Source organism: Hipposideros armiger, unplaced genomic scaffold (genome assembly GCF_001890085.2).
Source record: "Hipposideros armiger isolate ML-2016 unplaced genomic scaffold, ASM189008v1 scaffold_277, whole genome shotgun sequence".
NCBI lineage: Eukaryota > Metazoa > Chordata > Mammalia > Chiroptera > Hipposideridae > Hipposideros > Hipposideros armiger.
In genome coordinates this window covers 1,712,531-1,843,141 of record NW_017731627.1, presented here as the reverse complement: position 1 = coordinate 1,843,141, position 130,611 = coordinate 1,712,531, and the positions used below count along the sequence as shown (strand labels likewise).

The following is a 130,611-nucleotide window of genomic DNA, read 5'->3' as shown; positions in this document are numbered from 1 at the left end:
GCAGCCCAGCTCCAGGTTGAGCTGTTGTTCAGCATCTTAGCTGTGGAGGGCAGTGTCACTGGCCCTCATATGTGGGATCCGAACCGGGGCTCTCTGGCGTCCCAAGCCAGTTCTTAACCATCGCGCCACTTGGCCGGCCCAAACCTGTTTTTTGATCTACAGATTTGAGCTACTAATACTAATTTGTGATAATTAAATGAGTTAATATATGCATAGTGCCATATATACAATGCATACATAGTACCTGACACACAATAATAGCTTCATAAAAAGCAGCTGCTCTAAGAACTAAAGGTAATTATCAGTGGTAATTATATTTATCCTCTTGGCCTTGGCAGTTCCTCTGTGATGAGGGTGCTAGTATTTCTGGGGACTACATTGATCGTGTGGATGAGCCTTTGTCCTGCTCCTATGTGCTGACCATTCGGACTCCTCGGCTCTGCCCCCACCCTCTCCTCCGGCCCCCACCCAGTGCTGCTCCGCAGGCCATTCTCTGTCACCCTGCCCTGCAGCCCGAGGAGTACATGGCCTACATTCAGAGGCAAACTGGTGAGTAATTAAAAGAGCAAGGAGAGGAAGGAGACACATGGGGAGGGACAAGCAGAAGATAAAGTCTGAAGAGCCCAGAGGAATGTGTTCTCGTCCTACATGCTGCTTTTCAGTAGACTCAAAGCAGTATGGAGATCAAGTCATGGAGGAGCTGCAAGACCTGAACCCTCAAATGTGGAGTGAGACCAAGCCTGAGGTCGTGCCCACCAAGAAAGCAGGTAGGACCTTGCTTCACCTGTTCCATGAAACTTGCCTCCATTTCTTCCCTTCCCGAGTTGTACTGTCCTGTACTGACTGTTGGGATGTGGTGAAACAGTACTCTGGGCCCTGCCCCCTTAGTAACAGAGGAGGGGAATGTCCCCATTCTATTTGTTCCCTTCCATGTCTCCCCTCCTTTCAGATTCATCCCTGTTCTCTGTATCCCAGGTGCAGGCCCAACCAAGGATGACAATAAGGAATCAGATTTCTGGAAGATGGTTCATGAACCAGAAGGCCAGGCCCAAGGTGGAGAGGAGGCACAGGCTGAGGTGAGAGCTAGCTTCCTAGCCACCTCTCTGATGAGATTGAACCTGGCTTTGGGATGGAGGGCCATTTGAACTGAGGTCATTATGAGATGATGTACATTTATCTAGGGGTGCAAGAATATACCCAGAACCATCGCCATAAGAGTATGATAGGTGTAAACAAGCTTGCGTACTTGACTCTGCCCTCTCCTCTTCATCAGGAGCAGGAACCAAACCTTGAGCCAGCAGATGCAGCTCCAGGCACTCCCCATGGTGAGTGAACCCTCCAGGTCTCTTTTACTTCTTGAGTGTATTTTTCGGTTGGCAGGGGTGGGATTAGAGCTAAACACTGGGAGGGAGGTTGGGCAGCGAGGCCAGTAGCAAATTCATTTTTACAGGAGTTCGTACCCTTTGTAGACAACGGTTCTCTTCTGGGGAGGTAGCAGACACAGCTGTTCCACCTCTTGCTGACTTTGTAATCTTGGATGATTTCACGTACCCTCAGTTTTCTCGCCCATAGCACATGGGTAATCACCCCTACCTTAGAGCGTTGTGAGAGTAGATGAGAATGAATCTGGTACTGAGTAATAAATGTTTATATTTGTGGAATGAGAAGAACAGGATCCAGGGGAGAGGAGCCCTGGGCCCTAGAATCTCTTCTGGAGTCCTAAAAATGGTTGATTGCCAGAAGGGCCTCAGCAGTGCATGAAAGAACAGGGGCCTTAGCAGCTTGTTAGCATCCTTCTCTCTCCCAGCTGAGTCCACCCTAGGCCAGTGCTCTCTGGAGAGGTATGTTGGCCCCTATCTCTCAGGTAGCTCCTAGTGGTAAGGACCGTGTCCTTCCTTGGTCTACTCAACTCTTCTCCTTAGGAAGTCAAAATAGAAGTTAGGACAAAATGGGTCCACTCCTATTCTTTCATCCCAGATTTTCAGAACAACGTGCAGGTCAAAGTCATTCGGAGTCCTGCAGACTTGATTCGATTGATTGAGGAGCTGAAAGGTGGAACAAAAAAGGTACAGGCCTTGCTCAAGGGAGGGGTGGAATCTGCCTTCTTGCTGGGAGCATTTGGAGAACCACCCCTGACCTGAGCTGGGCCCTGTAGAGATGACGCCCTGCCTTTACTCCTTTTCAGTCACCTGCTACCACACCCCAGCCCCTGTGTGTCTGCCCCCCTCCATGTGTCTCTCCTGAAACCATAACCATCTACCTGTTTCTCCTGATCCCCGTCCACGCAGGGAAAGCCAAATGCAGGCCAAGAGCAGCCTGCAGACGACGCTGCAGAAGTCCCTCAAAGGGAACCAGAGGTGAAGGGGAAGGGTGACACAGAACATCAGAATGATGTGGAAGAAGAGGAGGAGGAGGAGGATGAAGATGAAGATGAGGACGAACGGCAGTTACTGGGAGAATTTGAGAAGGAACTGGAGGGAATACTGCTCCCGTCAGACCGAGAGCGTCTCCGTTCAGAAGTGAAGGCCGGCATGGAGCAGGAACTGGAGAACATCATCCAGGAGGTGAGCACAGCTGTTCCTTCCATGGCTGTCTGTTCTCATGGGCAGGGCAGGCCAAGGGGCTAAAAGAGATCAAAAGGCAACACCTAGCCTAGCATGGAGCCTGGGACCGGGCCCTTTGAAATTTAAAAGGTGGGGGACGGTGGGGAAGGGGTATCAGAGAGAGGAATGAGACTGAGCTCTGACTCTCCTGTAGAGCTTGGACCACTGGCCTTCACTGCCCAGACCCTTAACTCTCCACTTCCTTTGAGCATTCCAGACAGAGAAGGAGCTGGACCCAGATGGGCTGAAGAAGGAGTCGGAGCGCGATCGGGCTCTGCTGGCCCTGACATCCACTCTCAACAAACTCATCAAAAGGCTGGAGGAAAAGCAGAGTCCAGAGCTGGTGAAGAAGCACAGAAGGAGGAGGGTTGTCCCCAAAAAGCCCCCGCTCTCTCCCCGACCAGCAGGTGAGAGCTATCAGCCTCGAAGCCAAGCCCCTTGTCTTTAGCCATCAGCTGGTGTGTGCCAGAGGGCGTCATGGCCTTTCCCTCGTGACAGTAGAGTTCTCACTCCCTTCCCTCTTTTCGGAACACTGCTCTCACTCTTGCCTTCTTCCCACCACCTCCATCCCTTTGCCTGGATACCTCCTATTCATCCCTTAGGGAAGCAGCTTCTAGAGCATGTCTGTTTTGTTTTCTGAGTGGCTCCCATACCCCCAGTGCTTAGCACTTTGCCCGGCACATAGTGGGTAATAAGTAGATATTGGGTCATTGGAAAAGTCATGATGCATTTTTGCATAGAAAACATAGAAAAAATGTGTCATGACTTTTCCAACGACCCAATAGTAACTGAGTGACTGTGAATCTGTGTGCTGAAGACCACACATCTGTGCAGGATGCAACCTTTCAACAGTTAGGACTTTGTACTGGGAGAGGCCCCAGCTGGAAGGCTGTGAATAGGCAGCCAGCTGCTCATAAGCCAATCGCCTGGACAGACTTGAAGTTATCCCTTCTTGCACCCCTGTGTCCATTCCATGGGGTCCTATGGGTATGGAGATCAGACATTCCAGATGGAATGTTCGAGTTTCAAGCCTTCCATCTTACTTTCTGTGTAAACATTGAAGTGTCTTTTGGGAGCCAACATGGGGAGTGCCAAACCACAGTTTTCCAAACTGCTTCTTAAAACAAAACTCCTTTGTAGGCCCAGGTGGCCTGATGTTTGCTTCAGAAAACAGTTGTTTTCCTATAGGTGATGGGCAGAATTATTGGGTCCAGAGGGAAGAAGGGAGGCTGCAGTTGGTGGAGGGAGTGTTATAGGCTGGAATGGGGTGGGGGTGGGGCTGATTTATTTTGAGCCCTGGCACATACACATGTTTGAGGTGGAATAACTGCCAAAACCAATTGATGGTTTAAGGAGAGGTGACCACCCCAGCCCCTAACCCTGGAGTCACGGCTCTGCTTTGTGTCTCCCTGTGTGTCTCCCCCTCTAAGAGGAGGATCCTGAGCACAGAGTCCGGGTCCGGGTCACCAAGCTCCGTCACGGAGGTCCCAATCAGGATCTGACAGTCCTCGAGATGAAACGGGAAAACCCTCAGCTGAAACAAATCGAGGGGCTGGTGAAAGAGCTGCTGGAGAGGGAGGGACTCACGGCCGAAGGTGGGCCCTGGAGGGCGGGGCTGGCTTAAGAGCTGTTGGAAGGGCTTGCTGCCTAAAGCCGAGGGCTGGGTCAAGGTGGACTGGAAACCTCTGCTGGGGACCTGGGGGCAGAGGACCTGTACTGAAGCTCCCCTCTTCCCTCCCCCCGCCCTTCTCACTGCCCATCCTGCTTCTTTCCAGGGAAAATTGAGATCAAAATTGTCCGACCAGGGGCTGAAGGGACTGAGGAGGATACACATTGGCTGACTGATGAGGACACGAAAAACCTCAAGGAGATTTTCTTCAATATCTTGGTGAGAGGCGTCCTACCCCTAAGTCCCGAACCTCCAGCCTGCCCCCTCCGCTAGCACGCTGTGGTTTTGAGAGTGTGGTTTAGAGTCACACAGGCACATCCCAGTTTCCTCACCTGTGAGAGAGGCTGGTAGTGCTGGCAGCTGGGCGTTCAGGCCCTCAGCAAGAGCCCTGTAAGAAGCGTGTGCCCCATCCCTGCCTTCCCCATGCTGCCAGTGCCTGGATCCTCCAGTGCCCAGTGCTTCCCTGGGCTCACCAGCAGCACTCCAGCTCACCCCATGCTCCCCCACCCTCACCCCACCAGATTCAGGGAGCTGAAGAGGCGCAGAAGGAGCGGCAGCGGCAGAAAGATCTGGAGAGCAATTACCGCCGGGTGTGGGGCTCTCAAGGCGAGGAGGGCACAGGGGACCTGGATGAGTTTGACTTCTGAGACCGCCACTACCGTCAGTTCGCCAAGGAGTCCAGAGTCTTCCTGCCTATCTCCCACCCCCTGGCATCCTGAAGGAAAAACAGCAGAGTGGAGCTGAGCTGTGGATTTGTGGGGCCCCAGCCAGGGGTGTGGAGGGGCCATGGGGTAAATTGCTGCTGTTGCTGCTGCTGAGAGCTGCCCTGAAGACCACCCCAGGCCTGTGAGTTTTGCTCTCCCAGGCTTCTGCCCACATCCCTTTCCTTGCCTCCCCGGCTTCCCCTGTGATGTCCCCTAACTTGTTGGTTCCTTTCTCCTCCCTACCTAAAGAGTCAGCGAGGTCTTTTGCATGGCGTAGAGCAGGGGGAGCAAGAAGCATGGGCCGTGCAGCAGGCCCTAAGAGGCGGGCCCCTGCCCTGCCCCCTTCCCTTGCACTGGCTTGGGATTTCCTGCTCCTTGCCCTTTCCACACTGTTCCCTAGAATCTGTGCTTCTGAGGTGAGGTGCCTTCCTCTGTTGCTGAGGAAATGGGAGAAAGTTGCCCACCGCCTCTGACACAATCCAGTGAAAAGGGTGGGGTACAGACCCACCCACTATGTTCTTGAACAATCAGGTTTCTAAATAAAGAACTGGACCATCTATCAATTGTTTTTTTCTTTTGCGGGAGGTGGAGGGTGGGTATGTGGGGTGGGTGCTCAAGTCAGGAAGAAGCTTGGTGCTCTTCAGGGTGGAGCACACACTCTCATCTTGTTCTGCACTCTACTCATCCCAGGTGGTGTGTGTGGGGTGGGGGGACTGGGGTTCCAGGAAGAGACCAGGACAGATAAGGAAGCCCACTGGCCTGGCAAGGATGGAAACACCTGCAGTCCTGTCGTCCCTCATCATCTGTCCATTTCGGTTTCTTCTCTTCTCCCCCTCTTATAACACCACGGAGTTAGCCCACCATGGAGTTCCTTCTGCTGAGTTCTCCCTGCAGGTCCCATTTGCCACCATACCCCATGCCCACCTAGCCACACCACTCCACATTTCCCAGAGAGGACCTCTACCTTTGGCCATACCCGGAGAGAGGCCTGCTGCCCACACAGGCCAGCTTCCTAGTGTGCCAAGGGTAAGCGGGCCTGGTGGTGGTGGTAGTGGTGGGGGGTGTCTCCATCTCTTTCTCATTGCCAAGTGTGGCTGTGGGTTCCCCCAGTCCCTCCTCTCTCCTTTTGTTCCTCATCTCTGAGGTGTACAGCCTTCCTGCTGAAGACCTTCCACTGAATCACAAGGTAAGAAAATGGCTAAAGGGTATGGAACTCCCAGGTCCCCAAAAATGGAAAGCGAGGGATTCGATTGTTGTTGGAGGTTGTACGAGACTTGACCCTCTCCTTACTAACTGCATGCTTATTGTGCATGTTGCATTAAATTTGTTTTGTTTAGAAATGTAATGGGTAGGGCCAGCCGAGTGGCTCAGTTGGTTAAGAGTTGGCTTAAGAGTGCGAGCTCTGAGCAACAGTGCTGCCGGTTCGATTCCCACATGGGCCAGTGATGCTGTGCCCTGAGCTGAGCTGTCACTGAGCTGCCAATAGGTGACAGGATGGCTCAACTTGTGTAACAACAAGATTGCCTGTTGGATGGTGGGCTATGCCCACCAGCAACTAAGACTGAACTCGGCACCTTGAGCTGAGCTGCCGCCCAGATGGCTCAGTGGATAGAGCGTGCACTCTTAACAAAGCTGCTGGTTCAACTCCCGCATGGGATGGTGGCTATGCCCACCCACAACTAAGATTGAACACAGCACCTTGAGCTTAGAAGCCATGAGCTGCCAACGGGAAGATGGCAACTGGCGCCCTCCACAACAAAAACTGAACAACAACTTGGCCGGTCCCCTTCCCCAATTCCCCAACACTGTTCTCCTCCCCCAATTCCCCAATAAAATTAAAAAAAAAAAAGAAATGTAATGGGTAGATCACCAAATCCATTTGTATATCTTGAGGAGAGGGATGCTTCACCTGGGCAAGATCCGACACATGGCCTCGAGGGCAGCTGTAGTCAGGATGCTGTGTTCAAATCCTCACCCCTCTATTTACAATTCAGTGGGGCCTTGAAATTGTATTTAATTTTCAAGTGCTGTTTTCTCGTGGGTAAATGCCTTGTAGGGTGGCTGTGAGGATTGAATGAGATACCGTGTATGTCATGGTCTTAGCCCGGTCCCTAGTCCACAGTAAGTGGAGGAGTTCTGAAGAGACTAGGTGGTATTTGGAGGCAAAAGCCTTAGAAGGAATCCCAAAAGCTGATCAGAAGTTACAGTAGAATGTTTTAGAATGGGGGTGGGGTGGGTGAGAAGAGGCTGGGGCAGGAGGGTTATCTTTGATTTGATGGGGATGGAGTCTTCATGTCATCAGAAAACAGAGTTCTGGAGTCCTCACTCAATTTAATCATTTTGTACTTTCAATAATAAATTCCTTTTTACTTTCCTTTGGCTTTTGGTGAAACTCCCATGGAGGAGGTTGGTCGGGTCCAGCTGTGGTAAGGCAAACAAAAGGAAGGGAGCAGGGTGTGTGGCAGATGGCAACCAGGAGGGGTGGGGAGGAGAGGGGGGATGGCAGCAGGAATCCAGGGTGAGGACACCCAACGCAAGCCAGGAAGGTGGCATGAGGAGCAGCTCTCCTTCAGCCCCTCAGGGAGTCCCCTTCTAGAGTCCTATCCTGCCACCACCTGGAGGGCTTGTTTTGTCACCCATCCACTACCACCCTTTACATCTCCCGAGGCCAACTATGTAGCCCATGACAAAAGAACCCTATGGATTACTCAGTGTTGGGATCTGCTGTGGGGGTTGCTGACACCCTGACTACCTTTCACTGGCTGGAAATGAAAGGAACTTCCCCTGGCCTGTGGTTCCCTGTGGTAACTCCGTTCTCTCCAGGGTCCCTGTCTCCTCCTCATACTCTCTTACCCTTGAGCTTCTGAGGAAAAGAGACGAAGTGGGGGAATCCAGGGTCTCTGAACTGCAAGGGGAAATGGCCAGTCTTCCAGTTGAGTCTTCTTTGCTACTTCTCCCTCTTCCTCTCGCTTTGCCTTCCCAGACCACATACCTTCACCTGCACCTGTCACTGTACCCGTACCCCTGAATCCACCATTTCCTGGATCAGGCTGCTGTGCTGGGTGGTCACTCTGCCTAGGATGCTGCAGAACCAGGGCCTCCATGTGAATGGGACCTGGGCCCGTTGCTGCAACCACACCTTATTAGCTTGTGGCATGACTGTAGCTGAACATCCATCGTGGGGCTGAGCAAGGCTGAGGGCCAGCACCAACTTTACTGGAAGACGCTAGGCCACTGGTTCACCAAGGTGGAGGACAACACGTGGGTGACTGTGCCCACCCTGTGCTGGCTGCTGGCCCAACACCGCCCCACCCAGCCCTCTCCAAGGGCAAACACTTTTGGCGATACATGAGGAACAAATGGCAAGACTGACTATGCGCTGAAGCAGGAGGTGCTGTCAGCTGTTGGCAGTGGCACTGGCTGGGGGCCTCTGTGGCCTCAGCGGCCCTGTGGATGACATGGAGGTGGGCAAATGTCTGCATGGGCTGGGCATGGAGTTTGTGGACCCAGGGACCTCTGCGCTAGGAGGTCTTTCACCTCTTCCCTCCTGGACCCCTACTGTAATACGCTCTCCTTCTAGTACCAGGAGCTCAAGGTGGGCAGGCTAGCCTGGGGCAGTCCTCCACAGGCCTGTGCAAGGGCCCTTACCAGGTGCCCCTCTGAACACATATTGTTCAGATGACAAACAGATACCAACCTGCCCAAGGCAACCTCGCCAAGTAGTGGAGGGCCCGGTTTCAAAATAAGATCTGATTCCAAAATTTCTGCTCTTAACCAAACTACCCCATCTCACCTTTCCAAGCAGCCCCTTCCCAGTCCTCTCCTCTAAGCTCCACACCCCAACTTCTTCCCAGACCTGGGGTCATCTTGGGAGTCAGTGACTTCTCTGCTCCCTAGATCCCCACTGTTATTGTGACCTGCCTGTCTCCTTCTATTACATGAACCCGGAACTGTTGTACATGAGGTATCTGACCTGTTACCTCAGTGCCCTCGGATACCACCGTGGCACACCAATTCCAACAGGAGGCATCCTCTGCGGGCCCTCTCCCACCTCCAGTTCCCCACCCTGACCAAGGCCATTCCCTGACCCTCCTCTTCAAGAACAGACCAGCAGCTCACCCCCTAGACAAAATCATTTCCTCTTTAATTGCTGTTGAAGAAGACTCACACCACCTGCCTCCGAGGAGATGGGGGCATTCCTCCCTGCCCCTGCCCCTCTCCCCTCCCCGATTACCTGGTCCTTTGCAAAATATTTTAGCCAGGAAAAAAAAAACCAAAAAAACAAAAAAATCAAAAACAGAAACCACTGACACAGATGGCCCAAGGCCTGGGTTGAGTGAGGGAGGCAGGGCTGGGCCAGGTAAGTCCACCCCACCACCCTCTTTCTGGGGATGGGACAGGGGTCCTGGAAACCCTCCCAGCCACCTCACATCTTCTTACCCTGGCTGGGAGGGATCATGGGGTTGGGGGATGGGTCTGGAGCTGCTCCAGTGGAAGGAAGGGGCTGGATAGGAAGAATAGTGGGGGAGGGGTCCCATTGTAGGGGTGCCCCCTACCCCAGATCACCACGGGTGCTGCACAGTCACAGGTACGCAGTCACGGTCACAGACACAACCCAAGAGCACCCCCACCCCACCCCACCCTTTTCCCACCCTTGGCTTCCCCTACCCTGAAACACCCTCCCCAAGCCCCAGCCCCCCCTGCCCCGTTGCCTTTGTTGGGGAACAAATCAATAAATTACAAGGCCCCTCCCCAGACGCCTTAGCCTGTTCTTATTTCATCCTTTTCCTCCCAAGATAGTAGTGAGGAGGGACCCAGGCTCTCGGCTCCCCCAGCCCTTTAGCTTCCATCCATGGGTGGGTGTGGGGGGGACATCCTTATTTCCACTCCTCATGGTCCCTTTCACGGAAAGGGTTTGGGACCCCCCTACCCCCATGGGCAGCAGGGGTCCTGCCCCTCGCTGCCCTTCCCCATTCACTGGGCAGTGAGATTAGCATGGAAGAGATGGGGTCCCAGCATTGGCCCCAAGTCCTGGGGCTAGCCATCCCACGTACTGACCCCTCCCTTTGGCGTGGCGTCCCCCAGGAGCCAGCCTGGGTATGTGCTCCCGCCGTGGGATTGTCGAGCACAGGCAGGACTGGGTCTTTCTCCCACCCTTAGGGGACGCGAGCAGGCATAGGCAAGCTCCCAAGAGCAGGTACCACGGCGCGGGCGCGGGCGTCCCCTTCCGCAAACACCGAGCGGGTAGACCCAGAGCAATCCCAGTGTGGAAACAGTGAAGAGGGTGCATGTTTAGCAGGGGTCTCCATGCCTCGTTGGGGAGAGGGAAGTGAGTTGGTGTCTTCTGGGAGGCGCGGGGGCTGTGCCCTCGTGGGGGGAAGTGCTCCCGTGCGGCGGGGTGCGGATTCGAGAGGTGAGTGGGTGCTTCTGTCCAGAGGTCCACCCATTGCGGACGTGCCCTGCCCGTGGGGGAGTGGGGGTGTCTCCCCCACTGGGCAACTATACCAGCGCGACGGGTGCGTCGGCGCGGCCCATGCTGGCGGCGCTGCTCCGGCGACGGGGGCTGGGCGTGGCGGTAATGCTGGGAGTGGTGGCCGCGCTGGGGGTGGTGGCTGTGCTGCCGCCCTCCCCGGGGCAGCCGTGCTGGAGAAGGATGTCAGCGCACAGCTGGCTCCCGGCCTGGCGGGCGTAGAACAGCGCGGTGCGGCCCTGCGCGTCGCGGGCAGCCACGTCGGCGCCGTACTGGAAGAAGGAAACAGCCGCGTTACCGCGCGGCCCGGGTGAGGCCACCCGCACGCCGTTCCCCAAGATTTCCAGGCCCGCTTCCTTTGGGGATACCAAGCTCCCCGCGCCTGGCTGTTTTCCAGGTGGAGACCTCAAAGACCCTTTACCCAACCCCCACTTACGTACCCACAGCAGCAGCTGCGTGATGACAACGTGGGCGAGCTCCGCCGCCAGGTGAAGTGGGGAGCGAAGCTGCGAGTCCTCTACGCTGGTTTCAAGCGGCCCGTGTCGTGCATGCGCCAGAAGCAGGAGAACGGCGGCCACGTCCTGGGCCTGCACCGCGGCCCACAGCTGGCGGCCCAGCGGCTCCTCGGGAGTGCCCAGAGGTGCCAGGAACAACAGCTGTTCGTACTTGGCTCGAATCCACGACTCACGCTCCTCCCTGCAAGACCAGGGATCAATGGGAAGGGCTCTCGGGATCCCCAGCCAGGACCTCTGCCCTCTACCCAGGAGATCCTCTCTGGACACACACACACACACACACACACACACACACACACACACATCAATCTGTTTCCTCACACGTACCGCGAGGAGTCCTGCGTGGGTTTGGCGCGGCTCCGCGTGTCGCTCTCCCACACGCGGTTAGCCATATCGTTACCAATAGCCGTCAGCACCAGGGTCAGCTCCCGCGGCCAGTCGTCCAAATCCAGCGAGCGAACACGGGACAGATGTGTGCCCAGGTTACGGTGAATGCCGGAACACTCGATGCAGATGAGTGCGCCCAGGTTCAAGCTGGCCCACGTGGGGTCTGGGGACGGAGCGCAGAGGTCGGCTCCCTGCCAATCAGCATGGGTACCCCGGCATCCGCCAATTCCAACGATTCACACTCCCTCCCAGGCCCCTCCACTGCCCCCTTGCGCTCACTGGGGGCCCCGCAGTCCACGCAGATAGAGTTCCCCTTGGCGTTCCGGATCGCCTGGATGGCCACGGCTTCGCTTTGGCTGTCTGTGCGCAGCTGCAGAAAGCGTTGGGGTTATTATTGACTGTCCCTCTGAGCCCATCTCCGACTCCTCAAACCCCTCTACCCCCATTACCTTGACCTTGCTGCTCGCACAGCATTGCAGACTGGCTAGGATCTGACTCTCGATTGCCTGGACCCAGGCATCCCGCTCCTCAAAACTGGCTGCCTCAAAGTGCCACGTCTGACCAGTGCTGGACACGATCAAGAACTCGAAGTTTTCCTCTGAGTGGGGGATGGAATGGGGTCATGAGGGACAGAGTTCAAATAGGGTCCACTTTCCCCAAACCCTTCCTCCCTGATGTCCATCCCAAGCCCCTGGGAGTGGGGCAAAGGGGCTGGGGAAGCAGAGGGTGGAGGAGAGCAGGAAGCCCGAGCACATGCAGGGGAAGGCAGGGGCACCCCCCACCCCTCTGCACCCCAGCTGAGCGCCCCTCCCAGCTCCCCGCTTGTTACCTGCTTTATAAATATTTCTTAAACTACCAAAGGATTTTAGTTTCCACATTTTGCGCTTGGCTGGTTTCCCGAAGCGAAGGAGATAGAGATAGAATAGAGAGCAGAACAGAGAAAGAGACCAAGAAAGGAGAAAAAGAGGCAGATGGAGAGATGGAGAGAGAGTGACAGACAGAGAGTACCAGAGACAAAGCAAGACAGACAGATGGGGAGAGAAAGCAGAACTAAAGTCAGTGGCCCCGGAGCAGAGTAGAGCAGAAGCCAAGAGCCATGAGAGTAGGCAGACCTGGAACCTGGGTCTGAGCACCCAGCAGAGAGCAGGGGCAGTGGGGACGGTTATCATGACCAATGAGGAGCTGGGTCTCTGGGAGGGGAAGGGATGGTCAGGATCTGAGTAAACACAGGGGAAGGGGACTGAAGGTGGGTCACAGCCCTGGGATGAGGGGGTCTAGGGCTCAGGTGGAGTCTTGAGGGTCTATGAGCTTAATTAGGTGCAGAGATGGGGATCACTGTAGTCAAGAACTGTAAAGGGAGTTACATGATTATGGGAAGTTACTGGGAATAGGGGCTGAGTGGTCACAGAGTCCAGGAGCTGAGGAGTCAATAGGGGACAATGAGGTCAGAGGCTGAGTCCCTGGATAATGGGGGTTCTGGGTGCAGGGGCTGGAGTGGTAAGTAAAGCAGGAACAGGAACTAGAGGGTCATTAGGAGAGGAAGCAGGAGCTATAGACTTATGGGGATCATTGAGCATGAAGGCTGGGGACTGCTGGGGTAAAAGGCATTGGCTGGGCAATAGGAGGAAGGACAAGGCTAAAGGGTGTCTATCCATTTTTTTTCCACTAAATTATATGCAAAGTGGTAATGATAGTCAAGCACTCAGCTCAGGCACTTTTCCTCCGGCAGGAACTAGGCCAGGGATCTGGAGTTGGGGGTGAGGATCAGGGTGGGAATGCAACTGCCCACCAGGGCCTCACCTTCAGCCTGCCCAGCCGAGCCTTCAGTCTTGGACGGCGTTGTCAATTTTTTCCTCCTCTGCTTCTTCACCATGGGAGAAGGAGGGGGTTCCCGACTCAGGGGGCTCAGGTCTCCAGATGGGGTACAGTCTTAGGGAGGGGGATACAGCTGCCTCAGTTGCCCCCTCCACAGATTTCCTGATTTCTCCATAGCCTGTCTCCTCCCCTGAACTAGCTTTGGCATTTTAGGGTCCCCCTCCTCAGCTGTCCCTTTCCAGGAGGTCCCTCTTGATCATTCCTGAGGATTGGGGCAGATGAGTGGTTTAGAGTCAGACCTGCACTCAGTTCCTGGCTCTGCCACTTACTGGCCTTGAGACCTTGAGCAAGTCACTTAATCTTCTGAGCCTCAGTTTCTTCATCCCTAAAATGGGGATAATAATCTTGACCTGACAAGGTTGTTGTGAGGATCACTTGTTGCAATGTTACTTGCTATTTTAAACAAACAGACAGACAAACATACACTTCCAAACATTCCAAATACCGATGGCTGACTATGTGCTGGACAATGTTCTCAGTTTGTTTAAGCCTCAGAGCAACACTCTGAGGTAGAAACTATTATCTCCATTTCATACATGAGGAAATTGAGGCATGGAGAGGTCAAGTAACTTGCCCAAGTGGCAAGCCAGGATTCAAGTTCAGGCAGTTTAGCCCTAGAACCCACTTGCCTTAATCATTATGATAAACATGGTATGACTGAACTTGGTGCCTGGCACCCAGTAGATGCTCAGTGTGTCCACTCATGCATTGATTCCAGCCTCCAAGCTTCCACCCAATTTCATTTCCCACCCACATCCCATTTGGGTCTGGAAGACAGTAAAGGGAGGTGAGTCCTCACTGACCAGTGCTGAGGGCTCGGGCCAAATTCCGGTCTGGTTTCAGCAGGTGCTTGGATGTCTGGTCTGGTGGTGGCTGCAGGGAACTGGGGCTGGGGTTCGGGCTTGGGGTGGGAGTAGTGGCTTCTGTTGGAAGGGGAAGAAGATAAAACCTCAGTGAGCCACTCTGTCTCTGGGCCCCATGCCTCATGTGGTCCCTCTTTATCACCCACCTTCCTGATTATCTAGTCCCAGCCCCTACTTCCTTACTGCCCCTCCTTTCCCCCTAACCCTGGCCACTCTCCTGCCTCTTTCTCATGAGCCCCACTACTCACCAGGGCCTTCACCCATCTGGACAGTGCTCATGTCCTTGACCAGCCCGTTGATGCTGGCTGAGGGGCCAAAAGCAGAGATGGCCCGTGGAGGCCGCTTGCCGGGGACTTTGACTGTTGTTCGTAGCAAGTCCATTTCCTTGCCATGGGTACTGTGGATGTAATCCTGGAGGGGCATGGAGGTTGAAAGTGTAGGGAAGGTTGAGGTCTTTGGTAGTGCTGGGAATAGTACGGGCTAGAGAGGGGCTGGAAAGGAGGCTCTGGGAGCTGACTGGGTTGGGTGAGCTTCTAGGGGATGAGCCAAACAGACTTGGCCCAGCATTGTCTCCTCCAGAAAGCATTCCCTGAATGGCCAGTCAGATGGAGGTCCTTTCTCCAGGCTCTCCCACTGGACTGCAAGTTCCTGGGGATATTTATTCACTTTTCCTTCCCCAGCATGGGCACATGGGAGGTGCCTAACTTTTAACATGCTTGCTAAACGTAAAAGAACAGGACTAGAGCTTCCCAGAAATAATGTTAGTGTTTGTCGAAGGCACAAACTCATAGAGCTGGAAGGGCATCTGAGTCCAGCCAGTCTCTGCCACTCACATTAATGCTGGGATGGTAAAGTAGGAAGCCGTTACTAGACAGGGTCACATATTTCTTCTTCCATTCTTTGTTCAAGGAGTTGCCGCTTCGCTTTAGTAGGAAGCTCTGTAGTATGGAAAGGGACATGTAGGAGAAAAGCCAATTAAGACCAGCTACCTGCAGCCTGCCCCCAGCCCTTGGATCACCCACCTGTTTGATGGGGATAGCTCGCCCACTCCCCGTTGTCTCTCCTCGACTGTCCAAGCTCCGCTTCTCTGAGTCACTGCCCCGACGATTCTGCAATGGTTAATGTCATCAGTTAGAGGATGGATGGAGGGATACACTGATGGAAGGGCAGAGAAGACAGATGAATAAGGGCCCAACAGAGGGGTCTAGAGACCAGAGAAAATGGGCAGGTATCAGGGGACAGGGGGATAGGGAGGTCAGCATATCCAATACCGCAAAAAGGCTGGTCCTGCGCTTGGCTGCCCGGTGCAGGGATCCTGGGGTGCTCAATCCAGCCACTGCAGCGGCCTCAGCTCGGAGCTCCCGGTGACCAACATTGGGTGAGGATGGGAGGGAAGAGGAGTAGTCGCTAGTGTGGCCCCCATTACTAGCCTGGAGGCAGATGGAAAAGTCAGAACAGCTGCGATGCTGCCACTTACCAAGCTACAGTTCCATCTAGAGATGAGGAATCTGAGAAATTCCTTGATCTCATCACCATTTATTTGTACTATCATTAATAATAAAACTCCTGACTAGGATTGTCACAGTGCTTTAGATTTTACAAAGGTTGACTTTACAAGTTGTATGCCATATAATTTTCCTGACAACCCAGGGAGGTTTAGGTGACTTGCTCAAGGACATTGCAAATGGTGTTTGAAACCTTGTTGCTTTCCAGTCCAAGGCACTTTCTACAGATGGTGTCACTACCATTTCTATCTGCCTCCCCCCACAACCTCCTTGGGTACTCTGTACCTGCCTGTCCGTGGATCACTAGCCACTCTTCTGATTCTTACAAGTCCCTCTGTGGACCTTGAAACCGCAACTCACCTGCCCAGCTACGGGAGTTGAAGCAGCTGAGTGGCTTGGGGAGCTAGGCAAGGACTTGCAGGCAGCCAGAAGCTGTTGCTGTTTGCGCAAAGTCACCACCTTCTGGGCCACTGAGGGGTGAGAGAGGGGAAGGAGGAATGAGGAGGCCAGATACCCAAGAACACCCTTCAAGACCCAGCTTTGAGAAATCCCCAGCATATAACATAGCTCCCACCTTCCTCATCACTGTGGTCTTCATGCCACCTATAGCCTCGCCACTCCTCCAGCCCAGAAAGACCTTGTAGCTATTAAGCAAAACTCCTCTGACCTCCCTGGTCCCTCCTTCGTCCCACACAGGCTAATGTCCTATCACTCACAGAGACAAGCCCGGATACAGAGACCCCCTAAGAATACCCTAGGCCTCTAGCTCCCTGCTTCTCACATATCCTGGGATCACCGCACTCACCCTCCTGGAAGACCCGGTCCACGTTGAGCCCATAGGTTGCACAAGTCTCATAGTAGCTGCAGCGTTTCATATCGGCGCACAGAGCTCGGGCCCGAGCATCACCCACAACCCGAGGGGACGAAGCACTGATCCTGTCTGAGGGGACAGGAAAGGAGCAGGATTGGGGCTCCTTCCCCACGTTCCTGTCTTCCTTCCCCTTGAGCTCCAGTGCCTGGGCCTACTAAGGACAGGGCCTGAGAGAATGTCTCTCCTGGACCTCGTGGAATGGAGAGTAGAAGCCTGTTTTGAGTGCTGGGCCCAGCTGTAGTGTGAATAGGTTGGCTGAGCTCTGTGTGTCTGTGTCTTTCAATAATACTTCAGAGTTGAGTGGAGCTTCCTGACAAAGTCTGAAATGGCTGAGACTCACGAGTGGCAATCACCCTGTCCTGCAAACCCAACAGACCCTGAACTGAGTGGGAGGACACCCGGCATGTTAACTAGGAAACGGTTGAATGCCATGGGTAACATGTGGACTGCTCACTCTGTAGCAGGGAAACCAGGAGGCAAGCGACAGGTAGAAATAAGCACTTGCTGGACAGGCATCCAGACAGAAAGTCCTGCCAGCTCGACACAGGTGGGAGGTGGAAAAAGCTTTTCCTGGCCAGGGTGGAGAGTCTGAACACCTCTGAATCACTTCTTTGAGAACTAAAAGGTTTTCTGCCCTCTGTGTTTTCTCTATCGTTTCATTTGTGTTTTCTCTTTGTTTTTAGATAAGTTCCTTTGAAAGGTGTCAGCCTGACCCAGCTGTAGCAAGGCAGAGATGGGAAAGGCTTTGTATCTGCACTAGGGCCTGAGATTTTGTATTTCCCAGGGTGGTGGCATTGGGAAATGGCAGTGTGAGAACACAAGGTAGGTGACCTCTCAGAGGAATGGAGACTGCTACTATAGCTGTCCCTTCCTCCCTGGAGAGTGCCCTTTACTCTGCTCAGGTCTTGGGACGTTTGTTTTGGTTTAATGACTCCCTTATCTGGAGACCAGGTTCCTTCCAGAAGGTAACTAGAATCCAACTGGCCATTTCCACACCTTTATCAAGTTCTTTCACACGTTGCGCAATACCCCCATGGCCATCAGCAGTGCCTTCCCAGCCCTTCCTTACCTTGTGTCCCCACCAGTGCCAGTGCCAGACCTCCTCGTCCCTCCCCCCGAAGGGAGCTCAGCTGCCCGTGGAGACGGCTCACGGCCTGGAAACTGTTCTCATCCTCCAGGCTGAAGACCAAAATCACAGCATCTGCCCAGCCTGAGAACTTGCGGGGGATGAGGGAGCAAATGGAGGGTCAAACAAGTCTACTTCTCTGGATGCTATTCCCAGGGAGACCTGGGAAACCAGAGCCCTCTCCTTTGGCCAGTGCTGACCCTAGCCAGCCTGCCTACCCTATTCCTCACCCCTCACCTTGGCATCGGGTGCCCCAGCTTCCTCTCGGATTAACACCAGATGAGTCTGTCCATCCACCAACATCTCTTTCTTGTGCTGCTCACCTGTCCAGAAGGGTTGGAAGTGGTAGTAGATCAGAGGTCACAGGTCACCAGACCACTCCAAGCTCCCTCTACTTTAGCTATCATGGCTTCATCCTTCCCTCTGGTCTCCATACCTGCCTCATCGTTGATCACGCTGCCTAGTCATTGATCCTGGATCCCTAACCCCAATCCCTAGTTTACTATGGTTCCTGAGAACTTACTCTCTGTCTTCTCCAGCACTTGGTATGAACCGGTCAGGAATCGATGGATGAGCGATGACTTCCCACTCCTGGTGTCACCCAGTACACCCTGAGGACAAGGTTGTGGAGCAGAGATTGTGGGAATTAAGAAGAGACAGGATGCTTGGGTCTGGACATTCCGGAGAACTTAAAGAGGCTGGCAATGTTAAATCATCTAAGGAAGATCCTACATGGCCTGGATGATAGTTGGTCAGGAAAGAACATTAGGGAGGATCAGGCCAGGAGTGTGGTAAGAAATGATCCCAAGCTCCAAGTGGACCACAAGCTGAAGAATCTCAGCGACTCAGTACCATTTGTGTGTGTGTGTGTGTGTGTGTGGTTTAGAATACATACTAGATGTGTGTATGGCAGGGGGAGGGGCATGTCACAATCCTAGGCACTGGTTGAAAAGTGTTACCCAATTGTAAGCAATAGAACAGTAAGGGCTAACAGAGAGACACCAGAAATGAAGAGCAGCCTGGAAGAGACCATGGACAAACAGGGAAAAGGAGACTAGAGAAGAAAAAGTTGTGAGATGTATCAAGCCCCAGGAAGGTGCAATGAAGGTAGAATCTCTGGATAACTGGAAAACTATTCCCCATTCTCACAGAGAGGAAAAGGAAAAGGTGAATGGGAGAGAAGAGAGTGCAGTGAACAGGAGATCAACCTTTGTACAGACAAGGGGACTGGGTTACCTACCAGACGTAGTTCAGGAATGGAGCGGCTCAAAGTCCATTCCTGGCTATTGACCACAGCCTCTGTAATGGGAAAGGAGCCATAAGATGGGATGCTCCAGGCCCAGGAGGACTCCCAATCCTCAGCCACCCCTCCTCCTTTTGCAGCTTTCCTTAACCCCCAGGACCCTGCCTGGGTTGGAGAGCTGTGTAGAAAGGCTAGGTTTGAGAGTGGTCCCCAGTCCTCCCATCCTAGCCAGCTCTCCCCACAGCTGTTGCTGCCGCTCAGTGGTTGCTTAGCAACGGAGCCAGCAAGACGAAAATACTTCAGTTGGCATCTCCCTTAAAACACATCCCCAAACGTAGGTCCCTGCTCCAGACCGGGGGACCAGGGATCCGACAGTGGTGGGTTCTTCCCTGTGGAAGGAGAATAGAAGAAGGTCTCCTCTGTTTGATTCCCAGGACATACCCTTGGGAGGAGGGGCTGAGACGTTTAAGGGAGTGGATCTTTCTCAATTTCCGTTTCACAGGAGACAAACTGAGGTGAGGGATATCCCTTCCCTTTTTCAAGGTCAATGTCGTGATGGCCCTGACCCCTCCCCACAGCCCAAGGAATGTTGCTCGGATTTTCCATGCCTCCCTCTCCCATAACCTTCCCCACAAGCACACTCCAAAAGAACTGTGGGGAAGGGCTCCGTTCTCTGGTGTTGAAAAGCCACAGGCCTGCCGGAGAGGGTGGGTGGATGGATGCTCCTTCCGCCCGCTGGGTCCAGCCCCCGCGCCTGACACTGGCCGGACGTTCCCGGGGCGCCACAGCTGTGGCGGGAACTCTGAGATCCGGAGCCATCTGCTCCCACCCGCTCCACAGCCAAACCCCGGGGCCGCCCCCGCTTCTCCCGGACCTGCCTCCTTTCCCGGAGTGTGAGCCGAACCATGAGTCCCTCGCCTTACTTCCAGAAAAAAAGATAAGAAATATAGACAACCCCCCGGAAAACCAAAACGAAAAAATTCACTACCTTCTCCGTACTACCCCCTCCCAAGTCTCCAGGGGGTAAGAATTGCCTTTGCAGCAGTTCCACCCCCTTGAGTCACTCCTGGTCAGCCCCCTGGGGGTTTCAGCACGGCTCTGGGGCCCAGAGCCCGGGTGGGTTGTGGGGGAAGTGAGGCTTCCTATCCGCCCCCTCTCACTTCACATTCAAGTATTCAGCACGATCCACCCCACAAACACTCGTACTGCACAATCCGCCTTTACTGCGTGGAAAGAAAGAGTCCCTCCCTGCTGCCTCACTAACCTGCTCTCAGCCCAGGGGAAGACCTGTCCCTGGCGAGGAGCTGCCTGCAAGGTCACTCTCATGCCACCTGCCCTAAACGCTCAGGACAAACTTAGGCTTCCTCATACCCCTCACTTCAGTGTTCCTCTGCACAAGGCAAAGCACTATTTCCACGCTCCCAGCGTCCAGCTGAGGCTGGAAGTGGGGCCTGGGGCTTCTCTGGGAGCAATTTCCTATAGTCACTCTGACCAAGGGCATTATTTTCCCAGAAAGCTTTGAGGTTTTCTGAGTCCTTCTGAAACCAAGTCATCTCTCATGTCGTCGCACAATGTAGCTACTCACCACCCTCCCTCAGGACCTCTTATTCTTTACCCCAGTCCTTAACAGAGAAGTGAGCCTGGTTAGTCTACCCACCCAAGAGAGAAGCATCCTTAGTTCAATTCTGCACATGGCTCCCCACCCACAGCTAAGCATTGCAGGTGCCCTCACCCTCCCTGTTCTCAGGCCCTGGTCCTACTCACTAGGGGAGGCGCGGAGCTCTGAGCCCAGCAGCTCTTTGGACCCGCTGCCAGAAGACAGGCCCGGGAGTCCAGGAGGATGCCCGGGGCCAGGAGGCCCCCCTGTGCTCTTGGTGAAGATGCCGCTGATAAACTTGAGCATCTTGCGATCTCGAGTGGATGCTCGGCCCCCCTCCCGGCCCCGTTTCAGCCCCGGAGCTGAAGGCTCCAGAGTGATTGGAGGTGCAGGCCCAGTCGGCTGCGCGGAGGTGGCGGTGACAGCAGCGGCTGGAGCCAGGGTTGCTGGGACAGTTAGCGGAGGAGCAGAGCCGGAAGGCGATCCCGGGTGCAAGTCACTGTTGTCCAAGGTCTTACTCTTGCCTTTCCGAGGGGACAGCTTCCCTCGTGCTCCGGGCCCAGCCACGACCCCACCAGAGGTCGTGGCTGCGGTTCCCCCTGCCCCGGCGGCAGCGGCGGCGGCAGCAGCAGCGGCAGAAGCTCCAGTCCCGGCGCTGCTCTTTGACCCCTTGACCCTGGGCTTGCCCTCGCTTTCGGGCCATGACAGGCGGCTACCCGCGCCTTTGCCCCCGCCGGCTTTGGCGCCACTCGTGGTCACTGTCTTGCAAGGCTTGGGAGCCGGTGGAGGAGGCGCCACCTTAAGCCTCCGGCTGCCGGTGCCGGGGTGCGGGGAGGACGAGCCGGGGACGCCGCCGCCCGCCCGGCCTTCGGGTTCCGGGCCCCCCCAGCTCGGGCTGCTGAGTAGGGGGCGCCGGGAAGAGGTGGGGGCGCCCCCGGGTTTGGGGTCGGGACTCAGCCCCCCGGAGAGCGGGGGCCCTGGAGGGGCGGCCCAGAGGGAGAGGCGGCGGCCCGGAGCGGGAGAGACGGGGCGGGCCGGACTGGCCGGAGCCGGGGACAGGGTGGGGGGCTCGGCGCCCCCGGCGCCTGTGCTGCTCGTGCTGATCCACAGCGCATCCTGCCGGTGGAAGAGACGCTCGTGCCGCTTCTTGCCCGGCTCCTCCGCGCCTCGGGGGCTGCCAGGATCCCCGGTCTCCGCACCTCTGGTCCCGGGGGCGCCTGCTGCGGCCGCAGACGGAGAAGGCGGCGGCGGAGGCACCGACTCGAGCTTGACCAGGGTCAGTGAGATGAGGTAGGTCGTTGTCCGGCGCTGAAGCGCGCCCGCGCCCCGGCTCATGGGGCCCCGAGACCCCAGAGCTGGGGAGGGGAGGGGACTCCCCCGGACTGCCTCAGGGGGGCCCGGCCATGGGGCCGCCCTGCTTGCTGCCCCCAGCCCCCGGACCCCGCTGAGCCCCTGGCCCGGCTCCTCTGTCGCCGCCGCCTCCGCCGCCTCCGCTTGCGTCCCCCTCCCATCACACGGGGCGCCCCCTCCCCATGCTCCCCGCCCTGCGCCCCCACCCCGTTGGAGCCCCGGGACCTTGGTGCTGCTCCAAGGAGGCGCGCCGGACCGTGCACCCCAGCCTGGGTGGGGGCGCTGAGATGGACGGGGGAGGGCGGGGAAGGCAGTCGTGGGGGGCAAATAGGGGAGAGGGAGGAAAAGGGGGCAGAAAAGGGGGACCCGAGGCTAGGGGGAAAGGGGAACGGGTGCAGGGAAGTCAGGGGCGGGGTACGGGGACTCCAGGGATGGGGGCTGCGGAGGGGGGTCGGAGAAGGTGTCTTTAGGAAGGTGGGAAGCTGACGGTGCGGGGGATTCGCAGGGGCGCGGGGAGGATGCTGGGGATGGAGAGCCAGGCGCCGGCGGGGGTGGAAGGAGGGAAGCTGGAGGGGTGGGAACCCACGGGTCCGGGGTCTCGGAGGGGAGGAGCGTGAGATCCGGGCGAAGGGTCCGGGGGGCTCGCCGGGGCTCGGCTCGGTCCGGATGCGCGCTGTGTCCGGGCGCTCCCCTCACATTGAGGAGGAGGAGGCGGCCCCCGCCCCCCCCACCCTATCTCCCCCCACCGTCTCTCCACCAGCAAGGCTGTATGCGAAGGCGGTACAAAATCCAGGACTGGATTTCCCTCCCAAACCCTGGGCTGGATTTCCTGGAGCTTGGACTCATCTACTCCAACTATCGAGCCCCCTCCCCTAGCACAACACAGGGAGCGCGACTGTTGGTTGTGGCATTTAGGGGCAAGGGTAAAAATCAGTCTATGGGTGGACGGTCCGCGGCGAAAACGGAGCAAATTCGGGGCCACTGCCAATTCTGGGGGAGCTGAAGTGGAAAAGTGGAGAACCCTGAAATCCCTTTCCCAGGACCCCTTGTCTCCCCTAGGTACTTACACACATTCCTTTCCCCCATGACCCATCCCCTTTGCCCACCTCTACCCCCTCCCCTATACTCAACACATCGATGAGGCCACAACTTGAACCCAACTGTCCCAAAGTGAACTTGGAGAGTGCTCCCAGGGGATGGGGACAAACATGGAACTTAGCAGGATAGGAAGGAGGGGTGGTGAGTCAGGCGGGGAGAGATCTGGGGGACTCGGAAGAGCCTAGACCAAAAAGTGAATCAAAGGCTCCAGCTCGAGGTTGAAGAAGAAGGAATATGTCTACAGATTGACACCCCCCCATGCCAAAATGCATCTGGTCTCCATAGCAACCGTAGCTCCAAGAGTGCCTCAGAAATAGCGGGGATAAGGACAGAGGAGGGATCAGGGTGTATAGTGGTGGTGGTGGGTCCACCATGGGATTTAGGGTTCATGGAGGTACCACCCTCACACCTGGTTGCCCACATGTGGAGGCATTTAGCCCCTGAGTATAAGGAGCCCCTCAGTTGAGGCCCCTGGAGCTGGCTTCTTTTTGGTTTCCATTCAGTCTCCTGAGGTTTTCGGAGTGGGGCTCTTTTAGAAGGTTAAAGAGGAGATAGAGCGAATGGAAAACGTCTGCTCTTAATCCCCCACCCCTCTAGGGACCCTGGAGTTCAAGGCTAACAGTCCTCCAGCCTGGGGAGAAGGATGAAGGAGTTAGGCCGATGGGGAAGAGAGGCTGAGGTGGGACGGGAGTCGGGGAAGGCCTCCCTGGGGCCTTGGAGACCCCTTCCCTGGATTCAGGGGGCCTCAGTGTTCCCCTAATTTGGCGTCCCATCCTCCTGACGCAGCCAGAGACTATAATAGTCTGTCGTGGGCGGCTCTTGGAGACAGGAGCCGGAGGCAGCGCTCAGCCTGGTAGGGGGTGAGAGTGGGAGACTGTACCAGGGTGCTGGGTGCCCTTTATTCTCTGCAAGACCTGTACCCAGTCCCTCAGCAAGCCTGTCCCGAGGTCAGCAGCCTCTCCGCCCTGCACCACCTTACCCCTCACCATCCCCAAGACAAGAGACCCTTCAATGTCTTTTTCTGAGAGAGTGGAGATTTGTTGATTGTGGCTTAATTTTCCTTCCTTCCATTGGTGGCCTCAGTTTTTCCTTTATATTCAATGGGAACAGACTCCTGACTCTCAGGGAAAGAGTGGAACAAATCACTTATGAGGAGTGGAGTCTTCTCAGAGACAGTCTCACTCCCTACTTTTCCAGAGCTAAGCAAAGTTCCTCTCTATCTAGACCTAAACATCTATCCTCCCTACACCTTTTTTTTTCTTCTACAGGGATGGGGCTTTGAGTTCCTCCCTAGGAGGCCCCATGGGACCACTCCCCCTAGGTCTGCCTTTCCAGCCACTAAAGCTGTGGGGAAGGTGTCAGCTGTAGTTCTTGGCAAAGGGTCCAGGACAGGATGTGAGAGGGGCACTAGTCTCAGAAGGGCAATGGAAGGGGATCAGACTGTTCCCTTAGGAGCCTGAACCAAACTGTTCTTTCCTCAAGTTACGCTCTGGTGGCCTTTACCATCATAGTGATCTGGCAGGAGGTATCCTTTATGGAAAAAATGGTTTCTTGACTGTCCCCACTCAACACCCCAGGTAGGCAGCTAAGAATGGAGAGGATGGAAGAGACCAGGATATGATGGAGGATGTGCTTCTCCCAGCCACCTTTCATGAGTAAAGGAGCCTGCTTTTGTTAGCTCTTTGCCACCTCAGTTGAGTGAGATGAGCGCAGGTCAGAGACCACCTCCAGCTTCCTCAATTCCTTAGTGGTGGGGTCTCGTAGATGGATGAGCTGTTCCTGCCAGGGCCCCACCACAGGATTGAGGGCTGGGGTGGGCCGGAGGATGTGGCGGATGGTGTTGCCATGGCAGCACTTCCTCCCTATGTTGTCATCACTTGCTCTAATGGCAGTAAGGAGGTAGAGCGGAAGGTGTGTGTGTGTGTGGGGGGGAGACAGGAACAGGAGCACGGGGAGGAGAGCAGACCTAGAAGAGTCCTGGGGACTTCTCTGCACTTTGGCTGTGCAGAGCATGCTGTGTGAGTGTTGGTGTGTGCCTGGAAGCGTGAGTGTCTCTGTGTGGTGTATTTCAATGTGCGCGTGTGTGTGCATATGTGTGTGTGTGTCTGTGTGTGTGTGCGCGCGCGCGCGTTTCTCTCTACAGCTGGAGAACAAGAGGTCACTGATCCTTCATGGGTCCTGGGAATGAACACATTATCCCGTCCCAGAACCTCCTGCCCCAGTCTGCTTCCTGCCCTGGACTCCCCAGGCAGGGTCCAAGTCTATCATGGGTCTGTCACAGCCCATGCTCACCCACTTCTCCATTGCCAAGAAGGTCAGCTCAGCAGTGACCTGTATTTTGACCCCCTGGGAGAAGGATCAGAGTTGGAGAAAGAGTCCATGACACCTCCCATGTCTTTTTCCATCCTTTCCAAATGTATTCTTCCCCCAAGTCCCAGCTCCATTTTGGGGAGGAGGAAGTGGCTGATTATGAAATAATACATGACCTCGCAAACCCTTCTATATCCCTGCTGGTCCCCGATACACCCAAGTTGAGAGTGAACCCTTCTCTTACCTTGTATGCTGTTCAGTGAGGCTTGGATGCTGCCCCGAAGTTCCGGGTCGCCCACCCTATCTGCCAGTTTCCTGAGGCGGCTTAGAGCCTGCTTGGCCACCACATGTCGTTTGACTTCTGCTCTCACTGCAGCAACAGCCAACTGCCTCTGGGCATGCATGTTGCCCAGACCTGTCTTGCCAGGCTAACAGCAACCTCTGGCCCCGAAGCCCATGGCCCCACAGCCCCCAAACTCCAGAAGGCCCCTTCTGCTGTGCCCCAGAACTCCCTGCCCCTGCCCGCCCTTCCGTCTGTCGGCCTCACTTCCTGACTGGTGAGTTTCAAACCCACAGCCTGGGACAGCACTACCTCCTGCACCTTCCACCCCCTCTAGTGTTGGCCCATCAGCTCTGCCAGCAATCCTCTGCTATGATTCCCCAGCCAGGTGGATGGAGAGACCTTAACAAGCATCCCAGAGCCTCCTGTGGGAGGTGGCTAATTAAATGGGTGTTGGTGCTGGGAGAATGTGGCAAGCCAGGTCCCAGGTGCAATCCTAAACTCTTGGTAACCTACAGATTTGTGTTCCATCTCAAACTCTCACAGGAATCCATACATACTTGGCCTATCACTCTTATAGCCCTGGATTCCAGTTTACAGTTGTACTTATCACCTACTCTACACATCCAAAGAGCTTGCATACTCATATCTTGTAATCCTTCCTCAGTCAGCTACCCTACTGTAACCGCCTCCTGGGGAGAACAGTAACCTATAACCAGAGATTACCACCATGTTCCATGTTCAATTATATTCATAAAAATTAAGTTGTCTGTAACACAATACTTTACAACACACCTTCATATATATCATCTTCATGACAGGCCTGAGAGGTAGGATTATTATCCTTTGTTTGCAACAAAAGAAACTAAAGCTCAGAGAGGCCAGTAAGAGGTGAAACAAAGATATGGATCTGGGTCTTCTGATTATAATTCTGATACCCTTTTCACTACACCACACAATCAAGATCATTGCCAACCAGTCCCCCTTATCCCTAATGCCATTGTCTTGCCCTTGATTTACGGCCTGAAAGAGAAGAGGGTGGGTGAGGAATTGAAGGACAGAATGAAGATGCAGGGCAGATGGGGAGGGATATGGTGGATAGTTTGATCTAATCACTTTGTTTCAGGTCTCAAACCTTTCTAGCCCTCCCAAATGTTTTTTCTCCTGCATATCTTCTTGATATTAATTTATGAAGGATAGGGTATTATAACTATATGAATATTTCTGTAGTTGCAGATAAGGGAATTGAGGTTGATATTACCCACTGAAACCTGTAAAATAGTCTGAACCATAATAGCTAACACTGAGAGGTTATTATGTGCCTGGTACTGTCCCAGGCATTCTACATATATTAACTCGCTCAATCCCCACAACCACCCAAAAGGTAGGTGCATTGTTATTTATCCCTATTTTACAGATGAGTAAAAAGTCACAGAAAGCTTAATTAACTGACCAAAGGTTACAGAACTAGTGAGTGGCAAAGATGGAACCCATGCATTCTGACTAGCAGGAAGACTATACTGCTTATGCAGTCATAGAATCCAAGCACACACAAACTTAAATCATTCTGTGGGGTTGAAGGGAGGTTTTTCATTTGTGTTCCTACTAAGGCTGCTTCTTTTTTCCCATTCCCATAAAAAGGGCAGTGTGCCAAAGCACTTACTCAATAATAAACATATGTTGATCAACCATGATGCCCACCCTCAGATTTATTCATATTCCAGACCCCTCCCTTTGTCATTTTTTTTGCAAGCCCTGAATCAAGCATGTGCACTGAAGACATCAGGGACACACACGTCTGTATCTGTGGCTTTGTCACACACAGGAATGTGCCGGCCCAGGCTGCTGTTTTTCACATTTAGTTTCTAGAATATACACATACATTAGGAGGGGATATGGAAGAGGATATGTGTACTAACAGACATGTTGCAAACGTGTGAGGATTCGCTTGGGGTTGCTGTACCCAACCCGGGGCCTCTGTGGCCGGGCTAAATAGCTCAATATTTTACTCCTCTGGGTGTTCTCGAGTGTGACGCAATAACAACAAACAATGGCATCATCATGAGGTCACTGCAGGACAAGGGAAAGGGGAGAGGAAAGGCGCTCCCTCGATGGGAGGAGCCCTTTGGCCTTGCCAGCAAAGCCGCACCTTCATTCACATCACCTGGAGTTTCTCCAGAACCTCCTTTCTCGGATTAGCCCTCTTCCAGCTGTGACCACGGAAAGCTCCGCTTTTAATCCGGGGTTTTGAAGTTTAGGTTCTGGTCCCTAGGAGAATCTCTGTTAAGCCCTGCCCCCAGTTTTAAGTTTCATCCTATAAAGAACCTAAAGGAGGGGCCGGGAGGCGGGTCACTGACGCAATGCAGATTGATTGGCACTCAGACCATCGACGTCCTGGATTAGCCCTGAGTTTCGCCAATCCAAGGGACAGGGGTGGAACCGTACAGGCGCAGAGGATTGGGTTTGGCTGGACTAGATTTAAAGAGACAGAAGCTGTTGGGGTCCTAGAAGACGATCCCCAAGACCCTCTCCCCAAGTCCTTGGGACCACTTAGGTCCCCAAAGCTGGGGAGATGGTTTGCGGTGGCTTTGCCTGCTCCAAGAATGCGCTGTGTGCCCTCAACGTGGTCTACATGGTGAGGTTTTGGGGGTGGGGGAAGCTTCAGGTCGGAAAGGCGAGTGGGGAGAATCTCTAGGGGACTTCCGGTGGGGAGAGGGGTGTACTGGGGGTTCCGGGAAGATTCCCAGGAACTTCCGGCGAAGAGGGAATTCCTGGGGCCTTCCGTGGGAAGAGGGGAGACTTCCGGTGATCAGAGGGTTGGTTTCGGGGTGGGGGGAATTGTGGGCACAAAGGCTTATCCCTTCTTCCTGTGAACTTCAGTTTCTGCCAAAACAGAGAAGTGATGGATGAAGCTAAAAGTTCGTTTTTTATATTAATAGATTACTATCCCTGCCACCCTCTCACCCCATCCCAGGCATTCTGACCTCCGATGGGAAGAGTGCCCAGGGATGGTCAAAACAAGTATTTGTTTTGTCCCCATAGCATCTCCTTTTCCTCATTCACACAACTCAGTCCTCCTTTTTGTCCTGGGTGCCCTGTATGGCTTTGGCTGTGCTGCATGCTAGAATTCTGAGATGTATCCTGCTTTCCATTTCCCCCGTAGCTGGTAGGCTTGTTGCTCATTGGAGTGGCTGCTTGGGGTAAGGGCCTGGGTGTGGTGTCCAGCATCCATATCATCGGAGGAGTCATTGCTGTGGGAGTCTTCCTTCTTCTCATCGCAGTGGCTGGCCTGGTGGGTGCTGTCAACCACCACCAAGTACTGCTATTCTTTGTATCCTGACCTGAAGTGGTGGGGGTACCAGGGCTCCTGGGAGGGCTGAGTGGGCTAGGAAGAAATTTAAAAAGTAGACCAGGGATCTTGGGGACATGTCTCTTTGCCCTGCTCTATGAAACATGAGCTGATGATTGTTTTTAACTGACATCGCTGTATAAGTTCTGTGACTAGATGAGATCAGATGGTTGTTATAGGTAGAACAGAAAGGAATCTAGGACTTTTTTTTCCTGTAACTCTTCCTCTCAGTACATGATCATCCTTGGTTTGGTCTTCATCTTCCAGTTTGGAATCTCTTGCTCATGTCTGGCTATTAACCGAAGCAAACAGGTAAGGGGATGCCCTTTCAGGTACTTGTTTTTCTGTCTTTAGCCTCTAACTGTCCTCTCAGTCTGGCCCTGGAGATCATTCTTAGGTCTACTTTGACTCTTGAGCCATTTGCTTCCTCTGGGATGTCTGGCTAATTTCCCATGAGAATGATCTAGAAGAACCTGACACGGATATATGTCGTGTGTGTATAATTGCGATATACCGTACTTTAAAAAAAAATTTTTTTTTTATAGATGTTGATTCCATTTTCTGGAATAGGCAAAATGAGGCACTTGAACTGAGACCAGGATGTAGGGGGATTCTTAAGATTAGCAGCATCAAATAATTTCCCTCTGCCTACATATCCTCTAGACAGATGTCATCAATGCTTCTTGGTGGGTCATGAGCAACAAGACCCGGGATGAACTGGAAAGAAGTTTTGATTGTTGTGGCTTATTCAACCTCACAACCCTATATCAACAAGATTATGCTTTCTGCACTGCAGTGAGTTGGCAGGGAAAGGGTGGGGGTAGGAAAACTGGGTAAGGACAGTGCCCAAACTGGCAGATTTGAGTTTGAACGTGATTGCCTCTCTCTAGCAGCTCTCTTGTATTGGAGCTATGTGCTGGTGGGAGGGGGGATGGATAGAGGCTAGAGAATTAATCAAGTGGGATTTCATAGGACACTAAGCACAAGAACTAATAATTTCTGGGGCCATTCACCATAGTTGTTGGGATAGGGCAGCTTAGCAACTCTGCGTCCTCCAAACATACACATACATGTTTTATCCTAGATCTGCAAGAGCCGGAGCCCCACGTGCCAGATGTGTGGAGAAAAGTTTCTTAAGCACTCAGATGAAGCTCTGAAAATCCTGGGAGGTGTTGGACTCTTTTTTAGCTTTACAGAGGTAACATTCTCCAATTCCCTCATATATTACTGTTTTTCTACATCAGTGTTAGCCCAGAGATTCAGAATTGGTGCTTATCTCTTTCCCTTTTCCTCTACAGATCCTTGGTGTCTGGCTCGCGATGAGATTTCGGAATCAGAAGGATCCTCGAGCCAACCCCAGTGCCTTTCTATGAGACTTTGGATCCCTCTGACTTCCCCCTTGCTCTCTCTAAGCCTTTTCTTTCCCCTTTAGGGAAAACCCAGGGTCTATAATCTTTTTTCTTTGAGAAAAGGGAAAGGCCCTTTGCCATCCCCTAAAGATGATTGACTAGCCAGGCTTTCCGCCTTGACATGTTTTAGTGGGAGCAAGATTATAAGGAATAACTTCCTCTCTCCCTGAGTGAATATGGGAAGCTCCTGGGAGTGCAAGAGATGAGATGGGGGCTGGAGTCATTCCTGCCTGTCTCTTCTCCCTTCCACATGCTAGACCACCTCAACACGTCCTGGCCTGGCTCCAAGAGTAAATCAGGAACAGAGCCAGGGAGAAAACCATCAGAAACTCTTTCTTGTAGTTAAGCAGGACCCAGTTTGGAAAAGTTATAAAATAAATGCCATTTAAACTCCATATTCAAAGAAGCAATTTAAATGCCTTGTCTTCTCTTGTCAGTTGAGGGGCTCCACTGATTATGTAGGCCCTGTGACCTAAGGAAAATCTTTTAAGATTCTGCAGGGAAGTCTATCTTCCAAATGGTTTTTCCAAATCCCCAAATGGCACAGCCAATCAGAGGAAGAAACATAAAAAAAGAAAAAGAAAAAATAAAAAAAAAGAAAGAAAAAGAAACAAATATTTCTTTGTTTTGTTTTTTCCTGTGTAAAAAAGAATCCCAACATCAAGGTAGGGAAGGGGAGAACAAAGGACATACTCCTTGGTGTAAAGAAGTAAGGGGGCAGGAGAAGGATAAGCCTCAAAAGGAGGGGAGGGAGGGGAATGTCATTAAGGCAGCAAGATATTCTCTGTAAAAAGGAGGCGTATCCACAGCCTCAGAGATAAAAAAGGCACAGAGTGCCTGCCTTCTCAGTGGGGGTCTCGCCAATCAAGTGCTGAAAAGGGAAATGGCAGTTTCTCTTCTCTTGGTTCTGTTGCAGCCACACCATTGCTCACTCTGGGTTACCTTCTGCCTTTTGTAGGTAAGAGTGTTGCAGGGCTCGGAAGGCAGAGATTCGCTTGTGTGGGTTAAAAGTCAGCATCTCCTGAGAGGGGAGGCAAAGGTCAGAAAACTGTGAAGAAAAAAAAAGGACTTTCGCTCACCCCCAACAATACCTACGATGGGCTATTTTCTACATCCCTCCGTATTTGGCCATTCACAGAAGCAGTAAAGACTAGCCTACCCACCAACCAAGTCTCAGGGACCATGATGGTTTGGGTCCCTTTTCTACTGCTCTGTTTTTCATGCCAATCTCATCCCGTGCCCATGCCCAAACCGAGTACCAGCAGCAGCTGTGCTCCAGACTCCTCCATCTCAGGCACCACTGACTGCACTGGGCGGGGCCCTCTCGGGGAGAAGGCTCCTCGGGGTAGAGACACATCTCGGGGCCAGTCATCCTCTGGGGGCAGCCCAATCAAGCTGTGGGGAACAGAAGAACTCTGGTCAGGGGGGTCCTTTTCCAGCCCCCATCTCCAGGGGCAGAGCCAGTTGCCATCCAGGACTCAGCAGAAAGAAAAACTAAGAACGGAAAAAATTTTCCCTCTTGCCAGTCACTTACTCAAAGATTTTGCCTAATTGATCAGCTTCAGAGTTTCCACAGAAGAGAGGCCTAAGGTGAGAAGGGACACAAGGTAGCAGTCATTTTAAAAGATATGGTAGGAGAATGATTATTGATTAGCGATTATTCCATACCCTCAAAACAGAGGGTACAGAAACTAAAGGGTAAGTTTCCAACTCCAGGACATTTCAGAGCTTCTGGTTATGGACAAGGGGGTCCGTAGTACTCAAGTGAAAAGAATGGGCAGGGTGTGGATGTGGTTTAGGAATAAGAGATTTGGGGAAATTCAAAATAGTTCAGGATACTTGGGTCCCATACTTTCGACGAAACATCTCTGCAAAGATACAGCCAACACTCCACAAGTCCACAGGTGTTGCATACGCAGACTGCAGAAGAACTTCTGGAGCACGGTACCAGAGTGTAACAACCTAACAGGAATCAGAGGGTGGATGAGAGCCCTACGGGTTACCATAAAGGGTAACTGCTTAACTGACATCACGAAGCACATGACTTCTCAACTGCTACGGGCAATCTCTCTCCTCCCCGCAACCAGAACCCATTTTGACTACCATCTTTCTACTGACCACAGGCGTAAGTGCCATTTGATAGCTGTAGATTCTGGCCAAGCCAAAGTCAGCCAGCTTGACTGTTCCACCACTTGTCACCAGAATGTTCTCTGGCTTCAGGTCTCGGTGAACAATGCAGTTGGCATGAAGGAAATCTAGGCCTCTTAGAAACTGGCGCATCAGATCCTGGTTTGGAAGGGAGAGGTACAGAGGAACTGGAAACTAGGCACCATACCTGAAATCACAACAGCTTCTACTACAAAGGTCCCAATGTACCTCTTAGTGTCTGCCCACCCTACTCACCTTGATGGTCTCCACTGGCAAGCCTGGTGGGGGTGCCTTGTCCAGATATGTCCTTAGGTCTTGGTCTACATGCTCAAACACCAGGGTCACTTTGGTCTCCCGATCAGTTTGGGCCGTGGCACAGACATCCATCAGCCTGGCCATAACAAACAGTTACTGACTGATCAATCATCCCCTTTGGCGCCAACATGGCCTTCCCTATTTCCTCAGGGTCCCCACTTCTCTCCTGACTGTCTTTTTCCCTTTACTACCCACTCCCAACCCTCTGCTTTCTCACCGGACAACATTGGGATGCTCAAAAGCCTCCAGCCGCCTCAGTAAGGCCACTTCACGAACTGTGCTGATGGGAAGGCCCCCTCCAGCACCTCCTCCATTGGGGACTCGCACACTCTTGAGAGCCACAAAGTGGCCACTGTGGGGATCACGGGCCTTGTACACCGTCCCATAGGCACCAACACCAATCTCAGCCACTGGCACATATCGAGGGGTAGCCATTCTCAGATCAGAGGAGACCCTACAATCACAAAGACTCCTACCACCGAAAAGTCCCTTTCAGAGTTCAGATGGTTGGTTATACGAGCCTGTAGCAACAAAGTAACTCCCACAAATGACATCACAAAGACAATACCACCAACATCCCCTCCCTTTCCCAGTTTTCCATGAGGCCCGTCCCTCAGGTAACACAATAACTCTAACCCCAGCCCCTTCAGCCACGTGAGGTCCTAGAATGAAAAATACCTTTTCCTTTGGGACCATCGCTTCCTGCATAGGGGAGATCCCACACGACACACCCCCTGCATCGAAAACCCTGCACCTTCCCAACCTATAAAATTACACCTCCCTACAACCACAAAGGACCAGATTACACCCGGCCCACTTCCCGCCCTCAAGCGACCCTTCCATAACTAGCTCGCGTATTAAACCATGGTGGACAAGAATGGTCTCCCTTCCTGGAAAGGGGCTGCACTTACTTCACCTCTTGCTGGCAGCTGCGGGGGCGGCCCGTTATGGGGGCCCCGGAGCGGGTTCCTGAGGCGCCATACACTGGAAGTCTGTCTGGGGCAGCTGGACTCTACGGCCAGACCATAGACACAGGCCGCAGGATAGAGCGGCCCCCTTACCCCCACCCTCACCATGTGACCAGCTGCCAAAGAGGCGCGCGGAAACCGAGGGGGCGGAGCGAACGCCGGACGTTCGGGGAATGTGACCAACCACTCATGCGCAGAAGGGTGGAGAGCGGCTTTGACCGGGAAGGGGGCGGCGAGGGGAAGGGGGTGGAGGGGCGATAGCCGCCACGTGATCTGTTGCTATCACACGTGACCGCTTGACATTGCTCTAAGGAGCAGAGGTGTGGCTACGCGGCAGAGCACGTGACTAGTTGCCATTACCCTCCCAGGGTTGGGGGAAGCTGGAGAAGACGAAAGAGGGTGGAGTCCGAGGCGGTGCCATGGCAACCTGGGCCACCCTGATCCCGGCTCCCGGCTGCTGGCGGAGCCTGAACGCATCTTGTCTCTCACTACAAGTCTCTCACTCTCTTTAGATGGAGGCGGGGGAGGGGGAAGCGGGGAGACGGGGACGGGGACGAGAGGTGGTACTGTCGCCTTTCTGCTCCACCGCCATGGGAGAACATATTCTCATTTGTCTTTGTTTCCATTCATTCATTCAACAAATTTTTTACTGAGTGCTTGCTTCCTGTATGTATGTGGGACTGTGGGGTTTTTTTGGTATTTCAGTCACTAACCTTTTGAAGTAGTGATAAGGCTATCAGTAAAGATGTAGCCAACAGTGTGGTCATATAAAATAGGGAATAGACAACGCCCATCTGAGGGCAAAACTAGGATTATGATGGAAGGCAGATTAATACAGTAATCATACAGAAAGAGTTGCAAGGTAATGCCCTCTTCCCAACTTCCACCCCACCCTGGGAGTGTTAAAGCAGGGATGACCCCAGATGCCTTCTGGCAGAGAAGTTTTCAGTGAGTGGGAGACAGGAATACTTGATTACTTTTAAGGTTCTTTTAAGCATTAAGATGTCATATGTGAGTGTATGTGTATGATAAATACATCATATATAGACAGATGGACATATATAGGAGGGAGCATATGCAAGGAAGTTACCACCACCACTATCCCAAGCCATCACATTGCATGAGAATGACTTGTGCCCTTCTGCAAACCTTGTGACTCATTACTTGGGGTCACTGTGTTTCTTTTCCCCCAGTGCAAGCTTTCTTAGCCTTCGCACACCTGCCCAGAACAGATCTTTCCAAAATGGCCTCTGCTCATAGACGCCTAGGTAGACAACAGGCAGGTTGCTCTGGCTTCCCTTGTCTTACTGCTTCCAACTTCTTTATTTATCTCCCAACCCTTTGGGGACATGGGAGTAAGGGAGGGAAGGGATCAGTTGCATTTGTGAGAACTTGTCTAAAATCTGAAACCATTTTATCACTCTCTTTGTCATTTCTTCCACCCTAACATCTATTCTCCTTAACCATCTGGCTGAGAATGTAAGAGTTCAGGCTTGAGATGAATATAAACCATACTCCAGGGCAGAACAGAAGACTTGTCAGTAGAGATTGCCCCTCTTTGCATTATGAGAGTTACAACTCTGGGCCCTTGCTGGTAAGGGCAGCTGGGGCTAGTAAGGAAAACCTCAAGGTCTGAACTGGCTAAGGGGCTTGTGAAGTGAATGTTTCATTAGCTCTCTTGCTAGGACTGATTGGTTTTTAAACCTTCTGGAAGGCTGAGTGTCTCCGAGTGTGTCAAACTTCCTTTCTACACCAGCAGAGTCCACCTCAGCCTCCCTTTCCACATAAGCCCCCCACAGCTCACTGTCTTTAGAAGTCATCCTCTGTGTCCTCTTGGGTTCCAGCCCCTTTTTCTGATTCATTCACTCATCCATCCAAAACATTTGAATGCTTCATAAGAACATTACTCTCCTTAATCACTTTCTACTTGAGGAGCCTTAGTTTGGCAGTTCTGTCCCTGTTCCATATCCTCTTTCTCCTGTTAATTACTCTTTTACTAATTAATTTTTTCCAGTGTGTTTGACCCAGTGGGCTCCACTGGAATTCCTTTTCCCTCAGCCTTGGACAAAGGAGGAAAGGGAGGCTGTAAGCTTAAGGGAGAAATAATATGATGGGGTAGAATTGGTCAAGGCCCCCATAAAAATAAAGAGCTGTGTGTGTGTGAGTGTGTGTGTGTGTTTCAGTGTAGTGATGGTGAGGGCAATAGAGTCCCAGGAAAGGCACTCAACCCTTTAGCAGCCCTTCTGTCTCCCATGCTCACTCACCTTCCTCACACATTACGGCCACACACTTCTTTTCTCATACAATCGGACTCCACCCCTTGCACATTCATCTCTTCCACAGCCCCATAACGTGCACACTTTTCAGTCCTTTGTGTACAGGTGTTTATTGCCTGAGTCCATCTCTTGCTCACTTACCTCCCTCACCTAGGATCTTTGCATAGCTCCTTCTTTGCTCACTCCCATTTTACACAAGCGTCTCCCTCCCTGGTGCACCTGCGCCTCTGACCACTCACCTTCCCTCCTCACCCGTTCACACACCTATTCTCCTACCCCTGAGCACACTCCCCTTTCTTGGCCACTCCCCTCCCTGCATTCTCCCTCAGGCTCGCACACTCGCCCCCGCCTCTGGGGACACCTGCTCGTGCGGGGCAGGGCGGGGATGCGCAGCCGCGGCCACTTCTCCTCCTCTCCCCCTCCCCGCCCCGCCCCTCCCTTCATCCCTCACCGGCTCCCCGGCTCCTCCGGGGGGGTCTCCGCCGCCGCCGCCGCCGCCGGAAGGAGCCGCCATTTGCCACCGCCGAGCGCACGGGCCGAGCCGAGCGGGAGCCGGAGTGGGACTGGGGCCAGGAAGACGGCGATGGGGGGCGGCCCCGCCGCAGGAGGATCCCGGCGCGTAACCCCGGGGGCCCGGCCCGCTCCGGACCCAGACCCGCGGGGCGCGGCACCCTGAGTCCCCCTCTCCGCCCACTGCCCTGGCCATGGCTCCCCGCCCCGCCGCCCCCGGGCCGCCAGCCCTCCCGGCCCCGCAAGCCCCGGAGCCCCGGCGGTGGCAGCAGTGAACCGCGCTCGCAGGCCCCGAAGACCCCGGCCGGGATCGGCTCTCCAGCGCGCGCCCCCCTCCCGGCCTTGTCCTCTCCCTTCCCCCAGCCGCCCGAGAGCCCCCTTGCACGCCGCCCTCCGCCCCCCGGCGCCCGGACGATGCTCAAGTCTCGGCTCCGCATGTTCCTGAACGAGCTGAAGCTGCTGGTGCTGACGGGCGGGGGGCGGCCCCGGGCCGAGCCGCAGCCCCGGGGGGGCGGGGGAGGCGGCTGCGGCTGGGCGCCCTTCGCTGGCTGCTCAACCCGGGACGGCGACGGCGACGAAGAGGAGTACTACGGATCGGAGCCGCGGGCCCGGGGCCTGGCCGGCGACAAGGAGCCGCGGGCCGGACCCCCGCCGCCGCCCGCGCCGCCGCCGCCACCGCCTCCGGGCGCGCTGGACGCCCTGTCGCTCAGCAGCAGCCTGGACAGCGGGCTCCGAACCCCCCAGTGCCGAATCTGCTTCCAGGGCCCGGAGCAGGTCAGGCCTAAGCCCCCCACGGGGCGAGGAGGGGTGGGGGCGCGCACCTGGGATGCCCCGGGAGACCGCGAACAGGGGGCGGGGCCTGAGGAGGCTGGGCGGGACCCAGGACCCGAGTGGGAATGGGGTGAGGTTGGGGGCCTGGCTGGAGACCTCCCGGACCGTATGTTTTGGGTGGAGGGGAGTCAGGTAGCCTCAGGAAGGGGTGAGGCTTTTTCCTGGGAAGGCTCAAAATCCCTCTCACCTATTAACGAGGACAGCTTCTCCCCCACTTCTCTCACTCCAGGGTCTCTGTAGGCTGAGGAGGTGGACAGAGAGGAGAGTCCTTCTGTTCCCACCGTGAAGGGCGGGGCCCAGCCGGCGCCCTTGCCTCACTCAATATTTCTCTCCTTGGGGCACTTTTCTTCACTTCCCATTCCGCAACTTTCCACCTCATTCCAAAGAGTACTCTTTGTTTAAAGGTTATGGACAAAGTTGTCCAGGAATAATGCCCTGGGTGTCTCTATATCGTGAGAGATTATTCCTTGATTAAAGGGGAACAACCTCTACTCCCACCCCCAGTATTTCTCTCCCCTTTTGAAATTAGGAAACTCAGGACGATAACCCATCCCAGTCTGCACCACATCTGTGAAATTCTTTATAGTTGTGGGGTGGGGAGGAAGGCGTGGCTCAGAAGCTCTGACCCTCCCGTCCCTCCAGATCCTAAGGGGTAAAGTTACCTTCCATTTGGGAAGCCTAATTCAAATTTTAGGAAAAGAAAAGACCCAGCTCCCACCCACCCCCAGCCATCCCAATCCCTCTTTGTCCCTCATCTGTTTGGTCAAGGAAGTTTACCTGGAACTGGAACTTTTGTCTTTTCTGCTGCAGCTTTAGCCTCTTGCCCTGTTTTGGGGGAAAGGCCTGAGCTTTTTTAAGGTGGGACAATGACTGACCTGGAGAGGCTTTCCTCTCCCGGAGCCGGGAGGAGAGGAGTCGGGGCGCTGATCGCTAACTGGGATCCTCGTCACTCTTCCTCCAGGGGGAGCTCCTGAGCCCCTGCCGCTGCGATGGGTCGGTGCGCTGCACTCACCAGCCCTGCCTCATCCGCTGGATCAGCGAGAGGGGCTCCTGGAGCTGTGAGCTCTGCTACTTCAAGTACCAGGTCCTGGCGATCAGCACCAAGAACCCACTGCAGGTGAGGTGCAAGGACAGAACGACTGTCAGATTGGGGCAAGGGCCTTTCAGCAATCAGAATCAGAGACCCTCCAAGGAGCCTATTTCATCCATTTACTTAGTCCTTCCCACCATTACCACAGCCTCCTGTCTGTAAATCCTCCCTTCCTTCATTCATCATTTACGAAGCTATTGTTGGGTGCCACCTGTATTGCAGGCACTGTTCTAGGCACTGGGACGACAAAAAAGACGATAATGTCAATGACGATGATAACAAACAAGTAGTGTTTTCTATGTGTCAAGCTCTTGGTGTGTATTAACTCTTTTAATCTCCATAGTAATCCTATTAGTTATATACCATTATTATCCCCATATTAAAGACTGATACACAAAGAGATTTAAAAACTTGCCCAGGGTTACTCAGCCAGGAAGTGACGGCGTTAGGATTTGGAATTCAAACCTAGATGGTCTGGCTTCAGAGCACCTGCCTGATCTCGTCTTTCTAAAATAAGACAGACAAACGGTCTCAAACAACATGAGAAGTGCCACATTCTAGGTGTGATCAGGGCACAGAGGAGACAGTTGTTAATCCCGCCTGAAGGATTTCAGGAAGGCTCCCAGCTGGAGCATCTTCCTCTTCAGAGCCTCCCACCACCTGGCCTTCCATTTCTTTCTGTGACTTTTTGGAGTCCTTTCTTTCTCACAGTGGCAGGCCATCTCCCTGACGGTCATTGAGAAGGTCCAGATTGCAGCCATAGTTCTGGGCTCTCTCTTCCTCGTTGCCAGCATCTCCTGGCTCATCTGGTCCTCACTCAGCCCTTCAGCCAAGTGGCAACGACAGGATCTGCTCTTTCAGATCTGCTACGGCATGTACGGCTTCATGGATGTCGTCTGCATAGGTGAGGGCACCTCTCTTCTCCTTACTTGATCAGCAGCTTCCTCCAACTCACATTCTTAAAATTAACTTTTCCTGCCCATTCCTTCAGCTTCATGGCCACGTTTTCTACCATTGAGAATATTTAGGGCTATCTTGGTACCCTTCCTTTCCAGGCCCTTTGCAACCCTATCTCCTCACTCTGGAGAAATGCTTGCTTAAGCACATCTGGCCTAGGTCTGGGCAGCAGTTGACCCTGGATTTCTTATCCCTCTCGCTCAGGCCTCATCGTCCATGAAGGCTCCTCTGTCTACCGCATCTTTAAACGCTGGCAGGCAGTGAACCAGCAGTGGAAGGTCCTGAATTATGACAAGACCAAGGACATAGGAGGAGATGTAGGGGGAGGGACGGCAGGGAAGCCGGGCCCCAGGACCTCACGGACGGGCCCCCCCTCTGGGGCCACCAGCCGCCCCCCGGCTGCCCAGCGCATGCGGACGCTCTTGCCTCAGCGCTGTGGCTACACAATCCTGCATCTCCTTGGACAGCTGCGGCCACCAGATGCGCGTTCCAGTTCCCATTCTGGCCGAGAGGTTGTCATGAGGGTTACCACAGTCTGAACTGGACTTCAGGAGCGGGGATCTTGAGTCACTACATCGGCCAGAGATGAGCTATCATGGCTGCTGGAGGTACCACCTGGACCAGATGTTCAGGGCACACTGCCCCCACCACTGAGGATCTCTGTGGGCAGCCTCAAGTTGGAGACATTGTCTGGCCTCTACTGCCCACTGGGTAGAGACATCTGGATGACATTCCAGCCCCCACTGACAGCTCCTCATGCTTATCCTGGGGCAGCCAGTGGGCAGGTGGGGAGAGCAGCTTTTCTCCCCTAGAGAACCATCTTTACCTCAGCTCCTAGGGCCTCCAGCCCCCTGCCCCCCAGCTCCACCATGGTGACTTGGTGAAGGGGGACCAATGCCAGAAGAAAGGGGCTGTAGACCCCCCCCCATTCCCCACCCCATGGCCACAGGGCAGCTGGCAATAAGACTAGTATACATTGACCTCCCGTTCCCTGCATGAGGGCGGGGGGACTTCCCCCTGCTCCACCCCCCATTGCATGGGGGGAGGGCATAAAGAATCATTTATATGCACGCGGAGACTCCTTTCTCATCTGGGGCTTTTCTGGAGGGTTGGGAGGTATGGGGAGGTTTCTCTGCAGAGGTTGCAAATCCCAAATGCAGTAGTGGGTTCTGAGTTGGAGGTGTAACTCCCACTTGCTGGTGAATAATTCACATTGCCTGCTAGATGGCAGTGCTCAGAGGTATCTAAAGGGTGGACCTGCTGCCTGCAAGTTGTGTGATTTAGGAAAAAAAATCTCTCCACTGTGGTTCTCCTGTCTACCTCATAGAGTTGGAATGAGGATAAACAAGGGACAGGTTGAATGCCATTGCAAAGAAGATCAGTGATGGCATAAAAAGATTTCTACATTAGACGATGGTCCATTTATTTCAAATAGTACCTGATTAACAAATTCCAAAATGTGTTTTTCATCTGGAGTTGCACAGAGCCTTGGAAATTTGTGTTGTCATAATAGATATGGATATATGAGGGGAAATAGACATTGTAAATGTGAAGGATGGTGGTTTTTTGCAAGAATGAGAGCTCCTCCAACCCCCTAAACACTAGGGGGTAGGGGAAGGCTGGAGCTCTCCGTCTTGCTCTGGGGATCGTGTGGGTTGTACTAGTCCTTCCCAGGTAATGTACTTGCCCAGAGAAGTGGTGTGAAGTGAATTTGGACTCATTTGGAGTGAGATGGACAGAATCCTTCCATGATATGAGTCTCCAACTCCAGTTTAAGCTCTTCCTATGACAATTCAGGGTCATAGGTCTGATCCTGGTGTGCCCCTGCTAGCGGTATTAACTGGAAGTTATTGTGTTTGGAGGCAGAAGCACAGAGGGAAGTTGTCTACAGAGAAAAGGTTTGGGAAGGACTGGTTAAAATGTGGGTCAGTCTGAAGCCTGGTCCCTTTCTTCTGAGGCCTTGGGGCTGTGTATTATATGAATGATGATGTCTTTTAAGTGAACTATTTATTAGCAATTAAATTAATTACTTTACACATTGCTAAAGTCAGATCCAGAGGCCTTTCCTATTATTGATCCTCCTCTTAGAGAAGGTTCTCCACCTCTTCCCTGGGGATGTTTTGTGGAAAATGCTTCCTACTAAAGGTCACATACCCTTGTCTGGGTAACGGTCATCCCCTACCCCTCTCCCAGAGGTCTTGGCTGCTGTCCGTGGTGCTAGAACACAGACTTACCTGGGAGTGTAGAAACCAAAGCTAGACTTGGATTTGAGTCACCTGGAAGTGTGGAAGTGTATCACTTCCAAGCTTGGACGGGATCAAAGTAAATAGGGAACTGAGGCTGAGCCCCCCATTTTTCCAGTGGGAAATTGTTTCCCGAGAGAGATCACCCTCCACATCCCCTAGCTGGGAAGGGCCAGACTTTACTGATGTGCTATTCATCGAATAGCTTGTGGGGATCAGAAGGGAGACAGCAAATCAGAGTGACTACTAGTACCTATCCTGACAGATAGGGTTTAAGTAGGTATGATACAGTTGGGGTTTCCTGTACCAAGCATGGGCTGTCCCCCAGGAACAGCCCCACATAGAAGCTTAGACAATCCCAAGAATATAGGCACACTCATATACAAACACACTGTTCCTGTTTCCACTCTGAGTCCTAAAACCAGGCCAAGCGAGACAGTACATCCTTTCAGCACCATTGGATGTCTTGGTATGGGGGTTGGGACCAGCAATCAGTATGGTTCCCTCTTCTTCCTTTTTCCAACTTAAAGAGATTTTTGTCCAGGAAAGGCGTCATAGAGCCTGTTGCCCTCAAGTTAACTTGAACTGTTGCTCAATGAGGAGTATGGGTGTGCAGAATCCTCCTCACTGAGTCCAGGGGAAAGGGCCTGAGAGGAAGGGGGTCTTGATTCTCTCTCAAAACTCAAATCTGCTAAAAATTAGGTCATTTAGATTTAAGTTGAACTTTGTGGTAGGAGAGTGGGGATGGAGACCGTACAGTAGAGAAGGAGTTGAGGGGCAGTAAAGAAAGGCACACAAACCCTGATCTCGGCATAGGGCCTTGGGAACACCCTGCCCCTCTGTAGATCTTACATAAATAGATACCCACCCCCCAGAAGCTTTGGTGGTTAATGGAGTTTCTGTGGTCAGGGAGCCATGTCTAGGGCAGGGGGCCAAGGTGGTGGGGAGGAGGAGGAAATGTAAAGTGAAATCTCCATCTCCATCCAGCTAATCGAAAAGGGGTGTGGGGAGAGCAGAAGGAAGGAGGGCAAGTCCTGACATGGGAGGGTAATCTGGGCTACAGAGGGAGATGCGGGGCGTGTGCTGAGAGATTTATTTGTAGGCAAGATGAGTTAATCTGTATACATCACAAGGAGAAGACTGTGCCCAGCTCTGGGGGAAGGCAGGGGGCAGAGAGTGCTGACTCAGGGAAGCAGAGGCTCTTGCCCAGCCCCTTTCTCCTGCCTTGGTGCCCCAGGGCTTCTGGCCACCCCCACATTCAAATTTCATCCTGTCTGTCTGACTTCACTTCTCTGCCTGTATCCCTGTCTTTCTCTAAAGGAAATCACCTTAGAGCAACTTTTCCAGAGAGGGCAGAGTGGCCATTCTAGGATGTCCTTTGGTCCTGGCAGTCCAGGTTCCAAAAGCACTCCTACCAGAGTCAGCATCCTCTGGCCATCTCTGCAAATCCCTACCTCCAGACCCTTTTTTACAGCCTAGCCCTTGCATTTACTTTTCACCACCACCCCCTTAATTTCTTACAGGGAGCCAGACTTGGCTGTTCCCACTCCAGACAGAAACGTGTCTGGATTTGTGATGCAAACCCCTCTCCCAGGTGTCTAGACCTCCCATGTGATAGGGTCACGCCAAGGACCTGAGAAACCAAGGTTGGAGATTTGGGTGAAAGTCTTGCCTCCAGGTCTTGTAGGCAGTGGGAGTGGGAGAGAAGTAAGTCAAAAGTCAAGAAGGGGACATTCAATTTTTTTAATTTCAAAACTATGAACGTTTACATTTTTCAATACATAAAAGGAAGGCATGTGCAGGGAAAGGTCCAGAGATGTCTCTGCCAGGGAACAAAGTGGTGGGGCAAGACAACCCAATAGTGACCAGAGGGGCAAGGAGAGTTTTAAAAAATTATAAACCAGGGAAGGGCAGACTCACCTTCCTAGGGGCGAGATGAGAAAGGTATAGTATAGACAAGAGCTTGGTAAGCTGCTTACCCCTTTTCTGCCACATGGTCCAGATCCAGTCTGAGAATCTGCATGGTGTCACCTAGTCAGGGATAGGCCCTGGCAGGAGATATAAAGACTAACGAAGGCCTCACCTTGCGTCTCATAGAGCTCACATGCAAGGAGAGACGACCAAGCAGGTGCAGACCAGATGCACAATTACTTAGCTCATGCCGTGCTAAGAGCTTAGCCAGCAGCATCAATGAACACCGGAAGCCCCAAAAGCGCAGTGGTGGAATTCTTCCTCAGGTCAGCCAGCATTATTAGTTAAAGTCTGAATTGGCCCTTGAAGGATGCATATGATATGACCAGGAGAAGGGCTGAGCAGGTAGAGGAACCATAGTTTTCTCTGGGACTTCTCGGTGAGGCCAAGTGCATACTTCATACCTTGGTCAGGGCTGCCTCAAGCACTTTGTTGTGGTCATTCTGACCAGTTTGGTCAGATAGAGAGGCCTCAGGGGAAATACAGGTCTCTTGGTTTTGTGCCTAATACACCCCTAAGATGAGAGAAAGGATGATGATGACCGCCTTCTTCCACAGGACTATCTGTCCACAAACTGTAGGTTGATGCTCCTCTCAGGTACCAGGACAGTCCGGGTCATGGGTCTGACTGGGGCAGCACCTGGCTCAGGCTGCACCTCAAAGTGGATCAAGATCTGTAAAGGCAGGAAGAAGGCTATCACTATGAGAGGGGATGACAGTGGTGGGTTTGATTAGTAATGGGCATTATTAGCGTTAGGATGGTCAAGGTTGGAATGGCATCTGTGGCTAGAGTGGACTTCTTGGTTAATCAGGATAAGGGATTATGGCTGGGAAAAAGATAGTACAAATACCTTTGCTAACTGTCCAGGCCTATAATGGGATTGACACATTTCAGATAGTTAGGTCTACCAAGTCTTAAATGTTTTACTGTGCTTCTCACTGAGCTCACAGCTTTAGAGGGTTAGGGTCTCTCTTGCCTGGGGAAGGTAGAAGGTCTAGATCACTCACCTGGGCCAAAGCCATTTGCAGTTCAAGCTCTGCCAGGCGTCTCCCCATGCAGCTGCGCTTGCCAAAGCCAAAGGGAAGAGATGCAAATGGGTGGGGGGCTGGACCCTCCCCCAGCCAGCGAGCTGGACGGAAAGCATTTGGCTCTGGGAACTGGACAGGGTCCCTTGAAGTAGCATAGTGACACAGAGTGACCAGCGTCTGGTGGGGGAGGAGCACAAACTTGTCAATTGGAACCCAGGAATACAGGGAGGGACACAGAGAAGAAGATATATGGACTGGGAAGAAAGCAGGTTCTGGTTGGTGATGGGGAAGTTTTCTGGTCTGCTTTTGGAATTATTTCTCCACTGCCCCATTATATGCCAGAGAGAAGCACTCAGGACAAGGGAAGGGTTTGAAGGGCCTAATTTGGGGGGGGGGGTGAGTACAAGACCAGGACTGAGATAGTGAGGGATGGCTTAGCAAAAAGGATCCATAGCCTCTACTCACATTTTTGGGGATAATATAGTCACCCACACGAATGTCTTTGTCTGGAACACGGGAATTTCCAGGTACCACAGGGTACAGTCTGGGTTGCAGAGCACAAAGGGAGACAGCAAGGTGAGGCTAGGGGCTGTAAGCTTCCCTCTCATGCCTGCAACTTCCAAACCCATTCCTGGTCAGGAGTCGAGTACCATCTTCCTAAGCTCGCATCTACTATCAGCTTCCCCAGATTTTCTCTAGCTCCCCCTCTCCTGCCCCCTCACCTTAGCACTTCCTTGAGGACTGCTTTCAGCAGAGGCAGCTGGGACAGAGCAGTGGCTGAGAAGTGGGCATTGGAGCCCTGGCCCAGGGCAGCTGTGATCTCAGAGTGGAGTGCGGTCTGGACTTCGGGGTGCCGAGAGAGTTCATATAAAGCCCAGGAGAGTGTGTTGGACACCTGAGGGGACAGGTAAGAGCACCAGAGGTGTTAAGAGTGGGGAACCAGTACAGGGGGCAGAATGTGAAGTAGTCTGTAGCCCAGGAGGTGCTAAGCCAAGCTGGTCTAGAGGGCCATAGTGGATCCTCTGCAACAGGGCTGAGACTGGGATTGCTAAGCTCTGGAAGTGGGGCTCGCAACATGGAGGGAGAACTTCACCGTGTCCACTCCGGCCAGTAGCAGCTCTGTTACATTCCCTAGGATGGACGAGGCAGGCAACTCTTCCCGGAACAGGAAGTAGGTCAGGTGCGCGCCAGATCCCATGTCCTCCTCAGGTTTTCCCTGGTTCCTTTTGGCTACCTCGGCCTCTCGCTGCTCCACGTGCTGCTGGGCTGCGTGGGGAGATGGTACAAGGATGCCTCACTAGCCCCGAACAGCTTTACATTCTCCTGTCTCCACTTCATTTCTGTGCCTTACCAAATGCAAACATCTGGTCCCAGTCTCGGCAGAGGCGGCCCCAGGGTCCGGGCACGAGTCGGTGCAGCCAGTTGGGCATCGCCATGGTCAACAGCGTAGACACAAACACGGATCCCACCGCGCGGATGAAGGTCTCTGTGTCTGGAGGCACTTTTGCCTCCAGGCAACCCAGGCGCGAACCGAGCAGCACCGCGGCTATGCCTGTCCGGGAGGGGGCGCTGTCAGGGCACTGGGAGACCCCAGTCCGTGTCTCTTAAACTTGCCCCGAACTGTCTTGGGACTCACCTTCTAGTCCAAACTTGTAAAATTCTCCGGCTACGTCCTGAACCAGGGAGGGTGGCCCAGCGCCGCGTCCCCGTTGGCGCCGCAGTCTCCGCACAAGGTCAAGGACCACGTCGTCCAGGGTCCTGGCATAGCGGGAGGCTGCTTGAGGCCTGAGGAGGAGCGGGGCCAGGAGGCTGCGGAGCCTCTGCCATTCTTCGCCTTCCCTGTGGGAGTGCGGAGAGGGGGCGCATCAGGGCAGATGGGGGTATGTGGAGGCTGCTCAACGAGGCTGGCAGCGGTGGAGAAGCGCGTTCGGCTCGGGTGGCTAGGTGAGGGATTGCGTCTGTTCCCTCCGGGTACAGAAACCTGCTCCTGCCGGCGCCCGCTGTTCATCCCCCTTTCTCGTTACTCATTTCCTGCCCCAGAGGGGCCTGGGTTCCTGGGTAACTTGAGTCACAGAATCTTACATTCCATCTGGATTCTGGTACCCTAGCCCTGTCTGCCGGTTCCCAGAATTCTGGCCTCGAAAGACAAGGACGCGGAGGGGCGGGGGACAAAGGCTGGGCTCTACCTGAGCTTGGGCGAAACATACAGGTGGGAACTCCTATTTTCCAGAGGTTGGGGGGAATCGGCCGACCTTCCTCCACACCCCCAGACTGTCTCCATACCGGCCACAGGACAGGGACACAGAGGGGCGTCTGGGTTTGGGGGCCAGAGAGGACTCACGCGGTGAGCAGTCCGCAAGCCCGCTGGCGGCGGCGACGGTGCTCAACCCATGGTGAGAAGCTGCAGCGCTCGGGCCGGGGTCCCTCCTGTCGCAGCAACTGCTCAACGAGGGTAGGGGCCGCCACGTACACTGTGCGCACCTTCCCGAAGCTGGCCAACCACACAGGTCCGAAGCGAGCGGCCCCCTGCACCTGGGAGAATGGGCGCAGCGGACACTGGAGACGCGGGCAGGGGACTCCCAGCTTGGTCCATGCCAACGCCAAGGGCGTTGGCTGAGCTTTGGGAGGGGGTGCCTCTGCTCCTTTGCGAGCTCCCAGCTAGTGTATGGCCCTGATGCTGCAAACCCCTCCTCCTCTTTGCCTCACTTCCCATCCCTAGAAAGTTTAGTGTGGTGAGCAAAACGGAGTAACTGAGTAAAGCAGACACAGGACCTCTTTGGACACCTGGGCTGAGCCGAGCCGAGCCGAGCCGAGCCGAGCCAAGCCTAGGCGAGGCGGAGAAATCCTTCAAGATTCCTCACGTGTACTACTCATCTAATGATGAGCCCCCGCAGAATGTATAGGAGCGCATGTAGCTTTAAGCACAATGTGCCGATTGCGCCAGGAAGGTACTGTGCCTTTCCGACTCCCGCGCGTTGGTCCTGGACCTACCCGGCTTCCAGACTTCTGCACTGCGAGAAGTTGCTCTCTGAGAGCACGCCTCTGCTCGGTGTCGGGATGGATTCCGCGCCACTCGAGCCACAGCCCCAAATCCCAACTTGTCTTTTCCTTAAGTCAAGGGCATCCGTTCTCACTGGCTCTCTTTTCTGCGTTCTCCACTAGTCTGTTTTCCCAGCCTTTCGTCCCAGGAACAGCATCCCCCTCTACCTGCAGCTCGTGTAGCCGTGACAGCCCCCGCTTGCAGAAAAGTTCCGCAAGGAAGCCCGGCGTTGAGGGGCCTGGGATGTCCGCCAAGCTCCGGGGTGCTGAGTTGTAACCTCGGGAGCCCAGTAAAGCGCCCAGGTCAGAAGCACAGAGGACGCGATGAAACACTCTGGAGGCGAGCTTACGGGTCTGGGTCATGGTCTGGTTCAGGGAAATACAGCACTTCAGAGCATCTTGCCTGCGCCCCTATTTAACCTTTGGGCGAGGCAGTGGCGACGCCCCTCTCCAAGCTACTCAGCCAATCCTCTGAGTGGTCCGTGCCGGGGATTAACACCCAGGAACAGTAGGCGGGGCTGGGGCTGCCTTCGCAGCTCCCTTGGGTCACATGTTGCAATGACCCTCTTGGGAGGGGAGGCCTGCCTCAGTTTCTCCTCCTGGTCTTGTGTCCTAGTCCAGCAGCCTAAAGATCTCTTCCTGGGGAAGGCTATCTAATGAGCTTAGGTGACCAAGATAGTCAGTCCCTGACATTCCCATCACTTTCCCAAAGAGCTAGTGGGCCCCTCAGACCCAGCAGGAATTCCCCATCTTCCAGCATCTCCGGGAAGCGTGGAAAGAGGCACAGCTGTAGCCATCCCCATATTCTTGGCTCATCAGGCTGCACTTTCTCTGCATTGAGGCAAAATTTCCTGCACTACTACATCTCCCCCTTCCCCTGTACCTGACTGACACTGGGCAGATGACAGGTGAGTTATGAGTGAAAATGTCTCCTGGAGCCTTCATCTTTGTTCCTTGGGTGGGTGGGAGGTAGGGTCTTTTAGGTCAACAAGTCCTGTCCTAGCCATGGGAATTTGGGGCTTGAGAAATGAAGGAATTTGCAAATTAGAAAAGTTCATAGATTTCTCTGGGCTGCTGGATAGAGCAAAGGCTAAGTGAGCACTCTGAATCTCCAGCAGACTCCATCCCCTTTGGGGGGCTTTCTAGTTAGCAGCCCCTTTCCACTTTTAGCCTTAGAATCCTCCACAGTTTCATTCTCTGCTCCTCACTCCCCTACCCCAGCCCCATCAGGTTGTGCCAGTCAGTCAGCTCTGAAGCTCTGGAATGAAGAGTCAACATGAAAAAAGGAGAGGGTCTCCACCCCCACCCCCTCCCTGGGACTCTCCAGAGACAGCAACAATAAAGGAGCACAAATTCCCCAGGTCAAGTCTTAGGCAGAGAGGATGGGAGGAAGCATGTAATACACATTCTAGCCTTCTTTGAGAAACAGCAGCACAGGTATGTGCACACATATACGTTCTCCCCAGGACTGCAAAGTACACACAAGTGGACAGGTGATTTGAACCTAGCAGGCAGTTTAGATGTCCAGTGGAGAACTGCATTCCCCACTCCAGTTGAGGAGACATCCCAGAGGGAGAAGAGAGTGCTAAGGGAGAGTAAGACCCCACACCCCTGGCAAATACCCCTTCTGGTCCAAGGTCTTCTGACCTTCCCAGTCAGTTCCTTCGGCTTTCTGCTGGCAGTGGCGGGGCGGGAAGGTGAGAGGAGGCAGGGATAGTTGTGAAAACCAGGATTCTGTCCCTGGGCAGTCCCCCAACTTCTTTGAGAGATTTATTGCCTCTCAGCCCCAGCAGTCTCAGCTGGGAAGTTCCAGGAAGCTTGATCTTCTTTCTAGTACTTGGAAGATGGAGTCCAGCTAAGGCAAGGTAAGCAGTCAGTGACCAGGAGTGGTGGGATTGGGGGACACCGCCTGGAGGGTGGGATCCTGTATTCTTCGGAAGATGGCTGGGAAATTCTTTCCTCCATTGCGAAGAACTTTCTTTCCCTCTTCAGTTGAGGTGCCCAGATGTCCCACAATGGGGTCTTCGCTCTGGGAGAAGGGTTTTGTAAGTCCTTGCCCACCCTCAGACTGCCCCTGGTCCCAAGACTCCCATCCCATCCTATTGGCACTGAGCTGGGTTCAAAGAATAAAGGATCACTCTGGAAAGGGCCTGCATCTTCACAATTTCCCTTATAAGCCCCCAACTTACCAGCTCCTCCAGAGGCACATGCTCAAATAGGGGGTGTCCTTTAAAATGGGTGCACATCCAGTCGTGTAGCTCTAGCACATCAGTTATGGTATATACCAGCCCCTGCACAGGCAAAATTACCCTAGATAGGGGACTGCTTGCAATTGAACAGTGAGATGATGGGATGCACCCCCACTGAATCCTTAGTAGAACGTCCCTGAATAGGCCACTCACCCCACCCTCCCTCCCACGCCCGACTTACTCCAACTCTCAGCACGTAGGCATATTCTGCCAGCAGTGTGGGACTGATGATTCGCCACTTGTGTTTCGTCCGCTTGAAATGTGGGTCAGGGAAGAGGAAGAACATCTTTGTCAGCTATGAGACAGACATGCATGGACCGAGTTGTAAGAGCCTGGCCTCCATGTCCTACCTGCCTACCGGCCTTGCCCACCAGGGCCTCTCCCTACCTGTCCCTTGCAGAAGAAGTTAGGAAGGTGTTTCATGGCATTGCTGCGGAGACAGGCGATATTCTGGAAGCCACCTCCAGGAGCTGCTCTTAAGGCCCGAATCCGGTCTTGGACATAGTCTGAGACCTTCACCCGAATCTCCAGACCCAGTATCAGTGTGTCTGGGAAGAGCGGTGATAGTTCCACTGGACACACAAATAGGAATGGAATTACCAACCTCATATTTGCAAGAAGTGCCAAGGTATCAACATAGGAAAGAAAGACTCAGTCTGCAACTACCAAAGTCAGGAATGGCAAATGTAGACAGAAAGATGCCTATATGGATAATTCTATGCTGGAGAACAGGGCTGGGGGGATCCGAAACTGTCACCAGGACTGGAACTGGGAGGGCCTGGGAATATTGTACATTTGCAAGTGCTTTAGTGTTTTTACACATCGTCTCATTTAATCCTCTTAACACTCTGTGGTAAATGTGAAGATGAGGAAACTGAGGGTCAGAAATGCCCAAGGTCATACAGCTAAGGAAGAGTTACAACTGGAACTTGAACCAAAGTTTTCTGCTACCAAGTACCATGCTCTTCCTTTCTGTCATGCTGTTATCTTTCTGGGAACATCTCAAAATAGAGAAGTGGCCTAGTAAGCATGACTGGGACAATATAGACAATATAAGAGAAAGGAGGGTGGAGCAGAAGGAATGAGGAACGGGGGAGGGAGAGAGGGAATGGTGGAATCCCTGAGACAGTTCAGGATCACTGGTCACAGTGGCTAATCTCTGACGCTTGTGCTGACCAGCTCACTGACCCGGCACCTGGCAGGTGAAATGGCTCACGTAATGACTGGGGCCAGGGGTAAGGCCAGACAGGACAACCCAAGTTCTGGGAGGCATTTGAGGCAGCCTCCTCCCTTCTCCAGGGCAAAGGCCACAGACCTAGAGAAGAGGGAAGGTGGAGGCTTTCCACACTGATGTCACAGCACCAGTGTCTGGTCCGAAGGGGAAAGGCCAACTATGGCCCCCACCAAACCTGCTGAGGTGGCAGAAACTAGATATTGCCTCTCCTTGCCCCAGAGAAAGGGCCAGAGTGTTACCTAACAAGCCACCATAGCCACAGCCTATGTCTGCAAACTCCACTTGGGCTTGAGCTCTCTTTTTTTTCTTATCCTTTGGGTCACTGCGGCTCTGATTTTGAGTCGGTGGAACGAAGAACTCTGGGTATAACTCAGACCAATCCATCTCCTCTGGCTTCACAGGGCTATAGGAGAGAAGACGTGAGAAACATGAGACGGCGGGTCACACCATTGCAAAAGTGGTACTACATGTGTGGGGGTGAATGGGTAAGGGTGGGAAGTACATGGGAGTGTTTCTCAAAAATTCTGTAAGAGTGGGGCCCTGCGGCTTCTAGGAGACACAGTGGAAACCACCCTTAACCCCCAGTGTGAATCATAAGCCCATCATGAGGCCCGTCATGATTGCGGACCTGCCCATCTCCATTGCTAGGGGCTGATGTGACTCTGGCCGGGCAGCTCTCCTTTCTGGGGCACAAGTTCCCCTTTTCCCCAAGACTGGCTGCCTAAGGCACTGGGATCTTACGTTGTTTACGTGCTTTGTGAGAAGAGGATAGAGTAAGGTGAGGGAGGGACTGAGCGTACGTCTTTTTATTATACCCGACTAAGGAAACCGAAAGATGGAAAGGGTATTCTGCCCGCTGTCTCGTTTCTGACAATTTTTTTCTCCTCCCAGACTTGCACCACCGCCCAGACTTCAGACAGAACGCCACGCCCCCTCCCAAACCGCCAGCTCCGCCCTCCACCAAATCTTCCCAGTCCAACCTCAAAACTGACGTACACAGCCGGGTGTATCCTGAGCCCTCCCAGCAGTCCCAGCACAGTCGCTCTCTAGGGCTGCTCCGGGCTGTTCTGAGACTTCCGCCCTCCTACCTTCCCCCTGCCCTGTTCACTCACTAGCGCAGCGTATGGTCCGCCATGGGGTTGGAGTGAGCACGTTGCCGATAGTAGCGCTTCTGGGGCTGCGAAGCCTCGGCTCCTGCGGCGATCCCAGCCTCGGCTCCCGCCATGATCCCCAGTCCCGCGTTTCTCCACCGAACCCACGTGGAGACAAGGCCCAGGCGCATGAAAATGACGCAGCCAGGCACGTTGTGGACACACCCCACCCCTTAAAGACCCAAGAGTGAATTCGTCTGAGCTGGTCGGGGAGGACCCGGGGGCGGGGACTGGGGGAGGGGTACCCCGCACAAGAGGGCGCCTCTGCACCTCAAGTCTGCGGCGGGACTGGCAAGGCCAGGACCGGCACCCAATCTCTCCTTAGCCTGCGTCGGCCTGGTCTGGGTTACCATCCTGGTTTCAGGCATCAGTGCACCCCGCAGGTAAGAGGGGTCTGAGGACCCCACTTCCTACAGAATTAAGCCTCGCTCAGCTCGCCTCCCTCCGGGAGTGTGCCGACTAGTGTGCCGGGTCCGACCCGCGCGCGAGGTGCGGGGTGAGTCCCATCGGCTGTGCGCTGTGCTCCTTATTCCGCCTCTAGGAAGTCAAACTGGACGAAGGAGGGCAACTCGGGGAGGCGGGGCTCAGTGCCACGGGGCAGCGGAGACAGCCGGCGGCCCCGCAACCTCAACCCCGCTCCGGATCCGGGATCCCAGCGCTGGCTGCGGCGTCCCGAACCCTTTGGGCCAGATGGCGGACCCCGGTCCAGATCCTGCATCCGAGCCCGAATCGGTGTTCCCACGGGAGGTCGGGCTCTTCGCTGACTCTTACTCGGAGAAGAGCCGCTTCTGTTTTTGTGGGCACGTGCTCAGCATCACGCAGAACTTCGGATCCCGCCTCGGGGTGGCAGCGCGCGTGTGGGAAGCGGTGAGGAGTGGGCGGCTCTCCGCGAGGGTCCGCGGAAGGTCCAAACCCCGGGCCCTCCCTCTCCCATATGGAGCCATCTCCACGACAGTCTTTTTTCTTTTTTTTCTCCTATAGGCTCTGAGCCTGTGCAACTATTTCGAAAGTCAAAATGTGGATTTCCGAGGCAAGAAAGTGATCGAACTGGGCGCGGGGACGGGCATCGTGGGGATCTTGGCAGCGCTGCAGGGTGCGTGAGCTTTGCGGAGGCGGGACTGGCTTGGGGGGATGGGGCTGTGGAAAAACTGCCACTTGCTGAATGAATTCTCGGGAGAGGGGAATGGTTTGGGACCAGTCCAGTAACTTCTTTAAAAAAAAAAGAGTATTACTATTACTATTATTATTATTATTATTATTATTATTATTATTATTTGCTTTTGTGTGCCAGGCGGCACTCATTGGCTGTCAAAGCACCCAAGATGGTTGATCTGGGCAGGATATAAAAACTAGGCAAACCTTAGTAGGAGTTTTTTCTACCTTTTTTTCTCTTAGTGATTTCAGGGACAATTCTGTCGCTTAAAAGATCCTTTGCTTTGGACACGGTCTTCTGTGAAAATGCATATTTGGGAGCACCCTGTAGGGGAAGTAATCTGTGGTATTAAATCTCATGAGTGCTTTATAACTTTACTATGAATATATTTTAGATTTTTAAGGTTTTGATTGCTTGGGAGAAAGCTTATGAGTTTCTGAGGGTTAAGGTGTGTTTTGTGGGAAGAGGAGTAGGAATTAGGCACTACAGACTTGGGAAAGGAAAAGGTAAGTAAAACTTGGCTTCACTTTTGTCAAGAACCAAAAACTACAAAGGAAAGTTTATTAATTTATAATCTAATGGGCAGACAAAACCTCACACTGAAAACACTCATTTAAAAGCACTTACAAGGGCCTGCCTAGTGGCTCGGTTGGTTAAAAGCTTGCTCAAGAGTGCGAGCTCTAAGCAACAGGATTGCCGGTTTGATTCCCTGACCAAGCTGAGCTGCCACTGACTCAGCTAAAAAAAAAAAAAAGAAACAAAAAAGCACTTACGATGTCATCACCCTAGAAATGCAAAATAACATGTGCTTGTTTGGAGGGACACAACTAGGTCACATTCAGGGAAGTCTTCCCAGAGGCAGGCAGTCATACTTCTATTCATCCCACCGACATGTATTTGGAGTTCCCTATGTGCCAAGAATCATGCTAGGTATTGGAATGCAACGAATTTGACAGACTTCCCCTCCCCAAGGAGCTTATGGTCTAGTGGGGAAGATGGGGAACATGTTACAGTACAGAACTCTGGTGAGGTATGTGCAGGGCCAGCGGACTCACTCTGGCCAGGTCTCCCTTGACTCCCTGGAATCCATCAAGGAGAAGCTCTGTCAGAAGAGGAGGAGTGAACAGTGTGAACACTGCAGGCTCAGAAAGAACCGAGGGCGTGTCAGCAGCAGTTTTCCATGAAAGATGGGTGGATGAGGCTGGCGGTTATGCTCAAATGGGAGAAAGGCATTTCCATAACGTGGAGGGAACAGCTACTCTCACTTGCTCCTAGACTGGCTTCTCTTCTTTGCCTCCATTCAGCTGCCAAGGCAGAAACCTGTGTCATCTCTTCCCTTGCCCTCTCCCCTAACCATCCTGAACATCTGATTCTTGCCTTTTGCTCTCCTAAACACCTGATTCGTGCCTTCTTGCCCTTCAAACCTCCAAATTCCTCCTCCCGTCTTTACCCTCAGCTAATGACTTGGTTTCCTATCTCTTCTGACTGCTTCTGTTTTCTCATAGAAAATGTCCATGTGACCCTATCACAGCGTCTACTCACCTAACTGCGTCTGGGTCTGTATGTGCTGCCTTCTTTCCTGTTACCATGGATGATTGCCCTGTGCTCCTAGCTAAGGTCAAGCCCTCCAATTGTCACGAGACACCAAACCTCATCTCCTCAAAGACGTTCCAGTAAACACCTCTCCTCCCTCAACTCTCCTGCATTATCAGTTTTTCCTTCTCTCTGAATCATTTTCTCTGTCTCTCTCTCTATAATGCACATACATATACTGTAACTTCTCCTATCTCAGAAAAAACTCTTGATCCTACATTTCCCTCCAGATACCACCCAGTTTCTCTCCTCTACACCAAAACTCAAGAGAGTTAATACTCATTGTCTGGAGTTCCGCTCTTCCTATCCTTTCCTCAGTCTATTCCAATCAGACTCTCCCCAACACACACCATGCCCCCTCCACTCCATTATTCTAGTCAAGGCTGAGCTGCATTCCAAACTCCATATTGTTAAATACAGGTGTCAGTTATGAGCCCATCTTACCTGACTTTGCAGCATTTGACACTCCCTCTTTAAAACATTTCCTTTGGTTCCCAGGGCTCTGCACCTCTGGTTTTTGCCTACCTCAGGGGCACTCTTTTCCATTCTCCTTTGTGGGTTCCTTTTGTCTTCACAATTGAAAATTTAAATGCCCCAGAGTTCAGGAGCAGTGCTGTGAGCCCTTTTCTTTTCTGTCTACCCTCTCTCCCAAGTCATCCCATCACCTCATGGATTTAAATCCCCTTTCTATGCTGATGACTCTGGCCCATTTCTACCTCCAGACTTGTTTGTGTAACCTCCTGATACCTTCATGTGCTTCTCTGATGGACATCTCAAACTTAAGGTGTCCAGAAACAAACTCACATCTTCCTGTCCAATTCTGCTTCTCCTGCAGCCTTCCACATCTAAATGAATGGCAATTCAACCTTCTGTTTGGTCAGGCCAACCATCTTGGTGACAGCCTCAACTTCTCTCTCTCTCTAATATTCCATATCTAATCTATTAGCAAATCCTGTTGACACTATCTTCAAAATATACTCAGGATCCAACCACTTCTTAGACATCGCTACTGGCCTGGTTCAAACCATCATCATCATCTCTCATCAGGGTCATTGCAGTCACTTTCTATCTAGTCTTCTTGCTTCTGACCTTTTTTTAAAGATTTTATTGGGGAATTTGGGGAGGGGAACAGCGTTGGGGAATTGGGGAAGGGAACAGACAAGTTGCTGTACTTTTGTTCTTCAGTCTAGTTGTGGAGGACGCTGCTTCACTGGCCCATGTTGGTATTGTGATCATTGCGCTCTTCCTGGGTGAGGCAGTCAGTCGCCGGCCATTGGACATCTGCTCACGGCGGTTCGTGGCAGCTCACACTGGCTGCCGGCCACTCAGAGTAGCTCATGGCAGCCCACTGCAGCAGGGGCTGCAGCCTATGCTGTTGCTGGTGACTCCTGGCAGCCCAGCTTCAGGTCAAGCTGTTGTTCACCATCTTAGCTGTAGAGGGCGCAGCGTCGCTGGCCCTCACATGGGATCCGAACCAGGGTCCTGCTGCTCAGAGCTGGCATCCCAAGCCAACTCTTAACCAACGCACCACTTGGCCGGGCCCAGAGCAATCTTTTAAAAGCATAAGTTAATGTATGTCATTCTTTCATTTAAAATTCTCCAATACCTTCCTACCTCACTCAAACTAAAAGCCAAATTTCTCACAGTCTCCTGACAGAGCCCTGGTTAGGATTTGGCCTCTACTCTTATCCTCCTCACTTACTCTGCTCCAGTCACTGGACTTCCTGCTGCTCCTTAGGCCTACCAGGCACAGTCCTGCCTCAGTGTCTTTGTACTTGCTGGTCCCTCATTGGGTGCGTTTTAGCCTGAGAGATTCATCTGGTTTGTTCCATTACTTCCTTCAGGTCTTTCCTCAAATATATCAGCTCGGTAAGTCTTATCTAACCGTCCAATTTAAAATTACATTCCCGGGGCTGGCCGAGTGGCGCGATGGTTAAGAACTGGCTTGGGACGCCAGAGGGCCCCGGTTCGGATCCCACATATGAGGGCCAGTGACACTGCCCTCCACAGCTAAGATGCTGAACAACAGCTCAACCTGGAGCTGGGCTGCCTGTGAGTCGCCGGCGACGGCGGCTTAGGCTGCAGCCCCTGTGGCAGTGGGTTGCCATGGGCTACGTGTGTAGCCAGCAGCCAGCGTGAGCGGCCAGCAGCTGCAGTGAGCGGCCGTCCAGAAGCTAGCGACTGATCTGCCTCACCTGGGAAGAGAGCAATGATGGTGCCAACTTGGGCCAGTAAAGCGACATCCTCCACAACTAGACCGAAGAGCAAAACGACAGCAACTTGTCTGTTCCCCTTCCCCCAATTCCCCAGCACTGTTCCCATTCCCCCAATTCCCCAATAAAAATCTTTAAAACAAAACAAAACAAAACAAAACATTCCCGGGCTGGCCGAGTGGAGCGATGGTTAAGAACTGGCTTGGGATGCCAGAGGGCCCCGGTTCGGATCCCACATATGAGGGCCAGTGACACTGCCCTCCACAGCTAAGATGCTGAACAACAGCTCAACCTGGAGCTGGGCTGCCTGTGAGTCGCCGGCGACGGCGGCTTAGGCTGCAGCCCCTGTGGCAGTGGGTTGCCATGGGCTACGTGTGTAGCCAGCAGCCAGCGTGAGTGGCCAGCAGCCGCAGTGAGCAGCCGTCCAGAAGCCGGCGACTGATCTGCCTCGCCCGGGAAGAGTGCAATGATGATGCCAACTTGGGCCAGTGAAGCAACGTCCTCCACAACTAGACTGAAGAACAAAAAGACAGCAACTTGTCTGTTCCCCTTCCCCCAATTGCCCAGCACTGTTCCCCTCCCCTCAATTCCCCAATAAAAATCTTAAAAAATAATAATAATAAAATAAAAAATAAAATTACATTCCCTACTTGCCCCTCAAGCAGTTCGTATCCTCCTTCCCTGCTTGCTGCTCACCAAAGTAATTTATTACCACCTGACATACAGTGTATTTTTTTTTAAAGATTTTTTTTTTTAATTGGGGAATTGGGGGGATGGGAACAGACAAGTTGCTGTCCTTTTGTTCTTCAGTCTAGTTGTGGAGGACATTGCTTCACTGGCCTAAGTTGGCACCATCATTGCGCTCTTCCTGGGTGAGGCACATCAGTCACCGGCTTCTAGATGGTCGCTCACTGCGGCTGCTGGCTACGTAAGGTAGCCCATGACAACCCACTGCAGCAGGGGCTGCAGCCTACACCGTCGCTGGCGACTCACGGCAGCCCAGCTCCAGGTTGAGCTGTTGTTCACCATCTTAGCTGTAGAGGGCAGTGTCACTGGCCCGCATATGTGGGATCCAAACCGGGGTCCTCTGGCATCCCAAGCCAGTTCTTAATCAACGCACCTCTCGGCTGGCCCCATACAGTGTTTTTTTGTTTGTTTGTTTGTTTGTTTTGTTTGTTTTGTTTTGTTTTAGCTGAGCCATCCCGCCACCTGTTGGCAGATCCGCGGCTGCTCAGCTCGGGCTGACTCGAACCACTGTTACTCAGAGCTCAAACTCTTGAGCGAGCTCTTAACCAACTGAGCCACTCAGCCGGCCCTTCATACAGTGTATTTTATGTATTTTGTTTGTTGTCCATTTCTTGCCACTAGACTATAAGCTCCATGAGCAGAGGGATTCTCATCTGATTGGTTTATTCTCAGTACCTGGCATATAGGCATGTAATAAATATTAATGAATGCATTCTTAATACTTCCTGTTTCTATAATGGTCATCATGATTATGATTAAACAGTTTTGCAGTACTTAGTGTGTTTCTACCTCTAGAATAAAACTCAAGGAAGGCTGAGGTTTTGTCTTGCTCACCACTGTATCCCCAGAGCTTAATAGGTGCTCAGTACATGTTTATGGCCTGAATAAAACTTTCTGAGATGCTAATCTGATCATCTTCACCCCCTACTTCTACCTTTAAAACCTGTTGCCCTCAGAATCAAGCCTGAATCTCCTTAGCATGTCATAACCATTTTTCTCTTTACTCTCATGTCTTGATACTTTTTTCCTCCCTTCTACATTCTCTAAGATCTAGCCTTCCTTGAATATGCTATGCTCTCTCTCCTCCAGGCCTTTGTACTCTCTGTTCACTGCTTGGAAAACTCTCCCTGACTAACTCCTATTTGTCCTTTAAAGCTCACTGAGGTCATGTTTTCTGGGAAGCTTTCCAGACCCCCGAAGGCTGGTCTGTGTCAGTAGGGGGTGGGTGCATAGCCCATCTCCAGCTTAGTGCTGCCAGGCTTCTGCTGACATACTCGTATGATTGCTGTGTTTGGGGCGGAGAGGTTGAAGATTAGCTCAGAGAGAATGTTGATGTTGTAGAATGTAGAGTAATGAGAACGGCAGTGGGTAAGATGGAGGTTAGGGCAACTAAAAGCCAAAGTATGGACTTCGGGCTGTCAAAACATTTTCCTCTAGGTCCTGAGATCTCTGGACCTTTTGGGAAGGAGCCAAAATCCCTTGGTTGGTCCCTCTGACTTGCATTTCTCCTCCCTCTTTCTCAGGGGGGGATGTTACCATCACTGACCTACCCCTGGCCCTAGAACAGATCCAGGGCAACGTCCAGGCCAATGTGCCAGCTGGAGGCCGGGCCCAGGTCTGCGCCTTGTCCTGGGGGATTAACCAGCATGTCTTCCCTGGAGACTATGACCTGGTGCTGGGGGCTGATATCGTGTATCTGGAGCCCACCTTCCCACTGCTGCTGGGGACCCTCCAACACCTGTGCGGGGCCCATGGCACCATCTATCTGGCCTCCAAGATGAGAGAAGAGCATGGGACAGAAAGCTTCTTTCAGCAACTCCTGCCCCAGCATTTCCAACTGGAGCTGGCCCAGCGGGATGAGGATGAGAATGTCAACATCTATAGGGCCAGGCACAGGGAACCAAGACCTGCTTGATGTCATCCTTCTGCTCCTTTGAACCCCTTGTCCTAATGAAGATACTGCATGTCTCCAAAGCCAGAAACTTAAGAACCCAAAAGGATGGATTTCCCTTGCCTTTCTGTTTCCTCCTTCCTTCTTAGTTCCCCCAGATACTCTTGGGCAGGTGCAAGGAGGTGCTTGCTTGCTAGGAATCCTAGACCCCTAGCAACACTGGGTTACAGCACAAAGGAAGTTCCCAGCTCTTGTTTTCAGCAGAGGAAAATGGGAGAGTATCCAGAGTTTTTAGGGGAAGGGGAAGTAAATGGGATGTGAGAGTAGGGGCTGCAGAGAGACTGTCATTGATTACTTCCTCTCCCGCTGTTGTCTTTTTATACATAATAGATTTGGGTGTGTGTGTGTGTGGGGGGGTGCAGATTCTACAGCAATTTTTTTAAAAGGAAAAAAAACATAAGCACTCAAGATCTCTTCTGCATCCAAGGAAGTCAGGCTTTTGTTGGGGGGCTGGGAAGGAAGAAGTCTCAGACCACCCATTTCTTTCTTCAGGTCTGGTGGGACTCTAACTGGGTCAAGTTCTCCCAGGCCTGAAGCTGGGGCTAGGCAGCAGACCTGTCCTTTGGGCTGAACTTCATCCTTTTTGGAGCTGGGGTCCTGATCACTAAGTACTAGGTTCTTCTCTTTAAGTTTCCAAGCCCTTTCAGTCCTCCTTTCCTAGTGTGTGTTGCCTTCACCTCTTTTCTCTTCCCACTGTGGTACCTCTGGTTGGGGTTCTCCTTACTTCCGCCTTGGGCCACATATCACCTCCTCTGGACTCCTGGCCTTCAACACTTGCGATCTTCCAAAATCAGCTCTGATTAGCTTCTGCTGCTGCCCACAGGAGTCAGAGTAAGCTCCTCTGCTGGGTACTCAGTCTGTCCTGTGTGATCCCAAATTACCCTCTACTTCATTTCCTACTGGTTTCCAACATGTATTACAGCCTTGGGCCAAATTACAAAAGGTCTACCCTTTGTTCCCTAAGTCCATACCAAAATTCCCTCACTTATTTCTTCTTCTTCTTCTTCTCCTTCTCCTTCTTTTTAAATGATTCCCTCCCTGAAAGGGCTATTTCTACCAGTTCAAAATCTTCATTACGCTTAGCCTATTTCCTGAGCCTCCTGTTTGGATGTGATTTCTTTCTCCCTTGACACTCTTTAACTGTTCATCTTATGGGACTTAACTTGTCTTGTATGGTCATATGTCTGCTCCCTATTTTTTCATCATTAGATTATGGTTTACTTATCTCTAATTCCCTGAAGCCTAGCACAGTTCCTGGCACACTGTAGGTGTTCAGTAAATATTCTGTTCATTCAACAAATATTTATTGGGTTTATAGGACGGACTACAGCCCTACCTCCTTAGGTAATCTCTGGCAAATTTCTGGATTTACCCACCTACCTCACAATTTTGTCTTGAATCATAAGTGGATAATGAAAAGCGCATTTGAAATAAACAAAGTGTTAACACATGTCTTGTACTGTTATTTTGTGACGACTTTGTCTCATGGTTTCCTGTTTCACCTGTGGGGGATAATTCCTTCCTGAAATGTAGTAGTTTCAATAAGCCACGTAGGGGGAAGCGAAAGTGCTCCCTCCGACCAGCAGGTGGCACTCTCCCTATTTGGCGCGTTCCGATGGAGAGGTTTGGCCCTACTGCCACTCCGTAGGCCTGTGGCCTCACCTGTGCGCCGGCGGGCTGTAGTGTCCGGCGGCCGGAGAAATGTCGCTGCTTCGGTCTCTACGCCTCTGCCTGGTGGCGCGGACCGGGAGCTGCTCGGTGAGGGCTCTTGGCCCTGGCATCGACCTGCCTTCCTTTAAGGTCTCCTGTGCTCTCCCACCTCTGAGCTCCTTTGGTCTCCATCCCACCTTTCCCCCTACCTCATTGCCTCTTCTCGGTCCAGCCCCCCGCGCTGCCTTTCCCCCAACCCTGGGACCCACCCCCTCCTAAGGTCGCCTCCCTGCCGACGTGCTTCTTTCACCCTTCGTGCACCTTGCTGCTTCATCCCCTTCTTCTGACCCCCTCCAGGCAGGACCCCTGCTTCAGTCGCCCCAGCCATGGCACACGTTCCATGTTGGGCCCTGGCTGTCTTCCTCGGCCTCCAGCAAGGAGCTCCTCATGAAGCTGCGGCGGAAAACGGGCTATTCCTTTGTAAACTGCAAGAAAGCTCTGGAGACTTGTGGCGGGGATCTCAAACAGGTGCGGGGGAGGCGGGAGAGGGGAGCAGAGAGGAGTGCTAGGGCCCAGTCCCAATCTTTTAGGGATGTCATGCTGGGTAGCATAGACGTCAGACCTGCTGTCCAGTGACTCATAACGGCAGACCTCTAGATAGGATTCTCACTTAAATGACAACCTCAGCCTTTGACTGACTGTCTTATTTAGAAGCAATTGACTCAGGATCCCAGGGTTAACAAACCCTGTTCCATGCAAAACTGCTATGTTTCCTGCTGCTTAGAGCTGAAAGGGCTTGTGTGAGCTTTGGAGTCACATGGACCAGGACTCAAATCCTGGTGCCTTCACACTAACCCTGTGACCTTGGACACCTTATTTAATCTTTTCGGTGTTGCATTGTTCTTGTATATATAATGAAAACACTACTACCTGCCCCATAAGGTGGTTGTGAAGATTAAACGTATGCAAAGCAACAGACACAATGCCCGGTATTTGGCATTTCATGTTAGGCTGTCAGTAAATGATAACTCACTTCAGTTTCTATGATGGGCTTGAGGGGAAGCAGAAAGAGGCAGGGGACCTGAACATATTTTAGAGCCCTCTTTCGTTCTAAACTCTGTGACTTTGTCACCTGCCCTTTTTCTTTTCAATTTATAGGCAGAGAGCTGGCTTCATAAGCAGGCCCAGAAGGAGGGCTGGAGCAAAGCTGCCAAGCTCCATGGGAGGAAGACTAAAGAAGGCCTGATTGGGCTGCTGCAGGAAGGAAACGCGACTGTGTTAGTAGAGGTGAGTTGTCAGAAGTTCAGATACCAGGAACAGCTGTCCCTTTGGTGTAAGGATTTGCGGTAGACTCTTTGCATTCTTAAAGAAGAGGTGTTTGAAAGCCACAAAGCTGTGAGATCACAGTTATTAGTTGTGGATTCATTTGCGTATAGAAATACACAGGTATGTTGATGAGAAGAGGCCTAGCAGTCTAGAGTATTACTCCTACATGTGAGCCTGGTGTAGCCTTACACCTTGTCACTGATTCTTTCCTGGAACAGTTAGATTTTTAAAACTAGGAATTATATTAATTAGTTGATGGATAGAGAGTAGCTGTTTTAGAGGTTTGGGGGCCACAATTGTTGAAGAGTCAGATGTGGATCAGAGTGAGACTGGGGTGGATTAGAGTTTAAAGAGAAGGAGGTAAATGAACTGGTAGCAGAAGTAGTTTGTGGTTGGGGGAGGCTGGAGAATGAGGTGATTATGGCATGCAGCCACAGGCAAGGGGTGAAGTTGTAGTGAGTCTTTTGGGGACATGGAACCATCTTCTGAATGTGCAGATCACTGCTAACTCATGGACAGAGCAGGAGTCACTTCATTTAGTTTCTGGCCTCAAACTAGGAGAGGAACTGCAGCTTTAAAATTCTGGGGTCATTTATTTCTGCTTTGTTGCGTCTACAGCTTGTTCTGTCAGTACCTTGGTTTACTCTCTAACTTAAGGCACTTTTGGAAACTATCAGTAAATAGCTTATATAGCAACATCAATTTGTTCCCACAGGTAAACTGTGAGACAGATTTTGTTTCGAGAAATCTAAAATTTCAACAGTTGGTCCAGCAAGTAGCCCTTGGAACCATGTTGCATTGTCAGAGCCTAAAGGATCAACCCTCCACATACAGTAAAGTGAGTTTTGGGGTCTCCAACATGTTGTCTCCGACATGCTGGGTTTGTTACCCCCCCTCCCCCCTTAGGGCCTTTGCTATTCCCTTTTTTCAGACATTCTCATGCCTCACTTTCTTACTTCATTACGTCTCTGCTTAAATGTTACCTCTTTGGAGAGGCATACCCTTCCTCCTGTGGCTGTGTTCCCTTATTTTACTTAATTTAAAAATCTTTTGTTATTGTGCTTATTTATTGCATTTTTATTTATTTATATTCTGTCTGTCTTCCCCAATATAACACAAACTTCATGAGGCGGGGAAATTTGTCTTTTTACTACTATGTCTCTGATGAAAGAGAAGTGGGCCCAGCCCTTGGTTGAGGATCAGTATATGTGTGTTAAATGAATGAATGAATTGCCAGTTGGATGGAGTCAGTCAAATCCGGTGCAGGTTTATATTTAGAAATTTAGAATGGCCTGAGGTAAGGATTCCTAAAGGTATTGGAGAAGGCACAATTTAGGAGAAGAATCATATTGTCCATAGAAGGGTCAAGGAAGGAGTTATATCAGTTTGCCTTTGATTCAACCATATTGTAAGGCAAAAATGAACCAACTACTTACCCATTTTTTGTGTGTTTAGTACCATCCTTTTTCTCCTGTTCATCCTTTTCTTGAGATCTCATGGTAAAAGTTAATTGTTATTGGCATTAAATAATCACATTACATGGAAAACTGTGTTGAGATTATTTTTTAGAATTGTATTGAGTAGATGTGCCACTTGAAATAGAAATTTTAATCTTGACTTTGCCATTAACTCTGTTTGTAACCCAGAGCCATTCACTTTCCTGTGCTTCTGTTTCGTTATCCGTAACAGGGGACTTTGGTTCCTTTTAGCTTTACTTATTTTTTTCTCTTTTTGATCTGTAGTTTCATTTTTTAAACTTTTATTTTGAAAAAAATTCAAACTTACAGAAAAGTTGCCAGTATTCTACAGAAAACTACAGTGGGCTTTTATCTAGAGTCACCGTTTATTGACATTTTTCTTTATTTGCTTTTTTCAGTTTTTATATACATATTATTATCATCACAATTTTTTTTTATCCTTTTGTGAGTACAGTGCAGACAATGTCAGGACCTTTTATCCCTTCAGCTTATATTTCCTACAAAAAAAGGACATTCTCTTATATGACCACATCACAGTAACCATTCAGGAATTTTCACATTGATACAATATTTTTATTTGTATAATGTAAATACATATTCATATTTTGCCAACTTGCATTTTTTTCTTCTGATCTAGGATACAATCCATATGTTGCATTTAGTTGTCATGTCTGTTCAGTCTTCTTTATTTGTCCCTCAGCTTGTCTTTGTCTTTCATTGACATTTTTGAAGAGTACAGGACAATTTGGTAGAATGTCCTTCAATTTGGGTTTGTCTGATGTTTCTTTATAATTAGAAGATGGATTTTTGTAGGAATAGTAAATTATCCTGTATTTTTCTCAGTACATCATATCAGGAGGCACATAATAACTGTTGGTCCCAGTATTGATGCTAATTTTGGTCTATTGGTTAAGGTAGCATCTGCCAGGTTTCGACACTGTAAAGTCACCATGCTCCTCTTTGTAATTAACAAGTAACCCGTACAGGAGATTATTTGAGACTGTGTAAACATCCAGTGCCCTCAAAACTGTTGCCTAATAGTTTTAGCATGATTCTTGGCACGATCCATTATTACTATTTTCCCCCCCCCTTTCTTTATTATTTTTTTATTGTGAAATACACATTTTTTAGGATTAGTTTCAGCTGTACAACACAGTGCAATAGTTATACTTTTTACCCCTTGAAGTGACAACCCCCCTCCCCCAATCCACCGCCTCACTTCCCCTTCCCCAATATCATACATATCTGTTACAATTCCCTTGACTCCACTCCCACATTATACTCCACACTATAATAGTTTTATAATGGTTATTTTTGTTTTATAATTTTGTTTATATATATTAGTTTTATTAGTTGGCATTCTATAAGGAAGAGACTTCTCCCTTTATTGAGCGATTTATTTAATACCAACACTGATTCATGGATTTTTATTTTATACCATAGGCTACAGTTCATCGTATAATCCAATATTAATTGATACTCAAATTATCCCTGGATTTGGCCAGTGCAAGCTGAGCCTGTGCAAGCTGCCTCCGCTGTCCTTTAATATATCCTCATTATGTTCTGAGTGTTTCTTTACTTTTTGACTTGCAAGATATTCTGGGCTTGTGTCATACTTTCTTTGCCCCAACCATGGAATTGTTCACTTCTCTAAGGAGTCCTGATTCTTTTTAGTGGGGGAGTTGTTTTTAGAAACTGAGGTCTGGGACATTAGGCATGCTTATTTCTACTGAGATGTTATTGCTGCTCTGCTCTTTTAGCAGACAGAACTAGGAAGTGTGTGTGTGTGTGTGTGTGTTTCAGTTCTAGTCCTATACCACAGTTCTTCCTTTTCTTCCCCCATTCTATCTTTTTATCTTCCTTCTCTCATAGTGAGTACACTGGCTCCTGGCAACTTCAGTATGTTTACTTATTTACCCAATGTTACAATACATGCTACATTGTTTTAGAGCTACTATACCCGACCACTGCAAATAGCAAACCTACTAAGGAGTTCAAGATTTCTTTGATGTTCTTTTTGTCTTTATGTTGAAATTATGTGGTCAGAAGACATTATTGAAAGTTACTTGGTTTAGTTATCCGCCCCCCCCTTCTGTGAGGTTGTTATTCATTTGAAATACAGTTAGAGTCTTATGTTTCTGTTTAGTCAATTTTTGTTTTCACCTCAAGTCCTTGTTAATTTAATTTAATTTTTGAATGTGTAACCTAATAACAAGGTCCTGAAAGTTAAAACTATAGTGTACACACACACACACACACACATACACACAACACACACACGCACAGAAGCCTTCCTCCTCTTCTATCCCTTCTACCCCATGTCCTATCCACTCCTGTAGATAACCAACTTCATTGGTTTCTGGTTATCCTTTATGCCATTTTGCAAAAATAAGCGTATTTATGTAAATATTTCTTTCTTACATATGTGGTGGTATAATCTGCATATACTCTTTTAATTTGTTTTTTGTTTTTTTTCTATTAATAATATATCCTGGAATATACCAATATATCCATAGCAGCTCCTGGAGCTCTCCCTTCTTTTTTCCAGCTGCATAGTATCCCATCATATAGCTGTGTTCTGGTGTATTCAACCGGTTTCTAATTATGTTTGGGCATTTAGGCTGTTTACAGTATTTTACGATTAGAAATAATTACTCAGTGAGTAACTTTGTGCATATGTACGCTCATATTGTTGGAAGTGTATTACCAGAGTAGATTCCTAGACATAGGATTGTAGGGTCAAAGGATAAAAGTATACTCATATGTAGTTTTGTTAGCTATTGTCCAATTCCTTTGGACTTGTCCAACTCCTTTGGATTTGTACTGTTTTGCATTCCTACCAATAATTTACAAACCTTTTTAGCTTTAAAATTTTATGACTATATGAAATATTATCTCTGATTTCTAGGAAACTACATTCTAAGAAGTTAGGTCAGAGGGATGGAATTGGACGTGGTATAGTGATAGAATAAAATATTTATAAAAATGGAACTTGTTATCAATATTTAACATCTTTGGCATAATGAAAACATCTATTTATACTTAATTGTCTTAAATCATTTTCCGAGAAATAGGCTATTTTTTCCGAGTCTTTTGATAATTTGAATAGTACAGAACTGATTCATGTTCGGTTTTGTGTGTGTGTGTGTTTGTGCGTGCGTGCACTTAGGGCTTCCTGAATTCCTCTGAGCTCTCTGAACTTCCTGCTGGGCGTGAGAGAGAAGGCCCTCTCAAGGATCAGCTGGCCTTAGCAATTGGTGAGTATTTTTATAAGAAAGCTGGAAATTAAGAGCTGGATCTCCCGGTATCTTTGGTATTCTTCCAAATCTACATCAAGAATTGCAAGCTCATGGGCCTACAAGGCTCAGATAATATGAATGTGCAAAGTGTATTGTGTGTTAGATATTAGGGAGCAATAGGACCCTAAAAAGCTCACACTCTGCTAAACGGAACCATTACCAAGCTCTAGCCAGTTGTTACCTCGGGGATAATGGGGTCCCAGTGTCGTCAGAATTTTTAAAATCCTTTAAAAGAATTTAGATTTGTATACAAAAAATCTCAGTTTTTAGTTGTTTGCAACAAATTAAAATTATTTCAACACACTACAGGCATCACTGTGCTGACCAAAGAAAGCATGTCTTTAGGCAGAGATGGCCCTTTGACTTCCAGTTGACTATTTCTCTGTACACTGCATGGGAAATTGTCCATCAGAGGTCATTCACCTTCCTTATAAAAGGATCCAGGAAACTGCAGGGGCATTGTTTTTAGGAATTCAACCTCTTTTTTAAAAAAATCTGATCCTGAATTTGTGACGGTATAGTCTTTCAGAACCCCCTGGCTGCAGGAACTGTATCTGGATCATTGCGGTGGGACTAGTGGGGATTTTTCCTGTGTCCTTGATGGCGGGAGGGAAGTAAGGCTGGGGTTGGAGCTTGCTGGGAATTTATTGCTCATCTGATGTTTCCAGTCAAGGCACCAATTTTAGGTTTTTATCAGGTCATCTTGAAGTATGTATAATGTTGTAGTGAGTCATGGATGAGAAACCAGGCAGACATGGGACTTATTAAGAAATTCTGGAAGAATTGGGTGTTTCAGCATTGTCAATTTCTGAGAATTAACTATTGGGTAGATACTTTGAGCTGTTTTTAAGATTCCTTCTGGATTCTGGATACTTCTCTTTATGATGTTTAGATATAACTTTGGCTAATGCCGGGATATTTATCTAGACCCCTTTGTTTATTCTCCTACCCCTTCCTGCCTTTTGGCTTATTTGGACTTCTGTTAGAGGGGAGAGCATCCTGAGAGAAAGGGGAAAACTGGAATCCGTTTTTGGTTCTCATAAACTTCTCTGAAAATATGATCTTTTCATTTTTTATGAGAGGAAGTTGAAACCATCAGATGACATGGGGTTTTGGATTTTCTGGGGCTTTTAGTTGTGGACTTTTCCCTGATAGAATGGATGGTCAGGAGTTGTCTGTGTCAGTTATGGTGGTATTTGGGAGGGATGGTAATTTGGTGGGGGAAAAAAAACGATTGCCTTGGAATCAGATCTGAGTTTTAATTCCAGCTCTGCCGTGTATTAGCAGTGTAACCTTGGACAGGTTACTTAAGCTGTGTAAGCCTAAGTTTAATAGTAATAGCCAGCATTTAAGTGCTCACGATGTGCCAAATATTGTAATAAATGCTTTTGCATATATTCTTTACTTCTCCCAATAACCCTGTTTTCATGTTATTGTAAGTGGTAGCATGTCCACTTTACAGATGAAGAAACTAAGGCTTGATCAATTAGTAAATGGAGTTATGTGATTAAGTCACTTGCCTAAGGTCATATAGCTGGTAAGAGGCAGAACTGAGACCTGAGTCCAGGGTCTGTGTTACACCATAGCCTGTGTTTTTAAATGCAGCGGGACTGGCACATAATTGGGGCTCCATAACGGTACTCTCCGTCCCCACCACACACATTTTCCTTTGTAAACCGAAAATGGTATCTCCATTTTATAGCGTATCCACAGTGTACATGCAGGGACTGTCTTCCACACTTGGCCGCCTCTGTGTGTATTTTGGTACTACCGCAGGCATCATATTCTGGGAGCGTGTTTTTTTGTTTTTGTTTTTCATAGGGAAACTGGGAGAAAACATGACTCTTAAACGAGCCGCATGGGTGAAGGTGCCAGTTGGGTTTTATGTTGGCTCTTACGTCCATGGAGCCATGCACATTCCCTCGCTCCACAACCTGGTGCTGGGGAAGTACGGGGCCCTGGTCATCTGCGAGACATCTGAGCCGAAAGCAAACCTTGAAGACATTGGCCGCCGCCTTGGACAGCATGTGGTGGGCATGGCCCCTCTCTCTGTTGGCTCCCTGGATGATGAGCCTGGAGGCGAGGCAGAAACCAAGATGCTGTCCCAGCCATACTTGCTGGATCCCTCCATCACGTTGGGACAGTATGTGCAGCCTCAGGGCGTGTCTGTGGTAGACTTTGTGCGGTTTGAATGTGGAGAAGGTGAAGAGGCAGCAGAGGCTGAATAGGTTCCAGAGACTTTCATCCCAGGAAGGAATGTTATTCTTAGTTCTGGACTTAACTACAAAAAGAAGTTCTTGTCTTAGCCTCTTCAAATCCAGAATGTTTTTCATTTGAGTTTATCATGACATTACTTCATGGATAAAGTTACTAAATAAAATTGTTATATAAAAAAGAGAGTAGAATCTTTTCCTTGTTTACATAATGCTGGGTTTAGCTTTTTTGTGTCTTGCTTGTGACAAGTTGTAGGAAACAACAGGTGGGCCTTATTGAAGTGACTGACAGTGTCTGTGAGAACAGGCGTCACCAGCTGTGCTTGCTGCTCCCTTCAACACAGATTTATTATGGCCTCCCCAAAAGATTCTGACTGGTTCCATCCCACGCCTGCTGTGACGTGGCGCGCTCGTTCTGTTTTCGCTTTGTGATGCTTTGGACTATGCTTCTATCCTGGAACTTCACAGTTACATTACTCCTGCCACATGGATTCCTTTGGAATTGTTGACTTAAACTAGAGTCGTCTGGAAAATGTGGTTCATTTGTTGATGTCTGCCGCGTGCTTTGAAGGTTGTCTGCAGTGGTATACACACTGGTTCTGGCCTCATTACTGAAATTAATAACACATGGGCCTATTTCTCTTTTGGATAATAGGGTGTGGTTGGGTGGGCACTGAGGTTTCCTGGACAGCTGTAAGGCAGATTTTGGCATTCTTGTGCCAGAAACAGGAATTACAGTGGTCCAGTTATCCAGAGAGCTCACTCAACAGTGCCTCTTTACTTCCCCAGTACTGGGACATTTCTTCCAACATAACATCAAATAATTACTATAACAGGCAAACCCAGAATACTTCCATTTGCTCATACAGGTATCTTTATTTGAAAAGTTAAAAAGCTCTGGCACATACAATCTGGGCATTTGGATTTTGGCTTTGGGGTATACATGTGATTAATTTCAATGATTTGTGGGTTAAATAGGTTTTGGAAATACCGATTTTAAAATTGAAAATGAATTAGGTCCTTGCTTCAACACTTCAAACTTATAGTTTTTTGTTCTCTTACTTCTGACTTCTCCAGATTCATGTAGTTTTTGTGCTTTCTGCTGAGGCTTTAGCCAAAGGCCACAAAAATTAAAAAGTGGGTAGTTAACATTTTAGGCATATAACAACTAAGGAATGCAAGGCTGAGAAAAATGGAGGACATGCTGTGATTTGCAGACCCTATTTTATCTAAATTAAGTAGCTGGATATTAGGCAACAATTGGTAAATTCTTTCCTGATATTGGCACTATCTGCTCTCTTCTGTGGTCTTGCAACAGGCGTTTGCTTCCTTGCCTTAGAAAAGCCCCTTTTCTTTCTTCATTTGGAGCTGTTTCCAGCCAGGCAGAGCAGCAAATTGCCCTCTTGTGATGCCAAACACAGAAACAAAGTCCTGTTCAGAGAGGTAATTCTAAGAGAGAAAACAAAGTTTCCAGTTAGAGGGAAGACATAGCACCTATCAGTGCCAACAGAATTTGGGAGAGTGGGGCCAAAAGGGGTAGGTACTCGAAGAGGGAAGTACAATGAATTTTCAGAAAGCCTGTAATAGACTTAAATTATTCATTGGAGGGTTTTTCAATAGAGCCCCATCTTGGCCTGTGGAAGAACTGACTGGATTCACTGCTCTCAGGGTTCCAACCGACAACAGTTTCTTGCCAGAAGGACAAGAAATGAGTTATATAGTATGTATGAATTCTAGACATTAGGTTTTGACTAGTGAACTAAATTGAGTGATGGTTTTCCTTGCTTTATGCCCTTATCTGACATTTTTATCCTGACATTTGCAAATACAAATCTTATTGAGAGCGTATATTTCTCCTAACATATTTATTGATGCTTAATGAATATTTTCTATCCAAGTAAAATTATTAAAGATATGGCCTCTGTTTTCAAGAAAGTTGTAGTCCAGATACTTAAGAGTTGGTTCGATAAGACATTGTAGAAGATCCAGAGACGCTTCCAAATTCTTCAAAGGGAAAATAAATTAATTCTTTTCAACATGAATATGTTAATTAATTCAACCGAAACTTAAGAAGTGCCTACCATCTGCCAGGCACTGTTTTAGGTGCTAAAAAGCTGAGAATTTGATGGTGAACAAGACAGACAAGGTTCTTGCTCTTAAGTGTATTACTAGAGGGAGAGCTAGACAATGAACAAGTATAAAGGGAGGGGTGAGGGGAGCAGTGTTAGGCAGAGTGGTCAGGGAAGGCCTCCCTGGGGAGGTGACACTGGAGCTGAGACCTAAATAATTTGAAGGAGTTGGTTCTGTGATGATCTGGGAGAAGAATGTTTTTTTCAGGCAGGAGCAATCCGAGTGTAAAGGTTCAAAGGCTGGAATGAGCGTGTCTGAGGAACGGAAAAGCAGCCACTGGCTGAAGGGGGCTAAGCGGAAAGGGTAGTGATATGTGAGAGGAAATCAGAGAGCGGGATGGGTCAGATTGGATAGGGACTTGGAGGCCACGGACAGGACTTCGATTCTTTTCTAAGTGCAGTGGGAAGCCGTTCAAGCTGTTTTAAACAGAACAGTGTCATCTGTTTTCAAAGCCCGTTGGTTATGGGGAACAGATTGCAGGGAACAGGAGTGGGATCCAGCTGAAGGGCTATTGCCGTCGTCCATCGTGGCTGGACCAGACTGGCAGCAGTGAGAAGTGGACAGAGGCTAGCTGATGGATTGATGTGGGAGGTGGGAAGAAAGAATCAAGAAAGAGCCCTGGGGTTTCAGCTTGAGCTACTGGGTAGCTCAAATGTCTAATGAGTGCTTACAATGTTCCAGAACTGTCCTGGGCCACATGCTGAGATGGATGCTTTATGCCTGGAGAGCGCCACTTAGATGAGACACAGTTCCCTCAGCCACTCACCTCCTTTTTGGCCGGGTCCACATCCTCAGGCAGTTCTTGATTCTGATTTTTCAACAGAACTTCTATAGGGTAATATTTTGGCTCAGAATTCAGGGAAAGGGTTGTGTTCCTCAGGTCCTAGGTAAAATAAAAATGTGGACACAGGACAAAAGACTGTTTAGGTCTGTGCAATCCAAGTTCTTTGTGTATAACATTTAACATTTTGGTTTACAACACTTCACCCTTTTAGAACAATGGTCCCCAAACCTGGCTGCATGTCAGAATCATCTGGGAATCTAAAATATTCACCTTTGGGGGTCCTTCTGGGGAAAGCTGATTAAGTCTAAGGTAAATCCTGTATAGCCAGTTTGGCATAAATGCTGTGCTTAAATTTCATTTAAATATTGTGATCACATCCCTTCTCTTGGCATTTTTACTTCGGCTCTACATTTCCAGCTTTTAAATAACTTCAAATTGAAGTCATACTTAAATACATTTTAAAGATGCTACATCACCATTAGCTTTGAAATCTTGAGTTTGTGAAGCACAAAGGACAAAATTGCCAGATGGTTTGGACACCTGGTGCCGTGCACTCATCCTGATGTTAAATTGCTATTGAATTCCTGGCTAGAGGCTCCACTTTTTTTAGCCATTAAAATAGGGGTAATGGCCTGAATTTCTGTGGACTCCACTGTCAGAAACCAATTAACCTATCATTTGGGTTAGAAGCTTATTATTTCTGAAAAGTGCTGCCAGTAAATTTAATCTGTCTTGAATGACAGAGAGTTGAATAATAAAATTAGTTTTTGTTTTCATTTGTGTTTTTGTGTTTTGTTTTGTTTTTTTAAAACAGCATGTCTATTCTAAATTCTGGAAGGCAGTAAAATAAGTAAAATTGCTGATTAAAGCCATCTTCATATCAGAATAGACCACTAAAGTGATCCTAGGAAGGACATGGTAGGGCTTCGCCCATGTGGCATCTGTAAGCATTTGCTGTTTCTGGCTCTAGATGCCTTTGTGACTTGCTCCTCCAGGAAACTCACAGCAGTGATTCTTGTGATAGCAGCAGTGTCTCCCAGCTCTTCTTTTAACTGTTCATATGATTTCCCTGCCTGAAAAGAAGAGAGAAAACACAGGATGGAGTGCTGCATATAGAGGAGGGCCATCTCAGGCCTAGTCTGTACCGTTGGGAAAAGCAGAAAAGCCAGAGAATCAGAAGACAATTCAGGGATGAGCAAAAATGAAAATCCTCCCTTCTGGACTCATGCCAGGTTGGAAGGTACCTAAACATGATCTGCATTCTTTGCTAACCTCTCAATCCTCCAAACAAGACTTAGAACAGTTGACCAGGAGTCGGAAAACCCGGCGCCTTCCTACTGGTTAATTGTGACTTTAGACCAGGGGTCGGCAAACTTTTGAGATGGAGGAGCGAGCCAATCCTGTCCCTCACAACAACTGAAAAATTATTTGAGAGCCATAAATATATTTTTACATAATCACCATTATGTGAATAATAGCCTTTAAAAATTTAATAAATGGAATAGTGCATTGGTTAAGAGTTGGCTTGGGACACCAGCTCAGAGCAGCAGGGCCTTGGTTCGGATCCCACATGAGGGCCAGTGACGCTGCGCCCTCTACAGCTAAGATGGTGAACAACAGCTCAACCTGGAGCTGGGCTGCCATGAGTTGCTGGCAATGGCGTAGGCAGTGGGGCTGGCTGGCAGCTGGCGTGCACTTTTGTGAGCTGCCGTGAGCCGCCGTGAGCGGCCGTCCAGTGGCCGGTGAGTGACTGCCTCACCTGGGAAGAGTGCAATGATCACAATACCAACATGGGCCAGTGAAGCAACGTCCTTCACAACTAGACTGAAGAACCAAAAGACAGCAACTTGTCTGTTCCCCTTCCCCAATTTCCCAATAAAATCTTAAAACAAATTTTTTTTTATAAATGAAACTATGATAGTTTTATTTTCATTTTCAATTTTACTTCAGAGCCACATGTACGTACCCAAAAGCCACATGTGGCTCGCGAGCCGCAGTTTGCTGACCCCGGCTTTAGAGAAATAATTTTTCTAAGCTTCCTTGTCTAGAACATGGCAACACAGTGTTTGCCTTAGCTATCAGGATGGTTGTAAAAAGCTCCAAAAGATGACGTGTGTGAATGTACTTTCTAAATGTTGTCACTTATGCACACTGCTTATTCCTGAGACAAGTTGTGAATTCTCTAATTGGACTTAGTTCTGTGGTGGGTGGGAAAGAGAAGAAAAGTAAAAAACAGGGAGGGGAGAGGGAGTGGGGGAAATGTGGTTCTGGATTTACTCAGCCCAAGTACCCCACCTTCCCACGGAGCCATGAATGCTGATCTCCCTGGCAATAAGAACAGCTTCCCCCACTCTCTGTTCTTACACTCCAAATGTGAGAGTCCCAGGCCAAGAACCAGCCTGTGAAGGTGGGAGGCTCAAACCCCTGTTTAATGATCAGGATGGGTGTGTCAGCGTCTCGGCCACTGGGATGAGTGTGCAGGTATTCCTGGGCTGTAGCAAGAGCGTTCTCCTTCTCTGCGGCATTGGCCTCAGCCCCAATCCACAGGAACACCTGTTGTGGTAAAGATTGAATATTTGTTAATGCACTCATACCGAGAACTAAGTATTAGATCAGAAACCCTGCCCTGTCTTTTCCCCTCAAGCAATTCACAGCCTCAGCAGAGGAAGCTTTTCTTGGAATCATCTCGATTTGTGATTTTAATTGCCATGGGTATTTCCCATATCTACACGTCCAGTCCTGAGCTCTCTCTCTCTCTCTCAGCTTCAGCTTCCTGAATCCAATTTCTTGGTAAACACCTCCTCTGGGCTTTCTTCAGGCATTTCAAATATAGCACCTCCAAAATGTAGCTCCTTTTTTCTAAACTTGTGTCTGTGTCTCCATTCTTGGTGAGTGGCGTCCATGCAGTCATTCCTACTGCAGTAACCTGGGAGTCATCCTAGACGCCCCCCACATCCAGTGAGTCACCAAGGCCAGCCAGTTTACCTCCTATGCATTTGTCAAATCTGTCTCCATCCCTCCATCCCTACTCCACTGCTCCTGTGCAGGCCTACAGCAGCTCTTACTGGAATATTCCAATAGTCTACTGATCGGCCTCCCATCATGGTCTTTGGTTTTCACCCCCATCTCTCCTCACCTACACTTGCTGGTGTGCTCTATCTAAAGCGTAGTCTGAGCTTGTCATTCACCTGCTTAAATTTCAGTAGCTTTCCAGGCTAAATCTCAAATTTCTTGACATGATAGGTAAGGTCCATCCCTCCTTCGTCAGCTCCATTTTTAGGGTGCTGTTCAACTCTGTCTTATGCTCTGATTATAGTATTCGGAGTTTCCTGTCTACTTGACTATTTCATCCTTACTCTTACTTGTGCTATTTCCTTTGCCCTCTTTTCCTATTTAATGCCTACTTATCTTTTGAGATTCAGCCTGGGAGCCATCTCTTCCAGGAAGTCATCTGAGCCCCTAAACTGTATGAGTGCCCCTAATTGTGCTCCTATGGCACCTCGTATGTACCTTCATCACAGTAAAATTAGGTTTCTATGTCCCGTCCCCACCCCACACCCTATAAAATCTGCGAGTAGCACGGGCCTCTTCACCTTGGTGGCACCACACCTAACATAGTGACCGGAACAGAGTGGGTTTGCTTAGCCAAATTGAAGAATATGGATGTCACAGAGGGGTTGCCTTGAAGATATCACTCTCTCACTCCTTTGTTCCCCAAAAGGCCCATATCTCTGGGTATGGAGCCTGCTGCTATTGATCCTGAGAGATGGAAGTGCATGATGATAGAATGCTCTGATTTTCCCAGAGCAAGGTGGGAAAATTCCCAGGAGGGTGAGTTTTAAACAATATTCTATTCTCTCCAACCCTGGCAAAAAGCAAGCTCTTTTATTGGTTGCCACTGACAATTGCTTAATTGATTTGGGGATGGCCCAGGGCTATCCTGGGCTTATCCTGTCGGGGGAGATACTATACAAAAACAGCCGAAACTGTGAGGATCATTGTCATGTATCCCAAGGTCTCTCTGGCTATGTCTTACCTGGTCCCAGGTGTCCAGGAGCATCACGTCACCTGGGTTCAGGTCATCCTGGGTGAAGTCTGTGATCTCAGTGACAATGAACCGGCCAGTCTTATTGGAACATTCAAAGAGACGGGACTGGACATCTAGGATTTCCTGCTGTAATCTGCAATACAGTCAGTCAGGAACCAAGCTGCTTAGAAATCATGTGCAGTTCACCAGCCTGGAAGGCAGGGGGAGCCAAGAGGAGGGGATGCTGTGGTTCCTTACCTTTTGTCATTGGCATAGGGAACTTTCCCTCCCAGCAGGTCCCAGAACTCAGCTGGCTCCTGGCCCTCAGCCACAGCATCCTCTGTGCCATCGCAGAGAATCCCGGCCAACTCCTTAGCCATTGCCCGCTCATCCCCACTAGACCCCTGTGAGTTGGGTGAGGAGAACACAGATGTTAGTCACACGCGAGCACGTTGATGTGGGAAAAAAGCTGAGTCCAGTAGCTCAGTGTAGCCAGGATCAGCTATCAAGCCACAGTATCTCAGGACAGGGAGATAGGTTTGTTCTAGTGCTGGGAAGGGGGCGAGGGGCGGAGCGAAGAACAGGACTGGACTCTGAAACACAATAGATGTGAACAAAAGTCTCCTTTGCTTTGGCTTCAGTTGGAATTTTAGCACCTATTTTTGATTCTTTTTTTGAAGAGAAAAAAAATTTTAACTTATTTTTTAAATTATGTACAGGAAACTTGACTCTTTGGCATACATTTCTATGAGTCTTGACAAATGCATAGAATCATGTTACCACCACCACAACAAAGAATCAGAACAGTTGCTTCTCCCCTGCAAAAAATTCTCTTGGGCTTACCCCTTTGTAGTCAAACCCTTCCAAAACCCTTCCAAATCCTTAACCTCTGGCAACCACTACTCTTCTCTATCACAATAGTTTTGCCTTTTCCAGAAGGTCATAAATGGCATCATACACTATGTAGCCTTTGAGTCTGGCTTCTCTCACTTAGCACGATGCACTGGAGAGTCACCCTTGTCGTGGGTATCACAGCTTGTTCTTTGTGTTGCCGAGGAGTATTCCATTGTATGGGTGTACCACTGTTTTTTATCCATTTTCCAGTTGAGTTGCTTCCAGTTTTTGGTGATTACAATAAAGGTGCTATAAACATTCATGTACAGGTTTTTGTGTGAAGATAGTTTTTTATTTCACATGGGTAAATACCCAGAAATGGGATTGCTGGATCATAGATAAGTGTATGTTTTATAAGAAACTGTCAAATTGTTTTTCAAAGGCTGTATTTACATTCTCACCAGCAACATGTGAACATTTTGTTGCTCTGCATCCTCACCTACACTTGATATTGTCAAATTTTTTAGCCATTCTAATAAGTAGGTAGTGGTAACTCATGGGGTTTTCATTTGCATTTCCCTAATGATCAATGATGTTGGGCATCTTGTTGGGCATCTTTTCCTGTTCAGTTCTCTTTTGTAAAACAAGTTTAGTGGTTTTTAATGCAGACACAATCTGAATTGACAAAATCCCATTTTTAGTGTTTTCGTTCAGTGGTAATGCCTGTCCTATTATATTCCATGAAACTCGTGTGGAAAGGTTGACCTACTCAGCCTCTGTCCATTTATTTATGAAGTTTATGGAGTATCTCCTGGGCCTGAGCAGTGCTGTCATTAACTTTGTAATTGGAGGCCTATTTGTGGGGAATGTTGGTGGTCCCTTTAAAGATCCTTTAGAAAAAAGGCTCCTCTTTTTGCAGACTGCTCCAGCCTACTCTCTTTAGTTCCTTTGCCCTTGCTGAGAGGAGGGTGGGGGCAGGACTGGTGTGACACTGGGCCCAGCCGTCTTACCTTGCCATACCACAGATAGTGCTCTGCTTGGGTCCGCAGCAGAAAGACATCATTGGAGTTTAGGGAGGAGGCAAAGGCTGGAACCTCCACTGCTTTGGTGTTCGATTTGTCATTTCCTTGAATCTGGAAGAGCCTTACGGGAGGATCGGGCTCAGCATTTCCCTTCCTGGAAGTCCCACCCTAGAGAAAAGGAGAAATGCAGAGTCTAGATCTGAGACGCGCATGTGAGCAGAGCCCTGGGCTGGCTGTTGTGGAGAACATGGATGTATTTGTCACCATCTTTGCCCTTGAGGAGCTTATAGGCTAAGGTGGGAGAGGTGGGGTGAGCTGGAGTTATGGTACCAGTAATATCAGCTTTCATTCTGAGATCTCTGTTACATGCCTGGCTCTGTGGCTAGTACCTTACCTACATCATTTCACTGATCCTCCAAATAACTCTGTGAAGTAGGTATTATGATCCACAGTACAGATGGGGAAACTGAGCCTTAGAAACCTGGCTAATAAATGACAAGACTGGGACTTGACCACAGACTTGTGTGTATCAAGCAGGTGACACTGCACATTTCTGGTAGTGTTTCAGCCAGGGGTTCGTGGAAGAAGTAGGACTTGAATTTGAAGGGGGACGTTCAGCGAGGGTGGTGGACAGGCCATGACACGGCACATGTGAGGTCTAGCGAGGAGACCCGCCTGACGAGCAGAGTGTGGTGTAGGTTAGGGAGCTGAGGGTAATTAGTGCGCCTTCACAGGTAATATGGGTCAGGTTATGAAAGTCGGTGAACATGAATGAGGCGATGATTTGGATTTGAATCCCTGGGCAGTTGGGATTCATTTTAGTGTCTTCAATTAACCCCTCTTGTCCAAGCCTACCCCAAGCCTTGCTCCCCACCCCTCTTCTCCTCCACTGTAGCCCCTGCTGGCTTAGTTCTGAGCATTCCTGCCCAAGGTGTAATTTTATCTGCGGGTTCTCACCTCAAAGATTACCAGCTTTCCTTTGAAGATGGCCATGAAGTGGCGAGGCTCTTTGCCCATGGTAACCCGGACCTGCACAGGGGCCCCGTCAAACTGCTGATCCACCTCTACCGCCTGGTAGGCTGAGGCTGCCAGCTCGTCCTGGGAGGCATGGCGGCCCTGCAGTGGTGACAGGGGAGGGATGGGCCCCTGCTGCCCCTGCCCAGCTCAGTGGCCAGGGGAAGTATCATCTCTCAAAGCCGAGAGCCTGCCCCAGGCCTACCTGCCAGATGTACAAGATGTAACGCAGCTTCCCGTTTATCTCATACGTATAGAGAACCAGGTAGCAGTCTCCCCCATAAAAGAAGCCATACCACTGATGCTCCACAGGGACCAGCTCCAGGTTTTCAATTCTCCAGACCTGGGCACAGAAGGAGACACAATTCCCCAGACATGGGGGTCCTATTTGAAGCGACAGCTGCCTGAAAGGAATGGGCCGTGAGAAGCAGAGAATCCCTATGGGTAAAGGCACTTAACGTCTGTCCACTCAAAGTCCCCCTGCCCCCTCTGGTGCTGCTTTCCCAGTGGTGAGGGCTTATCACATTTGCATGATTTGAATCCGGAGGAGAACTGGGTCATCCCTGGTCAGGCACCTCCCCATCACAGCTAGAGATGATTTGAATAGATTTGCTAGATGAGCTATTGATAGCTCACCGGGATATCTGCTTTTCACTTCCCTGAAGAACTGTGGGTAAACTCTGCAGACTTGGATACCTCCTGGATAATACTTCTGAGGCACAGGAGGTGAAAAGGAAAGCAAAACAGACCCAGAGTCACCTGCCTCCTCTTCTCCAGCAGAACAGCCAGGAGAGCCAGTGCTACCTGCGTACCCTGAGATGTATGTAAATCATGAGGCTTACCTCAATTTTTCCATTGCCATCATCAACCATTCTTTCCTGGGCAGCTACCTCTGGTTTAGTGTGCAGCAGAGTCACATCAAATTTGTCCTGGGAAACTTTAGCTGCAGAGAAGGGGTTGGGAGAAACCAAGTAGGTGAAAAGCATCCGCGCCTGCCTTTCTAGAGTCCCAGCAGTGAGAAGACAATCCGGGGCAATCTCACCGATTTTCCCGATGCTGAACGTTTTCCCCAGGCCCATGGTCTGCTCCTTCACTGACCATTTCTGGAACAGCTGCTTGAACATGGCTGACTCAGCACCATCGTTGACAGTCTCCACATTGGTGCTGCTGGGGTAGCCCTTCATTGTGATGAAGTTCTGCACACACAACCCCATCCCCAAAAGGCAGGTCAATCAGGGAATGCCCTGGGCTCTTTGCTTGGCCAGTGATTCACCCTTTTGAAGCCAGTTAGTAGGATAGCTCTCTTCTGGGAGTCAAATTCTAACTCACTCTGTCTAGGCACCAAGTTACCTGCCTCAAGAAAAGGACTGAGCAGAACATGTTGGCATCTCTTTATTGGCCTGTCATGATTTTTACTAATTTGTTTTGCAAGATCCTTTATCCTCTGTTCTTCCAGCACTCATGTGCTCTACTGATTGTACCACATCCATGTGCCCGTTTACTGCTTTGTAAGTGCACCCTGCTTGGTTCATCTGCATAGGTCTGCATAATAGCTTAAGCTCCTTGAGGACAGGGCCACTAACCTTGGTAAGTGGTATCTATCCCCTTCAGTAATAACAGCCACACTTCACTGAGGCTGTGAGTGTGCCAGGTCCTGTTCTGAGTGCTTTACCAGTGTTATTTAATCCTTGCAACACCACTAGGAGATGATCTTAAGCCTGAATTTGAATCCCAGTTTGTCTGTCTGACTTGCAAGTCCATGTATATTGGGTTGTCGGAAAAGTCATGATGCATTTTTGCAACGAAAAACATAGAAAAAATACGTCATGACTTTTCCGATGACCCAATATAACTGTGATGTCCTCTGCTCAAGTGCCTAGTAAGGCTCTCTGAGCACATCTAAAGTGTTACTGACCAGAATTTTTGGACAGTATTGTACATCTGTAGCTCCTACCAGGGCTTTAGACATGGCCATCTGTTTCTCAGCCTTTGTGGCTCCTCTTCCTTTCCACACATAGATCTTGGTTCCACTTTGGTCCAGGATGTAGCAGTCCTGAAGCAGTCAAGGATAAAAGTGGTTACTGCTGCTGAAGACCATAGGAAGGCCTCTCCCCAGAGTCTGCCTCCGGGGCTGGGCCTGGCCACCCTAAGCCAGGCCCACCCCAGCTCTACTTACATCATGGTTTAGTAAGTCCTGGACCAGGGGCCTTGTTGCTACCTCTGTGACCTCCAGCTGCCCGGCCGAGTCTGAGACACTGGAGAAGGGGAGCGGTTAGCCTGTGCCTTCTTTTCTACAAAGCCTCTTGTAGTCATTTGATATTTTCCTGGCTTTGGAGTTTCTGAGTAGAGTTTGACTTCCTATGACAGGTGTGGCTTGAATGCCGGCAGGCTACGAGGGACTCGTTCTCTAGAGGAGACTTTTGTGCATCTCTCTCTCAACATTATCCCGTCTACATTCCTGGGCATGTATAGAGCTGAGTAAAGGAACGGTCTCTCCAAGAGACCAAGAAGAGTTGCTGACAAGAACAGATGGCAGCTGCCTCCTCGAGTGGGGAGCACTGAGCAACTTCTAGAAGCTGCATTTGAAAACGACTAAAAGCCAGACACCTACACCCCAAACGGGGAGCCAAGCAAAAGTGCCCAGTTTTCTAGGGTCTCCACAAGGTGTCGAGGGAACAACTCTCCCCTGCCCCAGCCTCCAACCAGCAGCCAGGTTTTGCTACTCACTGATACAACATGACATTTGACTTCTGCTGCTGATCAACGATCTCATCGGGGACCGCAGACTTGATAATGGAGCGCCGGCCGAGGGTGTCCTGAAGGACCTTCATCAGCTCCGGGCTTGCCGCCTCCTTGTCGCCCTCGATCACTCCTATTTCAGCACGGCCCCCTCGCTCCCTGTCCCGAATGTCCTTTGCCAGGAGCATAGCCTGTCAAAGAAGCCCATGGGGGCACTCAGCTCCGCTGGGCCCCCTTGCTGCCTGATGGCTTTGGGAGGAACCGCCTGGATCCCAGACAGGAGTTATCCTGATGCTGAGAAGCCCAGGGTGAGTCACTTGGCATCTTTCTAAAACAGATTCTACTCCAAAGCAGGGGTCCGGCTTGAATCTCGGGGAAGAGCCAATGGGGAAAGAAGAAAGGAAAGGCCCCTGAGAGAGCCAAGTCCCATGGCCAGGCCTGAGGGAGAGGAGAGGGCGGGGAGACGGGAGGAGCGGTACCTTCAGGCGCTCCCCGCTGTTGCTTTCTGGACCATTCCATTGGATGATGACCTTCCCAAGGTCCAGCAAGAAGACATCTCCTCGGTTAAAACTGTCCCAGCTCATTTCCACCTGCAGATGAGAAGTAGACGTTTCAGGAGGAATTATTAGGTAGAGAGGCCCTGAGCCCAGGACAGGCACTGAGCAGGACTTACCTCAGTGGCCCTGATGTTTCTCTTCCCCTTCACGTGTAACAGCCGCTTGACATCGTAGGTGTTGGTCTCCACATGCTTCATCCCAGAAGCCACACCCCCCTTTTTGTATCTGAGGGAACATCCTTCAGTTATTTATTGAACACCTGCTTGGTATGGGGGAGGCAATGGTGAATTACACAAACGCGGTCTCTGCCCATGTGAGTGAGATGACAGTAAATAAGCCAGGTAAATCTAGATGGTGGTAACTGCTGCCACAGAAGTCAGATGCAGTGACGGACTTTCTGACAGAGTGGTTAGGGCAGTTTTCTGGGAAGGAGTGACATTCCAGCTGAGATATTAAGAGGACTAGAAACCAACAACCAGACAACTAGTGCTCCAGGCAGAGGGAACATGGTGATTAAAACCCCGCAGCGTGCAGCGTGGAAGACCTTGTTTTGTTCTAGCTGCTGTGTGACTATCAGTGTGTGACAGGGAGAGAGACACAAGCCAGGAAACAGCAGAAGCATTAATGACCCCATGGACTTAAGACCAACCCACTCCAGAAATCCATTCTTCCTCCTGGCACGCACCCCAGCCCAGCCTCCCCAGGCATCCCAATCATGAAGGGCATGCAGAAAGCCATCCTGGAGCAGAGGGGTTTTGTCTTTGGTTCCCTGGTGACTCAGTGTGGTGCTCTGTGCCTAGTAGGTCCTCAGTCAGTGGGGACTGTTGATCTGCAAGAAGCTGGTTTTGGACCAGCCTCAGAATTCTCGAGCTCATTGGAATTTCTCTTTGTTTTCAGTCTCGAGTGCAAAGTTTTGAATTAATGAAACACCTCAGTTCATGGAACAGTATCGTCACTGGCCTTTCCTAGACCCCTCTCTCGTTTTAAGTATTGATGTGTTCCCTTTTATCTGCAAGCCCTACTCCCAGTCCTCTCCCCGCCACAGGCAACCACTCTAACAGTTTAACACATATCTTTTTATTTTCATTCTGGTAAAATGTGTCCTGTTGTTTTTTTGTTCATGTATTTTAAAAAAACAAACAAACAGAAATTGGCATTCTGTCACTTATCTCAAGGCGATTTCTTACTGTGTTCACTAAGCACCATGTTTTGAAGCTGTGTCCGCCTGTTAGGTATGTATCTAATCCGTTGCTTCCAGCTGCTGCTCAGCACTCCTTGGTGCCATGGAGTATTATTCCTGCCCGGCCTCCGAGTGGTGGGCATTCTACGTTGCCTGCAGCTTCCCACCACCACTAACGATAGTGCTGTGAACATTTCTGGTTCGTGTGCCCTTATGGAGCTGGGCACGTGAGAATTCCTTTGAGTCACATGTCCGGAACTGGGATTTGCCTCAGTGGCAGCAGACTACTCTCCGGAATGCTGTGCCAGCCCTCCCTCCCACCAGCAGGGCACCAGGGCTCCTATTTCCCCACAGCCTCGCCAACACTTGGCACCACCCTGCTCTCTAGTTTGTGCTACTCTCGTGGGCGAAAATGATAGCTTTGTTTTGATTTGCATTTCTCTGATTACTTTCTTCATATACTGATTGGCCCTTTGGGTTTCCTCTTCGGCAAACTGCCGTTTATGCCCTTGCTGTATGCGTAACTACTCACATGATGCCCTGCTTGAAGTAGCCACGGAAGGTGTCGGACTCATGGTACTGGACCTCCCGGTGCTGCACGGGGCTGCCCCCCAGGTAGTCATCCAGCTGTGTAGTGTAGATGGCTGCACAGCTCTGCTCTTCATGGGAGGAGTCCTTCCCGATCCAGAAGTGGATGTCCTGGGACAGGAGACTGCCCACTCTCCGGGTCTGGGGTGCAGCCAGAGAGATCAGGTCAGGGTCAGCTCGCCTCCCCTTTGCGGCTGGCCCCTCTGGCCTGGGAAGAGTGCAGCTTACAGTGGCTTGTGTCCTGGCAGACTCCGGACGTCCCCCTTCCTCCAGCAGCCCCTGTGTAGACCCGCTGTGTGGCTCAAGCCCTGGCAGCCCCGATTCCTCCCCACATTTGGGAAAAGTTGACAGTTTATTGGTCTCAAAATATATGGAGACCAATGGGGACCTTTTCTGAGCTGGGTTGCAGACTTACGTTGCTGCCCCTCTGCTCCCCTGCAGTTACACAGCTGGCACAGGGCTGATCTGTGCGGCTGCATGGCTCTGTCAGCACTGTTCATGTGGGATATTGCTTCCTCAACTAAAATGAGCACTTTGAGGCTAGTGACGGCCTGTGTTTAGCTGGCCTTCCTCACACCTCTTTAATCTGGAGTCTGGGCCCTCAGAGAGAGAAGTGCTGCTTGTGGGCTACTCACTCAGGTTCAGACTGAGAGCCCCACCCCCACCTTCTGATGCAAAATTTAAAACCCTGGCCTAAGAATAGTCAAATTGGAGGCCTGTTCTGAATAAGCAAGACCAATGCCAGGGGCCTGATTAGCACCATTGGCAGATCTTTCAGTGGAGCCTGGCTCTCAGGGGAGAAGCTTTTGGGAAGGGGGAGGGAGGGGTTGGGGAAGATGGTGCTCACCGAGAGGATGACGTAGCAGTCGCCCTCATAGAAATTGCCATGGGCACTCAGGGGCACCAACGCCAGCTCCATTTTCTGGAAGGACAAGGGGTGTGTATAGGCTGCATTCCTGCTTCCTCCCCTCCCCCCACCCCTAGCCTCCCTAGCCTCTGCATCATTTGGCTCAGGCAGCAGGGAGAGGTAGGGGAGATGTCCCCACTGATCTTATAGGGTGTGGCAGTGAGCTGCAGGATTAGCCTGGCCACCCTCTGTCTTCCGAGCTTGACCTGCATGGCCCCAGTCTGAATCTGGGCACCTGTCTTTGCCCCATTCTCCTCCCCACTGCCTGCCTGGTCCTGTCTTGCTGCCTTGTGAGCCACCTCCAGCCCGTTGCAGGGAAAGAGTTGGATATAATCTATAAAGTAAAACCCCACCCGCCTCTGAGCAGCGGCACCAGTGCCTCCATCACTGTTCCCCAGTGCTGACCGCACAGTGCTGGCCAAGGTCTGAAATCACAGAATGCCAGGGTTCTGTGGGGCAGTGGGGGCGCGAGTGCAAGCAGTGTGCAGGGCTCCAAGGCCAGTGTCCCATATTTGGAGTATGAGTGGGGGCCATGATTTATCACCTTCATGTCTGGCTTGTCCCAGGAGGGCCATTCACATGGCCTCAAATATGAACTTTCATCACTACTTACAAGTGAAGTAAACCTGCAGTCATACTTGTGTGTATTCTATGTAAAATGTGTGTGTTAAATGTAAAAATGTTAAATATCCCATGATTTCCATACTCTTTTGGGACCTATTGGTTTTTAAAGAAACTGGAAGCCTTAAAACAATGGAAGTGAGAGCTGGGCCTCTCATAGCTCGGAGCCGCTTGCTAAAGGCTGTGATTCCGCCTTCCTAATGGAGGACAGTGGAGTGAGGCATCACCTTTGGGTTGTATGCAGCAGCCACTCAGTGGGTTCATAGCAGGGAGATGGGGGTGGGGTGGGGGTCCTCACATCTGGCAGGTGGGGCTGCCCTGGCGAGGGCCATTCCCAGCTATAAACTGCTGGAGCTCAAGCCCAGGTGGGAGAAGGGATGAGCCATGGCCCCAATTTGTGCAGCGCCCTCAAACCTCCCCTCTACTTTGCCGGAGCCGGAGCACCGTGTGGGAGACAGGTTCCATTTTTCTGACAGAAGCAGCCAGGAGTATCCCTCTCCTGGGTGGGCCCAGGCCCCACCCATCTCTCCAGGGCATTCACTAGCAATGCAGGCTCACTGAGCAGATGGCTGGATAAAGAGCAAGCTTATTTTTGCTTGGAGCCCTATTCTCCAAGGCCAAGAACATTTCTTCCACATGCCACCCACCTGCTTTGAGTGCCCAGGAGGGGTCAAGGATAGGAAAATGGGCACTTTGACACTGCCTTTCACTGTTCAGTGGGCCAGGGAGTGCTGGAGGGCTGTCATGTAGCAGGCCTGGGTGGCCAGACTCTGCCCCGATTCAGGGTGAGGAGGAAGGTGTGGCTTCTGCCCGGCTCACCTCTATTCTCCAGGTGATGATCCCAGGGTCGTTGCCCACAGCCCTGAAGGCGCTGCTCAGAGACATGGCTCTTGTCTTCCTGGGACTGAAACATCACAGAGCATGGGGGGAGATGATGCCTCTCCCAGCAGGCATCCATCCAGCTTTCCTCCTAAGTCACTGCCCAATCTCGTCAGCCGTCCTGTCATGTCCTTGTGGTGCATCCCTGTGCTATTTCAGTGATGGGGGAAATGACTTGTCCAAGTTCACATCGTTAGCCTGGCTGGTCCGGGATCCCCACCCGGAAGTTCTGCTTCCCACTTGCCACTTCCCTTATTAAGACCTCTGGTAATAGCCACGATTATTTATTGATTTATTATTTATTGATAAATATGTTAAGCCCTGTGTTGATTCACATTGTTATCTCATTTAATTTTCATAAACGGAGTATATTTTCTTTACCTTACATTGTAGGAAAACTGAGAGGTTCAGAGGTTAAATAATTTGCCCAGAATCATACACTAGAATGAAATCTGTATCCGAACCTAAACTGTTCTTAGTCACTCTGCTTTTAGTCACTGTGATGTACTGCAGCCCTCCCTAAACTTATCTGAACTCAGTGGCACATGGGGAGAAAAGCTTATGTCAGAATAAACATTTCTAAGCTGAAGCTGAAATAGAATAATACTGTATGTCAACTATAATTTTATATATATATATATATATATTATATATATATATGGTCACGGGAGGTGGAGTGTAGCATAAGGAAGATAGTCAATGGTATTGTAACAGGTATAGAAGATGTCACAGGGGTGGTATCTTGGGGGAGGAAGGTCATCACTTTGTGAGGGGTGCACACGTCTAACTATTATGTTGCTTTGTACACCTGGAACTAATAAAAGAATAAATATTTTTAAACTGGGTTGCTTTCTCTCACTCTCATCCCCTCTAACTCTTCCCAGATCCTCTCCACAGTCAACTCTTTGACCTTCTCTTTGGGCTTTTACATTCCAGACTTTTTTCTTTTAAGGAAACTACCCTAAAACTCAAACAACCTGTCCTGTTTTTGTTTTATGACTAATGTATTCCCTGTACCTCACAGAAGATAAGGGAAAGTGCAATGGCAGGGCTGGGCCTGAGACAAAGGGCGCAGGTGCCACAGGGGAAGGTGGGTGTGGCCTGGTCTGCCTGTGGGCAGATGTCCTTCTTCCCCTCCCCCACAGGCAGCCTCCCACGCAGACCCTAAAGGGCCAGCAGTGCTGTGTCTGGCCTGGGGTTGGGGGGGCGGGGAGGGGGGTGAGAAAGCGGTAAAGAGACGCCCTCGTGGATCATGCAACATCTCTATTCAAGGCGTTATCTATCTATTCAGGGTTATCATGCACCTACACACATCCCTGGTTACAGAGGGGCTTTATATAATTAAAAGGCCTGCCTGGTTCTTGCTCTCAAGGAGCTTGCAGTCTGATGCTACACATGACTGATGAATGCTCCCGAGGGGCTAAGGGAAAGGACAGGCTTGATGGATCTACGTAGATGAAAACCCACCCAGACAGGACTGTGTGGAGCTTTGCTATTGAGAAGCACACTGTGCTTGTGCTTCAGGCGTGCATGTCTGGTCATTCTCTCCTCAAGCCTTGGTGGATGAAGCCAGGTTTGGAGAACATGGGCCATTATCTAGTATGGACTTTGACAAAAACACAAAAACAAACTCCCTTTGTCTACGGCTAAGGCAGGACTAAAGCAGAGCAGTGACGCGGAGCAGCCACTGTTGCAGGATTTGATAACTTAAGCTGCCCCACCCTATGCTGCTCTGAGCTACCAGGAAATATTTGTTCAGGTTTTCTTCAGACCCTAGATTTCAGTCATTAAAGGTAAATGCTGTGACCCAACTAGGGAAGGGGGAAAAGGCCAATGAATTCATTCCTTGTAGAAAAGTATCAATCTGGTAAAAGCCAAACCAGCTGCCATTAATTAGGACTGAGTCTCAGAAGCCAAAAGCAGTTCCATTTCCTAGCAAGGACTTAGCAATCAGGAAGGAGTTCATTGGGCCAGGGCCCCCCAAATGCACAGAGGACAGGCTCAAAGAATATACTTCCTCCCACACTGGAACACCTAGAAAATGTGATTCCATCTGTGACATCAAATTCCCCCCAAACTCAGCCATTCCCTCGGTCCTCCCCAAGTCCTTATTAATTCAGCACCCTTTGAGATCACTGCAAAAAACCCTGGGGTGGGTTGCAGTTTTGAAATCCCAGGTTAAAAGCCAGTGGCCCTTAATTCCTCCAGATATCCGTACGCATGGACCCCAGAGGAAGCTGCTCTTAACTTCTGCCTTGCCCCTTCCCATCTTTCTGAAGTGGGTGAAAGGGGTCTTCTCTATCTTTCCCAGCCTTTAAAACTGTGCCGCTTAGTGGTCTCTACAAAGGGCCCTGATATCTCAATAGGAAGTTTGCAAAACTGGTCACAAACTCCTGGTTCAATCCTATAAAAGCCTCATTCAAGACAAAGCCAGGGAAATCTGAATCTCCTCTTCGTTTCTTCCTTGTTCAGTAGGCTAGCTCTACTGACGTGCACCCATAAACCAAATAGACCTTACCTTGCCTTCTCTCCCACCGTCTTCTCAGTAAGCAGCAGCGGTATTAAAGCAGCACCCCAAAGCAGGAGGCACCAGGTCCTGCTGCCTGAGCTTAGTAATGGCTGCACAGACACTGGGTTATATTTGCTTGGGTTTGCATCTTAACCACATTTTCCTAGTCCTGGCCAATCATGGCCAGCCTTAGCTCTGGGCTTGACTTATTCAAACCAGAGGGAAAGCGCTATCTGTTCCTATTCAAAACAGCAAAAACAAGAGCAGACTTTTAAAGGCTTCTTTTCTCTTTTAACTCCAGCTCCACACCCTGATCTAATTGATTTTTTAAAAGTACATAGCCCATCAATAATGCAGGGAGGAGGGTGGGAGGATATGAAATTTGCCATATTATATAGATGCATTACGCTGATGACAGGAGGCAGGGGCTGGAGCTGCCCGCCGAGTGCCTGGGACGTCCAGGCTTGGCAAGCGTGCCTCACTGAGAAGCTTCTGGACATTTCTCAGAGGGGAAGTATACTCGTAGAAGGGCCAGGAGTGTGTTATTACATCATCCTGGTTTGCTCCTTGGGGGTCACACTTTGGTCCGATCAATATTTGAGTGCTTACTATGTGCCAGGAACCGTGCTGGGCTCTGAGTTTCAGGGACCCCAGTTGGGGACTATCAGTAAGGGGCACAAAAGAATGACGACTCCAAATCCCCTGGGGGTGCTGGTTCATCCCCAGAAGTCAATAGGACACCAAGCGTATGCTTATTAAGCACCTGGAGGGCAATGAAGTTGGTTCCACAGGGGGCCAGAGAAGAGCTAATGCAGCCTGATGTCTGGAACCTTGAGCAGAAGCCCAGTGCTGAGTCCGCAGGAGGTCTCCCAGCCATGGTACTGCAGCTTCATCACGACAGAAGGGGTTTTGAGGGAAAAAGGGTGCCCAGTAAGTGCCCAAATGAACAGCAGGGTCAGGAAGCAGCACCCATTCCTGGATGGGTTTTTTTAAACCCGCTTTATTAATTGTAAGTAATACAAATATTCCAAAAATATAAACAGACACTTAATGGCGTCCTACATTTCAAGTTTTTGAATACAACAAATTTATCAAACCATGAATCTGTAAGCAAGGTAGTCAGAACCCCATAGCCCAGTTACAGTGGGAAGCAGATCCCTAACCCTCCAAACGGTCTCTTGGAAAGTGGCACGACATGGAACATGTCAGACTTGGGATAACTACAAGCAAAGAAGCTCATGGGGCCCCAAGAGGGTCTGCTCCAGGGGCAGGCCCGACAGCATTAAAGGAATGGGGCAGCGAGCCAGACCTCTGCCTTCCCTCCCCTGCTTGAATGCAAGTATTTACCATTAAAAAAAAAAAAAAAAGGCAAAGGAAAACCGCATTTTACAAAGTGACTGAGGGCCAACAGTGGTCATGTAACCAACTGAAGACCTAAAGAGGAAGACAGGCTTACCTTCCTCAGATACTTGGCCTGGCTGAGACATGGGCCACAGGACAGCCTTACAAGGGGGCTGCCCTCCTGACTGAAGCCTCAGGAACAGGGCAGGGGCAGAAGAGAACGGCCTCCATTTCACAGGGAATGGAAGCCTTTAGATTTCCCATGCTTTTCAGCACAAAGAAGCTTCTGGGCCACTGTTCACAGAGGTGCGTTTATACACTTACAAAATGGTCAAAATCTTTGGGAGGCAAGAACTAAACGGGAGGTCCCAGGTTAACTGAAGGCAAATTGACTCAACCTCTCTGGAGTAAGGGACCCGTGGGCCTACAGAGTGTCCCCTCTACAATGTGCAGAGTGGGAACTCTTACCTGACCCTTTCCAAACTGGTCCTGTGTCCAAAGCTCCCCCTATGAGAGGGACACGAACATCAGGCTTTTGATTTAGAAGCCTAATCAGAGAGACACACTGTGTCCCTGAAGAGGCACCTTAAAGAACTGAACCTGGCAGGTGGGCAGATTCCTGGCATGGCTTGAATTGGTGCTGACCAGGCACGGGGGCCTATTGCCTCCCAAAGACCAGCCTCTAAAGGAAAAGGGCTGGCGGGGAGCCCTAGAACAGATCCTGGGGTGAAGTGGCTCCCTCCCAATCTCACCCTGCTCCCAAACTAAGTCTGGCCTGACTCCTTGCAGGAGCAGTTATCACTTGCCCCTAATACATGGAAGCCAGAATCCAGGCAGCGGTTGAGGCTGGCTCTGGTCTGCGTGGGTGGATGGTTTAGGTTTGGCCTCCTTGCTTCTCTAGGGGAAGTGGGAATGGCCTTTCTGTTGAGGAACTGCAGGTGGGCAGGGCAGGGTTCTGCAGGGAGTGAGGCCTGTAGAGCAGGGGCTTCATGCAGAGGCTGCAGGGACACCCCACCAAGCTATCCTGGGCTCTGGTCACAAGTCATTTAGAGCCTTGGACAGTCGATAGGGAAGGGGCTGGCACAGGCTTTTCCTTCACCCGGAGGAACACGGAGACCCAAGTGAGGGCAGAGGCCTAAGAACTGGGTCAGCTTAAGAGCCTCTATTGCTGAGGCAGAAAAGCTTGGCTGGGCCCGGATAGCAGATTTGGCCCAGGGGCCAACCCTTAGGCTGGGCCTTGGGATCGGAAGCTCCCATTTTCCCTTCAGGAGCCATTCCTGGCTAGCACCAGAGCCCGCTTCCCTCAACTGCAGCAGGACCCCGCGGGCACCAGGGAAGGATGCTGGGGGAAATGACCATGTGGGCTTTGGGGACTCTGTCCCATTTGTGTGACACCAAAAAAGACAGACAAGGCCTTACAACCTTGGACAAAGCAGGGACGTGGCCCCACGATGCCAGAGAAAGATGCCAGTCAGCCAGCTACCACCCAGAACACCGAGCTGATGCTCCCCAACCTGGTTTTCTTGAAAATGGTTAGTTCCTCAGGACGGGCCTAGTGTGAGGAAATTGAAAAGGATAATGGAGATGACTCCTGAGTGGGAGGTGTCCTCACACCTGAAGTGATGTACAAATGCTTTGTGACATCTGCCTCCAGGGAAAAGAGAAGATGGGATAGGAACTCCCTCTGGTCCAGGGGAAGGGGGGCAAGGAGGGAGGAAGGGAAGAGAGAGAACCCCACCCAGCCCCGGGGAAGCCATGATTAAGGCAGTGATGCTGAGGTGGGGCCCCCTTTAGGGGGGGCCCCTTGTGCTCCCAATTACAGCAGCACTTCCCCTTTTGTTTTCTATCCTAGGCAAACTTTGATTTTATGACTACTTTTTAAAGCATTCATTGTTAAGAAACTGAAAGCAAGAGACAACACACAAAGCACAGGTGTATGAAGCGTTCATCATACCTGTTACCAGAGGCAGGAGGCATGTGTGTTAGATGGCAAAGTAATGATAAGAATACCCACTCCCCCTCAGCCCAGGAAAAGCAGGAGTGCCTCTGAGGCCCTGGAGAGAAAAAGCGACAGCCAAGAAGGATGAAGGTGAAGCAGAGAGCGCTTGGCACAGGCCAGGTCCCGGGGGGAGACACACAGGAAAGGGCCCTGCCCAAGAAACAGGAGGGGCAGGTAGGGTGCGCCCTTCCTGGACTTTGGAACAAAAGTCCTTGCATCAGCACCAACAGAGAATCCCTGAAGAGCAGACTATGGACAGTCCCAAGCTCAGCTGATCTACATACAAGTCAAGGGGACACACACATTCATGGCTTTTAGGGTTTTCCTCTTCCCTGTATCCCCAGGGCCTCCCATGTTCACCTTAAGCCCAGGACTGAAGCTTTGTCAGAAACAAAACAGGCCCAACACTCCATGTTTAGAAAGAGAATTTTAAAACAGAGTCAAAAGAATGGAAATCAAGTTATCTGCTTTCTTCCACGGCAGGGAGAAGACCTCCTTCCCCATGGGTTCAAGACTATGGCTAGGTGGTGAGGAAGGCAGGCCTGGAGCCCGTGACAGGCACTCGGCTGGAGGCAAGTGCAGCCCTTGGGCTGAGGACTTGATGGCCACTGGGGATACCAGTTCTGGAAACAGGATTTCATCTTCCAGACATGTTGTCTATCTGTAGCAGCTGGCTGGAGAAAGGTTTCAGAAAGGAGTGTGTCTGGGGCACCCGAAGGCAACCTCTGACCCTTCCTTTCTCCTTGGCACAAGGCTTACAACACTGAGGAAAGGCCATGGGTTTGGCAACAGAGCCGTGAGTAGTCTTCATCCCTGCAGAGCTCAGTGGTTCTCAGGGTGGCTGGAGAGGAGACGGACTAACTTGGGGTGAGTTTTGACCTTTCAACTTCTTCGCCAACCTGAAACACTCATATCCTGGGGCCACAGTTCAAGGCCACACGGACACGGACACACAGACACGGACACACACATACAGACACACACATACTCTCTCTCTCTCTCTCTCACATCTCGGGAACCCAACTTCGGGAGCAGGCGGCTCGGGGTATCGTTGGTTTAACAACTGCCCGCTCAGCATCTAGCCTGTCCTAAAGCTCTTCCCCATCACTTCTGTTTCCAGGCCCCGTTTGGTGTGACGTTCCAGCTTCTGCTCCGTCTGTCAGGCTGATCGTAAAGGCACAGTGTAGGCAAGTCCCCTACTGGGATGGCTGTTGCTTGGAAGCAGGGAAGGCTAAGGGGCCCGCAGCTGCCCAAGGCTGGTGTAGACATCCTCTGCTCCGCTCAGCTCCTCAAAGATTGGGATCAGGTTCAGCAACTCGGTGTCTGCCATGTCATCAAACCAAGACTGTACAGGCACCTGGGGCGGGGAAAGGCAGCATAAATCTCCTGACTGCCGGTTCTTCCTTCCCTTGCCCAGACCCCTGGAGGCTGGCTGGGTCCACCTGCAGTGGTGTGCTCCTCTGGTCAAGCCCACAGTTCCCCCGCCCACTCTCTCCCAATCCCTGCAGCGTGGGCGTGTCTGGACCACTCACTGCATTCTCTGGATGGAAGATGTAAGAAGCAGGCGAGTTGTCCAGGATGAGGGTTTTCCTTAGGTCCCTGCCCAGGCGGCTGAGGTCCTTGACATAGCAGCCCTGGTGGAACACACAGGACTCGCGGAACAGGCGGGCCCGAAACACCCCACACCTGTCCAGCAGATCCGTCACAGGGTCGGCGTACTGGGAGAGGAGAAGATGCTTTTGTGTGGATGCAGTCCTGGCTCCCCAGTGGCATCCGGGGACCAGCAAGGAGCACCCCTGGAGCTGCCACCCCCCCCTCCCGGGCCTTTTCTCCCCTCCTGCCCCTGGTACCTTGGCCAGGCTGGCAGTGAAGAGAACACATTCAAACAGTTCCCCCATCCGTCTCAGGAACTCATCCACATAAGGCCTCTTGAGTACATACACCTGGGGAAAAGCAGAGCGGCTTACCGGAGGCATCCCTGTGAGGGTGGAGCCACTTACACAAAAAGCAACAAGTATAATAGTTTCAGACCTTACTCTGTCCAGACTCCCATACCTCAGCCTCTGGAACAGCCTGGCTGGAAGCCTTCTGCCCCACAGGCCAGCACACTAGCATCACCTCCTCACCAGGCTTCTGCTGCCTCGGTGGTCCCAGCCTTGACCCCACTCAGGAAGAAGCGCATACACCTACGTCCCGGGAGCCAACTGTTTCCGGCGGCGAACCATCAGCTGCCTCCAGAAACAAGTAATCAAGAATAGGCCTCACAGATGGAAACAGCCTATCCTGGATTACTTGAATCCAGCCACAGCCTCTGTGGGAGCTTCCTGTCCTTGGCTCTGGCAGGACAGTCTGTCCAGGTCACCATCAGGCAAGGTCGCAGATACTTCCTAAAACCTCACATCCTCACACAGCTTCTCTGACATCACCAGGGAGAAACGACTTTTCCCCTCAATGGCCGCAGACCGGACACACGGCTGCACCCACCCATTCTGTGCTTGCTCCTGCCCGGCACCCGTCACACTTGTGTCCACCTGTCATGATCTTGCACATTTTGGCCTAAGAAGACCCTAGGCTACATGTCCCTCATGGGTCTGCATTCTACAGCTTCCCTGACACCAGGCTCTTTCCCTCTCACCCAGCCTACACAGGCGCTACCAGAACCATTCCTTCCAAGCTCCTGTTAGCCACGTCACTCCCTGCTCGGACAGCATGTGCCTGCCATGGCTCTCCCTCCTGGAGCTGGCCTAAACTGACCACCAATCCAACTTCCTCTCAGCTTTGCAGCAGGAGCCCTCTGCTCCAGGTAGGACAACTTCTCCCTCTCTTCGCCATTTCTTCAACCTTGAATGCCCTCCCTCTTCCTGGCTCTTGATCCAGCTTGGCATCCCCTCATCACTCTTCGCTGAGAACTCGCTGTCTGCAGGCAGTGCCCCCCTCATTTTTATCTCATCCCTTTGTTATTACTCATGGCCCTCCTTCTAAACTAGGAGTTCACAGTGTATATTTGCCTGTTTGAAAACACGCCTGTCTTTCCCTGTGAGTTCAGTACATATCTACACCCTCAAGTGTGGCTATACAGGGCTGCTGCTAGGCAGAGACTAGGCTGTCCAAGGGCTAAGCCTGGCTCTGATCAGGGTCTGGGGCTGGGCCTGGCAGAGCACCACAGGTTGGGGGTGTGTGTGTGTGTATGCGCATGTGCTGGTGAAGAAAGCCTCTGCTGGATGCAGGACAGTGATGAAACCCACAGAAGCCTTTTAAACCCCATTTGCCTACAAGCAACTCTACTATTTAGCCTGGCCATGCAAGCAGGCGTCAGGGATACTGGGTCCCTGATGGTTCCTTACTCCAGGCCTGACGGTAGGCCTTCTGGGCAAGCCTTTTCAGTAAATGGTTTTTCACTATTAACACCACATGATCCTTAAGTCCAGACTGAGCAGGTTATACAGGGCATGATCTTATTTAGATTCAAATGCTCTTTACTTTGACAGGTATGCACTGAGCACTTACTGGGGCAGAAGCCAGTGTAGGGACCCAAGGGGAGGACAGTTGGACTAAGCTCCACAGAGGAGATGCCTGAGCTGGGGAGGAAGAAATTCTAAAACTAGATGGAGTAGGTAGGCATGGGGAGGAGAGAAAACAGCTAGTACTGGCTTCCTTGCCTAGAACAGGCAGAGAACCAACTATTCAGGGTTAGAGAGAATGTAATAAATTATATAATAGTGCGGGTTACACTGGGAGAGGCGGGGGTGGTGATCAATAAATGATAGCTATTACTATTATTCAATAATAATTTCAAACAGCTTGGCTGCAAAGAGGAAAAAGGTGACAGCTAGTGGGCGATGAAGGGCTGAATTTTTTTTAAGATGAGAAAACCTGGAGTGTGAAATGTCCCAATAACAAGGGAGAGGCTGAAGTTACAGGAAAGGGATCAACTGATGGGACATAAGCCCCGAGAAGAGCAGAGGACCCTGAGCCCTCTGGGCTGGGTGTGGCCTGGCAGGCAGCTCACCTGGTGAGTGGTCCCCTCAATCTCTACAGGCACTATGAAGTCGGCGTTGTTGATTGGCTGAAAAGAAGAAAAGTTAATGAAGTCAGAGAGGTGGGAAGAAGACAAGACGCCCCCTCCACACCCCAGTCCCTGACACAGCCACTGCACTGTCACCTGGGAGGGGTGGGGAGGAACAGATCTTAGAGACTCCAGGAAGTTCCTCCTAGCAGCCCACAAAGTGGTTCTTACCTCAGCACAGGGTGCTATATCCCCTTTGGTTTTCCCTCCTTACCACCACTCCAAATGCTCCATGAGCGGAGTGTTTCAGGGCCTTCTTGAATTAACAAACATCTTGATAAAATGGAGAGGGGCAACATCCAAGGCTGATTCAACCCCTCTTTAGGCCTGCCCTATACATAGCCCTGGCGGCTGTGTGACTGAGGGGCAGCTGCAGACTGTTGGTAGTGATTGGGGGGAGCAGGGCTTCCTACGCAACATTCCTTGGTGTGGTCTCAAGTTACGTGTGACACCAGCGTGGCCAAAATGCTGGGGGCCCGGCGGCCTCGTTCTGATCACTCTTCTATCATCAACTTTAGGCCACCTTAGCCAGGCTCCCAAGACAGCCCCAGACGGGTGCAGAAAGGGCTCCAGGTGTCGAGTTACCTTAAAAGAGCTATGCACAAGGGTTTCATCCAGGTCAATGACCACGCAGATCCTTCCTTGATCTTCTTCTGTCACCTCTGGGAGCAGGCAAGTCCCCGGGATCTAAAACCAGAGCCAGGCTGCTAAGATCTGCCACCAAGAAAGCCCAATTGTGCCCCTCAACAGAACTCTGGGAAGAGCTGGGCTCACCGAGGAGGTAGACTACCCCCCAATGTCAATCTAGGAGAGGTGCTACTTGAAGGCCAAGAGGTGAAAAAGAAGAGACAGAGTTGGTTCCTTAGCTTCCACCTCCCACTGGGACTATGAAGTGATCTGGACACTGGAGATAGGGGCCAGGGCCAGTGTGGGATGGACACCAGTTCTCCCCCAAAAATCTATGCCCTGCACATAGTGGGCCCTCAGCAAATTATCTGGGATAAATGGCTTCTCAGGACAGGGAGGTAGCCAGACAAGCACCAAGGAATGAGGGCATCACCCCATGAGTGAGCCGGGATCATGGGGTCTTGGGCTTCTGAGCACACACCTGGTCAGATTCACATACCTGATAAAACTGATACTGGAGACACTGGAGCAGGTCAGACTGGGGGAGAAAAGGAAACGGTCAGTGCCAGCCCACCAACACCTTTCCCGGCCTGTCCAAAGCCCACTGCTTCTGCCTCAGATCTGGAGGGTAATTTTGTCCCCAAGACCCCAGCCCCCTGGAAGGTCCTGATATGACAAAAATGACTTTTCTTAAGAAATGGGCAGGAAAGGCCAGAACTTCCTTTTCCACATTAGGCTGATGAGAGGTGGAGAAGGCAGTGTTCCTGTTCTTGGCTGCCACTGCCTCTCAGTTGGATAAACAGAGGAACAGGGATCTCAGGCAGGTGATGCAGGGACAGCGTCAGAGGCAGAACCAAAATCAGAACTCCTCACTGTAGTGATTTAGCCTCTGGCCCAGTCCTGGAACTAGACTTCTCTTGGAGAACGTGTATTTTCTATGCCCTCCCTGGGGGGGGGATCATGGATGGGTGGGGGGCCCTGAGCCCCTAACAAAACAGAAGTAAGCCAACACGAATCCACACTATGGGTCTCAAAATGGGCGGGGAGGTGGAGTGCAGAGAGGTCAGAATGGCTTCCCTGCCATTTGCTAATAATAAAAATGTTGTTATGGTTATAAAAATTAGTAAGCGCTCTTAATGGAAACCCCGAAGAAAAATTAAAATCCTAGCACTTAGAAAAAACAAATTGGCATTTTAGTGTATTTCCTTCAAGTTTGTTTTAGCAGTCTTCCCCCCAACCCCCGTAAAACATAATTTTGCATTCCGCTTTTGGGCTTAATGTTGCAACTCAATACTTGTTCATGTAATTGTGAACTCTTTGTAAAAATCAACTGCTTACTAATACTGTCATTTCGTACTTTAACTATTTCCCCCTATTGGGAAATGAAGTCATTTTTTTCCATTGATGTTCGTAGTTAGTCTGGTTTTGAGAGAGGGGAAGGACAGCGAGACCTTGGTGTTTTCGAAAGAAGTACCAATGGCACTGGGGTAGAGGGATTTTTTGGTCCGCACTGTCCCCACCCTGAAATGCCAGACACATCTACTGGTCACTGTGAGAATCAAAAACACTCACACATTCCGATGTCTCTCATAGGTACAGGGGAGAGAGCTGGAAGGGGTGATCAAGAGTGTGAAATAATTTCAATTCTTTGGTTGCCTGAAAATCAAGTGACTTGGAAGATAGGTTTGCATAGTATAAAACCAACACAGGATTTACAGCCAGAATGATCTGAGCTGGAACCCCGGCGCTACCGTTTATTAACCATCAACTCTTTGGGGGCTACACAAAGCCTCTGGCCTCAGTTTCCACATCTGTAAGTGGGAATCCTGTAACTCTTTGCAGGGCTGCTATATGGATCACATGAGACATGCGTGTAAAGCATTTTGCAGTTCCTGGAAACTGGAAGGATGTGGACTGCAGGGGCCTTCAGAAACCACAGGGGCATCCGGAAGGCCCACACCACAAATGGGAAGCAACAGAAAGATGAACCAACTATGGGTCCGTCAGAGGAAGAAGGGCTTCCTTTGAGCCGGAGATCTTTGTGACGTCAGGCAAGGCTGCTTGCCCACTTGCCATGGATGCAGGGACCCCCACTAGCAGCCCCCTCCCTGACGGCATCACACCACCCCGATCCAACTACCTTAGCAATGGTGTTGGCTTCCTCCTTGTATGCGGAGAGCTCAGTGGAGGAGCTTGATTGGCCAACATGCTGGGCACGAAAACAGCAGAAAAGGGCCTTGAAGATGTTACGTCCACGAGGCTTCTTAGGAGAGGACTTGGAGACCAGGCCTAGAGCAGAAGCAACGATGAGGCATTAACAGGGCATCTCTGTCCACAGGTAGCCCCCTGACCCCGGTGCCACATCCCCTCTAGTCTGTAAGCTCCACCTGGATACGTAGCACATGCTTGGTGAACGACCAGATACAGGCAACAGTGAATTGTACGTGTTTATTACAACATCTTCTCTCTAGAGCACAAACAGTAGGAATCCCCACTCTTTGGTTCAGGACATGAGCTGCAGAGAATTTGCTCTTCATTTTATGGTGGGGACACTCAAAGACGGGGCCAGGTACAGAACCCAGGTGTCGTCCTGCTCTGGTAGCAGCACACTGAGGATACCCTCAAAATTAATTCACAAAGACACAAATCCTCCCTAACACCCGTTCTCAGAAGGCTACCTATTCTAAACAAGGGAGTAACCCAGACCCCTTCCCTTCAAGTCAGTGGAGCTGCAGTTCTGTTCAGGGTCAGCTTCCCTAGATGCTGGGTCAGTGGCAGCAGAACTGAGCTCAGACTAGATACAGTATATTAGAGAACAAGAGCTACAGCCATCCTCTCTGTTCACACCCTGGTCTTCCCATACTCCAGCCACTTTCCTTAATATTCCCTCCCTCTAGTCTTAAACCACAGGCAGATTAAGGGACACACACGTGCAGCATCAGGTTCTAGGCTGATGTCTTTGCTTCCAGGCTACGGCTGCTTAGTCCTGCCTTGACAATTCGGCCTTTAGAAATACAAAGTCATTTTAATAGGAGGCTTAGCAAGGCAGCCCCAGAAAAGCCAAGCTGATACCAAAAGCTATGGGCATTACAGGATCAACCAGAAATGGACTTCAGAATACAGTATCTTTTTCAAGTTCCTTTCGTTTTTTAGATGAACTGTTGGCAATTGCTGAGCAAGAGTAGGAAGACATGATGGGTAGTGTGGCCAGGAGGTGGCACCACACCACCACTGCCAGAATGGTCCTCAGCCACAGGTCTCCTCTCCCCAGGCCTGGGCAGGAGATGGGCCTAAGGATTACACCTAACCCATTCCACTTTAAAGCATAGATAGGGTAAACTACTGTGAAGAAAAATAAACACCGGAAATGCCTTTCTTTGTGGAAAAAACAAACAACAACCCACAAACAGAAGGTAGCACTGAGGACACCTTTCCCTGTAAGAAGGGAAGGGCAAGGCAATGTGGTTGGTGGGGACACCCGGAAGCTCCCCTGCATCCCAGCCCTCGGAGTATGCATCGCACCACTGAGGCGGCCCTTGCAAAAGTGGTGATGGAAGTTATTTAACACCCAGTTACTGGGCTTGCCTATGCCCCTGGAGAGGAGAGAAAACCAAACTCTACCCACCCCCAGGACCAAGGGTGCGGAAATGGCCGATGATGAGCAGTCAAGTGGCGGTCAGCAGCACATCCCCGGACCTCGGACTCAGCTCTGACTCCACGGAAAGGCGGAGGGTTTCCTGAAGGTGCAGGCCAGGCACGCCTGGGGGGTGAATGGATCGGTCCACAGCGCTCGTCCCCTCCCCTCCCTGGGTTAGGCCAGATCCCTTAAAACTGGTATGGCCATTAGAAAATGATCAGGCCTCCTCAGCAACTAGCCAACTAACATTACCTGAGTATCACTCTTGAGCTTGGCCCCAGTAGAAGAACCAAGATTTCCAGGGACTGGAGATTTTGTCATGAAGGAAGAAGGTGCAGTAGGGACCTCCCGCAAGCCCATGTATCAAGGAGACAAACTTTAGAGCAGGCACAGCACTTAAAAGACAGCAGAATGAGAGCCTCCTTGGATTTTTCCTACTCTTCATAATCTATGCAGAAACCAGAGAGAAAGGACAGTTTCTCCACCTGCTTTGTATGGCCCACGTTCAATTCCAAGCTCAGAGACTCAAGCAGACGCTGAACACAAAGCTCCAAGACCAAAGCTGAATCATTGCTTTTCCTTTGGTTTACGGTTTCTTCACGCAGAACCACAATCAGAGGCTTAACCCGGGCACCGAGCCTTTCTTAAAAGGCCACACAGCCCAAGCCTTTCCTGAAGAGAGGCCGTCATGAATGCACTCAGCATCTTAGTGACAGATGCTGTGAAGGCTGAGTAATCTGAGAGGCAGGGAGGTTGAAAGGGGCAGCTGGCTGGGGCCAGAGAAGCCTCACTGGTGTCCACTGCGGGAGGCCCAGCAGGCAGAAGCGCTTCAGCCTTAGACAGAAAACTTGGTGGGGTGGGGTGGGGCTGGGGGCTCCTCAGCTTGGTTTGGACTCTGCAGGGGATGTGAGTCTTCTCAAAAACAATGTGACTAGGCAGCTCCCAGGCCTCAGAGACCACAAATGCCTTGACCTTGGGGGCAGGCACTCAGAGCAGAGCACAGAGCTGTCGTTCCTGGGGAGGGTACCCAGACCCATAACAGTAAGGTCAATACCCCAGACATCCCTCACTACCCCTTCCCTTGTTGGGGTCCCACTTCCTTCAATCCTTCCCCAGGCTGTCTGTCACCCTTACCTTTACAAACATTGCCACTGAGAATTCGTCAGGCAGCCTCCCGACGGCCTGCAAAGGCCTCAGTCTGTACATTCATCTGTGTAGTAGGTGCTCAATAACTGACTGGCTAAGTGAAAGACTCCAGGGGCCTCCAGGGCCTTTCACTTCTCCAGAGCCAGGACCTGTGGACGCTTTCACTGGTTTGCAACAGCCCAGAAGAGTCTGATACAGAAAAGGTGAGAAGAGGAAGGGAGGCTCTGAAGGAGCTGAGCACCCGAGGCAAGCGGCTTACCTCATTTAATCCTTCTCTACAAACCCGCCTGTAGGCACTAATCCCCCATTTTCCAGAAGGGAAGCTAAAGAGAGATTAAGTAACCTGCTCAAAGTTACGCAGGTAGTAGGACAGCAGAGCTGGGATTTGAACCCAGGTCTCCTTGAACCCAGAGCCAAGGCTCTTAACCACCACCCCATACAGCTCAGAGGCATCCCGTGCGTTTACTCCTGCAACAACTGGGAGGTTGTGGGGCACTCTCAAGGTTTCTTAGAAAGTTTGCTCTAGTCTTCTCTACGTGGGGCTGGTGAAGGATCAATTCAGATCCCCTTCTTTGCTTTCCTCTTGGGCAGGCCATGAAAGGTGCAAGGAGTACAACGGTACAAGATTCTGGGATTCCACTCCAGGGCTCAGCTCACCCACAGCCCAGCCCTGCACCTGCTCTGCCTGGCAGTTACCTCTGGGAGATCAAGGGGACAAAGCAGGAGGGGGAGGAGCTGGAGCCAGGAGCTTTGGTCCAAGACCTGCTTTGTTCAGTGGGTTTCAGGGTGAGGGGAAACACACACCAGAATGGGATCTGAAACTTATGTCAAAGAGCCTTTCAAAGGGCTCCTTTCAGCCAGCACTCAGCATTGTGTCCCTGACAGCCAGGTGCAGGCCACCCCTCACCCCTCCGTGTGTGATGGGGAGGGGTGCTGGCTCTCCTCCCCAGGAAGGGAACAACCAGCACAAGAAGGTTTATAGGCCTGTGGGGGGTTCACTGCACACAGTTTCCCCAAAAAGGGAAGGCAGGGTTTCAGTGGGTGCCATGTAGCCCCCAAACCAGCTGCTCTCCCTGCTCCAATCTCCTGCTACCTGCTTTGTGGACACCCAGCCCTCCTCTTCTGACCAGCTGCTGATGTGCATCTGCTCTCCCTGCTCCAAACATCTGGCTTGGGGCTGGATGTCCGAGAGGACCAGCACAGACCTAGTGGTGGGGAGCTCTGGCTTAACAAGAAAGTGTGCAGGTGACTGAAAACAGGGAAGCCAGGCCACCCCTCCAGCTGACTGCTGCAAGGCTTCCTACTGAGGCAGGTTGTGAAGAGAAGGGAGAACATGAGAGCTATCCCCTGGGCTGAGGTCCAGGCTCTGCCAGTTACTGACTCAGCCACATGGCCTCTTTGAGCCTTAGTTTCCTCATCATCCATTAATTGTAACAGCAAGATTTCACTCCTGATTGAAAAAATAAACAAAACTTACTGTCTTCACAGTAATGCACTGTGCAAACTAAAGCTAAATGTTGTACTCATTTTAACTAATTCTCTAAGGGGAGATGACCACTACATGGCCACACTGTGGGTCTTATTCCAAGAGGACAGCAACAGGAGATCAGGGGCCTTCCCAGCCCTGGCATGTGGTTGAAGCTCAAGAAAGAAGATGAAAGGTGTCAGAGGAACTCTGACCATGAGCAGGTTTCAAAAAGTCAACACAAGCCCCACACCTTCTCCCACATCCACTGCAAAAGTTGTTTTCCAGCTTGCAGGAAGCACCAGGTCGGGGCATTATTTGCCTTTGCCTCTTAAGAAGCTTGCATGTGCGCGCACACACGCACACACAGATGAAGACTGGCTCTGCCAGGACAACACTATTTTTAACCTTCTTCTGAAGGTCAGGTTCAGATATCACCGTTGCCAACAACACAGCTTCGTGTCCCAGCGAAGGAACTCCTCACACATCCGCCTGGGATTCGGCAGAAGGCAAGCTCTCGGGCTATTGGATTTTAACAAGCCCATTCATGTAGAAGGATGCCTTCTTAGTTCATCCCTCACAAGTACTTTTCTCTCCACCATCTCCCATCCCCTCACAGCAAAGGATTTTAGTCTGGCTATCACTATAAAATGGCCTCTCTGAGGGGGCCTCCCTCCCCTTAGCTATTGGAGAAAGGAGAGTATTTGGAGCATTTCCGGCCCTTCTTGGCCAGCTGCCTGGGCCTTGCAGCCAAGACACATCTGATTGGGGCTCCCCATGGAGAGGAGTCCTCCCAGGTCCTCAGCAAGGGGCATCTGTGACTTGGCTAAAGACAGGCCCTAAAGTGCCAGGTGGATGGTAGGGCTCTTGGACCAGCAGGTGAGTCGGCAGGGAAACAAGAGGGTGAGAGATGCCTAGACATCCCCCCACAGAAAAGCCTGAAAATGATGGGGAGGGTGTACTAGTTTCCACAACGCCCAAATGCTGACACTGTTCTTTTCAGATAACAGGGCAGGCAGGGCCTCACCCAGCTCAGCACCAACCCGTTCCCAAAGTTCCAAAGAGCAGCTGTGAATCTAATGGCATGGACCTTCCCCCCCCCCCCCCCCAAAAAGGATTTATTTGGGAAAAAGGATTGCATTCCAGTACGTGCAGCCATGGTGAGCCACGTGCACAAAGAGAGAGCAAGAAGAATAGCGAGGACTTTTTTTTTTTTTAAAGATTTTATTGGGGAATCGGGGGAGGGGAACAGACAAGTTGCTGTCCTTTTGTTCTTTAGTCTAGTTGTGGAGGACGTTGCTTCACTGGCCCATGTTGGTATTATCACTGCGCTCTTCCCGGCTGAGGCAGTTGCTCGCCGGCCACTGGACGGTCGCTCATGATGGCTCACGGCAGCTCACGAAAGCTCACACCCGCTGCTGGCCAGCCCCACAGCAGTCTATGCTGTCACCAGTGACTCACGGCAGCCCAGCTCCAGGTCGAGCTGTTGTTCACCATCTTGGCTGTAGAGGGCGCGGCGTCACTGGCCCTCATATGTGGGATCTGAACCGGGGCCCTGCTGCTCAGAGCTGGCGTCCCAAGCCAACTCCTAACCAATGAGCCTTAGTTCGGCCGGCCCAGGAAGGACTTTTAAAAAGTCGTTGTAACCATGTTGTTTGGCTCACACAAGCATGTTCTACATTAGTGCCTTCCCTGCAGCCAGCATCTGGGCCATCCTATCTAGAGAGAGGTCTCCCTACCTATGTATAAGTCTCCACTAGTTTCCCTCCCCTGGGCAGGAGGGCTCCCTGCATCTTTCTCCCTTCTAAGAAAGGAGAATTTTCAGTCCTGGGTCCTTGATGCCACTTGTGGGGTGAGGGTCGCAGGAGGCACTGGCTACCTTGCCTCCTGCCCTTTCCCTGCCCACTTTAGCCATCTAGTCACTAACTTCAACATAGGGCTTCAACTTTAGGGAACTTCCCTCAAGGAGGACTCAGTTTTGGGACCAAGGGATTTCTGACAACTTTTAAAACATGATCAACATACTCTATCAATTTCAGAATCAGCCTTTAAAAGAGTTATTGCCAAAACACACTCCTGGCCAGCTCTAACATACTTTAAAAGCATGCTGAAGTAGAGGTGAGGTTCCCAGAAGCAGCAGCTGGTCCTGGACCACAAAGGGAGGAGCCAGTTCCTCAGAGATGTGTCAGCAGCGGGCTCAGCCCCCAGCACCAGCAGGGACAGACCTCAGATACCATCCAGGAACACCCAAAGGGCCGGATCCCCCCCCCCCGCCTCAGCAGGAGGCCTTACCCCACTGCAGCGCCAGCTAGGGCAGTGATGTCATCACGGGGGTCTGGAAGCCATAGTTGCCCACCTTGAGCCTCCCTCTTCCCTTACGGAGGTACTGAGCAAGCCCCTGTGGGAAGCTGCGAGGCTAAGAGAAACCTCCCTAGCAGGACACAAACACCCTCTTGGTAGCTGTTTCAGCCCCTGCCTTGGCTCTCTGCCCCTGATTTCTGGAAAGCTTGGATTTGGTGGAAGACTAAAGAATCCAGTGCCTCTTTCTTTTCCCTCCAGCTATGGAAGCCTGCTTCGGGTGATACATGCATGAGAGTGAGACGGAGAAAGACGAGCAAAGGCACAGGACAAAGCCAGGGACCCTTAACCATCTCTCCTCTGACCAATATACGGACAATACAGTGATTTACACGTTACCACAGACTTGGCTTTAAATTCTGGCTCTGCCACGTATAACGCGTGTGGCCTTGGGCCTCAGTTTCTTTATCTTTAAAATGGGAAGACTAACATTACCTATTTCACAGAGTTATGAAAATTACAAGGAGCTTAGGGTGTATCCTGGCCCTAGTAAATGCTCAGTGTCAGCTGCTAGTCATTAAGTACAAAGCACTTTCATACCCTTATCTCAGTCTCAATCTCAAAATGTGCACATAGAAAGAGGCCATAGAGATTTATTTCTTTCCATTCCAGAGGCCACACAGAGGTGCCAGGGCCAACCCCAGGAAATGGCCTTTCAGGGACCCCACAAAAACCGATCATAGTCTCTCTCACTCTTACACACACACACACACACACACACACACAGACACACACACACATTGAGATTGGCCAACCAGTTCCTTCCTTCCTTCCTCTCATGGCTGGCCTCTGTAGGAGGCCTGGAGGGAGTCAGCTAGGGAAGGACTGCCAGGGAGGGAGTCTGTCCCACAGGGACACTTATCTGCTCCTCCCACACCCCTTAGCTTCGTGTGTGGGACCAGCCAACCGGCATAGATGTGTCCACCTGGAGAGCACTGAAGCTAGAAGTCAGGAAACCTGACTCTTGCCCCACTTCAGTCTCAAACAGCTTCAGGGTCTTGCCTAAGGCACAATTTCTCTGAGGTTGTTTCCTCGCAGATCAATTGGGAAAGGTCTACACCCTTACAAGGTGGCTTCAGCTCACCTGAAGCTTGAACTCAAAGGCACTCTAAGTGGAATGCACAATGCCAAGGAGAGGCAGTGTGGGTCATGGTCAAGGCTTGATTCCAGAGCCCGAGTCCTGGCTGCACTAACCAGCCACGTTCACTTGCACAAGGTGCTTCAGTTCTCTCAGCCGAGATTTTTCTTATCTGTCCAGTGGGGATAATTCCTATCTCACAAGGACATTGTGAGCATAAAGTGAGATAGTAGATATAAAATGCTAGGAACAGTGCCTGGCCCATTGTAAGTACTCTATGTTGTCGGTGATCATTACTGGGAAAGCGAGGATCAATACTCTGTCCATTCCCACTGAGAAAATTTTAGGACTCCCCTCTAGGAGCCACAGGATCTTTAACAAACAGCAAAACTGGATCCCTCCAGGGGACTCTTCCTGTTCAGGGCTAAACAGGCAGTTGGGGCCACTGCTGTGATTAGCTGGCTCATCTCCAGGGACACCTGTCAGAATCACAGGGAGCACTTGGAACAGGAGCACGCTCGGCCCACCTGCTCATGCTCTGATTCAGTAGGACCCGGTGGTGTCCGTATTTTTAGTGTCACAGGAGATTCTGAAGTTGTGTCCTTGGCTAAAAGTCAATGTCTAAAGGTTGCCAGGGGTCTCTGACTGGAGAGTGATTCAGCCAGAGTCCCTTTGGCCCCTTCCCCCTACCATATCTCACTGGTCCAGTTCTCTCTGCAGGTCTCAGAGGACTTGTGCCCCAGGGCCTGGTTTTCCTTTCTAGGGGCACTTGCTCTATTCCATCACCTAATCAAAAGATCCAAGCCTGCTGTCTCTTCCTGCAGGCCCCTGTTCCAGTGAAGGAGGGGCCCTAGCTATGGAAACGGAAGAGCTGGGATCTACCATCCGCTTCCTGTTATGCAATTTGAACTTGCTCATGAATCTGCTTGGCTCTCACTGGGGTCGGGGCCACATTTGTTCCCTGAGAACAGTGCAGGTGGGAAAGAGCAAATTCTACAGGATGCAAAAGCTACTCATATGTCAAGAGATTAAAAAGTCTGATCGGGAGCAGGGGAACTAGGAGCACCCGGGAAGGGAAAGGAAATGTCAGGAGGTCCACTCAGAGATCAGGTTCAAGGCTGATGAATAAAACAGGACATTCGTACCTCCTGCCCAGAGGGAGGCTGCGTGCTCGCTGGAGTTCCCATTCTGTAGGCACAGATCTAGTGCAGGCACACTCAGGGCTGAAGGGCCAGGCCCTATGCTGGACAAAGAAACTCTGTGCTAGTTGGCGTCTGGTCCAGAGAGGATTCCAGTTCTAAGTCAACTTCACTTTAATTTCCACTAGTTCCTTCATAAGATTTGCATGTTAATGAGCTCATCTGCATCCCAGTTGGGAACTATTCTTCCATTTCAGAAGAGGGAGGGAATTATGTCAGGGCCACACCCAATCCCAAGTCCCCAAGACAAGTGAGTTAATTCTGTGCTTCAGTAGCTGGCCGGCCTGAGACAGGATGAAAAGCAGTTTAGTGCTGCTTTTGTGCTTTCTCAGTGTTGTACCCCAAAACCACGGCAGCAAAGACATAGCTTTAAGAACATCTATTTCTTTTTTAAGAACATCTTTTTCAAAACCCCAGTTTTTTTTCTCTTCTTGATATTAGAATTCCCTAAGAGAAATCTGAATCTCACTGGGTTCATTAACTCTCAAAGCAAATGGAGAGGGTAAGAAAAATGCAGCACACAGTTGTGTCAAGTCTTCATTATATTCATTTCTGAGAGGCCAACTGCTTAGGTTTAGACTCCAGAGGCTCTTCATAGGTGGTGCATGGCTCCCTGGCCTTGTCCCAGCCCCAGATGCCTAGGCGCCAGGCAGAACTGCAAAAGCTCCCAGGCACATGCTACTCACATTAGGGCAGAGAAAATCCTACCCCAAGTCACACTGGCACAAAGAAGGGGTCTGTACAGCTTGCTGTTTGTAAGCCTCGAGGTTGATCCTCCCAGAAGGCCCAAGCCCCCACATCAGTGTCCCCTCTGACCCCTGGCCACCTGTCTATAACAATAAAACCCACATGACTGCATGCTGTTTGCACTGTGTCCTGGGGGAATGGAGGAGGCACCAAGAAGTAGTGGTCTAGCTGTGTAAAAAAGGATATTAACATTATCAACCATATACTAAATACCAGGCATTACAGAAGTGTAGATATCCTACTCACATATAAGTCACTCAGAATACTAAATGATCTCTCAAGTCTCATTGCGACTAGGGAAAGCAAGGATTTGCATCCAGGCCTGAAGCAACCAATTTTACTCCTGGAAGAATTCTTTGAAGTAACAATAAACACTATAACCCCTGTAGCTGCCTCCCCCCACCCCAAGATGGGAATAAAGACAATACTCCAAATTACCCAAAAGCTAGCAGGGAGAAAGCTGAGGAGGAAGAAAAAGGAATGTTATTTGTATAAACTATGTACATAATTACACATTGTCTTTCTTTCCATGCTTAGTTACAGAACACTTCTATACACTTCTATTAATTCTTCACAGAAATGCTGGGAGCATCAAGAGCATCAATTCACCTTGGCTAGAAATGTGACTTCTGTAGTATTTACCATTTTAACAAAATCTATAACCATAAGGGACTTGGAAGGTCCCCACAGAGAAGAAAGGGGACCTTTCTCTCACCCAGTTTCTTGAAGACCCCTGTAGTCGAGAAGGGAGGAGACAGGACCACCACCCCCTCTGCCATCTAAGGGGGCCGTTTTTCACAGCAGTTCCTAAGTCCTGCTCAGTTGAAAGTTCTATAAGTCAAACTCAGCAGCAGAACTGCAAACTCCCCGCCACAGGATGTTAGGCATTTCAAACTGTTGCTGAGTTAGCAGCACTCCCTTGAGCAAACACAAGCTCAAGTCACCACACAGGCCCCTACCCCACTCCAAGATGGGGGAAGGGGGGCTCCAAAGGAGACAGAGGAGGGAGCCTCAGTCAGCCACAAAAAGCCCAAGGCTGAGACTGGGGAAGGAGGGAGAAGAACCAGTGGGACAGGAGGAGCCAGCTACAAATAGGTATCCTGGACCCACACGGAGCAGCAGTTAAGGAAGAAAGCCCCACCAAGATTCAGTCTAAGCTTTTCAAGTTAAGGGCCTAGCTACAACTACAGTGAAAGGTGTCTGATCTTTTTCATGAGAGAATAAGGCAGAATTTCTCCCTCTGGGGAGAAAGCAAGAGCTAGAGAAACTTGCCACCATCCTAATTCTGAGGGATGGTCAGCTAAGACAACCTATTCAGTTCCACATGTGAGGAGGCAACCCCAAGCATCATGACCCTCCCTGAAAGGAAGGGGCACCGGGTCTCATGGAAAACAAAAAAAGGTCCAAATGTTCCCAAAGGGCCTATGGGTCACTTTGAGTTCTGGAAGAGGCAGCCTCCACCCTCTCATTTCACACTGGGATGTTGGGGGGTGGGGGGTAGGGGGGGGGCCTGTTTCCTTGGCTTTCCCTGCCTAACCCTCAAAGCCTATGGCATAACCTCCCAGAAGTGAGGTGACACCTTTGTATGGGGCTAGAATAAATGGCCATTCTCTGACCAAACAGATATTAACTTTTCTTTTTTACTTTTGATATTACATACAACCCTGTCCTTGCTGCACCAGGAAGCCATTTCACCCATCTGTCTGGGAAGATGATCCAATTTTGGTCCTTTTATCATCAGTGCTTTCAGCAACTTTCTTCTACTTCCCCTACTGTAATTACTTTTGAATCATCAACACACCCAGTCAGCCTTAAAGCTCCGAGAACAGAATACTAAAAAAGGGGGAAAAAAAACCCCAAAAAACCTTCAATGCCAACAACTTGACTAAAAAACACTCAAGCTAGGAACAATTTGGTGTTTTTTTTGTTTTGTTTTGGTAGAAATTTACTTATTTATAAACTGCCTCACACTCCTTCCTTGTTTTCCAAAGGGAGGAAGGCCTAGAGACTGGGTGCTGTGGAGAGTGGGGAGGGCAAGAAACTCCTAAAGGAGCTAATTAAAACATTTGCTTCCCCACCTCCCCCCGCAACTTTTTTTCCCTTTCGTAAGGATGTAGGATTTGTTTGTCAATGATAAGGGGCTCAGAAAGTTGGCCTGCTGGTTGCTGGGTGCCCAAAGCAGCCTTGGAAGAAAGTATGCCTTTTCTGGAATGCAATCAAATTACATGGGGAGAGAGAGACCCATGGCTGCTGGCTTAAGAATTCAGATTCTTAAAAAAGGAAATGAAAAATGTTAAATCCAAGAAAACCCAACCAGCATCAACAACTGAACACTGTCAAGAAGCCAGATGCTTTGCTTTTTGCTATCACCTACTCTTTTCCCTGCCATTTGCCCTGTTGATGAACCACCCAGCTCTTATTTGTAAGATGCCCTTTCAGCAGTCCAACTTTCCCTCATTCCAGGTGTGGTGCCCTCACCGGGGAAAGGCACCCTCGAGGGCGCCTACCCAAAGGGAGGACCTGAATGGGGAAGCACAGGGTTCTTCCCTGTTCTCATCAACACTGCCCCCTCTGGAATCCTTCAACACCCACATTTTTTCAGCTCTGGCTAGCTCTTGGAGTCCTTTCCTGGGGTGAGGTTGGGAAGAGAGTGCATGTCAGAAGTGAAGTTAGCAATACCTAAAGCCTCCCTTCTTCAGCCCTCAGCACAGCTAAGCAGCCCGCAGAGGAGTGAAGCTGCAGCCTGGGTCCCACAGCCTGGTTAGTGATGCAGCCAGGGGCTTTTGCGGGAGGGAGGAGGAGGGAATCTGAGTAGGCAAGGCTCTCCCCCCACCTCCTCAGAACAGACTTATTTAAAGAAGGGCCAGTGATGCAGGAGGCATACACTGCCCCCTACCCCAGAAACTGGGGAAAGACTGACACCACCAGCCCTGCTTCTTTGCCCCTAGGCAAGTTGAGGAGCTCCTTGGGACGGGGAACCCCAGGAATAAGTGATCTGATAATTAATGTTGCCAAATAGGGGCATGTGGGGCAACACCAAGGCCCTGCAGCTGGGCCCCAACAGGTTCCAGGCCTTAAACTGTTCAACTGCAGCACTCGCCCTTTTCACCCAGTTCTGAGGGATCCAGGGAAGTGCAGGAACGCTCCGAATTTGGTCTCCCCAGCCTCCGGGCCAGGTGGCCCCAGTCCGGGAAGTTCTCCAGGAAAAAAAAACGACGTTACTCCTTACTCTCCGTGTAAATTCTCTCCGCTATTTTAGACACATTCCTCAAGGCCCTAAGAGGAACGTGGGGGAGGGGAAGTTTCGTGGCCTCCACCGTGACCAAACTCAGAGAGATCCCACCCTGGAGCCCCAACCTTTCCCCGCCCCGGGAAAGGCCTCAGCCTCATCCCGCTCCGGTCCCCAAGGCCACCCCAGAAAGGGCCCGCCACCCCCTTCGCGTCTCCACCTGACCCTCAGGAAGGCGGGGGCCGCGAGCTGCTGCCCACGGGGAACTCGCACTTTTTCGCTGCGCGATTCAGAAACATGCCGGGTCTGATGCCATCCCGCGAATTATGTAACCAGGGACACCGCTCCCGGGCTAAACAAACGCGGCTCTGTGTGCAGTCGCGGGCCCGGGGAAGCACACCGGGGCAGGGAGGGGCTCCGGCCGGGCCTCGGGGTCAGAAGGGTTTGCTCAGCAAAAGCGGCAGGAGGCGGCTGGCCCCTGCACCGCCGAGGTCCCAGGCCGAGCGCCCCGCGGCGGGCGGGATAGGTCGCGTCGGTCAGGGCTCTGCCCCTCCCCCACCGCGGCCGCCCCCGCCTCCGGGCGGTGAACTTGGTCCCAAGTCCCGCCGGACGCCGTCACCGCCCGCTGCCAGGACGACCTCGGGCTTGGGGGGAGGGGGGGCAGGAAGTGCTGGACTCCAATCGCGGCTCCATTCCAGCTCGGGACCCTTCCGTCCCCCTCCCCAACCCTCAACCCACGGTCCTGGGGCAGCCGCGCGCTGTGGTGCGGTAAAGTGATGACCCCACCCCCCAACTCTGGAGGAAACAGACGCGGGTGGACTCGTGCTTGCAGCGCTACCCCTCAGTCTCTTTGCCCGGGGGGAGGGGGTGCGGGACGGGGTGACAGCTGCGCGAATGATGCCCCTCCCCCTCCGGTGCCGCGAGCCTGGGCCCCGCGCAGCCCCCACGCGGGTCTGTGTGCAGACCCGGACGCGAGGGCGGATGGACTAGGGGGTACGGTCGGAATCGCCAACTCTGAGCCCCGGGAGATCAGGGGCCGAGACTCGGGTTCGGGGCCGTGTTAGCCCCCTCCCCGCCTGGGGGCGACGCAAAGTTTTGGGAAGTTGCTGCCCTTACCTTGCTTGGTGAGCACCAGGGCGTCTTCCCTCCGCGCCTGGGTGATGATGGAGCCGTGTTCCATCTAACAATCCCGCGGGCCCGGGCTGGCTGGGCGGGAGGACGGGCAGGCGCGCAGGCTGGGCTGGGCTGGGGGGCCTGGGCGGGGGCCCGCTCCGGCTCCGGCTCCAGAGACTCGGACTCCCACAGCTGTTCACATCCCTGCTCTCGTTTCCTCCCTGGGCTGGGAAGGGAGGCAGCCTATACCGAGAGCGGGCGGCCGGGGCAGCAGCTCCACCGGGTGCCCCCGGCCCCGATCCCCCGGCGGCAGCTCCGGGCTCCTCAGTTTGGGTCCAACATGGAGAATCCGGAGCGAAAACAAGAGGAGGAAATGGGACACGGGGCGGTTTCCAGGCTCCCCCCTCCCCTCCGTACTCCAGATAAACAACCCGCGGCTGCAGCGCCCACCCCCGCGCGCCTCCCGGCTCTGGACCCGGCCTCTCCACCGCCCTTCGGCGTCTCCCGTTGCGAAACACTGTCCTACGCCACGGAACCCTCCACCAGCTAGCGGATGGGGCTTCGGAAGATCCCGAGCTTTGCTATTTTGTTACGGAAAAAGCGAATCCCCGAGGGGGGTAGGGTGGCGGGCGGGCAGGCTGGCAGGGGAGACTTGAAACCGCTCCGGCGCTCCGATTGGCCCTCTTGGAGAAAAGGGGCGTGGCCCCTCCTTACTATGCGGTGCGAGGACCCAACAACATTCCAGTCGCTACGGCCACGCCCCCGGGACACTCCCCCTTCGCCCGGCAGCGGCCTCCCAGTCTCCTCGGCCACACCCCCTTCCCAACTACTTAAAAGGACACTCCAAAGCTCACGTTTCCCTACTCTGTGCTAGGCTGTTCCGGTTTGTTCTTTTCTGCCCGGGTAACCAGGGAAAGCCGCGAAGCCTAACCCAGGTCGGGCCTTGATGAGAGGATTACGGGTAGTTTTTTTACTTCCTGCTTGTGAGCCCACTATTTCACATAAAAGAGTACGACCATAGAATCTAGAAAGAGATGAAGGCGGACGCAGGATTCCAGAGTATCAGAGCTGGAACTGACCTCGTGATATCTGACCCCTAACACTTCAAATGAGACAAGAGGTGCAGGGCTTTGCTCAAAGCCATTCATTTATTCCCATGTGGGGCTTACCGCTTCTTCTGCTCCTCCTAACCCTGCCCTCTTCACCCCCCTTGCCCGTATGGTCCCAGCCTCAGTTTAAATGGATGGCGGTCTCTAAGGGAAGAGCTTCAGCTCTGTGGACTCTTGCTGGCCTCCGTCCTTGCTCTTAGGCCCCAGGCACCTTACGCTGGCATAGCTCCTGGACCCTCATGAGCCTCCTGCCGAAGACTAGCTGAGAAATATTCATTTGTTCCCAAGAAGTGAGAGCTCCACAAAGGCCAGTAGAAGCTCAATATCAGGTCTTTTGCAGTGAGCTACGTCTGTCCACAGGCGACGTGGACTACCTTGGAAAGAAGGGAGCTGTTCAACTCAAGGCTGGCAAGAGTGATGTAGAGTGAGATTGCACTGGGTGACTTTTGAGCTGCTTCCAAACCTAATAGTCTATGATTCAATGGAACTCACCCTGCCAAGGAAGGAGCTTCCAGGAAGATCAAGACTTATCTGGTCTGGGGGGGGGCGGGCGGAGTGGAGGCAGCTGATGTCCTTCCTGCTGCAGTTTCCACTGCCCAACATGCACCTAGTCTCACTGGGGGTCAGAGGGACAAGTAGGTCACACCTTAATTTGCTTGGTTAAGTTAACTGTCAAATACCTGCTCCCCATAGTCCCTCCTTCATGAGGACAGGTGAGGTGTGTGTACATGCCTGTGTGCCTTAACAGTGCTGATGGGTGCCTTTTCCTTCTGTTCCCACACATACATACACAAAACCTTTTTACATAACACCATTTTAATGGAAATGCTGTTTTTCCAAAAAGAGAGTAGCTGTTACAAAAGATCTGAATGATGCTTATGTAACTTTAAACACTGAGTTTGGGTAGATTCTAATTCATTGACAGAAGGTGATAGGGAGGAGTTCTCACAGATTTACTTCCCATCATTATCAAAAGATCATTAAAACAATAGGATTATTAAAGTAAATCTTCAATAGTTGAGTTGCTAGGGGGCCTTTTGGGCTCTGCCCCCTCACTCTTGCAAGGTAGCTCCGTTGCAATGGGAGGAGGAGTGCAGGCAGGAGCTGAGGGCTGAAGATTCAGGGGGACCTGCTACCCCCAGCTCTGAAGTATTAGGCAGGACACTTCACCTCTCTACAATTACATTTCCTCATCTATAGAGGCAATCCCTCCCCATTTATAGTTTACAAAGTACTTTCACATACATTATCTGTTTCATTTGATCTCTTCATTGGGGTTCACAGAGCAGATATGTTCATTTTGTAGATGAGGCAACAGAGTCTGGAAAGGTTAATGGACTCACCTAAGGTCTCACAGCTTGTTCAGAAGAGGAGGCAGGACCAGAAGTAGCCTTTAGACTTTACTACTAAACTCTTGACACTTTACCATAGTTCCTTTCCTATCTATAGGTTGGAGGATATACTAGAACCTAGTTTCTGTCTTTTCTTGCTAAGAACTCTGACTGCATCACCTCCTCTGGGAAGCCCTCTTAGATACTCACTCTCATGTCAGGGCCTTATAGCCTCTTACATACTCTCTCAGAGCACTTAGCATTGTGTCTTGCAACTATTAGTTTGCTTATTGGCTTCCCAACCAGAAGATGGATGGACACTAGGGACTGTAGTATTCATTATTGGGTCTCTTGTACCTAGCATAGTGCCTGACACACAGCAGGCAGACTTTATGTGTTTGCTATCTGAGTACTGACTCTGACTTAACCAGTGTTTTTTTGACCAGGGGTTCAGTGACCCACAGCAAGAAACATTTTACGTCGTGAGATAACTGAAACAGTTTCATGGCAACAATACTTATTCTTGCCATGTGCATGCACCCTGATATTTTTTATTGTATTTTATTTCATTTTTCAAGGTGCTGGCCATAACCCTCTAAATTGTTTCATGACTCACCTCCAGGTTGTAACCTATAGTTGGAACAACACTGCTTTCATCTCTTGTCTGCTGTGGACATCTATGTGTAGGGCTCTAGATGTTCCTGAAAGGTGCAGAGGAGATGGCCTTCGAGTGCCTCTTGCTTTGAGGTTCATAAATAACCTCTTGCCTCTAGGCCCTGGGCCAGTTGCTGGCTGTGTGACTTTGGGTAGGCTGTTTAATTAGGTTTAAGGGTGATAGCTGAAGCCAGGGCTCTCTAGGCCTAACAGCTCTCCCAAGAAAAAGCTACAGACTCTGTTTTGTCACCTGTCGGCTCCATCCTTTTACCTTACCTGTACCTCAATTGGAAGGTTGGTGAGAGGCAATTTGGAAACAGCAGCGCTCCCCCACCCCCACCCCTGCCCCAAATCCAGTGCAAGCAGTAGGGTAGTGAGGGTGGGCCTCAAAAGAGCGGCAGTCCCTGTCTGTCTCCCATGACGACTCGTGTTGGATTGGGTGTTCCCGAGCCAAGTTTTGGGAAAGGGAAACAGAGCTGGAGGAGCTTCCTCTGTGGGGAGGTATGCTTGCTCCAGAACCCTAATCCTTTCTCCACAGAAAATAAACATGGGGTTGGGCCTAGGGAGACCTTTCATGACCCTCTGATGTCATTGAAATGTTCCATTTAATTTTTTTTCTTATTTTTATTACAAACGGAACACATCCATTTTCTTGCTTTCTCTGATTATTCCCAGTTTCACTTCTGTTTTGTATTGTAACTGGGAAGGTGGGGTCTCAGTACAAGGGTTCCGGAGCCCTGTGCCCTCCTGTCACGAGGCTTGTACGATCCCATCCTGGCTGCTCAAGGCAAGGTCCTGGGGGTAAGGTGGGGTGGACTGAGAGAGGGAGGTCCAGTGACAGTGACTGAACAGCTGTGGGGTGCCAGATGCCAGGGCTGGGGAGAGATGAAGGCTATGGAAGTGGGTATAGCTTCTCTGTAGAGTAGCCTGGCTACGTAACCTTGCTGGGGGCTTCAGATTTGGGATAACGCATTCTGCAAGGTGCAGGCCTGCTCATCATCCTACCCTTACCATTTGATTACTTAACCCCTTGATTTAGTTCCCTCATATTAAAATGCGGATTACAGTCGTAGTACCTACCTCATAGGTTACTGTGAGTATTCAATGAGACAATATCTTGTTTAATGAGATAGTGCTTGAAACACTGGAAAGGCTCAGTGAATATCACGCTCATCATCAACCTTTTGGAGGAAACCTGTTCCTTCTGCATTCATCACCTGTCCAGTTCCCCAAGCCAGAAACCTGAGGTCACCCAAGATTCTTCCTGCCCACTCATACCCACCCCCAATCTGTCCTGGAGACCAGTGGCTCTTCCTTTTGTCTGGCCTTTTCGTTTTTTTTTCCATTCCCACTGCTGCTATCTCAGGGGAGGCAGGCCACAGGCTCCTAATCAACCTCTTCCCTTCTCTAGGTCCCAAATCCAAATCCATCCCCAGCTCTCCTAGAAGATGCAAATCTGATCCTGTCTACATGGAATGATTCAGCGGTTCCCCAGGACTTTCCCGAAGAAGCTTAGATACCACCAGCTCTGGCTCTTGTTGGCTTCCTCTTCCCAACTAACCACCTGGGACTCTTTGAAGCCCTGTGCCTCCACACCTTTGCACAGGTAGTTCTCTCTGCCGTTATGCTCTTCCCCCTCCTGTATGATGACGCCTCACCCTTTAAAATATAATTCAAGTGCCACTTTCTTTCTCACATCCTCCCGGGTCCAGCCTGACTTAGATGCTTCTTTGTGCCCCCGTATTTTCATTCTGGTTTACTTGATTGTTCCCCGCGACTCCAGTGTGTCAGCTCCTTGAGGGCAGGCACTGTCTTTTTTTCTCCATACCCCTGATGCCTATGACAGACCCTGGCACACAGTAGGCTCTGTTGTAAGCCAGACCCAGCTGGCACCTTCCTGTCTGGTCACTGCTAATGTCCTGGGCCACTGAGGCAGGGAGGCTGGGAGTTAGAATGCCAGCCTCCTAGGTACTTTCTCCACCACCCAGGCCAGGAACGTCCCAGACCGGGAGCAGAGCCTCAGCCTGACTACTACCACAGGAGTCATGTCCTATCTAACCAGAGCTTTGTGAAACCCGACCGATCTTGCCCAGTTCAGAGAGGGCACGAGGAGTGGACGCACCCCCAGCAGGGCAGACCCTCGACCTTCCACCCCAGGTCAGTGTTCCAGAGTGTAAGATAAGGGCAAATGGCTCTATCTGCGGTGGGAGTTGGTGGGCCTGGCTGGGATTCCCGCCTCCCTTGATACCAAGTCCTCGGAAACACAGCCTGCCCCTCCCCCCACCTAGTCCTGAGTAGCCACGTGACCTGCTCCCCCAGCAGCCACTAAATCGCCTGGCTTCGGCCCTTCTCCTAAATAGGGAAGCGACAGGAACAGATCAAGTTTCAAGGCCCGTATTTACAGGTTCCCTAGACGAAGCCAAACCTCCGCCCGCTGCCCCGCTGCCCACCACTCGCGTAGTGGGGAATGGAGAGAAAGGGCCCCTTCTGTGGGCCCCTCCTGTGCCCCACCCCCACCCATCAGCCCTCAGAGCCCCGAGTGCGGCCCCTCCCTCCCCGCAGTTCCGCCCGCCCCTCTGGAGGCAAAGCTTAGGTCGCCGCATTCCTAACCCCAGGCGGCCCTTTGAGGTCACTGCGTGGTGGGGGTGGGGTGGAAGGAAGCCCCTGACCCAGGCTAGCGACCTAGAGGCTTTGCAGTGATGCCGATTCTGGTTCCTTCTCACTAGCCCCCGCGGAGGTCAGATTCAATTTGGCCTGTAGAGCTGCGGGACTGTGATGCTCGGCCGTTTTTTTACCCTACAGCGCCTACTGTGTGTCTGGTGCAAGCTGAGCACTGAGGCTTCTTAACCTCCAGTCCTCCCTACGCCCTAGGCAAGGGCCGCATCCCAAGTAGTTGAAGACACTGGCCGGGAGTCACCTAGGCCTGCCACCTTGAAGGGCTGGAAATCTCAGCTCTTGGCCTGCAAAGTGAACAGGGAGATGAGAAAATTGGAGAGCCAGTCGCTCAGTTTAGGCCAAGATCTATCCTTGCTAGGCAGGTCAAAGCCAGAGCTGTGTTCCCCCTTTTTAGCCTGGGTCCCAGGCCTCTGAGAGCTGTACTTTGGGTCTGGAGACAGGGACTCCAAGAGGATTGATTTCCTTCAGAGCTGAGCAGACAGTCCCTAAGTTGCTCACTCCATTCTAGTGGAAACTCAGAGAGTTAAACAGCCCTGTACATACTAAAGCTGACCCTGGCCCCTTGAAGGGGCTTTTGCTTCTTTATGATATTGAGGCAGGAGTGGGTAGATTGCAAGTTAAAGTCCTGGCTACAGCCAACTTGCCTGAGAAGTATGACCTTGTAGGACAGAGAAAGAGTACAGAGCAGAATAGAGATGGCAGAAGGGTGGCATATTTTGGATGGAGGGGGAGATCTGCATTTTTTGTGAATCATTAATTCACTCATTTGAATATTTATTGAGCCCTTACTAACCATGAGTTGTGTATTTAGCTATTTGCGTGATCATTGAGTGTTTTACCATGCACCAGGCCAGTCTAGTGGGAAAGCCAAACAAATGAGGGACATTTACTATACAGTGTGCTAAAAGTAACAGTGGGAAGCACAGCTGTATGAAAGCACAGAGAAGGAGCACTTCGCCCTGATCAGGTTGGGGATGAAGATAGCTATGGAGGAAGTGTTATCTAAGCTGAGGCCTGAAGTATAAACTATGGTTAATTGCTTGGGGTGATAGTGGAGTTGGAAAGAATAGCCTTCCAGGTAGAGGGCACAGTGCATGCCAAGTCTCAGAAGCATGATCTGGAAACCAACAGTTCAGTAGGGCTGGAGCATAGCCATTGGGTGGATCGCTGGAGGAGATAGATTGTGTTTGGGAGAGGAAGACAACGGAGCTGATAAATAATGCCCACTTGGGAGAGGATGAAGAGTGGAGAAACCCCTGCTCCTTTGTGTCCACATGGGGTCCTTACAGGCATGCTGTAGTGGAGGGCGTGACATCTCCTTTAATAGATGTTTACAAAAGTAATATTTATTTTTATTAAGATAATACACAGCTTAAAAAATCAAATGGTTCTAAAGGGTTTGTAACAAAAACAGAAGCCCCCCTGGCATTTCTCCCAATCTTTATCCTCCTCCCCAGGGGCAACCACTTCGAACTCTTTTAACTGCTTCTGCTGGTATTTCCTTCCTTATTTCTAAGTAATACATGAACTGTCATTCTGGATTCGTCTATCTAGTTTGTTGACTTCTTGTTTCAGTAGATGAAGATTTTGATTCTCTTACTGACCTCTTCCCCTCCCCCACCCCCGTTATGTTTATATCATTTGTGGCTAACTCCATGTTCAGTGATTTCATTATTGACTTTGAAAATATTGGGTTGTCGGAAACGTCATGACGCATTTTTATGACAAAAAACATAGAAAAATACGTCATGGCGTTTCCGACAACCCAGTAGTTTACTTTTGAGGCAAGTATTCTGGTTACATTTCCTTTTCTAATATAACTTTTTTGTGTGTGCTCTGTTTACATTTCTTTTCTTGAACAACTTTTTTGTTTTTCTTGGAGTTAATTGCCTCATTTTTTATTTGCTTGGTTTTCTTTGCATCTCTGGCTCCATCTTCCCACAGCCTTTAACAGTTCTGTAAAACGCCTTCTCAGTACAATTTTGCATATGGTCAAACCTGTCATGTACACTTATAGGTTCTGTTTTGGTTTTCCTTGGAGACATTTGTCCTGGGGCGCTCCATCCTACTTTTCTCTGGATGTGTTGCTCTCCAGGCCTGTAGAACCCCTGTCACTCTCAGACTTCCCATTGCCAGTAGTTAAGAATTCCCTTTGCCTTTTTCTCTTTTCAGGACCCACTGTCTTCCTTTTTCTTGGTTTACTCCCTTGTTTGGAAGAAGCACATCCTCTAGTAGCTTCCTGAGAAAGAATGCCTGGTAGGTAACATTTTAGAACCTTTTGCATACCTAAAATTGCTTTGTCCTACCCTCACTCTTGAAGAATAGTTTTGAGTGGATATGGAATTTTAGGTTGAAAATCCTTTTCCTTCAGAATTTTGAAGACATTGTTCTTTTGTCTTCTAGCTTCTAATTTTGCAATGGAGGAGTCTGTTATTTTGATTCTTGACACTTTGAAGTCACCTCCCACTCCCACCCCACCCCACTTTTAAGATTTTTCTCTTTTCTTCCTGATACATTAAAACATCACAATATACTGGCATTCATTTTTCTATACTTGATAGGTCTTTTTAATCTAACTATGGTATTCAAAGTGTGATCCCTGGACCAGCACCATCAGCATCACCTGTTGGAAAATGTTAGAAATGCAAATTCAGGGCCTTACCCCACATCTACTGAATCAGAAACTGGTGATAGGGCCCAGAAATCTGTGTTTAACAAACCCTCCAGGTATTCTGATTCATGCTAAAGTTTAAGAACCTCTGCTCTAAAAATTAATGTCCTTTAGTTCTGAGAATTTATTTATTATTTCTTTGAAATTTGTGCAACTCCTGTTATTTGGAATACTGGACCTCTTGGATTGATCCTGTAATTCTCGTATTATTTCTCTTATTGACCATCTCTTCTATTTTCTGGGAGATTTCCTCAATGTTACATGTCAATCCATTTACTAACTATATTGTTATGACCCTTTCTCTTTTTAAAAAATAAAATTTCAAGAGTGCTTTCATGCTCCCTGTTTCTCTTTTCTTTTTAAAACAGTTTCATGTTCTTGTTCTTTGGATATATGCAGTATCTTATCTCTCTGAGAATATTAATTTGAAATGTTCTTCTCCCTGTATTGTCTCTGTTTCCTCTGACTTTATGTTTTCTGTTGTTTTGATTTGTGTCATGTTAGAGTCTTTCCTCAGATATCCGGTCTTCCTTGGCTGTCCATTCATATTTGAGAAGGAGGCACTAGAGAGCCAGCTGAAAACTCTCAATGTGCGCTTACGGTGGGGCAGTTAGGTGGTTGTCTAGACTCTTTCATTGGAAGCCCCAATTGTCAGTATCAATGGCGCAGTTTTTTTTTTTTTCCAGAAAAGGATCCTCTAGTCTTGACCCTCCCACTTAAAGGTTAGAAGCTCATCTGCTCAGAGTCCTAGGGTGCAGTGTGGGAAGTGGTGAGAGGTGTGTGGCAAGCAGGCTGAATACCACAATTCACAATTCAGAATGCTTTCACTCAGTTTTTGATCCCAATCCTTCTCTACTTTCACCCTCCACAAAGTCCAAAATCGCTCTGTTTCAATGTCTGCAGAATCTATCTTCCTGTTTCTTGCATGAGTAGGGAAGGGGACATAATAAGTCACTTGATTGTGCTGGGAACTACTGGGTTTCCTGACTAATTACTCTTTAAATAATCTTCGAACCATCCCCCAGTTTTTAGACCCCTGCCTTCTGGTTTACTTGCTATTTCTTTGTTTTTTTAACTGGGGAATTGGGGAAGGGGAACAGCCAAGTTGTTGTTCTTCAATCTTAGTTGTGGAGGGTGCAGCTAGCTCAGCTCCAAGTCCAGTCACCATCTGGCTGACCATCGGCAGCTTGCGGTCGCTCAGCTCAAGGTGCTGTGTTCAATCTTAGTTGTGGGTGTGTGTAGCCCACCATCCCATGTGGGAGTCTAACCGGAAACCTTGTTGTTAGAAGCACCTGCTCTCACCAGCTGAGTCATCCTGCTCCCTGTTGGCAGCTCAACGGCAGCTCACCTCCGGCACACCTCACAGGCCCATGTGGGAATCGAACCGGCGACCCTGTTGCTCAGAGCTTACGCCCTTAACCAACTGAGCCATTCGGCCGGACCCTACTTACTACTTCTAATTGCTGAGATTCTATGGGCCTCTGAGGGAAGAATCGGCTTGCTTCTTGTGGGTATATGCTTCTGGATGTTTTGGGCCTCCCTTTCCTAGTCATTTGCCACCCTCCCATCCACTTTCTGTTTTTATGTGATGTGGTTCAGGATTCTAAATGTCCCCTAGTTTAATTGAAGATGGAGTTTGGGTTTCTGTTTCTTATTCTTGTCATTCTGAGGACCAGAGAAATGGGGGACAGAAAGAGTTTTACTGCATCTTATGACCCGAAGCCTGAGATGTCTTCTTGAGGTGGACAGCAGTGATGTCTGTCTTGATCCTGCTGACAAAGAGTTAGGGTTATCTTTAGGAGGAAGGTGAGCATGGGGAGAAGAGGAGCTTCAGGAACTTAGAAGAGCTGCTGTGGGAACTTGATTGGGAACACCCCAGAGAGGACAACAATTAGTACTGGGTTCCAGTGAGGCCTAGTTGGGGTGAGACAGTAAGAATCAATGGTGAGTATAGCTAGGGACTGGAATGGACGTAGTAAGCAGTGGGGAGTAACCCCCAGATCAGAGGGAGGTAGTGAGGGGGGTGGAGAGCATTCCAGAATCAGAGGGAGGGGCAGTAAAGTGGCTGGCTTTGGGGCAGGCCATTTGCTATGAGGCTGAAGAGGATAAGACAATATTGACAACCACTAATTGGATGTTGATATGTGCCAGGGACTGGACCAAGTTCTTCAAAGCAGGGTCATTGGGAGTAGGGAGCCAAGAGGAGGAAGGAAAAGAGTTTGAGGTTAGAGAAGGAAGGTCTGAGTCTCAGATTTGAGGATGGGGCAAATCTGGGTAATGATGGAGTCTTGGGTCCAGAGGTGGGAGAGCTGCTCACATGCAGAACCATGAAGCAGCATGTCCCTGAGGAGAGTGAGCGATGAGGTGGACAGGAATGGCTGCACAGTTGCTCAGGTCTTCTGAAGGAAAGGCAGTGGGTGGGAGAGGCCAGTCATCTAGGTGGATGGCCTCTTGGACACCAAGGAAGGGTAGAATTTTATAAAGGGAGGGTGGTCACTTCTGTCCACTTCAATATGAATATCCATGTGACCCACCTTCCCCAGGTTACATAGTCACCGTAAAGTCACCTGAAACATACAGCCTCTAATCTAGCTCTCAAAACCCAACAGACTTTTCCCCCCGGGGTCTTAGGGCTATTTCACATCTGCTTCTGTGTGGACATTCTATTCTGTTTCGTGGTTGTGTGCTGACATCATTCCTCCTGGCTGTGAATGCTGCTCCTGTCACTCCTCACTGAGCAGCCTCAGAGCTGCTTCAGCCAGAATTCTGTGGTTACAGGCCACAGAAACCAACTCTGGCTAACTTGAGCAGAAAAACAATTTGTTGGAAGGTTATTGGGCAGCTCATAGATTCAGTAGGCACTCCCTACCTTTTTTTCCTGTGCCAGTAAGCTTTGATTTTGTTCCTGGACTTACCTGCATGTATCCAGGGAAGGAGACCCTTCTCAGCCACAGGAGATAAATGTTGATAAGTCTAAGCAGTCAATCAGGTACTTCTACTTCATTGCCAGTGACTGGTTAGGCCTAGGCATGTGATTCGAGCTGGCCAACAAGATGTAAGGAAAGGCCCACTAGGCCAGGGGTCTGGACAGAATCACAAAGAAACTGACTGGAGCCTTGACTTTATTGAAAGTGGCATAAACCCTGTCTTCCTCAGAGAAATGATATACTTGCTCATTGTTTAAGCCACTTTAGTTGGTCTTCTGTTGCTTTCAGGCAAAAGGTCCTAACTGACACATAAATGCCGGGCATCTTTCTCAGGTAGTTGATGGGGTAAAAGAGGGGGAAATAAGCTGATGATGAAAGGGCAGGATTAATAAGGTTTCAATATAAAGGAGGCTGACACATTTTTGGAGCTATAAGAATTACCTAATAGATAAGAATTGACTGAAACTTCAGTCAATTTTCTCTCCCCTACAGAGAAGGGGAATAACTGAGGGGGGAGGCCACCACTCATTATGTAGACACTTAGTCTATACCAGATTCCACGAAAGAGGCTAGGATAGAGTGATGAGCAGAAGACAGGATGCCTGCTGTTATGGAACCTTCAGTTTGGGTGGGGTGGAGAGACAATGAGCAAAATAAACAGGATTCTAGAAGGCACCTTTAGGGGTGGTGGTTAATTTTGATAGAGGGTGGTCAAGAAAGTCCCCTCTCAAGAAGAGACCCAAAGGATGAGAACGAGCCAGGCACGTGAAGAGCCATATGGAAATTCCAGGAAATGTCTCAGGGCAGCAGGTGGCTCTGTCCTGGCTGGGAGTCCAGTGCCCACTCCAGAAAGGGAAAGAGATGGCAGCAAAATTTTCCTTGGAGGCTCACGCAGGCTTGGAGTGACAAAGTGGCTGGAGACATGTATTTTCCCAGGTCTGACGTGGACATCACCTCCCCTGTGGTAGGATAGGCTGGGAACATAGGTGTCACTGACATTCTAGAGGCTGGAAAAGTTTGAATGGAGTATTTGGAGCGAGAACTTGTGGGTTGATAGAAAGACACATGGGGGGCCGGCCGAGTGGCGCGATGGTTAAGAGCTGGCTTGGGACGCCAGAGGGCCCCGGTTCGGATCCCACATATGAGGGCCAGTGACACTGCCCTCTACAGCTAAGATGCTGAACAACAGCTCAACCTGGAGCTGGGCTGCCGTGAGTTGCCGGTGACGGTGACGGCGTAGGCTGCAGCCCCTGCTGCAGTGGGTTGCCATGGGCTACCGTGTGTAGCCAGCAGCCAGCGTGAGCGGCCAGCAGCCGCAGTGAGCGGCCGTCCAGAAGCCGGCGACTGATGTGCCTCTCCTGGGAAGAGTGCAATGATGGTGCCAACTTGGGCCAGTGAAGCAACGTCCTCCACAACTAGACTGAAGAACAAAAGGACAGCAACTTGTCTGTTCCCCTTCCCCCAATTTCCCAGCGCTGTTCCCATCCCCGCAATTCCCCAATTAAAAAAAAAAAAGAAAGACACATGGGGCCAGCAGATGATCTTCTGGTCCCTGAGAGCCAGGTGCCTCCTGTTTCCCTTTGCCCATCCAGTCTGGAGTTCCAACTTGTTTCCCTGTTTTACCATAGTTCAGGCCACTATAGCAGAATACCATAGGCTAGGTGGCTTATAAATAACAGAAATTTGTTTCTCACAGTTTTGGAGGCTGGGCAAGCCAAGATCAAGATGCTGGCAGATTCAGCGTCTGCTGAGGGACTGCTTCCTGGCTCATAGATGGCTGTCTTCTAGCTATGTCCTCACGTGGCAGAAGGGGCAAGAGAGCTCCATGGGGTCTCTTTTATAAGGGCACTAGTCCCATTTGTGGGGCTCATGACCTAATCACCTCCCAAAGGCCCCACCTCCAAATACCATCACGTTGGGGGTTAGGATCTCAGCATATGAATTTTGGGAGAACACAAACATTCAGACTATAATGAACAGCTCAACCAAATCCAGAGTGTTTACTTTTTGTGTTGCTTCTACTGGGAGTTTGTGTGGGATGGATATCAAAAACAGAAAGATCAGACCTGGCCTCAAGGACCTTGCTGGTCAAGGATTCAAGAACACTGCATCTAAAACAATTAGAAAGCAATTTGTCAGCAAAAAATCAAGAATACCCAATAGGGTTATATACCATGGGCAGCTATTGCAAGTTCTCACTGTCTACTTCATCAGTCACAACCTCCCAACCTAGTACCAACAGTTCTTCTCTCCTTGCCTACTACTCCCTTCATCCTCAGGGATGAGGTGGGACTATTTCTTACTAGCTCCCCAAATCTCTTTAGGGGTGATTCAACACATTGGAGCCTGACGCAGGATTTCTGCTCATTCTGTGCTGCCTTCCTCCAGCCTCCTGGGGATGTGCAGGAAAAGGAGGGAGGGACCAGTCAGCTGGACTGTGACTCGTTTGCCCAGAAGTGACAATACCACAGTGGGGCTCTTTAAGGGCCTGCCCAGCAAGAGGTCCTAGCTTTGGGGATCATGTGACCAAACAAATAAGAGAAATATTGAATGCTTGCTTAAGTTGTTGGTCTGTTGAAGAGGCAGACCACTAACATTTTTCTTGTCTTGTCTTTTTAAATCCTACAACAGTCTTACAAGGTAGAGACTTTAATGATTCCATTTTACAGTTGAGGAAACTAAGGCACGGAGAGGTCAAGTCACTTGTCCTACTCAAACAAATAGTAAGTGGTGTAGCCGAGATTTGAACCCAAGCGGTCTGACTGTAGCACCCCTGGTTGACATCACTGCACACACTGCCAAATTGGCTCATTCTAGGAATTTCCCTTGTCCTTGCCACAGCGTTAGAAACGGAGCTAAAGGCTATTCTGAGCAAGGACCAGTTCCCTCTCCTCCCTGTGTGAGGAGAGGGAACTGGGATCCAAGAGACGAGGAACTCCAGAAGAGACTCTGCCATTTTGGCTACTTTTTCCTCAGTGTTCCCCAGACAGGGAGCTCTGGCTTTTGATTTGCCAAGTGTCTCTCTGTCCTAATTAACACCAGAGTCAGCCTTTAGCCCGAACCCTGCTTCTAACTGGAACCCATAGCCCCATGGCTCAGGGGCAAGTCCTGTGTGGAGCCGGAGAGGACAGAGCAAGTACTGACTCCGGGTGGAGTTTCCTGTGATGATGTTCCCTTCGTCTCATCTATAAAAAGCACCAGTATGATCTACCCCATTTATGGTGGAGGCCAGGGTGGCAGAGTGTGCGGGAGGAGGAAGAATCAGGCTGAAACAGCTCCTCATTGCCTCCCCAGAATCTCTTCCAAAATGCTGTCAGTACTGCCAGTTGGAAAATATTTTTCTCCCTCCCTTTGTCTTCTTTCTTATTTAAAAAAAAAAAAAGCCATCTGGTGTCAAATTCACTCCTGGCACATCATAAAGGGTAGCACTAAAAATGTCCCTGAAAAACTAAAAGCAAACCACAGCAGTACACATGGGATTTAATCTCAGCATCCTAGAATTTCAGAGTTGCTGGGGCCTCAGAGATCAAATGGTTCCTTGTACATAGGAGGAAACTGAGGCCAAGAGGGATTAGAACGAGCTTTCAAAAATGTTTATTGAGGCCGGCCGAGTGGCACATTGGTAAAGAGTTGGTTTGGGATGCCAGCTCTGAGCAGTAGGGCTCCAGTTCGGATCCCACATGCAGACCAGTGACACTGTGACCTCTACAGCTAAGATGGTGAACAACAGCTCGACCTGGAGCTGGGCTGCCATGAGTTGCTGGCCACAGAGGCTTCAGTGGGGCTGGCCAGCAGTGGGGCTGGCGGGCAGCAGGCGTGAGCTGCTGTCCAATGGCCAGCTAGCGACTTCCTCACCCAGGAAGAGCGCAATGATAATACCAACATGGACCAGTGAAGCCACATCCTCCAAAACTAGACTGAAGAACAAAAGGACAGCAACTTGTCTGTTCCCCTTCCCCAATTCCCCAATGCTGTTCCCCTCCCCCAATTCCCCAGTAACATCTTAAAAATAAAAATGTTTGTTGAACGCCTACTATGTTCAAGGCATTCTTCAGGACTGGGAGATTAATCATGAATATAAGACAAAAATCCCTGCCTTCTTGGGAGTTTTCCAGTGGGAGGTTCTTGCCTCCGTCCATGGCCCTGCCTCTGTTGCCAGTTCCCAATAGCCCAGGGGGCAGGGTCCTTGGCTTGGCCATCCTAGCCTCAGGTTGTGCTACCAGAGGGTGTGATTGTCACCTCCTGATGGTGGACTCGCCTGTAGCCTTGGGAGGAGACGCTTCCCACCCGGACGCACTGTTTACATGAGGGTGCAGTTTGCCGCGCGCGCGGTCCGGACCCCGCCCGCCGACTGCTGTAATCTCCCACCGCTTCCTCCCGCGCCGCTGTGGCTCCGCATTCCTCAAGCTTGAGCAACAACTTTCCCTCTGAAGGCGGCTGGGCTGGGGCCAGGCGGGACCGCTTGCGCTGGGCCCCTCGCGGGGGCGCGGTCCGGGTCGCCGGCACGAGCCTCTAATGGGGTGCGGTCAGGGTCTCGGGTTCCTCCAGCAGCACCCGAGGCGCGGGGCCGTTCAGAACGCAGCGCAGGCGCTAGTCCCACCTCTGGAAGCCGAGGCCCAAGCGGGCGCGGGGTGCAGGCCAGGGTATACAGTTCTGAGTCTCCTACCCGCTGTGTCGGCATTACCTAAAGGATGAGGTGGGAGCGTGGGCCTGATCGTCGCCTGGCTCATCCAGCTTGGCGCCCTTCACCGGGTGAGCACGCAGTTCGCTTGGGTTTTTTACAACAATTGTGAAGATTCTTTGACAACGGAAAGAAGAGGGTTTGTAGTAACCACGGAAAAGAGGTCCTAATCCATTTCTTGGTCTGGATCTAAATATTTACAGCAGTCATATTAATACAAGCACTTTTTATCCTTTAAATGTACTCTCATGCCTACTGAACTACAGCATATCTCTGGGACAAAGTTGGTTTCCTACTATTTTGCTCATTTTACAGATGAGAAAGCCCAGGCACATAGTTCCATGACTAGTCAAAAGCTGAGAAGGAGTTAGTCCAACTCAGGGCCCTCTCGGGAGCCACCTCAGATCTCCTAACTCTCTCAAGTCAAGCGAAGCCCCTCCTGGATCCTGATGTCATCCGGAGAGAGACACTAGCCCCACTTTGTAGTTCTGGGAACTGAATTCTGAAGCTTGTAGGGTGGAGCGGGGCTATATAAACTGGTTAAGCTCTAGACCCACTAAAATATCAGCTCCAGGAGGGCAGGGATACTCCTGGCTCTGAAAACAATATTTGGCACATAGTTGATGCTCAGTAAATATTTGTTGACTCCGCAAGTGAATGTAGCAAAAGTCTTCAGATTCCTAACTAAGAATTAAATCCTTGCTCCTTTACCTTCCATTTAAACTTATGCTTTCATTCTCTTCCTGCCTCTTAAATCTTGAGCTTATGCTTTAAAGTCTTTTTTGTTTGTTTGTTTTATTTTGATATAGTATTTGGAATAATTTTAGACTAACAGGAAAGTTGCAAAGATAGTATATAGCAAGTTCCCATATACCCTTCAACCAGCTTCCTCCAAAGTTAACATCTTAC

At 50.7% G+C, this 130,611-nt stretch overlaps 11 protein-coding genes and 1 long non-coding RNA gene across 32 annotated transcripts in view; 6 read left to right on the top strand and 6 right to left on the bottom strand.

Moving 5' to 3' along the window:
* The window catches only part of OS9 (OS9 endoplasmic reticulum lectin), a 23,518-nt gene extending 17,985 nt beyond the window's left edge, over positions 1-5,533 (top strand). The window contains exons 6-15 of one of the 4 annotated variants that reach the window (XM_019657671.1): positions 339-549; positions 666-767; positions 976-1,076; positions 1,274-1,325; positions 1,978-2,066; positions 2,289-2,564; positions 2,821-3,010; positions 4,034-4,198; positions 4,379-4,491; positions 4,794-5,533. In XM_019657671.1, the coding sequence (XP_019513216.1) occupies positions 339-549; positions 666-767; positions 976-1,076; positions 1,274-1,325; positions 1,978-2,066; positions 2,289-2,564; positions 2,821-3,010; positions 4,034-4,198; positions 4,379-4,491; positions 4,794-4,919 (1,425 nt within the window). In that variant the 3' untranslated portion in view covers positions 4,920-5,533. Of the gene's footprint in view, positions 1-338; positions 550-662; positions 768-975; positions 1,077-1,273; positions 1,326-1,977; positions 2,067-2,288; positions 2,565-2,820; positions 3,011-4,033; positions 4,199-4,378; positions 4,492-4,793 lie in introns of all 4 variants that reach the window. The other 3 variants (XM_019657670.1, XM_019657673.1, XM_019657672.1) reach the window with 3 other exon arrangements.
* Positions 5,534-9,099: 3,566 nt separating this feature from the next.
* On the bottom strand, positions 9,100-25,706 carry AGAP2 (ArfGAP with GTPase domain, ankyrin repeat and PH domain 2). 5 transcript variants are annotated; one of them, XM_019657628.1, is made up of 19 exons: positions 20,596-22,143; positions 18,829-18,887; positions 18,112-18,199; positions 17,826-17,911; positions 17,532-17,679; positions 16,397-16,531; positions 15,952-16,061; positions 15,358-15,516; positions 15,109-15,195; positions 14,920-15,024; positions 14,335-14,497; positions 14,027-14,146; positions 13,149-13,277; positions 12,178-12,237; positions 11,798-11,946; positions 11,628-11,718; positions 11,289-11,511; positions 10,887-11,142; positions 9,100-10,718 (listed from the first exon to the last, which is right to left on the bottom strand). In XM_019657628.1, exons 1-19 carry the CDS (start codon positions 21,761-21,763, stop codon positions 10,476-10,478), a joined length of 3,579 nt encoding a protein of 1,192 aa, XP_019513173.1. In that variant the 5' UTR covers positions 21,764-22,143; the 3' UTR covers positions 9,100-10,475. The 5 variants fall into 5 exon arrangements, with proteins under 5 accessions (XP_019513173.1, XP_019513176.1, XP_019513175.1 ...); XM_019657630.1 differs by lacking the exon at positions 20,596-22,143 and adding an exon at positions 25,431-25,698 and having other exon boundaries at positions 10,248-10,718; XM_019657632.1 differs by lacking the exon at positions 20,596-22,143 and adding an exon at positions 18,997-20,580 and having other exon boundaries at positions 10,248-10,718.
* On the top strand, positions 21,645-30,953 carry TSPAN31 (tetraspanin 31). Of its 6 annotated transcripts, none has more exons than XM_019657643.1 (6): positions 21,645-21,718; positions 28,630-28,797; positions 29,047-29,127; positions 29,479-29,610; positions 29,900-30,013; positions 30,114-30,953. In XM_019657643.1, exons 3-6 carry the CDS (start codon positions 29,050-29,052, stop codon positions 30,186-30,188), a joined length of 399 nt encoding a protein of 132 aa, XP_019513188.1. In that variant the 5' UTR covers positions 21,645-21,718; positions 28,630-28,797; positions 29,047-29,049; the 3' UTR covers positions 30,189-30,953. The 6 variants fall into 6 exon arrangements, with proteins under 6 accessions (XP_019513188.1, XP_019513184.1, XP_019513187.1 ...); XM_019657639.1 differs by lacking the exon at positions 21,645-21,718 and adding an exon at positions 27,770-28,101; XM_019657642.1 differs by lacking the exon at positions 21,645-21,718 and adding an exon at positions 27,841-28,101 and having other exon boundaries at positions 28,630-28,758; positions 29,083-29,127.
* Positions 30,842-33,818, bottom strand: CDK4 (cyclin dependent kinase 4). 4 transcript variants are annotated; one of them, XM_019657633.1, is made up of 8 exons: positions 33,599-33,818; positions 32,905-33,176; positions 32,628-32,763; positions 32,343-32,510; positions 32,077-32,186; positions 31,759-31,809; positions 31,484-31,619; positions 30,842-31,272 (listed from the first exon to the last, which is right to left on the bottom strand). In XM_019657633.1, exons 1-8 carry the CDS (start codon positions 33,761-33,763, stop codon positions 31,153-31,155), a joined length of 1,158 nt encoding a protein of 385 aa, XP_019513178.1. In that variant the 5' UTR covers positions 33,764-33,818; the 3' UTR covers positions 30,842-31,152. The 4 variants fall into 4 exon arrangements, with proteins under 4 accessions (XP_019513178.1, XP_019513182.1, XP_019513180.1 ...); XM_019657637.1 differs by having other exon boundaries at positions 32,905-33,159; XM_019657635.1 differs by having other exon boundaries at positions 32,905-33,141; positions 33,599-33,817.
* A 2,585-nt stretch (positions 33,819-36,403) lies between these two features.
* MARCHF9 (membrane associated ring-CH-type finger 9) lies at positions 36,404-41,359 on the top strand. Its single transcript, XM_019657638.1, has 4 exons — positions 36,404-37,215; positions 38,234-38,389; positions 39,074-39,266; positions 39,524-41,359. The coding sequence occupies exons 1-4, from the start codon at positions 36,856-36,858 to the stop codon at positions 39,856-39,858; spliced, it is 1,044 nt and encodes a 347-aa protein (XP_019513183.1). The 5' UTR covers positions 36,404-36,855; the 3' UTR covers positions 39,859-41,359.
* Positions 41,360-43,291: 1,932 nt separating this feature from the next.
* Positions 43,292-48,260, bottom strand: CYP27B1 (cytochrome P450 family 27 subfamily B member 1). Its single transcript, XM_019657660.1, has 9 exons — positions 47,769-48,260; positions 46,903-47,093; positions 46,198-46,400; positions 45,913-46,113; positions 45,655-45,827; positions 45,284-45,456; positions 45,027-45,105; positions 44,541-44,738; positions 43,292-44,206 (listed from the first exon to the last, which is right to left on the bottom strand). The coding sequence occupies exons 1-9, from the start codon at positions 47,961-47,963 to the stop codon at positions 44,093-44,095; spliced, it is 1,527 nt and encodes a 508-aa protein (XP_019513205.1). The 5' UTR covers positions 47,964-48,260; the 3' UTR covers positions 43,292-44,092.
* A 982-nt stretch (positions 48,261-49,242) lies between these two features.
* Positions 49,243-51,316, bottom strand: METTL1 (methyltransferase 1, tRNA methylguanosine). The gene is made up of 4 exons (XM_019657668.1): positions 50,237-51,316; positions 50,031-50,144; positions 49,790-49,891; positions 49,243-49,629 (listed from the first exon to the last, which is right to left on the bottom strand). The coding sequence occupies exons 1-4, from the start codon at positions 50,456-50,458 to the stop codon at positions 49,474-49,476; spliced, it is 594 nt and encodes a 197-aa protein (XP_019513213.1). The 5' UTR covers positions 50,459-51,316; the 3' UTR covers positions 49,243-49,473.
* A 171-nt stretch (positions 51,317-51,487) lies between these two features.
* Positions 51,488-61,341, top strand: EEF1AKMT3 (EEF1A lysine methyltransferase 3). 3 transcript variants are annotated; one of them, XM_019657666.1, is made up of 5 exons: positions 51,488-51,543; positions 51,975-52,382; positions 52,776-53,101; positions 53,216-53,327; positions 59,464-61,341. In XM_019657666.1, the coding sequence occupies exons 2-5, from the start codon at positions 52,307-52,309 to the stop codon at positions 59,853-59,855; spliced, it is 906 nt and encodes a 301-aa protein (XP_019513211.1). In that variant the 5' UTR covers positions 51,488-51,543; positions 51,975-52,306; the 3' UTR covers positions 59,856-61,341. The 3 variants fall into 3 exon arrangements, with proteins under 3 accessions (XP_019513211.1, XP_019513210.1, XP_019513212.1); XM_019657665.1 differs by having other exon boundaries at positions 51,494-52,382; XM_019657667.1 differs by lacking the exon at positions 51,488-51,543 and having other exon boundaries at positions 52,289-52,617.
* A 183-nt stretch (positions 61,342-61,524) lies between these two features.
* TSFM (Ts translation elongation factor, mitochondrial) lies at positions 61,525-70,041 on the top strand. Of its 3 annotated transcripts, none has more exons than XM_019657662.1 (6): positions 61,526-61,649; positions 61,899-62,069; positions 62,700-62,828; positions 63,583-63,705; positions 67,515-67,602; positions 69,466-70,041. In XM_019657662.1, exons 1-6 carry the CDS (start codon positions 61,593-61,595, stop codon positions 69,870-69,872), a joined length of 975 nt encoding a protein of 324 aa, XP_019513207.1. In that variant the 5' UTR covers positions 61,526-61,592; the 3' UTR covers positions 69,873-70,041. The 3 variants fall into 3 exon arrangements, with proteins under 3 accessions (XP_019513208.1, XP_019513207.1, XP_019513206.1); XM_019657661.1 differs by having other exon boundaries at positions 61,527-61,691; XM_019657663.1 differs by lacking the exon at positions 63,583-63,705 and having other exon boundaries at positions 61,525-61,691.
* Positions 70,042-70,125: 84 nt separating this feature from the next.
* Positions 70,126-87,798, bottom strand: AVIL (advillin). 2 transcript variants are annotated; one of them, XM_019657659.1, is made up of 19 exons: positions 87,080-87,797; positions 85,580-85,654; positions 84,677-84,873; positions 83,081-83,189; positions 82,887-82,997; positions 82,396-82,598; positions 81,845-81,923; positions 81,623-81,721; positions 80,711-80,864; positions 80,511-80,611; positions 79,874-80,011; positions 79,612-79,770; positions 78,643-78,822; positions 77,057-77,202; positions 76,808-76,952; positions 75,136-75,324; positions 73,776-73,844; positions 72,754-72,870; positions 70,722-71,306 (listed from the first exon to the last, which is right to left on the bottom strand). In XM_019657659.1, the coding sequence occupies exons 1-19, from the start codon at positions 87,143-87,145 to the stop codon at positions 71,193-71,195; spliced, it is 2,451 nt and encodes an 816-aa protein (XP_019513204.1). In that variant the 5' UTR covers positions 87,146-87,797; the 3' UTR covers positions 70,722-71,192. The 2 variants fall into 2 exon arrangements, with proteins under 2 accessions (XP_019513203.1, XP_019513204.1); XM_019657658.1 differs by having other exon boundaries at positions 70,126-71,306; positions 80,511-80,864; positions 87,080-87,798.
* A 2,819-nt stretch (positions 87,799-90,617) lies between these two features.
* Positions 90,618-114,081, bottom strand: CTDSP2 (CTD small phosphatase 2). Its single transcript, XM_019657669.1, has 8 exons — positions 113,657-114,081; positions 99,822-99,970; positions 98,181-98,219; positions 97,640-97,741; positions 96,998-97,054; positions 94,839-94,931; positions 94,521-94,706; positions 90,618-94,345 (listed from the first exon to the last, which is right to left on the bottom strand). The coding sequence occupies exons 1-8, from the start codon at positions 113,718-113,720 to the stop codon at positions 94,220-94,222; spliced, it is 816 nt and encodes a 271-aa protein (XP_019513214.1). The 5' UTR covers positions 113,721-114,081; the 3' UTR covers positions 90,618-94,219.
* A 4,085-nt stretch (positions 114,082-118,166) lies between these two features.
* On the top strand, positions 118,167-121,689 carry LOC109390712 (uncharacterized). Its single transcript, XR_002125626.1, has 3 exons — positions 118,167-118,353; positions 118,736-118,904; positions 121,596-121,689. It is a non-coding gene; the product is annotated as an uncharacterized LOC109390712 (long non-coding RNA).
* Positions 121,690-130,611: the final 8,922 nt, after the last annotated feature.

What these genes read in the sequence shown, in the direction of transcription:
- AVIL (XM_019657658.1), bottom strand. Translation starts at nt 87,145, where the DNA reads ATGTCTCTGAGCAGCGCCTTCAGGGCTGTGGGCAACGACCCTGGGATC. An exon ending in TCATCACCTGGAGAATAGAG is followed by an intron (nt 85,655 to 87,079) that starts GTGAGCCGGGCA and finishes TTGTCCTTCCAG; the next exon opens with AAAATGGAGCTGGCGTTGGT. An exon ending in TCAAATGTCATGTTGTATCA is followed by an intron (nt 81,924 to 82,395) that starts GTGAGTAGCAAA and finishes CCCCTTCTCCAG; the next exon opens with TGTCTCAGACTCGGCCGGGC.
- CDK4 (XM_019657633.1), bottom strand. Translation starts at nt 33,763, where the DNA reads ATGGTGAGGGTGGGGGTAAGGGGGCCGCTCTATCCTGCGGCCTGTGTC. An exon ending in CAATTAGGCAAAATCTTTGA is followed by an intron (nt 31,620 to 31,758) that starts GTAAGTGACTGG and finishes TGTTCCCCACAG; the next exon opens with CTTGATTGGGCTGCCCCCAG. An exon ending in CTGGAGCACAGCTGCTGCTG is followed by an intron (nt 31,273 to 31,483) that starts GTACTCGGTTTG and finishes TTTTCTTCACAG; the next exon opens with TTTTCTGACCTTTGCCTCCC.
- TSFM (XM_019657661.1), top strand. Translation starts at nt 61,593, where the DNA reads ATGTCGCTGCTTCGGTCTCTACGCCTCTGCCTGGTGGCGCGGACCGGG. An exon ending in GTGGCGGGGATCTCAAACAG is followed by an intron (nt 62,070 to 62,699) that starts GTGCGGGGGAGG and finishes TTCAATTTATAG; the next exon opens with GCAGAGAGCTGGCTTCATAA. An exon ending in ACGCGACTGTGTTAGTAGAG is followed by an intron (nt 62,829 to 63,582) that starts GTGAGTTGTCAG and finishes TTGTTCCCACAG; the next exon opens with GTAAACTGTGAGACAGATTT.
- EEF1AKMT3 (XM_019657666.1), top strand. Translation starts at nt 52,307, where the DNA reads ATGATCCCCAGTCCCGCGTTTCTCCACCGAACCCACGTGGAGACAAGG. An exon ending in CATGAAAATGACGCAGCCAG is followed by an intron (nt 52,383 to 52,775) that starts GCACGTTGTGGA and finishes TTCCGCCTCTAG; the next exon opens with GAAGTCAAACTGGACGAAGG. An exon ending in GATCTTGGCAGCGCTGCAGG is followed by an intron (nt 53,328 to 59,463) that starts GTGCGTGAGCTT and finishes CCTCTTTCTCAG; the next exon opens with GGGGGGATGTTACCATCACT.
- METTL1 (XM_019657668.1), bottom strand. Translation starts at nt 50,458, where the DNA reads ATGAGGTTGGTAATTCCATTCCTATTTGTGTGTCCAGTGGAACTATCA. An exon ending in CCTACGTGCTGAGAGTTGGA is followed by an intron (nt 49,892 to 50,030) that starts GTAAGTCGGGCG and finishes TTGCCTGTGCAG; the next exon opens with GGGCTGGTATATACCATAAC. An exon ending in ATGTGCCTCTGGAGGAGCTG is followed by an intron (nt 49,630 to 49,789) that starts GTAAGTTGGGGG and finishes CCCTTCTCCCAG; the next exon opens with AGCGAAGACCCCATTGTGGG.
- AGAP2 (XM_019657628.1), bottom strand. Translation starts at nt 21,763, where the DNA reads ATGAGCCGGGGCGCGGGCGCGCTTCAGCGCCGGACAACGACCTACCTC. An exon ending in CTGGGGCACCCGATGCCAAG is followed by an intron (nt 17,680 to 17,825) that starts GTGAGGGGTGAG and finishes ATCCCCCGCAAG; the next exon opens with TTCTCAGGCTGGGCAGATGC. An exon ending in CCAGATGGGTGAAGGCCCTG is followed by an intron (nt 14,147 to 14,334) that starts GTGAGTAGTGGG and finishes CCCTTCCAACAG; the next exon opens with AAGCCACTACTCCCACCCCA.
- CYP27B1 (XM_019657660.1), bottom strand. Translation starts at nt 47,963, where the DNA reads ATGACCCAGACCCGTAAGCTCGCCTCCAGAGTGTTTCATCGCGTCCTC. An exon ending in GGACCAGATGTTTGCATTTG is followed by an intron (nt 45,828 to 45,912) that starts GTAAGGCACAGA and finishes CTCCCCACGCAG; the next exon opens with CCCAGCAGCACGTGGAGCAG. An exon ending in TGCAAATGGCTTTGGCCCAG is followed by an intron (nt 44,207 to 44,540) that starts GTGAGTGATCTA and finishes CTGCCTTTACAG; the next exon opens with ATCTTGATCCACTTTGAGGT.
- TSPAN31 (XM_019657639.1), top strand. Translation starts at nt 28,039, where the DNA reads ATGGTTTGCGGTGGCTTTGCCTGCTCCAAGAATGCGCTGTGTGCCCTC. An exon ending in CTATTAACCGAAGCAAACAG is followed by an intron (nt 29,128 to 29,478) that starts GTAAGGGGATGC and finishes CATATCCTCTAG; the next exon opens with ACAGATGTCATCAATGCTTC. An exon ending in TCTTTTTTAGCTTTACAGAG is followed by an intron (nt 30,014 to 30,113) that starts GTAACATTCTCC and finishes TTTCCTCTACAG; the next exon opens with ATCCTTGGTGTCTGGCTCGC.
- MARCHF9 (XM_019657638.1), top strand. Translation starts at nt 36,856, where the DNA reads ATGCTCAAGTCTCGGCTCCGCATGTTCCTGAACGAGCTGAAGCTGCTG. An exon ending in GCACCAAGAACCCACTGCAG is followed by an intron (nt 38,390 to 39,073) that starts GTGAGGTGCAAG and finishes TCTTTCTCACAG; the next exon opens with TGGCAGGCCATCTCCCTGAC. An exon ending in CATGGATGTCGTCTGCATAG is followed by an intron (nt 39,267 to 39,523) that starts GTGAGGGCACCT and finishes CCTCTCGCTCAG; the next exon opens with GCCTCATCGTCCATGAAGGC.
- CTDSP2 (XM_019657669.1), bottom strand. Translation starts at nt 113,720, where the DNA reads ATGGAACACGGCTCCATCATCACCCAGGCGCGGAGGGAAGACGCCCTG. An exon ending in CCTGGTGCTCACCAAGCAAG is followed by an intron (nt 99,971 to 113,656) that starts GTAAGGGCAGCA and finishes CTTCTGCTCTAG; the next exon opens with GCCTGGTCTCCAAGTCCTCT. An exon ending in TTGAGGGGACCACTCACCAG is followed by an intron (nt 94,932 to 96,997) that starts GTGAGCTGCCTG and finishes GCTTTTCCCCAG; the next exon opens with GTGTATGTACTCAAGAGGCC.